We start from the raw sequence: 144179 nt of genomic DNA, 5'->3' as shown, positions 1-144179 counted from the left end.
GAGATCAAGACAACAACTGGGGATCATGGATAAAATAAATGGAGGCAAAAGGCAGCACTCGGTGAGAGGAGGATGAAAAGGCAGCTGACAGCTGACCTAGGAGGAAAAAAAACTGCAGAAAAACACAGATGGAACAAATCAGGAAAAGAGTACAAGAGTTCACAAGAGATACAGACAACAGCTGCAGTCAGGGGAGGGAACGCTATCAGAAGCCAGCAGAGAACTAAGAATGAAAGGAGCTCTCATATGCTTTATGTGTGTCTGTGCCCATATATTTCTGTGTGCATGTGTCTGTATGGGTGTCTCTCTGCGGTTGTGTGAATGTTTGTCTGTGTGTGTGTCTGTCCATGACTGCAGGTGCGAGTGTATGTGTGTCTGTGTGTGTGTGTGTATAACTAGGAATGTCTCTGTGCATGTCTGTCTGTGAGTGTGACTATCTGTGACCATTTGCCTCTCTTGTCTATTTGGTTGGGGGGTAAGTGATGAGTAATGTGTTTTATATTCTCCTCCCTTCCGTGTAGATAGTTAACTTCAATTACCTAAAGGTGGACTTAGAGAGCTGAAAAAATAAACTGAAATTTACACACAAAGAACATTTCTGTGATTCTGCATTTTACTCTCATTCTCCTTTCTGAATCTGAAACTTGAGCAGATTTGTTTTGTAACACTAGAAGTTTTATGCCAGGTACTCCACAAGGTATTACACTTAGGGGCACAGATCTACTTTTTCTGAACAGGAATTCAGTTCTTTCAAATCAATAATGTAATGGGGGAAATTGCTTCAGGAAATAAGTGTGACACACATAGGAAATACACATGATACGTCTGAGCTTTTAATATATAAGTAAATAAGCCTGTTGCACTGCCCACAGTTAATTAATGAATACAACATTTTTATGTACCGGATTTTGATGGTTGGAGAGACTTTAGAAACTTGCTTGAAAGAGCCCTGTGGAGCTTGCAACTCTACCGTGACAACTGACATTGCAAAAATGTTGTCGTAGCAATTTACAGTGAGAAATATTGACAGAAAAGTGTGATCAAAAATCGTGACAACAGGAAAGTGTGGTTTGTAGACACAAAGTGCTCATCCTGCATAAAACACCACCACACTTTAGGAAATATGTCAAGGTTTTGGAGAGAATGCAGTGAAGATTTACTAGACTGGTATAAGAGATGAAAGACTTCGGATATGTATATAAATTGGAGAAGCTGGGGTTGTTCTCCTTAGGGCAAGGAAGAGACGGAGGGGGTTTGTAGAGGTGTTCAAAATCATGAATGGTTTTGATATGGTAAATAAGGAGAAACTGTTTTCAATGGGTCAGTAACCTGAGGACACAGATTTAAGGTAATTGGCAAAAGAATTGGAGGCGATGCGAAAAAATAAATTTACGCAGTGGGTTATGATCTGGAATGCAGTGCCTGAAACTGTTGTGGAAGCAGATTCAATAATTACTTTCAAAAGGGAATTAGGTAAATATTTGAAAAGGAAAAATCTGGAGGGCTTTGGAGAAAGAACAGGGGAGTGCGCCTAATTGGATAACTCTTTCAAAAAGCCAGCACAGGCATGAAGGGTCATATGGCTTCCTTTTGTGTTGTATCATTTTATGCCATGTTTGCAAATAACAGTCACAGATGTAAAATTTGCCTTACACCACTGGGCAGTACATTCAGTGCAGAATGAAGGAATGAAAGTCTCTCTACTTATGTAAAGATTCAATGTAACATGAGAGTGAGCAATCTCAGCATCATTCGGCAAGGTCATGGCTGATCTTCTACCTCAACTCCACTTTCCTGCCCAATCGCCATATCCCTTGATTCCCGGAGAGTCCAAAAATCTATTGATCTCAGCTTTGAATATGCTTGGCGACAGAGCATCCACAGCCTTCTGCAGTAGAGAATTCCAAAGATTCACAACCCTCTCTCAATCAGAAATGGCTTTCCCCTTAACCTGAGCCTACATCCCCTAGTTCTGGACTCTCCAGCCAGGGCAAACAGTCTCTCAGCATCTACCCTTTCAAATCCTCTCATAATCTTAGATGTTTCAATAAGATCACCTCTCATTCTTCTGAAATTCAGTGAGTATAGGTTCATTCTACTTAATCTCTCCTCGTGGAACAATCCTCTCATCCCAGGAATCAATCTGGTGAACCTTCATTTCACCCCCTCTAGGGCAAGTATATCCTTCACACAGTATTCCAGGTTGGTCTCACCAAAGCCCTGTACAATTGCAGCAAGGCCTCCTTACTCTTTTACTGCAATTCCCCTGCAACAAAGGCCAACATACCATTTGCCTTCCTAGTTGCTTGCCATACCTACATGTTAACTTCCTGTGATTCATTTACATGGACAACCAAATTCCTCTGCATACCAACATTTATTTGTCTCTCACCATTACTATTTTACTAGCAAGTGAATAATTTCACATTTCCCCACATTATACCCCACCTGCCACCTTGTCAACTCACTTTAAGCTACCTATATCTCTTTGCATCCTCCTCCCAGCTTACTTTCCCACTTAGCTTTGCATCATCAGCAAACTTGGATACATTACACTCTGTCCCCTCCGCTAAGTCAACAATATAGACAGTAAATAGCTGAGGACCAAGCACTGACCCTTTCAGAACCCCATTAGTTACAACCTACCAACCTTAAATGACTTGCTTATTCCTACTTTGTTTTCTGTCCACCAACCCAAATCTAAGCTGAAATGTTACGTTGAATACTAAAGTTGATATTCCTCCTTCAAACTGCAGGGATAAATGGGATAACTCTGAACTTACATCAGGGGAGACGGTGGTTCAATGATAATGTCACTGGCCTAGTAATCCAGAGACCTGGCCTAATGCACTAGGGACACAGGTTCATGGCAGCTGGCTGAATTTAAATTCAAGTAATTAATTTTTAAAAATCTGCTATGTGCCTCCAGAGCCACAGCAATGTGGTTTACTTTTAACTGTATTCTGAAATGGCCTCGCAAGCCACTCAGTTCAAGGGCAATTAGGGATGGGCAACAAATGCTGACCTGCCAATGATGCCCACATCCCATGAAAGAACTGAAAGAAAACTTCCAGTAAATGTGCTATGATATTTTTAACCTTCCTGTTCAATCTATAACCAATTATAGGAATGTAAAAAGTGAAGATAATTTTCTCTAAATCATTACAGGATGCAGTTTAGTGGAAAGCTGGTAAATGATCACAGGACAGGTAAGGATGGCAAAGTTATAGGGAGTGGAGGTCTGTGTAAATCCAGGCTAGGGGAAGCAGGAGATATGATTGGTAGTGAGTAAGAGGGGGAGAAGGTCTGACAGAAGGAAGATACAATTAGAACTGAAAAATACCACAAGCTCAACATAACTTAAAGGATCAAGTCTTGGAGTTGTTACAGAATAACTTGTCACAGTAAATACACTGGATGGTTTCAAAGAAGAACTGGGCCGATCTCTGAATCAACAGGGAGGTTGGGACGGGTTCAGTGGGTAGTCAGGTAAGAAAAGAATAAAGTAATGGTCAGACCATATGCATGAAGGCACCTGGATAGCAGTGTGCCCTGGGCAGTGTGACAGTTTTTTCTCATTCAATTGACTTGTACAAAGAGTATTCCCTCCCAATGGGATCAAACAGTAGGAAAAATGGCTCCAGTTCAAAATGTTACGACATTTTCAAATATTTATTAACTAACATGGAAATGATTAAAGAATTTATTATGTACCAATATTTCTTACATTACATTAAAGTGTTTGTAATAAAGGGCATTTTATATTGGTCGTGTCACCTTCACGCCCATTTTTCTTTAACTCAGAGAGTGAGTTCCTGGAACAGATTCACTGCAGACACGTGCATATTCTGGGAGAGATCCCTACATGGAATGTGCTGTCACTGCTCGTCCCAGTGCCAAATTAAGCATTGGGAAAACCAAAACCATCATCATAAACTCCCACCACAAGATCTGTATCCCTCCCTAGCCATTTTAACAGTTTGAACCAGACAGTTTGCAGTGCCCTAATCAACCCTGAGCTGAAATTCCGACCCCATTTCCTTTCTATCACAAAGATCAGCTACTTCCATCTTAACTGCCCGACTGTCCTTGCTGAACTACTTGGCCCCACATCCCCCAAAGCCTCTAATTTAAAATTCTTGGGTAGAACTGCACTAGGACTGTGTGTGAGATCACTGGAGCTAGCACACATCTAAGGATCAATGGAAATGATCCTTGGGCCTCATCTGCAAACGCAAGTTGGGATCTCTCCTAGAATATACCCGTATCTGCAGTGAATCTGTTCCAGGAACTCGCTCTCTGAGTTAAAGAAAAATGGGTGTGAAAGGGACATGACCGATATACAATACCCTTTATTACAAACACTTTGATTTAATGTGGGAAATAATAGTACATACTAAATTCTTTAATCATTTCCATGTTAGTTAATAAATATTTGAAAACGTTGTAACATTTTGAACTGGAAGCATTTTCACTACTGTTTGACAGACAGCTCGCCCAACAGACTTCAATTTCGGGCCACCTTCCTTGCCGGCAGCGAACCTCAGGCGAGGCCTGGGAGAGGGGTTTGGAACAGACTACATGGAAGAGACCGATTGCGACCCGGTAGAGTCAAGAAGCTCCCCCCCCCCCTTGAGACCTTTCTGACTGTCATTCCCAATGTCTGATGAACCTACCGTACTTTGGTGCAGTGGATCTGTGTTGAGATTGCTCACTCATGTCACATAAAATCCTTGTAGCAAGCAGACAGAGGAAACTTTAATCCCCTCATTCCGAGCTGAATTCAAAGACTTACAGGACAAGTATGGCATGGGTAAGATGGAGTAAAGCTCCCTCTGCACTGATCCATCAAACATTTCCAGGACAGATAGAGCATGGGTTAGATAAAGAGTAAAGCTCCCTCTACACTGTTCCATCAAATACTTTCCCCCCGAGTGTCAGTCTAAGATGTTTATCTCTAGTTTTCTCCTTCTTTGAGGCTCTCACTAATCTGCCATGGTTACTGCCACTTTGAAATGCGCATCCGAGGGGTTTACACATTTATTTCCTTCTAAATCTATTACATGGGATTGATGATGGTCTTGTATCTCTCTGCTGGTCAAGTTTAGAGGGTGATTGCTCTCTGATGGAATCAGTTTAAGCATTGTTCTTTCATATCTTGGGTTAAAACTTAGGCAAAATGACAGGTCACCTGCAATTTGTCTTAACATGGACAATGTATAGTTGAGAAGTTACTTACAACCAGTTCTTTCTTTGGGGCGGAGGAAAGCCATGTTTACTGTTAGTGATGGAATGGTTTATTTTGGCACAAGTTCCATCATGGCATATTGTGCTTGAGCACAAAGAAAGATCTGCAAGCTGCAAGATCTGTTGGGTGTACCTATACCACATAGAATGCAGCGGTTCAAGAAGGTGGCTCACTACCATCTTCTCAAGGGCAATTACGGATGGACAATAAATACTGGCCTTGCCAGCAATGCTCAGGTACCATAATTTTTTTTGAAAAAGCAGTTTGTTGCTAAAAAGGTTCTAGATGAGAAAAGGACAACTTACAAAAGGACAACTGAAAGAGACTTTCACCAGATGGATCTGATCATGTTCTAGAGATATGGTCAAGAAGGCATACAGGATATTTTCCTTTATTGATCGAGGTCTAGAGTATAAGAGCAGGGAAAGTATGCTAGAACTGTATAAAAACTAGATGGCAGCCGGAGAACTGCATACAGTTCTGGTCACTGCATTACAGGATCACACTAGAGATGGAACAGAGGAGATTTACGAGGACGCTACCAGGAATGGAGAATTTTAACTAGGAGGAAAGTCTGCATAGGCTGTGTTTGTTTTCTTGGGAACAGAGAAGGCAGAGGGGAGATTTAATTGAGTGTAAAAAATTATGAGGGACCAAGATAGAGTGGATAAGAAGAACCTACTTTTGTTAACAAAGAGGTCAATAAACAGGGGGCTTAGATTTAAATTAATCTGTGGAAGGATTAGAAGGGAGTTGTGGAGTAACTTTTTCACCCAGAGAGTGGTGGGGGTCTGGAACTCAATGCCTGAAAGGGAGGTAGAGGCAGAAACCCTCATAACATTTAAAAAACACTGGGTATGCACATGAGATATCGTAACCTAGGGCTATGGACCAAGAGCTGGAAGGTGGGATTAGACTCGATAGCTCTTTTTTAGCCACCACGGATGCGGTGGGCAGAATGACCTCCTTCTGCGTCGTATATCTTTTTATGTTTCTATAATTGACTGTCTGGTACTCTGTTAACCAGTCTACAACACCAGGAAGGTTACCTAGCTCCCCACCCCTTGCTTGGGACATATCTAAACCCATGGTCATAGATGAAGGGAAGTGCTGCCAGGAATGTACAGATATCCCTCCACAGTAGAGGCTGGTGATGAACTATGTTGAGGACTAGCTATGCTTTCTCCCGGTGAAAGAAAAATTACGCCAAATTGGTTAGAAATTACAGTTTGAAGTAACTGGCACATAATCCAAATAATGGGCTGAGATAGGTCTCTTACATGCATCATACTGACCTGCACACCCTCCAGTGATCTCACACACAGCCCAGTGATCTTGCACACCCTCTAATTATCCCGCAACTCAACAGTGATCTCACACATTGTCCATCGATGTCATACAAAACAGTGAGGTGGCACACACAATAGTGAGGTGTCCACATATGCTCTGCATATCTCACACAGCTTTCAGAGGTCTCTATTATTCCTCATTAGTGTTAAAACATTGGTCAGGCCTCAGAACACTTTGATCAAATATGCCGAGCCTGACGACTAGAATCCCTGGCACATGAACTGCAGGGAAGAGTAATTCTGTGTTGATAATATCACTAGCTTGAAAATGGAGAGCAATTAGCACTCAAGGCTAGTGATTTAGTTGATATGTTCCACCAATGTGTAAATCATCCTGTATATGGGATTAAATAATAATTTAGGCACCAATTGTGTGAATTGTCACAGATCCTGTTTCATCCCTTCACAGTGACTGTAAAAGCCTCTTCGAAAAATAAATCCACTGACGTTTCATGGTACTTGTACCATGGGGAGACAAGAAGAACTCAACTTTTTTGTGTTATTTCTGCTGCAGCAGCACAACACATCTGAGGAGCGGGAAGACCCGCTGAGTGCCCCTTTGAAGTGGAACATGCTTGTTCGGTAGCCCACATCGAGCCTGCAGGCCAGTTTCTGGTAGGAGGGAAGCAGCTGCTGAGATGTGGGCTGTTTGAGGGAGCTGTGTCGATCTGGAAGTTATTACACTAACGACCCTACAAAAACTACACATGTGTCAGACTCACCTTCCAAAATCTTTCAAAGAATTTACACAGCAGTCCGAGCGTGAGAAACCTGCTGTACTACCCTCGTAGAATGTGCCCTTTTAATACATTCAAGCACAAGCCCTGTAAAACCTCAGCACCCAAACTTCATTCTGCAAAGAAAGACTAGCTTGGATACTGAGACAAAACCTCTCAAATCAACGACTGCATTAGTGACAGATGTTGTGGAAAAACTCAACTTTTTTTTAAATTCATTCTCGGGATGTGGGCATCACTGGCAAGGCAAACATTTATTGCCCCTCTTTAGTTGCCCTGAGAAGGTGGGCCCCCTTCATGAACCACTGCAGCAGTTTGATACAACTGAGTAGCTTGTTAGGTCACTTCACAGAGCAAACTTAGTGTGGGACTGGAGTCAGGTTTCCTTCCCTAAAGGACATTAGTGAACCAGTTGGGTTTTCACAACTATGAACACAGCATCTGAAAGCCAAGTGCTGAGAACATAGGATGTCAATCAGCGTCTGAAAAAGAAAGTGCAGCCGCAACCTATCATCACCTGATGAAACTAACTGTCCTTTCTGCTTCTGCTTCCAAATACCTACTGTGCATTCCCTGAAGTATTTTTCTCAAAAATGGAAGTGGCCAGTTCTGCTGAAATGAAAATCAGTGTTTAGGTGGAGAAACCCACCCACAATCAAAATATTCCTGTATCGCTCACAATTAATTCATTTTCTTATCAAAAACCATCATTTTCTTTCTTTATTAGAACGTATCTGGCGTCAGTGTATCTGGCAGCGTTGCTAGGTTAAGGGAAGTGTAGTGCTCAGCCCAAAAATGCATGTGACATGATCCCAGCAGTTATGTTGGTAACCTGCCCACCATGTCCTCCAGAGCTGACCCCGCTCAAGTTGTTCCCCGCCACCACCCACCCACCCCCCCCCCACCCCGAGACACGATTCATGGCCTCTGAGCGCAGGGGGCTGATAAAAAAAACTTTTTATGAAAGAGAAATCTCATTATACAGGGTCCGGCTACTTTCCTGTATGTGCATAAACCTCACTGCACTAGGTACATTCCAGACATATGCCAGATACCACAGGCACCAAGAAAACAGCAAGTCCTAGTGCAGGTAGTCCCACTTCTGGCCCCACTCGCTCCATGTTACCGGCCTTGTAATGGATGGGCAGAAACTTATACAAACAAAGTGGGAAAACCCAGTTTCGTTATCCAGAGTTACAACGGGAGAGTCCAGAAGAGCATCCAAGTAAATTGAGGCCCAGTACCAGTTCAACTAAGTGCACGACTAACACATTCCCCATCAGGCATCATAGGCTCTGTACATCACAGCTGAAGGCACTGACTTTCACTGTGGTTCAGGTCCCCTCCTCTCCTAAAGGTACTGACTCTCTCAGATTCAGATCTCCATCTCCCCCGAGGCACTGATCCTCACCGGAGCTCAGGACCTTCTTCACCTCGAAGATGTTTACATTGGGGTTCAGGATCCCATCTCTCCTGAAGATGCTGACTCTCACTGGGATTCAGGCAGTGCAGAGAAGTGCCACAAAACTGAACCTCAATATCAGGGATATGAATTATGAGGGAAGCCGAGGGCCTTTTTAGCCTGGAAAGGGTACATCTGAGTGATGATTTTGTGTTATAAAGTAAGGCTATAGAAATGGCTAAATCAGGAATATCACTGTTAAACTGTGGGAGTGAAACTCGGTAATGCAGATTTAAACTCGTAAAAGGTAATATAGAGAGCAATCAACACGTGGAATAAACTTCCAAATGGAGAATGGTACTAATTTAAGAAACTATTGAAAACTTCAGTCAGAGATGTTTTCCTCATCCGTAATGATATGGTAAACACTATAGTGAGACCAGGCCACGTGTGTACCAAAGAGCTGATTCATTGATAGAAAGTGCAAGAACAGAATACAATTTTCTGAGATTCAATCCATTTCCTATTACTCCTCGTAACATGGACAAATAATTAAATACTATGTAATTCTATGATGGCATGAGGTGATTATGAGGTTGAGAAAAAGGTGGAAAAGTAGACCTGGGTGTTAGCACACATATGACAGCCTTGTCTCAAGGGCATGAGTTAAAAGGTCAAGCCCCAAGCCAGAGACTTGAGTACATAATCCAGGCAGACATTTTAGTTTGCTACTAAAGGAGTGCAGCACTGTTATAGAATCATAGAATGGTTACAGCACAGGAAGCCATTCAACCCAGCATGTTCATGCCAGCTCTCTGTAAGAGGAACACAGGAGCAGGAGTAGGCCATTCAGCCTGTCAAGCCTGCTCCTTCATTCAATTAGATCATGGCTGATCGTCTACCTCAACACCACTTTCCCACGTTATCCCCATATCCTTGATGTCATTAGGCCTGGATATCTATCGATTTCTGATCTTCCACTTCAACACCATTTTCCTGCACTATGCCCGAGAATTCCAAAGATTCACCACCCTCTGATTGAAGAAATTCCTCCTCATCTCAGTCCTAAATGGCCTGCCCCTTATTCTGAGACTGTGTCCCCTGGTTCTAGAGTCCCCAGACAGGGGAAACATCCTTCTTGCATCTACCCTGTCGAGCCTTGTAAGAATTTTGTATGTTTGAATGAGATCACTTCTCATTCTTTTAAACTCCAGAGAATAAAAGCCTAGTCTATAAAATCTTTCCTCATAGGACAATCCCTCCATCCCAGGAATTAACTTGGTGAACCTTAGTTGCACGCCCTCTATGGCAAGTATATCTTTCCTTAGGTAAGGAGACCAAAACTGCACACAATACTCCAGGTGTGGTCTCACCAAAGCTCTATATAATTGCAATAACACATCTTTACTCCTATACTCAAATCCTCTTGTAATAAAGGCCAACATACCATTTGCCTTCTTAATTATTCAATTGCTTAACCTGCATGTTAGCTGAACAAGGTCATGAACAAGGACACCCAAGTCCCTTTGAAGTTCAACACTTCCCAACCTCTCACCATTTAAGAAATACTCTGTATTTCTGATTTTCCTACAAAAGTGGATAACCTCACATTTCTTCACATTGTATTCCATCTGCCAAATTTTTGCTTACTCACTTAGCCTCTCCAAATCCCCTTGAAGTGTCTTTGCATCCTCCTCACAACTCAAGCGTCCACCTAGTTTTGTGTTATCTGCAAACTTGGAAATATTACATTTAATCCCCACATCCAAATCATTGATATAGATTGTGAATAGCTGGGGCCCAAGCACTGATCCTTGCGTATCCCACTAGTCACAGCCTGCCAAACTGAAAATGACCCATTTATTCCTACTCTCTGTTTTCTGCCCATTAACCAGTTCTCAATCCATGCCAATATATTACCCCCAATTCCATGCGTTCTAATTTTGTTTACTAACCTCTCGTGTGGAACCTTATCAAAAGCTTTCTGGAAATCTAAATATACCACATCCACCGGTTCCCTCTGTACAAAATTATGAGAGGCCTAGATAGAGTAGACAGGAAGGACTTGTTTTCCCTAGCACAGAGGTCAATTACCAGGGGGCACAGATTTAAGGTGATTGGTAGAAGGATTAGAGGGGACATGAGGAAAAACTTTTTCACCCAGAGGGTGGTGGATGTCTGGAATTCACTGCCAGGAATGGTGGGTGGAGGCAGAACCCCTCAGTTCTTTTAAGAGGTACCTGGACATGCACCTGAGTGCTGTAACCTGCAAGGCTATGGACCAGGTGCTGGAAGGTGGAATTAGATTGGGCAGCTAGTTTTTTCAGCCGGCACGGACATGACAGGCAGAAATGCCTACTCCTGTGCTGTAATTTTTCTATGGTTCTATTTTGCTTGATTTAACACAATCATTGATTTCTTTCGTTAGTCACGGTTGGAACTTTCCTTGCTGGGCTTTTGTGCATTAAAGGAATGTATTTTTGTTGTAAACAATGTATTAGTTCTTTAAATGTTAGCCATTGTCTATCTACTGTCAGACCTTTCAATGTAGTTTCCCAATCTACCATAGCCAATTTTCCCCTCAGACCTTCCTTTGATTAGATTTAAAACCCTAGTTTCTGATTGAACTACAACACTTCCAAACTTAATGTAAAATTATTTCATATTATGGTCACTATTTCATAAAGACTCCTTTACAAGATTATTAATTAGCCCTTTTTCATTGCACAGTACTAGATCTAAAATAGCCCGTTCCCTAGTTGGTTCCTCAATGTACTGCTCGAGAAAACCATCTTGCATACATTCCAAGAATTCGTTCTCCACAACATTAGTACTAATTAGGTTTACCCAGTCTATATGTCTATTGAATCCCCCATGATTACCATATTAGCCTTGCTACACATACTTCCAATTTCCTGATTTATATTGTGATTTACATAATCACTGCTGTTTGGTGGCCTATAAATAAGTCCCACGATTGCTTTTTTTGCCCCTTGCTGTTTCTGAGTTCCACCCAAAATGATTCTACATCTTTATCTTTAGAACTAAGGCCAGCTCTCACTACAGTACTAATGCCCTCTTTAATTAAGAGAGCTGCTCCACCACCTTTTCCCAGCTTCCTGAATGTCACGCACCCTTGGATATTCAGGTCCCAGCTTTAGTTTCCTTGTAGCCACGTCTCTGCAATGGTTATCAGGTCATACATATGAATTTGTATTTGAGCTGACAATTCGTCTGTTTTATTATGAATGCTGCGGGCATTCAGATACAAAGCCCTTAATTCATTTTTTTATACTGTTTTTGTAAACTCTGGCCCTATCTGCCGGCACACTCTTATGTTTGCAATCAGTGTCCCTTACTGCCACACTCCGATTATCATTACTTTTACTGCTACCTTGATCATTTCCCTTTAATTTACTCAATCTTCCCCGACATAATCCCTTCCCCCCCTCTATTTAGTTTAAAGCCCTCTCTACTTCCTTAGTTATATGACTCGCTAGAACACAGGTCCCAGCATGGTTCAGATGAAGTCCGCCTCAACGGTACAGTCCCCACTTTCCCCAGTACTGGTGCCAGTGCCCCAAGAACTGGAACCCATTTCTCCCACACCAATCTTTGAGCTACGCATTCATCTCTCCAATCTTATTTACCCCATGCCAATTTGCACATGGCTCAGGTAATATTTCTGAGACTACCACCTTTGAAGCTCTGCTTTCTAATTTAGAGTTCAGTTCCTCATACTCCCTATGCAGAACCTCTTTCCTAGTTCTATCTAAGGCATTTGTATCAACATGGACCACGACCACTGGATCCTCCCCATCCCACTGCAAGTTCCTCTCCAGTCCTGAGCAGCTGTCCTGAACCCTGGCACTGGGCAGGCAACACAGCCTTCTGGATTCTTGCTCTCGGCTGCACAGAACAGTGTCTATCCCCCTCACTATACTGTCCCCTACTACTACTACATTCCTTTTAACTCCACCCACTTGAATGGCTTTCTGTACCATGGTGCCATGGTCAGGCTGCTCATCCACACTGCAACCCTTGCTCTTGTCCAAACAAGCTGCAAGGACCTCGAACTTGTTGCTCAATTGCAGGGGCTGAGGTTCCTTCATTCCCAGCTTCTCACCTCCTTACCTGCCCGACTCACAGCCTCCTGTCCCTGACCACTGACCAAATCAGAAGACCCTATCCTAAGGGTAATGTCTGCCTTCTGGAACAAAATGTCCAGGTCACTTTCCCCATCCCTGATGCATCACAGTGTCTGTAGCTCGACCTCCAGCTCAACAACTTTGAGCCGACGCTCCTCGAGCTACAGACACTTAATGCAGACATGTTTGGTGTGGATCATAATGGCATCCACCAGCTCCCACATACTGCAGCCGCAACACATCATCTGCCCTGCCATCTTTATAATGTGTTAATTAATTTATAATTAATAATCCCCATTACTAATAAGCCCCACTTCCAGTAAGCTTTACTACTGCTGGTAAACCTCACTACAACTAATAAAACCTTACCAATAAATCATCTGAGGCTCAGAAGATTCTCATGGTTACTATTCCAATTAATGTTATATTAACCCCAATTAAAATTCCTTAGGCAAGAAAAAAATAAATGTTCACCAACCAATCACTTACCTTAATGCTGGAACGTCACACATCAATTCCTCTTTCACACTCTGCACCGAATTCCCACATGCACCAAATTCCGACCTTCACACTTTGACTACATCTCACTCTGGCGAAGTCTCCACTCTGTGCACACCTCACTCTGTCAAATCAGCCACTCCCACTCCCCTGTCTTTTCACCATAGCCCTGCAAATTTTTCGTGAGGTAATTATCCAATTCTGTTTTGAAAGCGACAATTGTGTTTGCTTCCACCACACTTTCAGGCAGTGCATTCCAGATCCTAACCACTTGCTGCATAAAAAAGTTTTCCTCATGTCATATCTGCTTCTTTTGCTAATCACCTTAAATCGGTGTCCTCTGGTTCTCAAGCCTTCCACCAACGGGAATAATTTCTCTCTGTCTACTCTGTCCAGAACCCTCATGATTTTGAACACCTCTATCAAATCTCCACTCAACCTTCTAAAGAGAACAGCTCCAGCTGCGCCAATCTATCCTTGTAACTGAACTTCCTCATCCCCGGAACCATTCTCGTAAATCTTTTATGCACCCTCTTCAATGCCTTCATATCCTTCCTAAAGTGTGATGCCCAGAATTGGTCACAATACTCCAGTTGAGGCCGAGCAGTGTTTTATAAAGGTTCACTATAACTTCCTTGTTTTTGTACTCTATGCCTCTATTTATAAAGCCCAGGATCCCATACGCCTTATTATTTGCGTTTTCAACCTGCCCTGCCACCTTCAACAATTTGTGCACATATACTCCAGGTCCCTCTGCTCCTGCACCCACTTTGGAATTGTATCCTTTATTTCATATTGCATTTCCAGTTCTTCCTACCAAAATGTATCATTTCACATTTATCTGCATTGAATTTGGAGGTATTATCTTTCCGATGAGATATTAAATGAAGACCTATCTGCTTTCTCAGCTGGGTGTAAAATATCCCATGGCACTACTTGAGCAAAAGCACAGAATTCTCCCTGGTATCCTGGACAATATTTACAGCTCAAATAACATCAGTGGAACAGATTATGTGGTAATTTATCTCATTACTGTTTACTGATCTTGTTGTGTGCAAATTCATTGGCGTTTTTTCCTAAATTTCAATAGTCACTGCAATTCAAAAATACTTCCCTGGCTGTAAAACCATTTGGGATGTTGTGTTTTGAGATTGTGAAAGTCGCTATATGGAAGGTAACTCCACGGCTGTGGATGATATCACCAAGGAGCAACATTTAGATGAGGAAGAGAAGGGGATCAAGGGTAGATCCCTGTGGTATGTCCGTGATGAGCTCATAGTGAATCTGGTTTGGACTCTGTGGGCTGAATTTTACAGACCTCCTGTCATCAGGGGTCATGGCGGGAGCCGGGAGTGGGGGAGGTGGTGGTGCCGGAATATGCCTCCAGAAGAGGGCCGCCACACACCTTGACCCCAGGAGGGCCTGTCCCAATATTGCCAGCGGCAGCAAGGCCTCGTGGCAGCCCCCCGCCGCTCGGCGATGGGACCCCCATTTACATATGCAAATAAATTAAAATTAATGCATTAATTATACTTACATTCCTGCCTTCCATCCTGGTGCGATCTTCCTGCCGCTGGGTGGCACTCCTGTGCCTTCGGATCCTCATCCCAGGAAACGAGGCGGAACATTGGTGGGGAGTGGGGGTGGAGGTAAGTTTCTCAGTGCGGGAAAGTGGGGAGAATGGGGCCAAAGTGACATCTTTGGTGTAGGGGATGGTGGGAAGGGTTTTAGGTTAAAGTTTATGCACTTTGTGGGGGCGGGGAAGGTCAGGTGGACAAGGTAAGTACTTTGGGGGGGAAAGAGAGCAAGTAATTAAACTTATGGTTATTGGTGGGGGTGGGAGAGGGAAAAAATTAATGTATTTAATTTTTTTCATTAACTGTACCTTTAAATCTTTAAACTTAACAGAAGGGCTCAAAGCCCTTTAAAAATGGCATCAGTGCCTGCGCACAGGCAGCTGGTGCCATTGCCGGGGACGGACAGCCCACCTCCTCCATGTCATCGGGGGTGGGGGTGGGGATTGGTCCGCTCTGGTTATTTAAATGAGCTCCACGATGCAGGCTGCCATTGTTTTTGCCTGTCGACAATTTAGGCAGCAGGAATGTAAAATTCAGCCCTGTCTCTCATTAAACCACTGTGCCAGATATGGAGTTCACAGCAGGGTGCACTCCATGTACCACTGTGACATCTGCATCTCATGAGTATGAAAAATTGCCCATCGAGCTTTGGATTTCCTACAACCCCAACATAATTTGACTCCAAAGCTTGCCTCTAATATACTTCCATGATTTCTAGTAACAGGGAGTACCGGTCACCTGAAGCTATGGTGCTATATGTATTGGCAAAGGGTGGGTGTCACACTGGTACCTGGACAGCAGCTCACTCTGAACTCCATGCCCCTTTATCCCATCTGCTAACATCTGTTCAAATCAAACTCTTAGAATTCATAATCATTTGAGATAAAACTAGTGAACATTTAGAAATGCACGAGTTAATCAAGGACAGCCAGCATGGATTTGCAAAGGCGAATCATGTTTCAGAAATTGGGTGGTTTTTTTTGAAGTGACCAGATGGATAGATAAAGAGAATGCAGTTGATGGATTTTCAGAAGGTGTTCAGTAAGGCATCTCCAAAGAAGTATGTGGTGTAAAAGCAAGTGTAGCAACATGGATACTAAGTTAGTCGATAGACAGTAAATAGTGTTACTCAACTGAAAATGTGTACTCCGAGGTCAGGATTGGGGCCACTTTTGTTTTCAGTAGATATAAATGATTTGGACTTGGTGATAGAGGACACAACCCCAAAATTTATTGATGCACAAAAGTAGCAAACAGCAAGGAGGCCAGTAGAGAACATCAGGAAGACAGGTTATTGCAATGAATAATGGTTAGTGCAAAAATGCACCCTGCCACAGTACCGAAATTACTCATCAAAGCCACAAATAACTTCTTATGAGATTGTGACAAAGGTAAACTATCACTTCTAATCCTGTCTGCAGCCTTTGACACAACTGACCACACCATTGTCCATTGCCTCTCCACCGTAGTCCAACTGGGTGGAACTGCATTCACCTGGTTCCATTCTTATTGTATGTAGCCAGAGTATCACTGGCAATGCCTTCTCTTCCTGCTCTGGTACCCCCCCCAAGAATCTATCCTTGACCCCCCCTATTTCATATCTGCATGATGCCTCTCAGCGACATCTCCAAAAGCACAGTGTCAGTTTTCACATGTATGCTGATACACCCAGCTCTACCTCACCACCACCTCTCTCAACTCTTCTACTGTCGCTAAATTATCAGACTGCTTATCTGATATCCAATACTGGATGAGCAAAAATGTCCTCTAATTAAATGTTATGAAGACCAAAGCCATTGTCTTCACTCTCCACTACAAACTCCATTCCCTAGTTACTGACTCCATCCCTCTCCCTGGCAACCAACTGAGGCTGAACCAGACTGTTCGCAATCTTGATGTCATATTTGACCCTGAGATGAGCTCCCGACCACATAACCACACCATACATTAAAAGGTATGGATAGTCTTTAAAGAAATATTACATAGTTTACAGCAACTATACATTCCTTCAAGGCACAAAAACCCCAAAAGTAAAGGCAGTCAACCGTGGATAATAAAGGAAGTTAAGGATTGTATAAGATTCAAAGAAAAGGCCTATAGAGTTGCCAGAAATAGTAGTAAACCTGAGGATTGGGAAGAATTTAGAATACAGCAAAGGAGGACGAAGAAACTGATAAAGAAAGGGAGAATAAAATATGAATGTAAGTGGCTTCTGACGGCTCGATGGCTTCGCCCGCAATAAAAGCGGGAAAACAGGAAGGCTGAAAGAAAAGCTGAGAAAAATATCAAAAGCTGTTGAGTAAAGGGACAGGGAGGCAGTAACAGCGAGTTTTCTCTCTTGAGACCAAAACCAGAGGTCAATTACACCGCTAGACCAAATCCAATGACCACCTACATCGAGACTAAAATGGAAATCAGCGTGGGCAGTGGTGGTGGAGAGAAAAGGCTGAAATGGGTGAGGATATGACTGGGAAACAAGATGACGACTGGTGAGGCCTGGTGACAGGTTGTCAGAAGCTCTTATCAGTGCAACTCCTGTTCTTGTGCCAAAATCCCAAAGTCTAATGTCCGAGAAGTATTCTGAGAAATGTAGAGCTGTGAAAACAGGAGAGGAGGAAAGCCTTAGACGACGGGACGATAAAGATGGGCAGAGCTTTGGCAAATGGAGTTTAATCCTGAGAAGTGTGAGGTGATGCACTTTGGGAGGACTAACAAGGCAATGGAATATACAATGGATGGTGGGACCCTAGGGAGTACAGAGGGTCAGAGGGACCTTGGGGTGCTTGTCCACAGATCACTGAAGGCAGCAGCACAGATAGATAAGGTGGTTAGGAAGGCATATTTGCCTTTATTAGCCGAGGCATGGAATATAAGAGCAGGGAGGTTATGATGGTGCTGCATAAAATGCTGGTTAAGCCACAGCTGGAGTACAGTATGACTACTCTGAAAGAAATTGGGCTCAGGCCAGAAACAAGGCTCCTTGAATGAACAATTCATATTACACTTCTGCATGAAGTAAAAACATAAAATGAAAAATATTGTTGCTCGTGACAATTAAGTTGTCAAAAGTGCTTTCTAACGCTACGCCTAACAATTTAGCACCCTAATCCTAACTAATAACCACTAACCCTAAATGGTGCTGTGTCATGATTCAGGGTTATGTTGTGTCCACCATCCAAAGAAAGCCAGAAGAGAGATACTTTATTTGAACAGTGCCACGTGCTAGCGAAGAGAGGAATAGGGAGAGAGAGGAGTTGAACACGTGGCTGCAGGGATGGTGTAGAAGGGAGGGTTTTGGTTTCCTGGATAATTGGGGCTCTTTCTGGGGTAGGTGGGACCTCTACAAACAGGATGGTCTTCACCTGAACCAGAGGGGTACCAATATCCTGGGGGGGAGATTTGTTAGTGCTCTTCGGGGAGGTTTAAACTAAATCAGCAGGGGAATGGGAACCTAAATTGTAGTTCCAGTGTACAGGCTGTTGAGAGTAGTGAGGTAGGGGATAAGGTTACAGGGACGCAAGAGGGCACTGGCAAGCAAGAACTTGGTTTAAAGTGTGTCTACTTCAACGGCAGGAGCATCCGGAATAAGGTGGGTGAGCTTGCAGCATGGGTTGGTACCTGGGATCCTGATGTTGTGGCCATTTCAGAGACATGGGTAGAGCAGGGGCAGGAATGGATGTTGCAGGTTCCGGGATTTAGATGTTTCAGTAAGAACAAAGAGGGTAAAAGAGGGGGGGGTGTGGCATTGTTAATCAAGGAAAGTATTACAGCGGCAGAAAGGACGTTTGAGGACTCGTCTACTGAGGTAGTATGGGCCGAGGTTAGAAACAGGAGAGGAGAGGTCACCCTGTTGGGAGTTTTCTATAGACCTCCGAATAGTTCCAGAGATGTAGAGGAAAGGATAGCGAAGATGATTCTCGACAGGAGCGAGAGTAACAGGGTAGTGGTTATGGGGGACCTTAACTTTCCAAATATTGACTGGAAATACTATAGTTCGAGTACTTTAGATGGGTCTGTTTTTGTCCAGAGTGTGCAGGAGGGTTTTCTGACACAGTATGTGGACAGGCCAACCAGGGGCGATGCCACATTCGATTTGGTACTGGGTAATGAACCCGGCCAGGTGTTCGATTTAGATGTAGGTGAGCACTTTGGCGATAGTGATCACAATTCGGTTAGGTTTACCTTAGCGATGGGCAGGGACAGGTATATACCGCAGGGCAAGAATTATAGCTGGGGGAAAGGAAATTATGACGCGATTAGGCAAGATTTAGGATGTGTAGGATGGGGAAGGAAACTGCAGGGGATGGGCACAAACGAAATGTGGAGCTTATTCAAGGAGCAGCTAATGCGTGTCCTTGATAAGTATGTACCTGTGAGGCAGGGAGGAAATTGTCTAGCGAGGGAGCCGTGGTTTACTCAAGAAGTTGAAGCGCTTGTCAAGAGGAAGAGGGCGGCTTATGTTAGGATGAGACGTGAAGGCTCAGTTAGGGCGCTTGAGAGTTACAAGCTAGCCAGGAAGGATCTAAAGGGAGGGCTAAGAAGAGCAAGGAGAGGACACGAGAAGTCATTGGCGGATAGGATCAAAGAAAACCCTAAGGCTTTCTATAGGTATATCAGGAATAAAAGAATGATAAGAGTTAGAACAGGGCCAATCAAGGATAGTAGTGGGAAGTTGTGTGCGGAATCAGAGGAGATAGGGGAAGCGTTAAATGAATATTTTTCGTCAGTATTTACAGTAGAGAAAGAAAATGTTGCCGAGGAGATTACTGAGATACAGCCTACTAGGCTGGATGGGATTGAGATTCACAAGGAGGAGGCGTTAGCAATTTTGGAAAGAGTGAAAATAGATAAGTCCCCTGGGCCAGATGGGATTTATCCTAGGATTCTCTGGGAAGCCAGGGAGGAGATTGCAGAGCCGTTGTTGTTGATCTTTATGTCGTCATTGTCGACAGGAGTAGTGCCGGAAGACTGGAGGATAGCAAATGTTGTCCCCTTGTTCAAGAAAGGGAGTAGAGATAGCCCTGGTAATTATAGACCTGTGAGCCTTACTTCGGTTGTGGGTAAAATGTTGGAAAAGGTTATAAGAGATGGGATTTATAATCATCTTGAAAAGAATAAGTTCATTTGCGATAGTCAGCACGGTTTTGTGAAAGGTAGGTCGTGCCTCACAAACCTTATTGAGTTTTTTGAGAAGGTGACCAAACAGGTGGATGAGGGTAAAGCCGTGGATGTGGTGTATATGGATTTCAGTAAGGCGTTTGATAAGGTTCCCCATGGGAGGCTATTGCAGAAAATACGGAAGTATGGGGTTGAAGGTGATTTAGAGCTTTGGATCAGAAATTGGCTAGCTGAAAGAAGACAGAGGGTGGTGGTTGATGGCAGATGTTCATCCTGGAGTTTAGTTACTAGTGGTGTACCGCAAGGTTCTGTTTTGGGGCCACTGCTGTTTGTCATTTTTATAAATGACCTGGATGAGGCTGTAGAAGGGTGGGTTAGTAAATTTGCGGATGACACGAAGGTCGGTGGAGTTGTGGATAGTGTCGAAGGGTGTTGTAGGGTACAGAGGGACATAGATAGGCTGCAGAGCTGGGCTGAGAGATGGCAAATGGAGTTTAATGCGGAGAAGTGTGAGGTGATTGACTTTGGAAGGAGTAACAGCAATGCAGAGTACTGGGCTAATGGGAAGAATCTTGGTAGTGTAGATGAGCAGCGAGATCTTGGTGTCCAGGTACATAAATCCCTGAAAGTTGCTACCCAGGTTAATAGGGCTGTTAAGAAGGCATATGGTGTGTTAGCTTTTATTAGTAGGGGGATCGAGTTTCGGAGCCACGAGGTCATGATGCAGCTGTACAAAACTCTGGTGAGGCCGCACCTGGAGTATTGCGTGCAGTTCTGGTCACCGCATTATAGGAAGGATGTGGAAGCTTTGGAAAGGGTGCAGAGGAGATTTACTAGGATGTTGCCTAGTATGGAGGGAAGGTCTTACGAGGAAAGGCTGAGGGACTTGGGGTTGTTTTTGTTAGAGAGAAGGAGGAGGAGAGGTGACTTAATAGAGACATACAAGATAATCAGAGGGTTAGATAGGGTGGATAGTGAGAGTCTTTTTCCTCGGATGATGATGGCAAACACGAGGGGACATAGCTTTAAGTTGAGGGGTGAAGGATATAGGACAGATGTCAGAGGTAGTTTCTTTACGCAGAGAGTAGTAGGGGTGTGGAACGCCCTGCCTGCAACAGTAGTAGACTCGCCAACTTTAAGGGCATTTAAGTGGTCATTGGATAGACATATGGATGAAAATGGAATAGTGTAGGTCAGATGGTCGGCGCAACATCGAGGGCCGAAGGGCCTGTACTGCGCTGTAATGTTCTAATTCTAGCAAAAAATATAAAAACAGACTGTAAAAGCTTCTATAGGTACGTAAAAAGGAAACATCTGGCTGACAAATGTGGGTCCATTACAGGCAGAGTCAGGAGAAAATAGGAACATAGGAGCAGGAGTAGGCCATTCGCCCCATCAAGCCTGCTCCGCCATTCAATACGATCATGGCTGATCATCCACTTCAATGCCTTTTCCCCACACTATCCTCATATCCCCTTATGTCATTTGTATTTAGAAATGTCAATCTCTACTTTAAACATAGTCAATGACTGAGCTAGAATTTATAATGGGAAATAGAGAAATGGCAGAGAAGCCAAATTGTGTCCCCTGGTTCTAGACTCCCCAACCAGGGGAAACATCGTGGCTGCATCTAGAGGGAGTGTAGCAAAGGTTCACCAGACTTGTTCCCGGGATGGCCGATCTGTCCTACGATGAGAAACAGGGGAAACTGGGCCTGCACTCTCTAGAGTTTGGAAGAATGAGAGGTGATCTCATTGAAATCTACAAAATACTTAAAGGGATAGACAGGGTAGATGCAGGTAAGATGTTTTCCCTGGTTGGGGATTCTGGAACCAGGGGACACAATTTCAAAATAAGGGTGACGCCACTTAGGACAGAAGGTTGTGAATCTTTGGAATTCTCTATCCCAGAGGGCTGTGGAAGCTCAATCATTGAATATGTTTAAAGCAGAGACTGCCAGATTTCTAAATACAAATGACATAAGGGGATAGTGTGGGAAAAAGGCACTGAAGTGGAATATCAGTCATGATCATATTGAATGGCGGGGCAGGCTCGATGTGCTGAATGGCTTACTCCTGCTCCTATGTTCCCATCACTGCCTCAGCTAACCTGCTGCTGAAACCCTCACCCATGCCTTTGTTACCTCTAGGCTTGACTATTCCAGTGTACTCCTGGCCAGCCTCCCAAATTCTACCCACAGTAAACTTGAGGTCATCCAAAACTCTGCTGCCCAGGTCCTTACTTGCACCAAAACCCATTCAGCCAGACCCAATGGTAGCTTTCAAAGGGGAATTGGATAAGTACTTGAACGAGAAAAAAAACTGCAGGGTTGCGGAGAAAGAACATGGAGTGGGGCAACTGGATTGCTCCGAAAGAGCTGGCACAGAATAGATGGGCTGAATGGCCTTCTGTACTGTCTTATTCTATAATAAGAGAGTGCAGGTAAATAAAGGCCAACTGCAGTTTGGATTTTACAAATAAATAATTTGTACAAAACATTGGCCAAGTCACAGTAACAGACTTTGTGCAATTTTGGATGCCTCTTTATAGAAAGTACATTAAAGAGATTATAGAGATACAGCACAAATTAACCAGGATGATGTCAGAGATGGGAAACTTATAGTTCTGAAGAGAAATTTGAGATACTATTTCGACTGGACCAAAGAAAACTAAAAGACTTATAGGATTTATTTAAAAAATGATGAGTTTTGATGAAGTGAATAGGGAAAGATTATTTCCTCTGGTTGGGGAGTCAGTGATGAGCGGCTATCAATTTAAAATTAGCAGTGAGAACGAGGAGAGAGGTTTCTTTATACCGATGATTTTTGGAGCACTGATGCTTTGCCACATGTAGTTGAGACAGACACCATTGTATCTTTTAAGGATAAAATTGGATAGACATTTGAAGCAGAGCTTTGGGGCAAGAGTGGGGCAGTGGGTTTAGTTTCGGATTTCTCCAGCAATATTGGTACAGATACAATGTGCCAAATGGCCTTCTTCGGTGCTGGAAACCTCCACGGTCCTATGGTAAATACGGTAGGAGCACTGTTACCAGCTTAACTGTGAATGAGACCAGATTGGATCCTAAACCAAATACTTGTTTCCAGCTAGCCTCATGGTACTGGCTCTTTCCAGATGCTTCATGTTGGAAGCGATGAAAAGCCTGATCTACTTTATTTAATCATCTGACCGTGTTTATACATGACATAGCAGCAACTGTTGATTACCATGAAGTAACGCTCCTCACTCAGCATCTCCTTCAGCAAGTTTCTTGGCTTCAAAAACAGAAATGTGTCAAGACCTTGGGAGCCAGTAACAAAGCCTAACACTGGATCAAGATTGCGGCATTGCCAAATTTCTCTTAACCATTTCACCCCAAAGACCTGGCTCTGCATAGCACAAGGTCTCCCTGAGGAATGCTAACACTAGTCTGCACAATATCAAATCATGTCAGAGGAAGAGGCAGGGAAATCAGTGCCAGCAGATTTATCTCTGAAACTCCCCAGATGCTGTGGCACTTCCATTAGATGCTGTTTGCATTTTGGGGCAAGTCAAGTAGATTGCAATCATGGAAAAGGCAGCTGAACAAACGTGCCACATACTATACCCACAGGCAGATTGTGTCCTGGTCATACACTACTGTATTGCCACATCCCTCACCCTTTTACTGCCTGATTGATGCCAATCCCCTCACGAACACTCTGATACAGTACACACCCCTCACTGAAAAGCTCTACGATATGCCGCACATTCCTCACTGTAACACTTTGATATAACAACCCCCGTAGTGTACCCTGACAGGACACACACGCCTCTCAGTAGCACTATTACATCCCACACTGCAACTCTCAGATATACTCCACACTCCTCACTGTAACACTCACACAACCCACACCCCTCAGTGAAACACTCTTCAATAAATCCTGCATCTATCACCACTTTGCTCTTCCACACTGGTTGCAAAAACTTTAATCTGTGCCTTTTTATCTGAGGTTTGTAAGTAATTCCCCCAGTTGTTACGGTTACTCAGTTTTCTTTCCTCTCCTGAAGGTGGTGGCTTGCAATGGGGGTTCTGCTCAAAAGGCACATATTGTGCTCCAATATCTCACTTTGGTGGTCCTTATTCATGAGAGCCCAGACAAGGAGAGTCAGCAGAACATTTGACTGTTAATGTATCGAGGCCAAACCCATCTCTGTCCTCATCTGATTTCCATTGACACTCACTTTCCAGTTCGGGTGACTAGACAAAGAGCAGCAAGAATTTTGGCTAGATTTCCTCTACAGCCCAGTGCACTGAGGCCAATAATTGCCATCTTATATGAAATTAGCCCAGGGATCAAACCTTAAACTATGGGGTGACAAATTAATTTCCTATGGTAGGCTTGACATAATATTTACCACTTGGAATGGGGCACATACAGCAAAAGTTATTAAATAGAAATAGATGAAGATAAAATATTGGTTCTTACTTACAATTAGATTTTATTTACTGCTACTGCTACTCCCTGATACCTGACACCTCTTAGCTTGAACCATTGCATCAACATTTGGAGCAAATGACTTGGCCGCGGCCTGACTTGGACAAAAATATGAGGACCACTTGTCACTACAGAACTTTGTGCCCCAACCACCAAGTCTGGAAGTGAATTCCACAGCCTCACAACTATCTAGGCTGAAATTTATACTCACGCCACTGAAATCGGTGGCATGCAAAAACAATGGCAGTCTGTCTGTGCGGGCCGCACTTCACAGAGCTGCCGCGATATTAAGCGCAATGGCTCATTTAAACAGCCGGAGTGGACTGCCCCTCCGCCCGATGACGTGGAGGGGGCGGGCTGCCCGTCCCGGGCAATGGCGTCAGTTGCTTGTGCGCAGGCGTTGATGCCATTTTTAAAGGGCTTCAAGCCCTCCAGTTCAATTTAAATATTTAAAGATACATTGATGTAAAAATATTAAATAAATTTATCTTGCCCCTCTCCCACCACCACCCCCCCGCAATAACCTTAGAATTAATTACTTGCCCTCTCTCCCCAAAACACTTACCTTGTCCACCGGACCTTCCCCCAGCCCCACCAAAGTGCATAAATTTTACATTATAACCCTTCCCACCATCCCCTACACCAATGATATGACTTTGACCTCGCTGCCCCCCCCCCCACTCCTGCACTGAGAAACTTACCTCCTTCCCCCTCCCCACCAGTGTTCTGCCTTGGTTCCCCAGACAGGGATCCAAAGGCGCGGGAATGCTGGCCAGTGGCACGAATATTGCACCGGGGCAGACGTAAAATTTACATATGTTAATTGCAGTCCTGTCACTAAGCGGTGGAGGGACTGCCATGAGGCCTCAGCGCCACCGGCAATATTGGGCCGGGCCCTCACAGCGTTGGTGTGCGTGGCGGCCCTCTCCAGGAGGCATTTTCCGGCGCTCCCCCCCCCCCCCCACGAACCCCAATGTTGAGGGGGTCGGTAAAATTCAGCCCTCTGTGTGAAGAAGTTTCTCTTGATCACTGAACCAGATCTCTTTCATTTAATCTTGTATCTATGTCTGCTCATCTTGACCGTTCAACTGCTGTATCTATCCACCCCATTCCATCTTACATTGAGTCTACAGCACAGAAACAGGCCATTCAGGCCAACAGGTCCATACGGCATTTATGTTCTACACAGGACTCCGATCACCCCACTTCATCTAACCCTATTACCACAGCCTTTTTTTTCTCCTTCAGGAGCTTATCTAGCTTCCCCCTAAATGCATCTAGAGTATTTGCCTCAACCATTCCCTGTGGTAGTATGCATTCCATATTCTTTGGGTAAAAAAGTTTCTCTGAATTCCCTATCGAATTTATTAGTGACTATCTTATATTTATGGCCCCTAGTTTTTGAATCTCCTACAAATGGAAACATACCTATATCTACCCTATCAAACTCCTTCATCGTTTTAAAGACCTCTATCAGGCCACAGCTCAGTCTTGTTTGGAGAAAAGAGTCCCAGCTTGTCCAATCTTTCTTGCTGGTTAGAACTTCTCAGTTCTGCTGATACCCAGAAATTTTTTTAACATTTCTATCATATTGTTCTGAAATATTTGTTGAATGAGAAGGATGAATTCTAACAGAAAGAGTGGGTCTGGGACTGAACCACCTACCTTTCTGGTCAGGAATCTACCTGTCATGGCTGTGGAAGTGATCATGAGCTATAAGCCACAAGCACATAACATTGTGCTGCACACACCTTGTTAGCATTATCTTTGGGTCCACCCAGTGGAGGGAAAAATTGCAAGAAAGGAGGAAAAGAGGAGGCCTTCCCAATGGTAATCTGCGTGTCTTTTTCTGTAACTTTTAGAATTTTATTAGAATTAGAATTAGAACATTACAGCGCAGTACAGGCCCTTCGGCCCTCGATGTTGCGCCGACCATCTGACCTACACTATTCCATTTTCATCCATATGTCTATCCAATGACCACTTAAATGCCCTTAAAGTTGGCGAGTCTACTACTGTTGCAGGCAGGGCGTTCCACACCCCTACTACTCTCTGCGTAAAGAAACTACCTCTGACATCTGTCCTATATCCTTCACCCCTCAACTTAAAGCTATGTCCCCTCGTGTTTGCCATCATCATCCGAGGAAAAAGACTCTCACTATCCACCCTATCTAACCCTCTGATTATCTTGTATGTCTCTATTAAGTCACCTCTCCTCCTCCTTCTCTCTAACGAAAACAACCCCAAGTCCCTCAGCCTTTCCTCGTAAGACCTTCCCTCCATACTAGGCAACATCCTAGTAAATCTCCTCTGCACCCTTTCCAAAGCTTCCACATCCTTCCTATAATGCGGTGACCAGAACTGCACGCAATACTCCAGGTGCGGCCTCACCAGAGTTTTGTACAGCTGCATCATGACCTCGTGGCTCCGAAACTCGATCCCCCTACTAATAAAAGCTAACACACCATATGCCTTCTTAACAGCCCTATTAACCTGGGTAGCAACTTTCAGGGATTTATGTACCTGGACACCAAGATCTCTCTGCTCATCTACACTACCAAGAATCTTCCCATTAGCCCAGTACTCTGCATTGCTGTTACTCCTTCCAAAGTGAATCACCTCACACTTCTCCGCATTAAACTCCATTTGCCATCTCTCAGCCCAGCTCTGCAGCCTATCTATGTCCCTCTGTACCCTACAACACCCTTCGACACTATCCACAACTCCACCGACCTTCGTGTCATCCGCAAATTTACTAACCCACCCTTCTACAGCCTCATCCAGGTCATTTATAAATATGACAAACAGCAGTGGCCCCAAAACAGAACCTTGCGGTACACCACTAGTAACTAAACTCCAGGATGAACATCTGCCATCAACCACCACCCTCTGTCTTCTTTCAGCTAGCCAATTTCTGATCCAAAGCTCTAAATCACCTTCAACCCCATACTTCCGTATTTTCTGCAATAGCCTCCCATGGGGAACCTTATCAAACGCCTTACTGAAATCCATATACACCACATCCACGGCTTTACCCTCATCCACCTGTTTGGTCACCTTCTCAAAAAACTCAATAAGGTTTGTGAGGCACGACCTACCTTTCACAAAACCGTGCTGACTATCGCAAATGAACTTATTCTTTTCAAGATGATTATAAATCCCATCTCTTATAACCTTTTCCAACATTTTACCCACAACCGAAGTAAGGCTCACAGGTCTATAATTACCAGGGCTGTCTCTACTCCCCTTCTTGAACAAGGGGACAACATTTGCTATCCTCCAGTCTTCCGGCACTACTCCTGTCGACAATGACGACATAAAGATCAACAACAACGGCTCTGCAATCTCCTCCCTGGCTTCCCAGAGAATCCTAGGATAAATCCCATCTGGCCCAGGGGACTTATCTATTTTCACTCTTTCCAAAATTGCTAACGCCTCCTCCTTGTGAATCTCAATCCCATCTAGCCTAGTAGGCTGTATCTCAGTAATCTCCTCGGCAACATTTTCTTTCTCTACTGTAAATACTGACGAAAAATATTCATTTAACGCTTCCCCTATCTCCTCTGATTCCGCACACAACTTCCCACTACTATCCTTGATTGGCCCTGTTCTAACTCTTATCATTCTTTTATTCCTGATATACCTATAGAAAGCCTTAGGGTTTTCTTTGATCCTATCCGCCAATGACTTCTCGTGTCCTCTCCTTGCTCTTCTTAGCCCTCCCTTTAGATCCTTCCTGGCTAGCTTGTAACTCTCAAGCGCCCTAACTGAGCCTTCACGTCTCATCCTAACATAAGCCGCCCTCTTCCTCTTGACAAGCGCTTCAACTTCTTGAGTAAACCACGGCTCCCTCGCTAGACAATTTCCTCCCTGCCTCACAGGTACATACTTATCAAGGACACGCATTAGCTGCTCCTTGAATAAGCTCCACATTTCGTTTGTGCCCATCCCCTGCAGTTTCCTTCCCCATCCTACACATCCTAAATCTTGCCTAATCGCGTCATAATTTCCTTTCCCCCAGCTATAATTCTTGCCCTGCGGTATATACCTGTCCCTGCCCATCGCTAAGGTAAACCTAACCGAATTGTGATCACTATCGCCAAAGTGCTCACCTACATCTAAATCGAACACCTGGCCGGGTTCATTACCCAGTACCAAATCGAATGTGGCATCGCCCCTGGTTGGCCTGTCCACATACTGTGTCAGAAAACCCTCCTGCACACTCTGGACAAAAACAGACCCATCTAAAGTACTCGAACTATAGTATTTCCAGTCAATATTTGGAAAGTTAAGGTCCCCCATAACCACTACCCTGTTACTCTCGCTCCTGTCGAGAATCATCTTCGCTATCCTTTCCTCTACATCTCTGGAACTATTCGGAGGTCTATAGAAAACTCCCAACAGGGTGACCTCTCCTCTCCTGTTTCTAACCTCGGCCCATACTACCTCAGTAGACGAGTCCTCAAACGTCCTTTCTGCCGCTGTAATACTTTCCTTGATTAACAATGCCACACCCCCCCCTCTTTTACCCTCTTTGTTCTTACTGAAACATCTAAATCCCGGAACCTGCAACATCCATTCCTGCCCCTGCTCTACCCATGTCTCTGAAATGGCCACAACATCAGGATCCCAGGTACCAACCCATGCTGCAAGCTCACCCACCTTATTCCGGATGCTCCTGCCGTTGAAGTAGACACACTTTAAACCAAGTTCTTGCTTGCCAGTGCCCTCTTGCGTCCCTGTAACCTTATCCCCTACCTCACTACTCTCAACAGCCTGTACACTGGAACTACAATTTAGGTTCCCATTCCCCTGCTGATTTAGTTTAAACCTCCCCGAAGAGCACTAACAAATCTCCCCCCCCAGGATATTGGTACCCCTCTGGTTCAGGTGAAGACCATCCTGTTTGTAGAGGTCCCACCTACCCCAGAAAGAGCCCCAATTATCCAGGAAACCAAAACCCTCCCTTCTACACCATCCCTGCAGCCACGTGTTCAACTCCTCTCTCTCCCTATTCCTCTCTTCGCTAGCACGTGGCACTGTTCAAATAAAGTATCTCTCTTCTGGCTTTCTTTGGATGGTGGACACAACATAACCCTGAATCATGACACAGCACCATTTAGGGTTAGTGGTTATTAGTTAGGATTAGGGTGCTAAATTGTTAGGCGTAGCGTTAGAAAGCACTTTTGACAACTTAATTGTCACTAGCAACAATATTTTTCATTTTATGTTTTTACTTCATGCAGAAGTGTAATATGAATTGTTCATTCAAGGAGCCTTGTTTCTGGCCTGAGCCCAATTTCTTTCAGAGTAGTCATACTGTACTCCAGCTGTGGCTTAACCAGCATTTTATGCAGCACCATCATAACCTCCCTGCTCTTATATTCCATGCCTCGGCTAATAAAGGCAAATATGCCTTCCTAACCACCTTATCTATCTGTGCTGCTGCCTTCAGTGATCTGTGGACAAGCACCCCAAGGTCCCTCTGACCCTCTGTACTCCCTAGGGTCCCACCATCCATTGTATATTCCATTGCGGGCGAAGCCATCGAGCCGTCAGAAGCCACGGAACACCTTTTATTATGATACCTCATTTTAGACAGTATCTAACTGCAGCCCAGAGATCCCGCGACAGAGCGAATGAAGACAGTTGAAAGATGGGCGCGAGCTAAACTTCAACCCCAACCGTCCACAGCGCGCGAGGGGCTGGAGAGAGCGGGAAAAAGTGAGGTTGTGATTGGAGGAGCAGCGGGCACCAGCCGAACGCTTAAAATACATCAAAAGGGCGAGCGGAGTTGGGTCGGCCTGGGACTGTTTGTTTTCAGTCTTGGAAGGTTTCGGGAGCATTTGGGAAAATTTCCCACGGCCAGCCCATCTTTGAGGGGACGTCTGCGAGCTTGTATGTAACTGTTCGCGGGGCCCCGTCTTGTCCGTTTCACCTCCCTACGGCCCTCGTATCACGCCGTGCTGCGTGACTGCGTAGGGGCCATGGGGGTCTCCCTTGTCTGGATTCAGGTTTGTACCGCTGCATAATGCAGGTAAAGGTGAGATGGAGAGTCGAGGCATCTGATGGGGACTGTGGGGAGTGTTGGTATAGCCATTCAATGTGACCTTGAGGGACAATGAAAGGAGAGTTATTAGCAGTGTGAAACTATCACTTGCTCTACTGCTGAGAGCTTCTTATTTCTTCAGTTTCCAGTTGAGTTTATGAGTCTGAAATGAAATAAATTAATGAGGAGTGGAGCAGCGGTCCAGTCTGGGAGCAATTACCTGCTATTAAATGAACGCAAAATGATTACATTACGCTTTTAAGTATAATAGGGACTATTGTTTGTTTTAACTTTAACTTCCTTTTTATTGAAAGGTTTTCAAAAGATTTGCTGTCATAAAACAATCCCTGACAGTTAGAAAGGGCATAACGGGTGTGAGTTTTAAAAGTGTGGAGCACATCAGGAACATGGATCCAGATATCGTGGGTTAGACCTTGATTTTGTGCGATAGTATAAATCTGGTAGTAGTGAGTGGCAGCCCGTTTTACATCTCTTCTGATCCTTGAACTCAGTAGAAATAAACATTAGTAAAGGTGTGAAAATTGCTGCCGATCTACTATGACCTGTTTTCACATCATCTGAAAGATAGCACCTGTAATAGTGCAGCACTCCCTCAAATGCAATCAGTGTCAGCCTGTATTATGTGCTCAAGTCTCTAAAGTGGGACTTGAACCTACAACCTTCTGACATAGTCAAGAATGCTACCCACAGCAGACACTTGAAGGATCCACATTTGATTTGTGACTCCTATCGGGAACCCATACTCACTGGCTGAACTATACTATGTTCAAGTGCATGGGTCAACTAGAACTCTCATGGACCAGATTATTGGCTGCCAAGGGGTTTACACCTGTTTTAGGATCCCTCTAGGAAACTGGGCTGCCTGGAGCAGAACAGACCCACAATCATCAGGGTGTAATAGAGAGTCATTATGGCATAGAAGGAGGCCATTCGGCCATCAAGTCCATGCTGGCTCTGTAGAGGGCATGGTATATCAGAGTGTATTAGACAGAGGGTGTGGTACATCAGAGCATTAGGGGGTGTTATTTATTAGTGTATTAGAAAATGTGATATAACAGGAAGTGTGTGGTATAGAACTATTGATATATTCAACAAGGTGTGTTAAATCAGTGTATTACGGAGAGAGAGTGGGGGGTAGATCCGTGTATTACAGAGAGGGGATGTGGTACAGAGGGGGTGTGGTATATCTATGTATTAAAGAGATGGGGTGTGGTATTTGAGTGCATTATTATATGGAGTAGCTACAGTACCTCCTACAATAACTTGAAGTTTCTCTCTCTTTAAGGTGCTATATAAATATAAGTTGTTGTAATGCTGCCTCCAGCCCCACCCTACCATCTTCAGCTGTTGGACTCTCTCCTTTATTCCTGTCATATTTTCAGCCCTTTTCTGACATTTATCGGCACATTCCAAGGAGCTTATTTCATTCTGGTGCATTGCGAACCCTGCTGATTCTAAGTCTGCAGCGTTCCCTGTGCAAGACACAGAAACAAACAACTGTATTGTGAGCTTCAGATCTTATTGTTCAAATACACAGTCTCAAACAAGAGGTAACAGATTCACACAGGAACAGCTGAACAGGTAAAGGAGAGTAATGATTGACCTCCCAGCCAAAGGACAGAGAATGAGAAGGTCTTGTATTAAGGAGTTGGAGCACTTCAGTGTGAGGCCAGCCCACAAACAGTATATTATCACCACACTTTGTGAGATTTGCTCCTTTCTAAATTTTTTTTGGCCTGAATGGTGAATTCTCTAACAAAGATAAGCAGGGACAAGGGCCAAGCCAAACATGAATCATCCCACTTGCCCAAATTTTGCTCCCTTCTACATTTGGCCACTAATCACAAGTTCACCAGGGAGTTCAGTCACTCAGTACCTCTTAACTCATCCACAGCACATTACCTACTGTATCCTGAGTGAAACTGTACCCTATCCCAGGACCATTCATGTCTCACGAATTTGATTGAGTTTTTCGAGGAGGTGACCAAGAGGATTGACGAGGGCAGGGCGATGGAATTTGTCTACATGGATTTTAGCAAGGCCTTTGATAAGGTCCTCCATGGTAGGCTGGTCCAGAAGGTTCGAACATATGGGATCCAGGGTGAGCTAGCAAATTGGATACAAAATTGGCTTGGTGATAGGAGGCAGAGGGTGGTAGTGGAGGGTTGTTTTTCAGATTGGAGGCCGGTGACCAGTGGTATGCCACAGGGATCGGTGCTGGGCCCTCTGTTGTTTGTCATATATATTAATGATTTGGATGTGAATGTAGGGGGCATGATTAGTAAGTTTGCAGATGACACCAAAATTGGTGGTATATTGGACAGTGAAGAAGGTTGTCTAGGGTTACAACAGGATATAGATCAACTGGGAAAGCGGGCAAAGGATTGGCAAATGGAAATTAACGCACACAAGTGCGAAGTGATGCATTTTGGGAAGTTAAACCAGGGCAGGACATATACAGTGAATGACAGGGCCCTGGGGAGTGTTGTTGAGCAGAGAGACCTTGGGGTGCAAGTACATAGTTCCCTGAAAGTGGCAACACAGGTAGACAGGGTGGTGAAGAAGGTGTATGATTGCTTGCCTTCATTGGCCGAGGTATTGAGTACAAGAGTTGGGACGTCATGTTACAGTTGTATATAATGTTGGTTGGGCCTCATTTGGAGTACAGTGTGCAGTTCTGGTCGCCGCACTACAGGAAAGATGTGATTAAGCTAGAGAGGGTGCAGAAAAGATTCACAAGGATGTTGCCTGGTTTGGAGGGCTTGAGTTATAAAGAGAGATTGGATAGGCTGGGTCTGTTTTCCCTGGAGTGAAGGAGGCTGAGAGGGGACATGATAGAGGTATATAAAATTATGAGAGGCATAGATAGGGTAGATAGCCATGGTAGGGGCGACAAAAACTAGAGGGCATAGGCTTAAGGTGAGAGGGAGGAGGTTTAAAGGGGATCAAAGGGGTAAATTTTTCACACAAAGAATAGTGGGTATCTGGAATGAGCTGCCAGAGGAGGTGGTGGAGGCAGGAACAGTAGCGACATTTAAAAAGCATCTGGACAGGTACTTGAATGAGCAAGGCATAGAGGGATATGGAATTAATGCAGGTAGGTGGGATTAGTATAGATAGGCATTATGGTTGGCATGGACGCGGTGGGCCAAAGGGCCTGTTTCTATGCTGTACAACTCTATGACCATTCCAAGTGTTGACCACTGTTTAGCCTGGATTTTCCTTTAAAACATTGCCCGTTTTCAGTCAATATAGAGCTGGTCCGACAAGTAAAATGGGGCAAAGAGGCCTTCCACTGAAATTCCACCCACATTTCCTTCCTGTGAGCATAATCTGCCTGTGGCAGCACTTCCTGCTGCATACAAATGGCAGAAGGGTGTGGCCTAGTGCCGCAAGATTCCTTTGCATTTCTGACCACTGATCATTACTGTAAAGGTGACAGTGGTGGTCCTAGAGGCAGGAGGAGAATGGGAAGGTGTAAGGCCATATCAGTTTATAATTCTGCAACACTGATCTGGCAGGTGCTTGAGTAAGCAAGGTGCCCTGACATAGTGGATGAATAAGGGTCTTTATGGAGGTGCCAGGCAGACACTAACATATGAACAGTGGTGGACATAGAGTCATAGAGAGATACAGCACTGAAACAGGCCCTTCGAGTCTGTGCTGACCCTTAACCACCCATTTATACTAATCCTACATTAATCCCATATTCCCTACCACGTCCCCACCTTCCCTCAATTCTCCTACCTACACTAGGGGCAATTTACAATGGTCAATTTACCTATTAACCTGCAAGTCTTTGGCTGTGGGAGGAAACTGGAGCACCCAGTGGAAACCCACGCGGTCACAGGGAGAACTTGCAAACTCCGCACAGGCAGTACCTCGAACTGAACCCGGATCACTGAGGCTGTGAGGCTGCGGTGCTAACCACTGCGCTACTGTGCCACCCCAATGTGGAAAGTTCCTATGGTTCATCCAGCCAAGCTATCCTACACAATTGTAATACCTTGTGTATCACAATATATACACTGTCCACCCCACCCAAAAACATGTGATCTCCTGGAAGAGGTGATTAAAAACCCAGGCAAATTTGGGGAAAGAAATTTAGGAAATTCCTTTCTGTCCCAGTCTGCCCCCCACTATCCCCAACCAAGCAGTCAAAACTAGACCAGGAGAACACTCTCGCCTTGATAATTCCACGCTGTACATTTTATAAGGTGATAATAGCTGTTGCTTAAAAGGACTGAAGACCAATGCAAAGTATTCATTTAATATTTCCGTCATACCCCATGAGTCCTTCGTAAGACTCTTTTTTTGTTCAGCACCTTTGAGGGACACAAAGGACATTCATTTTTGGAGGGTGCTCTCTGACTTAGAATTAGAGGACGTGACCAAGCAATAACAGAAGACTTTTCAGATCATCTGAATGTCTACAGCCAGCAAAACCTCAATAGTGTAAGTATTCCATCAGTTAGCAACCTGATGCTGACAGCTTTTCTCCTGCTTTCCTTGCCCCACTGCCTCCCTGTTGTCTGCCCAGGAAATGCCAAGCTTCCTCCTCATGCCTACTGAGGGGCTGGATGTTGACCCTCCAACCTGGGGAGGAGCCCTTTGACTCTGGTTATGCGCATATTTCTCCTTTACAAAAAATACATGTAGATATGCAATAGTTGAATTCATATGGCCCAATTTTTGGGCGCCACCACCGTCAAGAACGGAGGCAGATGGGGCCCGATCATTACAAAGCCAGGTAGCATGCTGGCTTCCTGACCCTATTTCCAACGTTGGCCATTTTGGCCAATGCAGGTTCGGGGCCCGGGAAGGCCGCCTGGCCCCATGAGGTGGGCAGGCAATTAGGCTCATTAGGAGCCTTCTTAAGGAGGCCAACTGGGATTTTCTAGTTAGCCTCCAGTTTCCTGACGAGACGGGGAGGGGCGTGAGGGGGGCAGGTTTACTGCCAGGAGGTGGACACTCAGCGGCCTGGGTGGGGGTGCAGCCAAAGGCTGCCTTAACAAGAGATTCCCCCAAGCCCCCGGCCACAGTGGCCTGGCTGTTTTTGGTATTTTTTTCTTTAAAAATGGTTGAGTATCTTCTTGTTAAAGCGCCCTCTCAGTTACTTCCCTTTTACTGCAGCCTCTGATGGGCCCTCCAGCTTCCAGAGCCCACCCATCACCCTTAATTAGATGGGGAACCTGTCCCCATGCCAATTAAGGGGCACCCCGGTCAAAATTGTAGATCAGTGACTGTTTCCCCCAGGGCTGGGTTCGGGACCCAGAAGAAGTTCCCACCACCAAGGCAAAAATTCAGCCCATAATTTCTTTCTCTCTCACAAACTCTTTATGTCTGTCTACTCTTTCTGTCTTTTTGCGCTCTCCCAAATGTGGAGACCCAGTTGGGGTGGGAATCCTACTCTAATCCTGTCCTGTTCAAAATTGGCCTCCCCAAGGAAATTGTGCTTATCTGCTGATAAGATCCCACAGATGGTCAGACATCCTACTCCACCATTTTTGTAATGATCTCAGGAAGACCCAATCTTTTATGCAAATATGGTCTTCCTGAGTACAGGGGTAAGGATGTCTTACTGCAGTTATACGGGGCCTTGGTGAGACCACATCTGGAGTATTGTGTGCAGTTTTGGTCTCCTTACCTGAGGAAGGATGTTCTTGCCATGGAGGAAGTGCAAAGAAGATTTACTAGGCTGATTCCTGGGATGGCAGAATTGACATATGAGGTGAGATTGGGTCACCTAGGTCTATATTCAGTAGAGTTTAGAAGGATGAGAGGGGATCTCATAGAAACCTATAAAATTCTAACAGGACTAGACAGGCTAGATGCAGGGAGGATGTTCTCAATGGCTGGGGAGTCCAGAACCAGGGGTCACAGTCTCAGGATATGGGATATGCCATTTAGAACCGAGATGTGGAGAAATTTCTTCACTCAGAGGGTGGTGAACCTGTGGAATTCTCTACCACAGAAGGCAGTGGAGGCCAAGTCATTAAATATATTCAAGAAGGAGATAGATATATTTCTTAATGCTCAAGGGATATGGGGAGAAAGCAGGAACAGGGTACTGAATTAGTTGATTAGCTATGATTTTTTTTGAATATTTTCTATGTTTCCTGGCATCAGTCATCAATGGTCCTCTCACTATATTTCGTCTCTGATTCCCTCTTAAGTTTGGACTTATCTTGAAGTTTTGTTCCAATAACCTTTCATAATTCTGTACTTTCAGAAGGTTGCTGCTTACTTAACTACTTTCAAAGCTAAAGTACCAGCAGTCTTTACTCTAAACAAATCCTTTAGTTGCAAGGGGTCAGCCTCACACTATAAGAAGAAGGTGTCATGCGAGGAAAGTGGGAAATCAGCCTAAATTATCCTGTTCTTTCACATCCATCTTTGTGGATGGCATGTGTTTAGAGGCAAAATGCTCAACATCTCATCGTTCGCCTCCAAGTCAGACACCATCCTCCCTCACTAACATTGGCTCATTATCCTGGAACTTCTCATCTAACACCAGCGTTGGAGTACCAGCATCACGCAGTGGACCAAGAAGAAGGCCCACCGCCATCCTCTTGGGGTAACTAGGGACAAATTTGAACTTGCCCACGTTCTAAGAATAAACAATCCTAGGGATAACCTTTGAAATGTGAATTCTGCTGATCATGATGTTCCTCCAAATTTCACTTTCATTCGATAGCAATATTATCTTAGAAGTTTTTTAAAATAAATTTATCTTCACTTTAGAGAATAGTGTTCAACTGTGACATTCCAATCTTTCTAGAAGAATTGATTTTCCTTATAATAGTTTTATTTCTGTTTTCTTACTACTGTTAATTAAACTCATTAACTCTGTCTATGATGAGTTGACAACTAGATTCTTGACTTTTATCTGAAATTCTCTGCTCTGCCACCTTTGTTCTGTTCATTCCTACAAAGTTTTCCAGTTACGGTGAAGGGCTGATAATACAAACAGTGACCCCACTATATATTTGCATCAAATTTGATTTCTTTTTCTCCAGCCCCTCCTCCCACCAACTCCCTAGACAAAAGAAACCTCTCTTCACCTGCAGTTCAAGGGTGGGGATTTTTACTATCTTTTGAAATAATTTTCCAAAATGTCAAGGAGCTTAATTTCAAAACTGCACATTTTTCGATACGCTACCGGATTGAGGAACCATTTGTAGTTTATTAGTTATTGGTGCTCAATTTATTGCTGCAACTTATTCACATAGAGATCTGAGACAATGTTCAGTCCCTTCATCAATCACAATCTGCTTCAACATCAGTAAGGTGATTCCCTTTGCAGAGCAAAGGACATGGCCCCTTACAGTGGGAGGGTACCTCACTCATACTGATTAAAACAAGGTGTCTGGAGCTGGACGTAGGTTGTAGCCGTTGAATTTTTCTGAGCTGATGAATGTTTATTGCTTCATTCCCATAGCCAGTCCTATGGAGTTAGCAGAAAGTATAAGAGCAGCATAAACTGTAAATGTTTATTCCTCAGCTTTTATGGCATTTTGGACCATGTTTATTTCAATTTTGCTGAACCAGGGAAAGGCTTCTTTCCTCCCCAGGCCATGTGCACTTCAAACTTCCAGATGTTAAAAGGTTGCAGTTTGCCATAAAAATAAGAAGTTGTACTGATGACAGAAAAGTGGACGATGGCACAGTGAAGACATATGAGCCACATAGCTCCCTTTAATGCAGGAGTGGCACCAAAGAAGGGGGTCATGCATGTGCAACACTTCACAGTGCCTGCATTATTTGAAGGAAATAAACTTCGGGTGGATAACTGTTCAAAGAGTAGGACTGTCTTCTAGAATCATATTTGCTGGCTCCAATGAGAGGCCCTGTAATGGTGGAGGAGCACCTCCGCCTGAACGTCACAGTATTTGATGTTCCTCATAAACGAATATTAAAAAAATGCCACCTTCACCTTCAAGTAAAGGGTGGCACTCAGCTTTGGCACAATGAAAGAATGGATTGAAAGATACTTTGAGAATGTGTATAGGTAGGATTGAAGGATATGGTGAGATGGTGGATAGGTGGTGTTGAGGGATATGGTGAGTAGGTGGGTTTTGATCAGTAGGAAAGGGAAGAGCTTGCTAGATTCATTGGCCTTTTCCTGTTCCTAAAAATTACTAGGAAAAATTATTTGGGGGTGGGTGTTATAACCAATCTCCTGTTATAATTTTGGTGGAAGATTTACAGAACCCCTGAAGAAATTATGTAAAATGCTGTTTTAGCCATTAATTCCATTTCTCCGGGGCGGGGGCTGACGATTTTCCCCCAAAGTTATGACGGGATTGGGAGGGTCCCACAGAAATTCCAGGCACATGCATTTCACACGTCATACACTGAACAAAATGAAGCGGTTTTGCCTGCACTCAAAAATTGGCAGACAACTTATTCAGCTTTCAGCATGCATGTCAGAGCTTACATTATGTACATACATCACATAGACACCACTAAATTCTACCAGATGTGTTTATCTGCTTTGTGTTGCATTATCAGAGAGAGTGCAGGTGCATATAGATTCAGTGAGAAGCTTAAAATTTTAACAGCTCTGCCATCTGTTCATTGAAGTACAATCTGTTTCGTAAATTGGAAATCGACCCACGCTTTATGACAGAAAGTTTTTAAAAAAAGAGCAGCCTCCCAATCTGTTCCCGCAGACGTCGAGATGGCTGGTTTGGAAACACGGGTAAAGACCCAAACATTTACAGTTAAACATCACCTTTGAAATAATACTTTACCCACAAAACATACTTTGAATGGTCTTCAATGTTGTTGGCACAATTGTAAATTATAGCTCAGAACCCACTAATTATAATCTGCCCTCATTGCCCTCAGCAAACAGCTCATTAGAATAGATTTTGACTTTGTGGGATAGTGTAAAATGGGTGGTGTGAGTCAGCAGCCCACAAATGTTGAAGTCAATGGAAATAAAAATTTGGAGAAATATAAAATGGACTACTGATTTGCAATCACAAAAACAGAAAATGCTGGAAATTGGTCAGGCAGCATCTGTGGAGAGAAAAACAGAGTTAATGCTTCAGATCTGTGTGACCTTTCATTACATAGATGTGAAATGTTAACTCTGTTTTTCTCTCCATGGATGCTGCCTGACCTGAGTATTTCCAGCATTTTCTGTCTTTGCTTCAGATTTCCAGCAGCTGCAGTATTTTGCTTTTGTATCGATTTACTATTGCTGGTTTTACATTATCATACTGTCAAACAGAGAGTAGTCATAAATGGGTCATTTTCTGGTAGACAAATTGTAACAAGTGGTGTGCAGCAGGGATCAGTGCTGGGGCCTCAACTTTTTACAATTTATATAAATGACTTGGATGAAGGGACTGAAGGTAAATTTGCTGATGACATAAAGATAGGTAGGAAAGTAAATTGTGAAGAGGACATAAGGAGACTACAAAGGGATATAGGTAGGTTAAGTGAGTGGACAAAGATCTGGCAAATGGAGTATAATGTGGGAAAATGTGAAAATGTCCATTTTGGCAGGATGAATAAAAAAGAAGCATATTTATTATCTAAATGGTGATAGATTGCAGAGGGATCTGGGTGTCCTGGTGCTTGAATTGCAAACGGTTAGTATGCAGGTTCAGCAGGTAATAGAATGTTATTGTTTATTGCGAGGGGAATTGAATACAAAAGTAGGGAGGTTATGCTTCAGTTATATAGGGCATTGGTGAGACCACATCTGGAGTACTGTGTACCGTATTGGTCTCCTTATTTAAGGAAGAATGTAAATGCTTTGGAAGCAGTTCAGCGAAGGTTTTCAAGATTAATAACTGGAATGGACGGGTTGTCTTCTGAGGTAAGGTTGAACGGGCTAGGCTTATATCCACTGGAGTTTAGAAGGGTAAGAGGCGACTTGATTGAAACATGTAATATCCCGAGGTGTCTTGACAGGGAGGATGTTGAAAGGATGTTTCCCCTTGTGGGAGAATCTCGGACTAGGGCTCACTATTTAAAAATAAGGAATCATCCATTTAAGATGGAGATGAGGAGAAAATGTTTCTCTCAGAGGGTTGTGAGTCTTTGGAACACTCTTCCTCAAAAGGCAGTGGAAGCAGAGTCTTTAAATATTTTTAAAGCAGAGGAAGGTAGATTCTTGATAAGCAAGAGGGTGAAAAGTATTTGGGTGTAGGCGGGAATGTGGAGTTGAGGTTACCATGATCTTGTTGAATTGCAGAGCAGGCTTGAGGGGTCGAGTGGCCTTCTTCTGCTCCTAATTCATACGTTCGTATGTAAAACCTACCCCACTAAGATTTTTGTCAGATGATTCTGCAGTTTTTTCTCCTTCCTTTAGCTATCAGCCGAGGCTCATTGGTAGCATTATCACCTTGGAGTCAAAGGTTCGTGAATTTAAGCCCCATTCCAGAGACTTGCACATTTTGGGAGCAATTATAACAACTCTGCCTCCCCATTGAGAAACTGATGAAATCAGGTGCAGTGTTGGTTTTATATCCTGCCTGATTTTAATTTCCATTGAAATCCATAGTGAATGAGTGAGTGAGTGGGTGGGTGGGGTGTTGGTAAAACTGGTGTTTGACAGACTATTGGGTTTCCTGCCTGGTGAGTCAGGTTAAACTTAATCCCATAATCTCTGTTGAGATGTCAGACTAATGCCCAGTCTTCTCTCTGAAGTGGCTGTAAAAGATCCCATGGCACTATTCAAAGAAGAGCAGAGGAGCTCTCCATGATATCCTAGGCAATATTTATCTCTCAATCAACACCTAAAACACATTAATTGACCATTTACTTAATTGTGACATCACTTTAAAAGTCATTTGAAGTGTCTATGAGGCACTTTGGAACTGCCTGAGGTTGTGAAAGAAACAATATAAATGCAAGTTCTTTCTTTTCCATGAAGGTGCTGATTCTCACTGGGGTAGGGTTCTCTGGGTGCTAATTTGACTGGGATACAGGTTCCACAAGTGGTAATTCTTGCTGTGGCCAGTTCTATGGATGCCGATACTCTCTGTGGCCAGTTCCATGGGCGCTGACTCTCACTGTGGTCAGTTTCACAGGCATTGACTCTCTGTGGTCAGTTCCACCTGTGCTGACTCGTGCTGTGGTCAGTTCCACTCGCTGTGGTCATTTTCACAGGCATTACCAGTCTTCGTCGTGTGCAGGCTCTGATACAGAGGTCCAGTTTTATTCTGCATTATCTGCAACAACTACAGAGGCATCTCACTCGTCAGTGTCATGAGGAAGGCTTTTGCTAGGGTCATATTAAAAGTGTCCATCTACTTGCAGACTGAGTGTACCCAGAAGCACAGTGCAGTTTTTGTGCTGGCAGATTTACTGTGGACATGATCTTCTCTATATGCCCGCTACAAAAGAAGTTAGGGAACAGGGTATACCCCTTTACCTTACTTTCGTAGATCAGCAGAGCAAGGCTCTACAAGATTTTGAGGAAAATTGGCTGTCCACCAAAGCTCTACAGTCTCGTCTGCGCCTTCTATGACAACGTGCACTGCACTGTAGAGTTTGATGGCTCCAGTTCTAACAATTTTGTAGTGTAAAATGGAGTGAAACAGGGCTGTGTCCTAGTCTCCACTCTTAGGTATCTTCTCCGTGTTCCTGATCTTTACCTTCTCTGCACAGTAGGTCAGATGGCAAGCTCTACAATCTATCAAGACTGAAAGCGAAGACAAAAACACATCGCGTCCTGATCAGGGAACTTCTGTAAGCTGATGATGCTGTGCTAGTTGCCTGCACGGAAACTCAGCTACAAAGACTTATGGACCGTAACTTGTTCTCGCTGACTATAAGCGTCAAGAAAATCCGGGTCATGGGACAAGGTGTTGCATCTCTGCTCCTGATCACACTAAATAACATCCCACTGGAAGTGGTTAGCAAATTCTGATATCTTGGGCCCACCATGATGTGTCCCTTGATGCGGAGCTCGATACATGCATAGGGAAAGCAACTAGCACCTTTGGTCGACTCACGAAACGTGCATGGAATATCACCAAGCTGACCCTTAGGACCAAGCTGATGATTTATAAAGCCTGTCTGTTAAATGGATCCAAGCCAAACAATGAAGAATGGAACTAGACGCAGATCCTTTTCCAGATAGTCAATTTATTCATAAAATGCAGTACTACACATATCTGCCTTCTGTTCACCAATCACACTTGTGTCCAGCATGCTCCCTTTATATTCACTTCATATCCTTAATCGATTAATGCCCTTCACCTCTTTATTTAATAATATAATTAACCATGAACAGATTCCCCTTTCTTTAAAGGAAACTTAAACAATTACAAAGCAAAAGAGAAGGAAGAAAAGTGATTTTCCATATTTCGTAGAACTCATATTACAAGGCGTCCCTTTTCTAGGACCTCCAACAATTTCTTGGAACAAGCATTCCTTTTAGTAAAACTAAATAAAAACTGTGGTGACTTGCGTTAACCCATTTAATCTTAGAGGTTTCTTTTCTCTCCAACATTTATACTGGCAAGGTCAATCCTTAATCTTTTCTCAGTGACACTTAGTTGAATGAATGTTATCCCAAAATGAACAGTTATCCACATACCACTTAATGGTCAAACCTTTCTCAGAATGCCCCTTGTATAGGATTTCTTTCAAAATGTTAGGTAAGTAAAATCCCCTATCTATCGCTTCTACTAACGCCAGTGATTCTGCAGCTAGAGTGCTTTTAACTACTCTTTTTATTTTGTTGGCTTCCCAAGCCAAGGAACAACCCTTAAAATGTTTTCCCACCATGAATGATAACCTGGCTGTACTCGAATATCCATTCAGAAGATTGGCATGCGAAGCATCACTAAAAATGATGAATTTCATTTCTTTCAGATAATCCAAAGTTGGAAACTTGAGTATGCATTTCTCCGAATTTAACTTCTTTAATGTTTTATTTGCCCTCAGAACTTCCTCAGTTGTAGCGTGTTTCATCATAGTACTAAGTTCCAGTATATCATAACTGGCATCAGGCCTTGTCGGAGCACGTAACCAGCTTAACTGTCCAATCAGGCTTCTTAGCTGCTCTGTTTCTTTGGACATAAGATCATCTTTCTGTGCCGACATGGTCTGATTTATGGGGATCCAGTTAACACTTTCTAGATATGATTGTTGATTCAAGGTTATTCCCGACCTTTTCTGATCAATGTCCCGAAGCTTGACTTCGAATCAGAATCCCCATTTAATTTATCTATGAACGAAAATTCTAGAGTCCATTATCAAAGATTTTATAGCAGAGCGCTTGGAGAATGGTGGTAGAATCGGACAGAGTCAGCATGGATTTACGAAAGGGAAATCATGCTTGACAAATCTACTAGAATTCTTTGAGGGTGTAACTTGTAGAGTTGATGAGGGGGAGCCAGTGGATGTGGTTTATTTGGACTTTCAAAAGGCTTTTGACAAAGTCCCACATAAGAGATTAGCATGTAAAATTAAAGCGCATGGGATTGGGTGTAGTGTATTGTGATGGGTAGAAAATTGGTTGGCAGACAGGAAACAAAGAGTAGGGATAAATGGGTCTTTTTTCCGAATGGCAGGCAGTGACTAGTGGGGTACCACAGGGATCAGTGCTAGGACCCCAGCTATTCACAATATATATTAATGATTTAGATGAGGGAACTAAATGTAAGGGCGGCACAGTGGCGCAGTGGTTAGCACTGCAGCCTCACAGCTCCAGGGACCCGGGTTCGATTCCGGGTACTGCCTGTGTGGAGTTTGCAAGTTCTCCCTGTGTCTGCGTGGGTTTTCTCCGGGTGCTCCGGTTTCCTCCCACAAGCCAAAAGACTTGCAGGTTGGTAGGTAAATTGGCCATTATAAATTGTCACTAGTATAGGTAGGTGGTAGGGAAATATAGGGACAGATGGGGATGTTTGGTAGGAATATGGGATTAGTGTAGGATTAGTATAAATGGGTGGTTGTTGGTCGGCACAGACTCGGTGGGCCGAAGGGCCTGTTTCAGTGCTGTATCTCTAATCTAATCTAATCTAATTGCTCAAATTCTGTAGAACGTCCCTATTGAAAATTATCGACATGCATCATAGAGATGCCTGCGAGTTTCTTTTTGCGATACCAGTAGAACATTGCAGGATCTACTTTCAGCTGAAATCAGCCTATTTTCAGCAAGACAGGCCTAACTGAGAAATACCATACTCTCAAGGCATCATTCAATCCATAAACATATCTGTTTAATTTCCACTGCTTCCCTTCCACGTTAACTTCTTTAGGTGGATTCAAAAACATTTCTCTTTGAAAATTTTCACCCTGCAAAAATGCGGCTTTTATATCAAATCGACCTACATTCCCATGAGTATGTGGCTAAAAAAGCTAAGAAAATTTTCAAGATCACTTTTCCTGCTGTGGGGGAGTCCACTCTCATGTTTTGATCACTAAGTCTTTCTTAGAAACCCTCAGCCACTAGTCTCGCTTTAGCCTTATATGTCCCATCTGGGAGTACCTTTGCCGTACATATCCATATCTATGATAAGGCTGGCTGTCCCCTACCTTGCACTTCAGAATAGACACCAAATTCCTTCCAACTTTTCAACTCTTTTTGTTATGCTACTCATCAGTTGTTCTCCTAATTTATTTGTTGCCACCATACCTTCCTGATCATAAGGGCTTCCACTTCTAGTAGTGATCCTAGAATGTTCTGCAGTCCTTATTCTAGTCAAGCTACAGCCTCTACTTGGCCTCTTATCTCTTTCTGGACTACTGCCACAGGATCTCTCCCTCCCACGATCAGAGATTCTGTCACCAGTACATGATCAATTCCTAGTGCCGTAGTCAATTCCAGATCCACTATGAGGACTCACACTGCATTTTCTTGCTTTCCACCATTTCACCTCATTTTGCCAGTCCATAGATCTTGCCTCTTTTCTGTCATCTTAGATATTTACCCAATGTTTGAATTTGCTGGTGGCTTTCCCTGCTCTCCCGACAATGGTCGCATCCCTCCATTCAGTGGGATCCCTCTGGTATGTACGTTACCCTAATACCAACTTTAGGCAGTCGTCCTTTGGGAAAAATAGCCCTATTTTGTGCACCAGTATCACTTTTTCTATCGTCATCCATCCCCTTATCTACTGTATTCTGTTCCTCATAACTGCCAAACATATGAGTATGTGAGGTACAGGGTGCCTCATCACCTTCTACTAATTGTTTAGATGCTGCAAGTTTATAATCAGTCCCTATTAACCTAGATGAATGCACCCTAATAGTTTGACTACCATGTTAGAGAATCAGAATCCTTCCATCACACCCTATCACTTTACCTGGACCTTTCCACTCTTTCTGATCTATTTTATAGCATACTAAATCCCCAGGATTAAAGTTTATCTCTGACGGTCTTGTGCAATGCTGTAAGGCTCGCCAAATTTTCTGAGACTTCTGCCTTGAATGCCTTTCTCCCTGCATGTAGGGCATTCACGTGTTCAGAGAAGGTGAACTAATTGTAGTCGCTTTGTTTCATTGCAGCAGCTTTTTCGGGAGCCGAGAGTGCGAGCGAGTGAGCAGCTGGGAAGGTCAGTTTGAAAATAAACTTAATTTCCTTTTGTTTTCGGCGGAGGCCGGGGGCTGCTGGGTAAGTGAAACACTATATATTTGGGCGGTTTAAAATAACTTTCCTTTCATTGCAGCAGCTTTTTCGGGAGCAGAGAGTGCGAGCGAGTGAGCAGCTGGGAAGGTCAGTTTGAAAGTAAACTTAATTTCCTTTTGTTTTCGGCGGAGGCCAGGGGGCTGCTGGGTAAGTGAAACACTATATATTTGGGCGGTTTAAAATAACTTTCCTTTCATTGCAGCAGCTTTTTCGGGAGCAGAGAGTGCGAGCGAGTGAGCAACTGGGAAGGTCAGTTTGAAAGTAAACTTAATTTCCTTTTGTTTTCGGCGGAGGCCAGGGGGCTGCTGGGTAAGTGAAACACTATATATTTGGGTGGTTTAAAATAACTTTCCTTTCATTGCAGCAGCTTTTTCGGGAGCAGAGAGTGCGAGCGAGTGAGCAGCTGGGAAGGTCAGTTTGAAAGTAAACTTAATTTCCTTTTGTTTTCGGCGGAGGCCAGGGGGCTGCTGGGTAAGTGAAACACTATATATTTGGGCGGTTTAAAATAACTTTCCTTTCATTGCAGCAGCTTTTTCGGGAGCAGAGAGTGCGAGCGAGTGAGCAGCTGGGAAGGTCAGTTTGAAAGTAAACTTAATTTCCTTTTGTTTTCGGCGGAGGCCAGGGGGCTGCTGGGTAAGTGAAACACTATATATTTGGGCGGTTTAAAATAACTTTCCTTTCATTGCAGCAGCTTTTACGGGAGCAGAGAGTGCGAGCGAGTGAGCAGCTGGGAAGGTCAGTTTGAAAGTAAACTTAATTTCCTTTTGTTTTCGGCGGAGGCCAGGGGGCTGCTGGGTAAGTGAAACACTATATATTTGGGCGGTTTAAAATAACTTTCCTTTCATTGCAGCAGCTTTTTCGGGAGCAGAGAGTGCGAGCGAGTGAGCAGCTGGGAAGGTCAGTTTGAAAGTAAACTTAATTTCCTTTTGTTTTCGGCGGAGGCCAGGGGGCTGCTGGGTAAGTGAAACACTATATATTTGGGCAGTTTAAAATAACTTTCCTTTCATTGCAGCAGCTTTTTCGGGAGCAGAGAGTGCGAGCGAGTGAGCAGCTGGGAAGGTCAGTTTGAAAGTAAACTTAATTTCCTTTTGTTTTCGGCGGAGGCCAGGTGGCTGCTGGGTAAGTGAAACACTATATATTTGGGCGGTTTAAAATAATTTTCCTTTCATTGCAGCAGCTTCTTTGGGAGCAGAGAGTGCGAGCGAGTGAGCAGCTGGGAAGGTCAGTTTGAAAGTAAACTTAATTTCCTTTTGTTTTCGGCGGAGGCCAGGGGGCTGCTGGGTAAGTGAAACACTATATATTTGGGTGGTTTAAAATAACTTTCCTTTCATTGCAGCAGCTTTTTCGGGAGCAGAGAGTGCGAGCGAGTGAGCAGCTGGGAAGGTCAGTTTGAAAGTAAACTTAATTTCCTTTTGTTTTCGGCGGAGGCCAGGGGGCTGCTGGGTTAGTGAAACACTATATATTTGGGCGGTTTAAAATAACTTTCCTTTCATTGCAGCAGCTTTTTCGGGAGCAGAGAGTGCGAGCGAGTGAGCAGCTGGGAAGGTCAGTTTGAAAGTAAACTTAATTTCCTTTTGTTTTCGGCGGAGGCCAGGGGGCTGCTGGGTAAGTGAAACACTATATATTTGGGCGGTTTAAAATAACTTTCCTCTCATTGCAGCAGCTTTTTCGGGAGCAGAGAGTGCGAGCGAGTGAGCAGCTGGGACGGTCAGTTTGAAAGTAAACTTAATTTCCTTTTGTTTTCGGCGGAGGCCAGGGGGCTGCTGGGTAAGTGAAACACTATATATTTGGGCGGTTTAAAATAACTTTCCTTTCATTGCAGCAGCTTCTTTGGGAGCAGAGAGTGCGAGCGAGTGAGCAGCTGGGAAGGTCAGTTTGAAAGTAAACTTAATTTCCTTTTGTTTTCGGCGGAGGCCAGGGGGCTGCTGGGTAAGTGAAACACTATATATTTGGGCGGTTTAAAATAACTTTCCTTTCATTGCAGCAGCTTTTTCGGGAGCAGAGAGTGCGAGCGAGTGAGCAGCTGGGAAGGTCAGTTTGAAAGTAAACTTAATTTCCTTTTGTTTTCGGCGGAGGCCAGGGGGCTGCTGGGTAAGTGAAACACTATATATTTGGGCGGTTTAAAATAACTTTCCTCTCATTGCAGCAGCTTTTTTGGGAGCAGAGAGTGCGAGCGAGTGAGCAGCTGGGAAGGTCAGTTTGAAAGTAAACTTAATTTCCTTTTGTTTTCGGCGGAGGCCAGGGGGCTGCTGGGTAAGTGAAACACTATATATTTGGGCGGTTTAAAATAACTTTCCTTTCATTGCAGCAGCTTTTTCGGGAGCAGAGAGTGCGAGCGAGTGAGCAGCTGGGAAGGTCAGTTTGAAAGTAAACTTAATTTCCTTTTGTTTTCGGCGGAGGCCAGGGGGCTGCTGGGTAAGTGAAACACTATATATTTGGGCGGTTTAAAATAACTTTCCTTTCATTGCAGCAGCTTTTTCGGGAGCAGAGAGTGCGAGCGAGTGAGCAGCTGGGAAGGGACATGAAGGATGTTGAGGTTAGGAACAGATGTTTGATTACTCTAGGTCAAGTCGGCATAAGGAGGGAGGAAGTGTTGGGTATTCTAAAGGGCATTAAGGTGGACAAGTCCCCAGGTCCGGATGGGATCTATCCCAGGTTACTGAGGGAAGCGAGAGAGGAAATAGCTGGGGCCTTAACAGATATCTTTGCAGCATCCTTAAACACGGGTGAGGTCCCGGAGGACTGGAGAATTGCTAATGTTGTCCCCTTGTTTAAGAAGGGTAGCAGGGATAATCCAGGTAATTATAGACCGGTGAGCCTGACGTCAGTGGTAGGGAAGCTGCTGGAGAAGATACTGAGGGATAGGATCTATTCCCATTTGGAAGAAAATGGGCTTATCAGTGATAGGCAACATGGTTTTGTGCAGGGAAGGTCATGTCTTACCAACTTAATAGAATTCTTTGAGGAAGTGACAAAGTTGATTGATGAGGGAAGGGCTGTCGATGTCATATACATGGACTTCAGTAAGGCGTTTGATAAGGTTCCCCATGGCAGGCTGATGGAGAAAGTGAAGGCGCATGGGGTCCAAGGTGTACTAGCTAGATGGATAAAGAACTGGCTGGGCAACAGGAGACAGAGAGTAGCAGTAGAAGGGAGTTTCTCAAAATGGAGACGTGTGACCAGTGGTGTTCCACAGGGATCCGTGCTGGGACCACTGTTGTTTGTGATATGCATTAATGATTTGGAGGAAAGTATAGGTGGACTGATTAGCAAGTTTGCAGACGACACTAAGATTGGTGGAGTAGCAGATAGTGAAGGGGACTGTCAGAGAATACAGCAGAATATAGATAGATTGGAGAGTTGGGCAGAGAAATGGCAGATGGAGTTCAATCAGGGCAAATGCGAGGTGATGCATTTTGGAAGATCCAATTCAAGAGTGAACTATACAGTAAATGGAAAAGTCCTGGGGAAAATTGATGTCCAGAGAGATTTGGGTGTTCAGGTCCACTGTTCCCTGAAGGTGGCAACGCAGGTAAATAGAGTGGTCAAGAAGGCATACGGCATGCTTTCCTTCATCGGACGGGGCATTGAGTACAAGAGTTGGCAGGTCATGTTACAGTTGTATAGGACTTTGGTTCGGCCACATTTGGAATACTGCGTGCAGTTCTGGTCGCCACATTACCAAAAGGATGTGGATGCTTTGGAGAGGGTGCAGAGGAGGTTCACCAGGATGTTGCCTGGTATGGAGGGCGCTAGCTATGAAGAGAGGTTGAGTAGATTAGGATTATTTTCATTAGAAAGACGGAGGTTGAGGGGGGACCTGATTGAGGTGTACAAAATCATGAGAGGTATAAACAGGGTGGATAGCAAGAGGCTTTTTCCCAGAGTGGGGGATTCAATTACTAGAGGACACGAGTTCAAAGTGAAAGGGGAAAAGTTTAGGGGGGATATGCGTGGAAAGTTCTTTACGCAGAGGGTGGTGGGTGCCTGGAACGCGTTGCCAGCGGAGATGGTAGATGCGGGCACGATGGCGTCTTTTAAGATGTATCTAGACAGATACATGAATGGGCAGGAAGAAAAGAGATACAGACCCTTAGAAAATAGGCGACATGTTTAGATAGAGGATCTGGATCGGCACAGGCTTGGAGGGCCGAAGGGCCTGTTCCAGTGCTGTAATTTTCTTTGTTCTTTGTTCTTTGCTTCTAAGGCTGCCGGATGATCACACAGTACAGAAGGTATTTTGGGATTCCTCCCAAAGAGCAACTGATTTGGGCTATAGCCCACAACCATTTGGAGTGAATTCTTTGCATGGACTGCCCACGCCAGGGCAAATGTTAGCTTGCACTTTGGTTGGTTGACTAAGATCTAATGAGCATCTCATCAATCACTGTGTGATTTCTTTCACAAAGTCCATTGCTGAAAGGACTTTAACCTGCAATGCTCATCACTACAATGTTCATATTTTCACACATATTCCTAAACTCGTTATTGGCAAATTTATCATGTTCCACGTACAATTTCATTTGTACCTTTTTTATGAAGGGTATGTTCAGCAGCAAGGGTATCTCACTAGATACTACATCTGTACTAATAAAGTGGCTTACTCTAGCTTCTTGCATGAAATCACCACCCTTTTCAGTGACTTTAATGTGTTGTCATCCCCAAACTTGAAGCAAGTAGAACTTTCATACTCCCTTACCTTACTTCGATCCTCACTACATAGTGAATCTAAATAACATTTCAACCAATCTGTTCCACATTCTGTGGATATGCAACCACTGTCCAATACGGTGCAGTTAAATGAATCCATGACTAGTACACTCCTTGCCAGACTGAAGTTTCTTGTGACCAGTACAATTCCCTCCGACTGATCAATATCATCTTCCACTTCCAAACCTTCTGTGTCATGCATGCCTCGAAAACCCTGTTATTCCCTTTTGGATAGTTTACCGCATAATGATATTTTAAATCATCTGTGCTGTGTTTTCTAACAATGCAGCCAGTAAGTGGCGGTGTAGTGGCACATGCAGAAATGCAGCCTCATTGACTGAAACGTGACTGCAACGTCACAGGCAGCTGCCAATAATAAAGATGCGCTGCTCAATTTGACACAAAAAATGAACGCAAACTCCCTGAATGGCTGCGATCGCCGCCTCCATCCGACCCCAAAAGTACTCCGCTCGCTCCCGGCCTTGCTGCTTCCTCCCCTCGGCCACTTACTCTTTGCCGCCCTGCTCGGAGAAGCGGTGGGGGGTTGGGAAGTGAGCGGCCGAGGTGGGTGGCTACAGAGCGGTGAGGCCAGAAGCAAGTAGCCAAGAGTGGGGAAGTAGTGAGCGAGCAGCCCAAGTGGCGAGGTGGGGAGCAAGCTGGTGGGGGGTGTGGAAACGGCAAGTCGGAATGGAACGGCGAGTAGTCGGGAGCGGGAAACTGAAAATGGCGATTGAGGTGCGGATGGCGGGAGGGAGTGGGATACTGTTTTAGGAATGGAGGCGGTGATCGCGGCCATTGAGGGGTGACGCAATGCTCGGATGTCACTGCGTGTTGATGTCGGAGCGCATGCGCGCATTCATACTGGCAAGCTGGCAAATGTTTGGATGCACTGATGATGTCAGCGATCAATCTGTGCATACTCTGTTGTCAGGAGACACTGCAGTTAATAATTCCCTGGGCATTCTTGGAGTTCATTCATCTGTTGTTGTTACTCCATTTCTGTCGTCTGCAGAATCTGCCAAAAAAAGGTCTCCACCCTCATTTCTTTTGTCAGTGATTCTTCTGCTGTATTGATGCCTGTGCCCCGTGTCTGAATGATCTTGAAATGCTGTGACCATAGAGTCCTCCATCCTCTGTGACATTGCCATTTGTGCTCTGAAGGCTGCTTGAAATGACTGCTCTCCCAGGAATCTTTGTAAAGCATAAGACATCTGATCCAAAAGCATGCGTCTTTCTGAGAATCTAACTCCAATTAAGACCAGTAGCCTATCCATGTATGACACTTTAGCACAATCCAGCAATTTGAAAGTTGAAGGGTTTCTGACCTGAAATGTTAACCCTGCTTCTCTCTGCACAGATGCTGCCAGACCAGCATTTCTTGTTTTTAATTTGAAAGCAAGCACTGAAGAAGGAATTTCCAAATAGAATTTCTGTAATCAGTATATAGTGTGTTAAATTCCATAATATTGATCACACAAACACACAAGTTACAGAGTGGAGAAGAATAGATTGGTTGGATTAGAGTCCAGAACAATTAAAAAAAGAGTATACAGTCTGTGGAGTCTGGTAATTCAGTGGTCTTCCAGATGAACCTGGTGATCCTGAGGTTTTTGGCTGGTAGATGTGGCCAACTGGTTGAGTTTTGTTGAAGACGGTGATGTAGATGGTTTTCTTCTCGGGGTCTCTGTCAACAGCAATGATAGCAGGCAGGGTTCGAACTTGCAAGGTTGCCTGGAGAGGGAGAGGGAGAGAGAGAGACCCCACTTGGGTCCTTCACACTGGTCAGTCTCTGGTTCTTGTCTGCCTGCAGACAGTAAGAACAGCTAGTTTCACACAGATCGTGGGTCTGTCACATGATGGCCCAGTGTATTCTCTCCCTTGCAACTTAATTAGATCATGTCTAAAAATTCCAATATCTCTCAAGGTCTGTTGTTTCAGTGATTACCCTTTTAGTGGGCCGTCTCCACCGTGTTAATGTTCAAAGATTGCTTTTAATGTCTTGTGAATGCAGGCAGGGCAGGGAGCTCATTCAAATTTCTCAGGCCGTTCTGGTTGGAGATTTACCAGACCTATGTCTCCACCTCAATAGATTGGAATGTTGGGTATTTTGATGCAAATTGTGGTGGCCTCTTAGTTGCTAGCAGTCATCTTTTATCAGTTCCCTTTTCTCTTTATTTTAAAGTTTAATTCAGGTTTCCAACTGATGGATTAAAAAAAAATCATCATTCGCATAGCACCTGTTCATGACAGTATAACAAGTAAAAGGGTAGTTAAAACAAAGGTGGGGCCAATTGGGGACCAAAAAGGATGGCTATATAAACAGGGGCATAGAGCATAAAAGTAAGAAAATTATGACAAACCTCTAAAACACGGTTTAGGCCCCAGCTGGAGTCTTGTGTCCAATTCACCATACTTTATACGGATATCAAGGCGTTAGAGAGGGTGCAGAGGAGCTTTACCAGAATGGTACCAGGATTCAAAGACTTCAGATACATGAAAAGATTAGAGAAACTGCGGTCGTTTTCCTCAGAGCAGATTTGATAGAGGTGTTCAAAATCTTGTAATGATTTGATAAGAGTGAGTAAGGAGAAACTGTTTTCAGTGGCAGAAGGGTTGACAATCAGACGGCCCAGATTGAAGGTAATTGGCAAAGGAACCAGAGGTGCAGGAGGAAACATTTTTTACGCAGTGAGTTGCTATGACCTGGAATGCACTACCTGACAGAGTGGTGGAAGCAGATTCAATAATAAATTTCAAAAGGGAATTTGATAAATACTTAAAGAAACTGGATAGCTTTTTCAACAGCGGCAGAGGCACGATTGGCCAAACAACCTCTTGTACTGTATCGTGCTATGATTTGTGTCTGTACTCCAGGTCTGGCCAATAATTCCAGGCATTTATCGGCCCTTGTGTGATCTAAATTGATTTTTCAGTAGTTTCTGTTTATAACTTCTCCTAAAAGAACTGGGGCTCTTTTCTCTAGAAAAGAGAAACCTGAGAAGTGGCCTGCTAGAGGCCTTTAATATTATGAAGAGGTTCAATTTGTAGATGTAGAGAAAATGTTTCCACTTGTGGTGGAGTCCATAATTAGGGGCCATAAACAGAAAATAGTCATTAATAAATCCAATAAGGAATTCAAGAGAAACTTCTTTATTCAGAGAGTGGTTGAATGTGGAGTCTGCTACCGCATTGAGTGGTTGATGTGAATAGCTTAGGTGCATTTCAAGGGAAGCTAGATAAGTACATGAGAGAGAATGGAATTCAAAGATGTGTTGATAGAGTTAGATGAGGTAAGATGATAAGGTGGAAGGAGGCTCTTTTCGAGCATAAATACTGACAGATCTTTTAGTCCAAATTCTGTGCTGTGAATTCTGTGTAATATCCTGCCGCATTTTAAAGTGATTTTTAGACTTTATCTTTTTTTTAAAGGTAATTAGCATTCATAAACTTCATCCAGGTTTCCCTCACCCATCAAGTAGTGCATTATGGTCATAGCAACTGCTCTGATGAAGGGTCACTGACCTGAAACGTTAACTTTGCTTCTCTCTCCACAGGCAGGGGGAAGAAGGTACATTTCTCAGTGGGGGGGGGACGGTGTGGAGGGGGAACGGGATCAAAGTAACATTATTGGTGTAGGGGATGGTGGGAAGGGTTAGAAGTTAAAGTTTATGCGGTTTGGGGAGGGATGAGGGTCAGATTGTACAGGTAAGTGTTTTGTGGGGGGAGAAGGGAACATTAATAATTTTATGGTTATTTGGGTGGGAGAGGGGCAAAATAAATGTATTTAATTCTTTTTTTTAATCGCTTTGTCTTTAAATATTTAAATCTGCCGGTAGGGCTGACAGCCCTTTAAAAATGGCGTCAGCGCCTGCGCACAGGCAGCTGACGCCATTGCCGGGGATGGACAGGCCGCCCCCTCCACATGACTTGGGGGGGGGGGGGGGGAGCCCACCCCAGCCATTCAAATGAGCTGCCGCACGGGAGATTCAGCCCTCTATTTCAAGTTGTTTTTTAAATGATAGTTATATATTTCACACCAGTGTTCCATATTAGAGCAGTTGGAATAATTTTAATAATTGCTCTGTTCAAACTCAGCTGTGACTTGACAGCTGCCCTTTGTAGAAATAATTTCAAGTTTAGCTAATATTTGTCATTAAGATTTGTTTAACAGAATGTTAGGTTGCTGGAAAGGATCGCAATTTCAGTGTGTGATTTAGGCACTAACTTCCACTTCAGCTATGGGGAAAAGATGACATATTGACACATCTCAAAATACTCTGCTCCTGAATACAGATGATACAATGTTATCTTGTGCACTCATAGCATGGAGCACATATCACTACAAAACAAGGAGGTCCACTGTCACTTTCTCAAGGCAGCTACTGGTGGATGAAATGTGATCATGTAATGTCATCCAGAACCTGAGCATTTAATTTTTTAAAATCAAATATTATAATGTAAAAGGAGAATTTCCCCTTAAGTGCAGCTGATCTGCAACTGTGCTGTGTTTTTCCAGAATTAAATATCTTGAGCTCGAGGCTTTTTTTTTCTTCTGTGAAGATATTGCAACCACGATCTCGAATGACTGCAATTGCACCATGATGTTCTGTAGCTAAACCTTGTTACAGCTTCATGCACTGCTTCACTTGTCTGTGAAACTGTCATGTGGTGTGACTGCCTGTATCTCTATCCTTTGTCCACAGAAATGTTATGCCTAATAAATTTGATTTTTGATGGAATGGGGGTCGATGATTGAGTTGATAATGCATAGACTGGAAGGATCATGCTGAATGGGTTTATGTTCATGTCTTGGCATAGTTTTACGGTTGGAATCTGGAACACACTGCCTGAAGTGGTGGGTAGAGACAGGTATCCCCACAGCATTTAAAAAGTATTTAGATGAGCACCTGAAATTCCATAGCATACAAGGCTATGGGCCAAGTGCTGGAAAATGGGATTAGAATAGATAGGTGCTTGATGGCCAGCATGGACACGATGGGCCAAAGGGCCTGTTTCTGTGCTGTATAACTATGACTGTATTTCTGTACCAGCTCTGCAGCTGAGTCTTGTCTCATATGATGAATATCAAAATACGGACAACTTCTTTACGCAGCCAGTGGTTAGGATCTGGAATGCACTGGCTTTCAAAAGGGAATTGGGTAAGAACCTGAAGAGAGAGAATTAGCATGGCTATGGGAAAAAGGCTTGGGAGTGGGACTAAATGAGTTGCTCTTGCAAAGAGACAGCACAGACACAACAGGCCGAATGGCCTCCTTCTGTGCTGTAACCATTCTATGATATCCCTTGTCTCTCACCTTTCCCCTTAGCATTCATGTCTGCTTCTCAGCTGATACACACAAGGTTTGCCTGTGTTCTTCTCCTAATTGCAATGTTATTCAGTCCATTCTTCATTCACTACACTCACTAGGATACCAATTTTTTTTTTAAACCGTTCTATCCTCCTTTTCAGAGACCTTCTTCCCATTATCACCCACCCAGTGTCAAACTTTTTAATGGCAGATGTGTTGATGCTGATTCAATAAGGGCAAGCTCACTGTGGGCAGTAGCACCTCCTGTGGCCAACAGAGTGTGTAGGACAAATCTTTACAGTCCCTTCCGAATGGTTCTTTTTTTTCCAAAAATATACTTTATTCATAAAAATTTGCAAAAAGTACATAACAGTTCAAATTTCACATTTCGGAAAGTACAGTAGAAATCAGATTCCTTCGATACAGAATATGAGTTGCCTCACAACTCTTGCCATTCCATTTTACATGCAAGTACATTTGCATTACACGGCAAAAACATTTTTGGTGCATACAGCCCGAGGGGTTTTACATAGGTTCCAGCCCCTCGATTCAGTATGGTGGGAGGATCTTACACAGTGGCCTTTCCCCATTGAGCCAATGGCTGCCCCAAGTTTTAGTTTGTCCCTCAGTATGTAGTCCTGGATCTTGGAATATGCCAGCCTGCAACACTCGGTCATAGACAATGCTTCGCACTGGAAGACCAGCAAGTTTCGGGCAGACCAAAGAGCGTCTTTCACCGAGTTGATGGTCCTCCAGCAACAGTTGATGTTTATCTTGGTGTGCCTCCCTGGGAACAGCCCATAGAGCACAGAGTTCTCTGTCACGTAGCTGTTCGGGATGAACTTTGACAAAAACCACTGCATTTCTTTCCACACCTGCTTTGCAAAGGCACATCCCAGAAGGAGGTTGGCGATGGTCTTTTTCCCCACCACAGCCACCTCGAGGGCAGCGTGCAGAGGCAGTGAGACTTAGGGCGTGCAGGAAGGATCTGACGGGGAGGGCCCGTCTCACCACATGCCAAGCTGTGTCTTGGTGCTTGTTTGAAAGTTCTGGCGATGAGGCATTCTGCCAAATGACTTTGGCAGTCTGCTTGGGGAACCATCCGACAGGATTCACCATCTACTTTTCCTATAGGCCCTTGAGGATATTCTGTGCAGACCACTACCTTGTGGATTTGTGGTCAAAGGTGTTTTTCTGCACAAACTTTTCCATGAAGGACAGGTGGGACAGCACGGTCCAACTGAATGGAGCACTCCACGGCAATGTGGCCAGACCCATCATTCGCAACAGTGGGGACAGATGGAACCTCAGCACATAGTGACACTTGGTGTTTGTGTATTGGGGTTCTATGCACAGCTTGATGCAGCCACATACAAAGGTGGCCTTCAGGAATAGGGCGATGTTGGGTATGTTTTTTTTCCCCCTTTATCTAGAGGTTTGAACATCATGTTCCTGTGGTCACGGTCCATTTCTGATCTCCAGATAAACCAGAAGATGGCTCGGGTGACCGCCACGGCGCAGGAGTGGGGTATGGGCCAAACCTGTGCCATGTACAGTAACAACAGGAGCGATTCGCACCTGATGACCAGGTTCTTACCCGCAATGGAGAGAGAACGCTGCTCCCACATGCTCAGTTTATGTTTTACCATGGCTATACGCTCCTTCCAGTTTTTGGTGCACAACCCGGCCCCTCCGAACCATATCCCAGCACCTTCAGTAGTGTGACCTGACAGTGAAGGGAACAAAGGATCAGTCAGCCCATTTCCCAAAGAACATGTCCTCACTCTTGCTGCACTTTACTTTGGCTCCCGAGGTCCGTTCTAACTGGTCTTAGATGCTCATTAGTTTGCGAACGGACAGGGGATCCGAGCAGAAGACGGTGACATCATCCATGTACAGGGAGATTTTGACTTGAGTGCCTCCGCTGTCTGGATTGTCAACCCTCTTATGCCCGCATCTTTCCTAATGGACTCAGCAAAAGGTTCGATACAGCAAACAGACAAGACAGGGGAGAGACGACATCCCTGTCTGACACCAGATTTGATTGGTGAAGACTTTGGACAAAATTTTGTAGTCTACATTAAGCAGTGAGATGAGCCGCTAATTTCTGATTTCTGCCCTCTCCCCCTTCCGCTTGTAGATGAGGTGATGATGCCTTTCCTCATTGATTCTGACATGCTGCCGACCAGAAGCATACTCTCGTATAATTCCAGCAGATCTGGGCCAATACAGTCCCACAGAATTGAATATAATTCAACTGGCAAGCAGTCGCTTCCGGGACTTTTACTCATCTCAAAGAACCTGACGGCCTTTGTCAGCTCGTCCAGAGTTAGCAGTTTGTCCAGACTCTCCCGCGTACTGTCATCTAAGACCTCAGTGATCAATGACAAGAAGGTCCAGGAGGCCGTGCTGTCCATGGGCTTCACGTCGTACAGCCCGGCATAAAAGGATTTGCTGATACTTCGTCTGTCAGCCTGTGATGTTACTAAGCTGTTCTCTTCCTTTAGGCTGCTGATCACAGAGCTCTCTGTGTGCACCTTTTGGAAGAAGAAACGCGAGCATGTCTCATCCTTCTCAACGGAGCGGACTCTGGATCGGAAGATGATCTCTGTGGCAAACAGCGAGGCCTGCTGGCTCTTCACCTCTTAGAGATCCTCCTTAACCTTGACCCCCATCAGCTGTAGCAAGAGCAGATTCTGCATTCTTTTCTGGAGTCTGTACATTTCCTTCTGTCTCCCTCTCGCCATCTGAACACATTTGAGGATGAAGAACCTCTTGATATTCGCCTTGATCGCTTCCCACCATTGCACCGGAGACTCAGAGAGGTTTCATGGTTCTCCAACCTTTGTAATCCCTTTTGAGTTCCTCAATGTTCTCTGGGGTCAGCAGTTTTACGTTCAGCTTCCATGTCCCCCTGCCAACCCACTGGTCGTCCTGTAAGTGACAGTCGGCCGGTAGGAGGCAGTGGTCAGAGAGGAACACAGGCTTGACGTCAGTGGATCTGACTGTGTAAACACGGGACCCAAACAGGAAGTCAATCCTGGACCAGGCAGACCCATCTAGTTTGACCAGGTGTATCTACGCTGTGCTCCATCTGCAAGGTTGCTGAAGACATTGTGCAGCTTGGCATTTTTTTTTACTGGAATCTGGATGTAGCGTCCAGTTTGCTGTTATCACTGCTGGATGATGCAGTTGAAGCCCCCGCCTAGAATGACTGGCCTGAATGTCGCCAGCAGTAGTGGGAGCTGCTGAAGGACAGTTAGCTGTTCGCTGTATTGGACCAGGGCGTACACATTGATTAACAGGAGCGGAGCATTATCGTACCTTACATCTGCTACGAGGAGGCAACCACCCACCCCCTCCTTGACTTCAGAGATGGTGAAGTTGCCTCCCTACAGCTGAATACCGAGGCAAGAGGAATGGGAATCATTTCCCCCTGACTAGATCGATGGCCCATGAGACCAGCACCTTGACTATTCCCTGTAAATGCTGAGTTGTGGTATTGCACACTCCTACAAAAATAGCAGGTTAGCCTTGACATTGGCCAGGTCACCTAAGGTCGAAACACATCGCGTAGTGAACTTTTTTTTTATTTCCAAAATATACTTTATTCATAAAAATCTGTAAAAATTACATTCCCAAACAGTTTAACACAGCATCAAGTCAAAAAATACAAACAGTGCAAAGGTGATCAGTTTCCTTCTATACAATCATGAGTTGCCTCACAACCCTTCCATTTCATTGTCATGCCATCTACATTTTTCATTTACAGCACACAAAATTTTCCCGATACAGCGAGGGGTTTCCCATGGATCCAGCCCCTCAGTTCAGCTTGGTGGGGGGACCTTACACTGTGGTCTTTCCCCATTGAGCCTTTGCTGCGGCTGCCCCAAGCTTTAGTGCGTCCCTCAGCACGTAGTCCTGGACCTTGGAATGTGCCAGTCTGCAACATTCGGTGGTGGACAACTCTTTGCGCTGGAAGACCAACAAGTTTCGGGCAGACCAAAGGGCGTCTTTCACTGAATTGATAGTCCTCCAGCAGCAGTTGATGTTTGTCTCGGTGTGCGTCCCTGGGAACAGCCCGTAGAGCACAGACTCCTGTGTTACAGAGCTGCTTGAGATGAACCTCGACAAAAACCACTGCATCTCTTTCCACACCTGCTTTGCAAAGACACATTCCAGGAGCAGGTGGGCAACCGTCTCCTCCCCACCACAGCCACTGCGGGGGCATTGTGCGGAGGGGGTGAGACTTTGGGCGTGCATGAAGGATCTGACGGGGAGGGCCCTTCTCACCACCAGCCAAGCTACATCTTGGTGCTTGTTTGAAAGTTCTGGTGATGAGGCATTCCGCCAAATGACTTTGACGGTCTGCTCGGGGAACCATCCGACAGGATCCACCGTCTCCTTTTCCCAAAGGGCTTGAGGACATTCCGTGCAGACCACCGCCTGATGGATCGGTGGTCAAAGGTGTTTTCCCGCAGAAACTGCTCCACGAAGGATAGGTGCAGAAATGGACAGGCTGGGAGGTTGCCTTGCAAAGCACTCCTTCTGTTCGAGAGTTCTATCACTGCCTGATACGCGAGTGCCAACTGCCTGGAAGGCACGTTACCTGAACAGCACATCACCCACCCTCAGCTGCACTTCCTGGTTGCCAGCCTTCAGAGCAGCATGGGAGCAACTTATGCAGCTACACTAGCCCCCTCTGCTGAGGATCGAGGGCCTGGGGCTTTTTGCAGCGGAAGCAACAGCAGCACCAGCTCCAGCTGTCTTTGCCATAGCCACATGCCCCTCCACAGGGCAGAGAGGATTGCCACCGAGATACAGGTGGAAGGAGGTGAGACCCCCAACAGAGGTTCTGTAGGCAATGGACCAACTATCCTGACATGCAAACAGGCAGGTCCTCATGGTGTAAGACCACCTTCCCAGTGGATCAGACGGGCACACATTGCCAGTGTCCAACAAGGTGCCTGTCACTGGAGACCCACCATCACTCCCACAAACCCGCTCTCTGACTCTTGCCACGTTGTGCAATCTCTTCTCATGCAAGGAGAGAAAGCAGGGAGATGGGAGTGTTAGGAATGGCTTATGTTCAGAGGAATGAAGGACAACATTTGTGTATGGTGACCGTGAGGCATGGGTGCGCAAGGGCAGTAGGCTGAGTGTGAGTGTAGGCTTCTCAGATGGGGATTTGAGGTGCCTGCAGAGAGTAATGAGTGGAACTGCAAGGCGTATTGCCCAGAGGTGTGCTGTGCAAGTCAAAGTGTGCATCTTGGCACCTGACAGTGTTGCGCTTCTCACCTGTCGTGGCTCCTGAGCCCCTGACTCCTCCTGATCCACTGTTACTGGGTTAGAAAGGCCATACAGCTGCTCACTTCCTTGGCCACTTCCATCCATGTCTGCTTGGTTGAAGAAGCTTTCCTCTTCCTCCTGCCATTAGGAGAGCTCACCTCTCTTCAGCCCCTCAGCTGTACCTCCAGGTAAGAGTGGGAGACACAGGGGCCAGCCTTTCCAGATTACCTCGTCATTCCTGTAGGTGCTGCAGCCTCAAAAGTCCAAGTCCTGGTGAGCTTCTCTGACGCATAACATGATCCCTTTTAATTAGAAATCCTTCCTCTGACTAAATGGCCATATCAACCCACCTGCCCTCCCTAATTGGTTGAGGATCCCAGAGGCGGGCTCTTAATTGGTTTGCGGTGGTGAAGAGAAAATGGGAGGCCTGCTACAGCGGCGATCAGGTTCACAAACCGAAAATTATCCTGATACTCGAAAGCAAAAACTAAGGTGGGAAGATTCAACTCTGTGAGTTCAAATTGCACCATGGCGAATTGTAAAACCAAATTCAGTAATTAGCACACAAAAAGGACCGTGAAACTGCTGGATTGCCATTAAAAACTTAACTGGATCAATGATGTCCTTCAAGGAATGAAACTTGCTGCCTCTATCCTGGTCTGGCCTACATGTGACTCCAGAAATGACATAAGTGGATATGAGGATAGTGTGGGAAAAAGGCATTGAAGTGGAAGATCAGCCATGATCGTATTGAATGACGGAGCAGGCTCGATGGGCTGAAGGGCCTACTCCTGCTCCTATGTTCTTATGTCCCACACTGAGGTTCATCCTGAATGCTGTCAGGGCAACCCATGATGGGCAGTAAACACTGGCAGGGTATGTGAAATTCCTGAAGCTCTTCAAGGAGAGGGGAAACCAGGCGCCACTGTTTATATTCACTGTGGAGGCGCTGTTTACGTTGCCGTTGCGACGGAACTGGGTTGTGACCATCCATCTCTACCACTCCCATATTCCTGTCGTGGATGTGTTCACTTTCAACACCAGGTACGTTGAGGTGGCTGAGAATAGCACATGAGGTCAAGGACCCGTTCTGGATTTGGTGCAGTGAATGGCAGGCCATGGTGATCTTGAAGGTTGATGTCAATGGAGCCATCCTCCCCTCCAACATCACTGTAGGGGGAAGTAGAGGCTACTTGGTCTGTGCAGGGCAGCCTAGAGTTTGTCGCACCTGCAGCAAATCTGGTCACGTGGCAACTAACTGCAAGTGTTGCAACTTGTGTGGTGGGGCAGACCTGCCCAAAATTCTGCATCAGTTATGCACAGGTGGCGAGAATCAAGGAGGGGTGCAAGGAAGGAAAGGTGAACATAGCTGCTGCAAAGAAGACCAGCAACCCGAGCCCCCCCACCCCTTACTCAGCGAGGAAAAACTTGTCAAAGAAGGACAAGGAGAAGAGGGAAGAGGATGCTGCAGCAAGCTGCCAAACACCAACCCTAAGCCCTGAGCCTCCTCATCAGCATACAGAATCAATGGATGAGGAGCCAGGAGAGTGACAAACGGGTGAGTGGCAAGTGGAAAACCACAACCATAGAAGTCTAAAAAATGGGAACAGACCACCACCCAAACCAGTGCAAGAGGAGGCTCATGTCTGAAAGGGACTACAGCAGCTGAAGGAGAAGGCTCCCCCAGCTTCAAAACTCTGTGGAAGAAACGAAGGGCCCAGCGCACCCCAACCCCAAAACACCAAGTGCAGCGAGATGTCCAGTGCACCCCAGTTCCAGGAAGCCGGGAGTAGCACTGTCCTCCATGAGGAACAGATAGGAAAGACAGCACCAGTGGCGGACAGTCCAGATCTCCCTGCTTACATGACCTCTCTGATGTCACCCCGGTGGTACAACCCTCCTGTGAGTGACCAGGACGGTTTTCTCAGTCCAACAACTGTGCAACCGTTTGTGAATGCTTTGGGTCTACAGGAACATGCCCAAGGGCTGGGACAAGCACAGACACAGAGAGTGGTAAGCAACATACAATTTTAATGGGTCTAAAAATTGCCTCCATTAATGTGCGTAGCATTAAGTTCACTATGCGATGTGTTTAGACCTTGGGGTACCTCGCCAAGGTCAAAGCCGACCAGCTGTTTCTGCAAGACTGCGGAATACTGCACCTCAACACCTACAGGCAATGGTAGCGATGGTGGTCCCACGGGCTGGTTAGCAGGAAATGATTCCCATTTCTCTGACCTTGTATTCTGCTGCAGGGAGAGAACGTCACTCCGAAGTTAAGGAGCTGGTGAGCGGTTGCCTCTTTGCGGCAGATGTATTGTACAAAAACGCTCCACTCCGGTTAATCAACGTGTATGCCCCGGCCTCAAACAGTGAGTGGCTGACCATCGTCTAGCAACTCTGACTGCTACTAGCAATGTCTAGGTGGTGACTTCAATTGCATTATCTATGCAGCTGGATGATCCGGCAGGGCCGACAGCAAACTAGACACTACGTCCAGCCACCTGATGGAAACGCTAAGACACCAAGCTGCATAACATCTTCAGCAATCCTGCAGATGGAGCACTGCATTGATACACTTGGTCGAGGCCAGATGAGTCTGTCCATTCCAGGATCGACTTCCTGTTTGTGTCCCAAGTGTTCATGGTCAGATCCACTGGCGTCCACTGTCTCCTACTCGCTGACTGTCACTTACAGAATGACCAGAATGTTGGCAGGGGGACATGAAAGCTGATCGTGAAACTGTTGACTCCAAAAAACATCAAGAACTCATAAGGGATTACAAGGGTTGGAGAACTGTGAAATCCCTCTTTGAGTCCCCAACGCACTGGTGTGAAGTGAACAAAGCACACATCAAGAGGTTGTTAATCCTCAAAAGTGTTCAGAAGGTGAGAGAGAGAGTGACAGAGGGAAATGTCCTGACTCCAGAAATGCATGCAGAATCTGCTGCTGCTGCAGTTGATGAGGATCGATGACAAGGAAGATCTCCAAGAGGTAAAGAGCCAGCAGGCGGCACAGTGGTGCAGTGGTTAGCACCGCAGCCTCACAGCTCCAGCGACCCGGGTTCAATTCTGGGTACTGCCTGTGTGGAGTTTGCAAGTTCTCCCTGTGTCTGCGTGGGTTTCCTCCCACATGTCAAAGACTTGCAGGTTGATAGGTAAATTGGCCATTATAAATTGTCCCTAGTGTAGGTAGGTGGTAGGGAAATATAGGGATAGGTGGGGATGTGGTAGGAATATGGAATTAGTGTAGGATCAGTATAAATGGGTGGTTGATGGTCGGCACAGACTCGGTGGGCTGAAGGGCCTGTTTCAGTGCTGTATCTCTAAATAAAATAAAAAAATTACTGTGGAGGCCAAGATCATTTTCTGGTCCAGAGTCTGCTCCGTGGAGCAGGATGAGACATGTTCGTGTTTCTCCTTCCAAAAGGTACACAGAAAGAGCTCTGTGATCAAGAGCCTGAAGGAAGAAGATGGCTCAGTAACGTCATTGCAGCCTGACATACAAAGGATCATCAAATCCTTTTACGCCAAGCTGTACGATGTGAAGCCCACAGACAGCACGGTCTCCCAGTCCCTCCTGTCTTCTATGACGGAGGTCTTTGATGGTGCGCAGGAGAGTCTGTACAAACTGCTAACTCTGGACGAGCTGACAAAGGCTGTCAGGTCCTTCGCGATAAGTAAAACTCCCAGAGGTGATGGCTTACTGGCTGAATTGCATTCAACTCTGAGACTGGATCAGCCCAGACCTGCTGAGGGTGTGCGAGAGTATACTTCTGGCCGGCAGTACGTCATCATCACCCTCATGTACAAGTAGAAGGGGGAGGGGGAAGCAATCAGAAATTGGTGGCCCATTCACTGCTTAATGTGGGCTACAAAATTCTGTCCAAGGTCATCACAAATGGAGTCAAGTCTACTCTGGAGTTGGTGATTCATCCCAAGCAGACCTGCGCTGTACCCAGCAGGAAGATCTCTGATAGCCTCATGCTACTCAGGGATACGATTGCCTATGCACGGGACAGTGGGGTGGACACCTGCCTCATCAGCTTGGACCTGGAGAAAGCCTTTGACAGAATATTGCACATCTGCATGATGGCTGTGCTGTCCAAAATGGGGTTTGAGGAGGGAATCTGCAATTGAATCCAACTGCTCTACACAAACATCAGTTGCGCAGTTTCAATCAATGGGTGAAAATCAAAAGTTTTCCAATCAAATTTGGAGTCCGGCAGAGCTGTCCTCTCTCCCCTGTCTTGTTTGTGTGCTATATTGAACCTTTAGCCAAGTCCATCAGGAAGGATGCAGGCATAAGAGGGGTAACAATCCCAGGCAGTGGAGGCACTCGGGTCAAAGCCTCCCTGTACATTGATGATGTTGCTGTCTTCTGCTCGGATCCACTGTTTGCAGACCGATGAGCATCTGCTACCAGTTCGAGCTGGCCATGTTCTTTGGGAACTGGGCTGACTGATTCTGACCAACTACCTGAAGGTGCTGGGGATATGGCATCTGCCAAAACCTGGAAGGAGCGTACAGCCACGATGAAACAGAAACTGGGTATATTGGAGCGATACTCTTCATTAGCTGCGAGGCACTCTCAGTGTTGCTCTACATTACACAGTTCTGGCCCATATCCTTTCCAGTACTGGTGGTCACCCAATCACTCGAGCCATCTTCCACGTTACCTGGAGATCGAAAGTGACTGTGTCCGTAGGGACATGATGTTTAAACTTCTCGATAAAGGGGGGTAAAATGTACCCAAAGTTGCCCTCATCCTGATGGCCACCTTTGTGTGCAGCTGCATCAAGCTGTGTGTAGACCCTCGGTATGCAAGCACCAAGTGTCACTACATGCTGAGTTTCTTCCTGTGCCTGCTGTTGTGAAGGATGGGGCTGGTCATGTTGCCATGGAACACTCTATTCAGTTGGACCACCAGTCCCTCGTGGAAAGGTTTGTGCAGAAAAACACATTTGACCACAAATCCATCAGGTATTGTAGTCGACACATAACATCCTCGAGGCTCTGCGGGAAAAGAGGATGGTGGATCCTGTCGGATGGTTCCCTGGGCAGACTGTCATACTCATTTGGCAGAATAGCTCATTGCCAGAACTTTCAAACAAGCACCAGGACGTAGCTTGGCTGGTGGTGAGAAGGGCCCTCCTTGTAAGATCCTTCCTGCACATCCAGAGTCTCACCGCCTCTGCACGCTGCCCACGAGGCAGCTGTGGTGGGGGAGAGACCATTGCCCATCTCCTTCTGGTATGTGCCTTCGCAAAGCAGGTCTGGAAAGAGATGCAGTGATTTTTGTCAGGGTTGATCCCAAGCAGCTCCATAACACAGGACTCTGTGCTCCCTGGGCTGTTCCCAGCAATGCACACCATCAACTGTTGCTGGAGGACCAGTGAAAGACGCTTTTTGGTCCACCTGAAACTTGCTGGCCTTCCAGTGCAAAGAGCTGTCGATGACCGAGTGTTGCAGACTGGCACATTCCAAGGTCCAGACTACGTGCTGAGGGATGCACTAAAGCTTGGGGCAGCCGCCTCAAAGGCTCAATGGGGAAAGGCCACTGTGTAAGGCCCTCCTGCCATATTATACCAAGGGGCTGGAACCAGTGTAAACCCCTCAGGCTGCATGCACCACAGAATGTTTGACATGAAATGTAAATGTACATTGTAAATGTAACGGCAAGTGTAGTGTGGCAACTCATGTTAAAGGCCTGCTCAGGTCGGGAAAAAGAACCCAACCAAACCACAGTGGACCTCAATCCGGCCCGACTCGACCCGACACGAGCCCGACCCGACCATCCCTTTACTTACCTTCGGACTCGGAACCTCCAGAAAGCTGCAGCGCATGCGTGATGATGTCATTGTGACGTCACTCGCTCACTGCGCAGACTCAGTTTCGTCCCAGACTCCCAGCTCAGATAAGTTTTTTAATTTCAATACTTACCAGCAGAGCACTTACTGTGTGTGTCCGGTCCGACCCGGACTCGGCCCGACCTGACCTGAGCCTGAGAGCCGGATCCAGAAGAGGGGCCCAACCCGACCCGAACCCGACACATGTCGTCGGGTCCTGTTGGGTTAACGTTGGGTAGCTGGCCTTTAGCTCATGTACTGTATTAAAAGAAATTGATCTGTATTGCACTTTATGCAATGTCAAATTTGAAATGTTATGTCATGTATTTTTACAAATTTTATGAATAAAGTTTACTTTGGAGGGGAAAATTGCACTTTGAATTAAACCAGCACACAGGGGGTTAAAAGATCTCTGCTGTGAGGTTTCTATAAGGCAAGTTCAGATTAAAGGAAGAAAAACCAAAATAAGTCAGAAAAATCCGAAGTGGAGGAGTTTTAGGGCCCAAAGCCAAATGGGGCTGGGACATTTCAAAGCTGCTGCAACTCCGAGCAAATTAATAACACAGAGAGAAAGAAGAAAACACAGCTTAGGATCTGGAGCCGTGCAGAGAAGTGTGATTAGCAGGAGAGTCACATTACTCTCTTCCAAAGTTAGGAACAGCTTAGGGTTTAGAATTAATTGGAGACAGAAGGGGCTCATTTGCTTGTGAGGCTGGTCCCACCTCAAGAAAAAAAGCTTTTCTGACAGGACAGGACAACACCCCCCATCACCCCGATTAAAGAAAAACTCCAAACTTAAACAGGGCCTTTTTGGACCAAAACCACTTGGAGCTTCTGCAACAAAGAGCTGTGATGATGTCATGATTTGTTTTTGATCTGAAAGGACCGTGAAAAGTTTGCTGAAGCCAAAAGAAAAAGAGAATGGGACAGCTGGCAAAATTCTTGGTGTGGCATCTCTTGCTCTTAAAAGGTAAGGAGTTTTACCTACTGATTTTTTAAAAAGGTACATGTTATTTAGTTAAAGATTCAGAGACATAAATCTCATTATTCTATTCTGATTCAAAATTTGCGTTCTTCTATGTCACCCGATATCTGGTTAAGGAGGCAATTGCTAAACTAAAGTTTACTGGTTAGGGTATTCTGAGTTGAACATTATGTGTGGGCAGGGTATTAGTGGCAGCTTGTTCACTTGTGATCATTCCTGGTGCTTTAGTTGAATGTTAGATAGACACGGCCAGTGGCTTTTCAATAAGCAATGTTTGTCCCTGGAATAACAAAGCAGAGTTTAGGTGAGGGTCCTTACTGCCGGTGGTAATGATGCTGTGCGATTTCCCCTGCACATTTAGAGCTGCTCTGCTCAGTTGTTTGGCCAAAGAAGCTTAACTCTGTATCTAATCCGTGCTGTATCTGCCCTGGACATGTTTGATGGGGCAGTGTAGAGGGAGCTTTACTCTGTATCTAACCTGTGCTATGCTTGCCCTGGCAGTGTTTGAAATTCAGACTATTTACCTGGTGTGGAAAGGTGTTCCCCAAACTAACAACAATCACCTCGACGACCATACATTCAGCCCTTGGGAATAAAAGAGAACCATCACAGTGAGATTCACTGTTAAAGGGATCTGGCTAATCTGATAGTTTTTTGCTCTCTGTTTTATCCAAAGCTGGATCAGACAAGACAGAACAAATTATGGGCTCATTCAGTTGAATTTGACTAAAGACCACAAATCTATCCCTGATGTGCATAGCTGATCTCCGTTATGAGTACAGTTGAACTTAGCACTCCTGGGTTAGGAAGGGAAACAAATCAGCAAGGGTTCTTGCTCCTGATGATTATTCAGTCACTCCTGCTGAAAGATGCAAGTGTGGAACCAGAGGAGGACAGGATTGAGCTTCCCTGTGATTCACCCACAGTTGAATGTACTTCCACCATTCATTGTCTAGACTTGCACATAAAGGACAGTTAATTGAGGTAGATACTGGAGGGTGGGTGGAACCTGTACCCAATCACAAGCCTGCAGGAGGGATTGGGTGAAAACTAGAAAGACTAAAGCCTCAATTTTAACTGAGGGCCAAAGTGGGCAACCAACTATACTGACCTCGACAAATGGAGGCACAGGAGATTTTATCCACCTAGGCTCCATCAGATTCCCATCCAAAACTGCCAGGAAGCAGCAGCTGTCCGGGCAGCAATGGGATGTCTGGTAGCCAAAGGTATGGTCCTCAACACTCAGCTAAATGGATTGGAGGGCCTCATGGTCATGGGCGGGGTGAGCTCAGGACAGGGAAAGTGCATTTATGCTCTTCTGGCCTCACAAGGAAGCCAAAAATACTACCGTCTTGCCTTTTTGGGCCTCCTCTGGCTCCTTCAGGCTAGGCTTCCCAACAAAGGGCTCTGGTCACAGTAGTAGGCAGGCCCTAATGATGCCATATTTAAAGAAGGATCATGAGGGTCTTTCCTGCCTGCTTAGAATAGCCTGTTAAACTTGTAACCTGCAGGAAAGAGCATGTCCAGGGTTGGAAATTCCACATATGATTTTAGCTGCCTGTCCGATTTCCGCTGGGCGCGCAGGGTTAAAATCACCCCATAGCAAACGAAGATGGACTTGTGCAAATGATTGCTTGTACTGTGTTTGCAACTGTTACAGTGGAGATGGGAGAAACAGATACACAGTGAAAGCTCCTTGTCAGCAACTCTAAACCACTGGAAATTATTCATTCCATCCCAGGATACACTCTGCTAGTTCTGGCACATTGTGCACTAAAACCCACAGAAATAGATACAAATTGGGCAAGTTCTTATCACGTCCATTCCAGGCCTGCCATTCTTCCTCATGCCCACCTACAAAAATTGGAGCCCAACGCCAACCGTTCCTGAAACACAGAGACCTTCGCTGTTACGATTTTGTTATTGGGAGAATGGATCTTGTGGAAAGCGAATTAGAAAAGTTTAATTTTTGTAAACCTGTGTTAGAATTAGACAAAGTAAGAGGGGAGTGGGGCTAGAATCAGAGATGAAGAGGGTAGTGGTAATAGAATCAGAGGAAGAGGAGAGTGGCATTAGAATCAGACAGTAAGAGGGGAGTGGGGTTAGCATTAGGGAGATAGGGAGGGAAAAATTCATCAGGTTTCCTGCTCCTGATCATTACCCAGTGACTCCTGCTAGAAACTGTGTAGATGTCATAGAGTTATACAGCACAGAAACAGGTGAGGTGGGACAAGATCAGGCTAAGTTGTGATGATACCCCAGGTTGAATAACTTGTTGACACTCGTAATACTTTTGTTATGCTTATACAACACATGAATGTGTGTTGTCCTGTATATAGTACATGCTTTCTGTGAATTATCCCATATGTAACACACCCTATTCTTTGTGTTATTTTGTATGTAACATGGCCTATGTTGTGTTCTATCCTGTATGTTACATACCCTTATGCTGTGTGCTATCCCACTCTTGTCTGCATTATTCTGTATCCACTGTTCTGATCTGTTGTGCATTATGATGGTTGTTCTGTTTTCAGAACATTTGGAAAGAGGTTTGAATTTAATGATGTTTCATGCCATTGAACATTCCTTGCTCCTTTGCCTGTCCTTAATTTATAACAATCTTTATTTATTTTGTTATTCCCACTGATCCTGCTGCATCACTTGCTCCACTTTTATTCCAATGCCTTTCACTAATGTGGTGTTACTCACTTCCTGGCAGGTGCTCCCCAGATGATATTTTAAATGTTTTTTTTTACTGTTTTTCTCTTCTCTCTTTTCAAGAGCAGGGTCATGTGACCCTGAAGTTCCTGACTCTGCGCAGCTCTGAATTCCTTTCTAATTCTAAACAGCTGTTACTAACTTTGACTGTAATTCTCCTCCCTTCCTTAAAGTACTAATTCGCTGTTTTATCTGCCACAGGTCCTAAGCATTTTTGTCCCCTTTCAGGAACGTAGGAATGGAATAGGTAATTCAGCCTCCAGACACTGCTCTGCCATTTAATTAGATCATGGCTAATCTGTGCCTCAACTCCATTTAGCTGCCTTTGACCCACATCCCTTGATGCCCTTATGTAATAAAAATCAGTCAATCTTGTTCCTGCAAATTTCAGTTGACCCAGCAGCCACCCTACAACCCTCCTCTAATTCTGGCCTCTTGCACATCCCAGATTTTCTTCACTTGACCACGAGTGGCGATGCCTTCAGCTGCCTAGGCCCAAAGCTCTGGAATTCCCTCTCTAACTTTATCCTCCTTTTAAGATGCTTTAAAATCTACCTCTTTGAACAAGCTTTTGGTCACCTGTCCTAATATCTCCTTATTGTGACTCAGTGTCAAATTTTGTTTGATAACTGCTCTGTGAAGCACCTTGGGACATTTTGCTATGTTAAAGGCGATTCATGAATGAAATGGTTGTGTTGTAGTTGGTGAGAGAGTTCTAGATTTCTACTGTCTTTTTTGTGAGAACGTGTTCCCTGATTTTGCTTCTGAATAGTTTAGCTCTAATTTTAAGATTGTGTCCCCTCATTCTGGATTCCCCTACCAGAGGAAATAGTTACTCTGTATCTACCCAGTCAATCCTTATCATTTTAAAATCAGTTAGATCATCGCACAACTTTCTAAACTCAAGGGAAGAGAGCCAAGTTTATGCAGCCTGTCCTCATAATGTAGTGCCTTCAACCCTAGAATCATTCTGTTAAATCTGCACTGCACCCCCCCCCCGCAAGGCCAGTATATCTTTTCGAAGATGTGATGCTCAAAACTGAACACAATACTCCAGATGGGGTCTGACCAAGTGTCTATACAACTGAAGCATCACACCACCTTTGCTAACCTACTCACCTACCGGAGCTAACCTCATAACTTCATTCCCCTCCCTCTCAAAGCTTCCAGCTCTGACCCTGTAAACTCTGCACATAGACTGGCTATTACTGCGCCTGTCCACATCTCCCTCCAAAATATATGTTCACTTGCTAATAAAGCCATCCATGAGCTTATTGTGGACGATCACACTGGTGTTTTGGTCTTAATAGAGACATGGCTGAGGGGTGATGATTTTTCCCCTTAATGAAGCTTCCCCACCTTGCTGCACCTTCCACAGCTTGCCCAGCTCAAACTATGTGGTGGTGATACTGTACCCTTACCTCTAAATCACATCTTGGTCTGTCCCCCTACTCCTCTGGCAACTTATCCTCATTTGAGCATCTCACCTTATCAGGGAAATTGGGGCCACCAGGCTCCCTCCAGTACCTTGGCCAAGTGATCATGTGTGAGCTCAGACACCGAAGGCTGGATTTTGCTGAGATTGTCAACATCCTAATGTCAGGCTCAATTCCAAGTTGGGAACCCAGAAGTGGCTTTGGTGGGACATTGATCGCAATCTTCCTGGAGGCAGCCAATTAAGCAGCTGCTCTCGGGAGCCCCTATCCATTTAAGGACAACAGGCAGATCGAGGAATCGGCAGGCTCAATAGGGGCTCGCAGCAAAGTCTGTCTGGCAGTCCCACAGGGAGATGTGGGCGCTGCCAATGTATGTAGGAGAATGTGAGGGCACCTCAAGATGGAAGTGCCCCCTGAAGAATTATAAATGTGTAAAAAAATAAGTGTGGCCACAGCTGCCAGGCCATCAGTGTGGAGGGGGACCCCCTGCACAGGATGGCCCGCAACTGTAGCACCCCATGGCTCTGTGGTTGGGGGGGATTTAAAGGATGCCTCGCTTACTCCTGGTCTGCAGCTGGGAGGCCTCGTCCAGGCAACAGCCGGGCTTTGGCTTCAGCAGGGGGCCTGTTCAATGCTGGGAAGATCCTGGCGGCATCACCAATTTGACCCCAAGTGGGAACTTAATTGAGCCTCATCAGCTACCTGCCACTACCAGGCCAGCCAGTCAAACCCCGCCTTCGGCATGAACGCTCAGAGGCAGGATTGCGTCAGGGTCTGATTTTCTTCCCAGTCTACGTGGGACTGGGAAAATTCAGCCCTGAGTGTTATGGAGAGCATCTGACCCTATCCTCACAGCAGCCAAATACATATCGTATCCAGCAGATGTTGATGAATAGTAATTCAGGCGAAGGAACCCTCAGCTGTATTTCCCTGCCTGGTTCAAGGGTATTGAGGTCAGCTACAGTCGTCTGGTTGCTTCCTTAGTGGAGCTCAGCTAACTCAGCATAGACCAGGGACTAAACCTGGGTCCTCCAGTCAGTTTGGTTCGGAGCTACAGTAAGGGGTTCTCTTTGGCATTGTTCTGTCAGGAGAGCCTTTGAGCTACAAGTCTTCACAAGATGCGATGAAACTATCTACAAGATCCAGGAGAAAACTGCTGACCCAGGAGAAGTTTGGGGCCCACAATATAGAAAGCAAAAGGATGAAAAGAGAAGACAAGTTAAGGTCAACTCTGAAATGGTGATTAAAGCTTGGATTTTAAAGGCTGTAGGAGGAGAGAGAGCTGAGGGAGATCTGGAAAAGAATGTTTTGGGGTACGGGACAGTGTGATGTGTCTCAATTTCAACAAGGATGCAGGGAGATGGTCGAGAGGGTATATTTGGATATTTTCAATTAACAGGACCAAGAAAGGACAGTTCAGAGAAGACCGAGTATCAGGTAGGAAGGAGATTCCAATTGACCAAAGGGCCTCTGAAAATAGTCTTAAATGATAAGACATTTCGGGTAGGCTGAGAAACGTCCTCTATAATCTCACGTTGGCAGGAGTCTCTAAGATTGAAACGATGTTTTGACTTAAAATATTAACTCCCACAACTGTTCCATTTATTTAAATAGTGGAGGATGATTAGGAAATCTTTAACCAGTTTCTCCAACCCCACTTCAGAATATCTAAAAAAAAAAGCCAGTATTTCCCAAACCAGTCGGGGGAAGCAGAAAAAAGACTTGCATTTATATCTTGCCTTTCAAGAGCTCAGGATATCCCAAAGTGTTTTACAGCCAATGAAGTACTTTTGCAAGTGTAATATAGGAAACACAGCAGTCACTATAGCAAGGCCCAACAAACAGCAATATGGTAAATGACCTGATTATCTTCACTGAGAAAGATTCAGGAAATCTCCCAGAATTAGAGATCCAAGGGATTAGGGGGAATGAGGAATTGAAGGAAATTAGTATTAGTAAGAAGGTTGTATTGGAGAAATTAATGGGGCTGAAGGTTGATAACTCCCCAGGACTTGATATTCTACATCCTTCTTCTTCTTCTTCTTTACCCTCCTTGTCTCAAGAGACAATGGGTAAGCGCCTAGAGGTGGTCAATGGATGGTGAAGCAGCGCCTGGAGTGGCTATAAAGGCCAATTCTAGAGTGACAGACTCTTCCACAGGTGCTGCAGATAAAATTGGTTGTCGGGGCTGTTACACAGTTGGCTCTCCCCTTGCGCTTTTGTCTTTTTTCCTGACAACTGCTAAGTCTCTTGGACTCGCCACACTTTAGCCCGACCTTTATGGCTGCCCGCCAGCTCTGGCGATCACTGGCAACTGACTCCCAGGACTTGTGATCAATGTCACAGGACGTCATGTCGCGTTTGCAGATGTCTTTAAAGCGGAGACATGGACAGCTGGTGTGTCTGATACCAGTGACGAGCTCGCTGTACAATGTGTCCTTGGGGATCCTGCCATCTTTCATGCGGCTCACATGGCCAAGCCATCTCAAGCGCCGCTGGCTCAGGAGGCTGTATATGCTGGGGATGTTGGCCGCCTCAAGGCCTTCAGTGTTGGGGATACGGTCCTGCCACCTGATGCCAAGGATTCTCCGGAGGCAACGAAGATGGAATGAATTGAGACGTCGTTCTTGGCTGACATACGTTGTCCAGGCCTCACTGCCGTAGAGCAAGGTACTGAGGACACAGGCTTGATACACTCGGACTTTTGTATTCCGTCTCAGTGTGCCATTTTCCCACACTCTCTTTGCCAGTCTGGACATAGCAGTGGAAGCCTTTCCCATGCGCTTGTTGATTTCAGCATCGAGGACAGGTTACTGGTGATAGTTGAGCCTAGGTAGGTGAACTCTTGAACCACTTCCACAGCGTGGTCGCCGATATTGATGGATGGAGCATTTCTGATGTCTTGTCCCATGATGTTCATTTTCTTGAGGCTGCTGGTTAGGCCAAATTCGTTGCAGGCAGCCGCAATCCTGTCGATGAGTTTCTGCAGACACTCTTCAGCGTGAGATGTTAATCGTCAGCAAAGAGGAGTTCCCTGATGAGGACTTTCTGTACTTTGGTCTTCGCTCTAAAACGGGCAAGGTTGAACAACCTGCCCCCTGATCTTGTATGGAGGAAAATTCCTTTTTCTGAAGACTTGAAAGCATGTGAGAGCAGCAGGGAGAAGAAGATCTCAAACAGTGTAGGTGCGAGAACACATCTACATCTAAGAGTGTTGAAAGAGGTAGCTAAAGAGATAGTGGATGCACTGGTGATTATCTTCCAAAATTCTATAGATTCTTTTTTTTTAATTCATTCATGGGATGTGGGTGTAACTGGCCAGGCCAGCATTTATTACACATCCCTAATTGCCCTTGAGAAGGTGGTGGTGAGCTGCCTTCTTGAACTGCTGCAGTCCATGTGGGGTAGGTACAACCACAGTGCTGTTATGAAGGGAGTTCCAGGATTTTGACCCAGTGACAGTGAAGGAACAGCGATATAGTTCCAAGTCAGGACGGTGTGTGACTTGGAGGGGAACTTGTAGGTGGTGGTGTTCCCATGCATTTGCTGTCCTTGCCCTTCCAGTTGGTAGAGGTCGCGGGTTTGGAAGGTGCTGTCTAAGGAGCCTTGGTACGTTGCTGCAGTGCATCTTGTAGATCGTACACACTGCTGCCACTGTGCATCGGTGGTGGAGGGAGTGAATGCTTGTAGATGGGGTGCCAATCAAGCGGGCTGCTTTGTCCTGGATGGTGTCGAGCTTCTTGAGTGTTGTTGGAGCTGCACCCATCCAGGCAAGTGGAGAGTATTGCATCACACTCCTGACTTGTGTCTTGTGGATGGTGGACAGGCTTTGGGGAGTCAGGAGGTGAGTTACTCGCTGCAGGATTCCTAGCCTCTGACCTGCTCTTGTAGCCACAGTATTTATATGGCTACTCCAGTTCAGTTTCTGGTCAATGGTAGCCCCTAGGATGTTGATAGTGGGGGATTCAGTGATGGTAATGCCATTGAATGTCAAGGGGAGATGGTTAGATTCTCTTTTGTTGGAGATGGTCATTGCCTGGCACTTGTGTGGCGCGAATGTTACTTGCCACTTATCAGTCCAAGCCTGGATATTGTCCAGGTCTTGCTGCATTTCTACATGGACTGCTTCAGTATCTGAGGAGTCGCGAATGGTGCTGAACATTGTACAATCGTCAGCGAACATCCCCACTTCTGACCTTATGATTGAAGGACAGTCATTGATGAAGCAGCTGAAGATGGCTGGGCCTAGGACACTACCCTGAGGAACACCTGCAGTGATGTCCTGGAGCTCAGATGATTGACCTCCAACAACCACAACCATCTTCCTTTGCGCTAGGTATGACTCCAACCAGCAGAGGGTTTTCCCCCTGATTCCCATTGACCTCAGTTTTGCTGGGGCTCCTTGATGCCATACCTGGTCAAATGCTGCCTTGATGTCAAGGGCAGTCACTCTCACCTCACCTCTTTTGTCCATGTTTGAACCAAGGCTGTAATGAGTTCAGGAGCTGAGTGGCCCTGGCGGAACCCAAACTGAGCATCACTGAGCAGGTTATTGCTAAGCAAGTGCTGCTTGATGGCACTGTTGATGACACCTTCCATCACTTTACTGATGATTGAGAGTAGGCTGATGGGGCGGTAATTGGCCGGGTTGGACTTGTCCTGCTTTTTGTGTACAGGACATAGCTGGGCAATTTTCCACATTGCAGAGTAGATGCCAGTGTTGTAGCTGTACTGGAACAGCTTGGCTAGGGGTGCAGCAAGTTCTGGAGCACAGGTCTTTAGTACTATTGCCGGAATATTGTCAGGGCCCATAGCCTTTGCAGTATCCAGTGCCTTCAGTCGTTTCTTGATATTACGTGGAGTGAATCGAATTGGCTGAAGTCTGGCATCTGTGATGCTGGGGACTTCAGGAGGAGGCCACGATGGATCATCAACTCGGCACTTCTGGCTGAAGATTGTTGCACATGCTTCAGCCTTATCTTTTGTACTGATGTGCTGGGCTCCCCCATTATTGAGGATGGCGATATTTGTGGAGCCACCTCCTCCAGTTAGTTGTTTAATTGTCCACCACCATTCATGGCTGGATGTGGCAGGACTGCAGAGCTTAGATCTGATCCGTCGGTTATGGGATCGCTTAGCTCTGTCTATCGCATGCTGCTTACGCAGTTTGGCACGCAGATAGTCCTGTGTTGTAGCGGTTCCTCCAGATTGGAAGGTCGCATATGTCACCCCACTATTTAAGGAGGGAGGGGGAGAGAAAACAGGGAATTACAGACCTGTTAGCCTTACATAAGTCGTTGGGAAAATGCTAGAATCTATTCTAAAGGATGTGATAAATGGACACTTGGATAATAATGATCGGATTGGGCATAGTCAACATGGATTTATGAATGGGAAATCATGTTTGACGAATCTGCTGGAGTTTTCTGAGTATATTACTAACAGAATTTATAAAGGGGAGTCAGTGCTCGTGGTATACTTGGATTTTCAGAAGGCTTTTGATAAAGTCCCCCACAGGAGGTTGGCTGGCAAAATTAAAGCACATGGGATAGGAGGTAATATACTGACATGGCACAAAGCAGAGAGTAGGAATAAGTGGGTCATTCTCGCCTTGACAGGCTGTGACTAGTGGGGTACCACAGGGATCAGTGCTTGGGCCCCAGCTGTTCACAATATACGTCAATGATTTGGATGTGGGGATCAAATGTAGTATTTCCAAGTTCACGGATGACACAAAACTAGATGGGAATGTGTGTTATGATGAAAATGCAAAGCGGCTTCATGGGAATTTGGACAGACTTAGTAAGCGGGCAAGAACGTGGCAGATGGAATACAATGTGGAAAAATGTGAGGTTATCCACTTTGGTCGGAGGAACAGATATGCGGAGTATTTCTTATATAGTAAGAGATTAGAAAGTGTAGATGTACAAAGAGACCTGGGTGTCCTCACCAGTAAGTCACTGAAAGCTAACATGCGGGTGCAGCAAGCAATTAGGAAGGCTAATGGTATGTTAGCCTTTATCGCAAGAGGGTTTGACTGCAGGAGTATTGAAGTCTTGCTTCAATTGTATAGAACCTTGGTTAGACCGCACCTGAAGTACTGTGTGCAGTTTTGGTCCCCTTACCTTAGGAAGGATATCATTGCCGTAGAGGGAGTGCAATGAAGATTCACCAGACTTGTTCCCGGGATGGCGGGACTGACCTATGATTGGGGAAACTGGGCCTGTATTCTCTAGAGTTTTGAAGAATGGGAGGTGATCTCATTCAAATCTACAAAATACTTAAAGGGATAAATAGGGTAGATGCAGCTAAGATGTTTCCCTGGTTGAGGAGTCTAGAACCAGGGGACACAATTTCAAAATGAGGGGGAAGCCACTTAAGACAGAGATGAAGAGAAATTTCTTTACTCAAAGGGTTGTCAATCTTTGGAATTCTCTACGCCAGAGAGCTGTGGAAGCTCAGTCATTTGAGTATGTTTAAAGCAGAGATTGACAGATTTCTAAATACAAATGACATAAGGGGATATGGGGATAGAGTGGGAAAAAGGCATTGAAGTGGATGATCAGCCATGATCACATTGAATGACAGGGCAGGTTTGATGGGCTGAATGGCCTACTCCTTTTCCTATGTTCCTAACGATGTCGGTTGAGGGATAAATATTGGTCAGGACACTGGGGAGTACTCACCTGCTCTTCTTTGAATATTGCCATGCTATCTTTTGTATCAACCTGGAAGGGCAGATAGGGCCTCAGTGTCATCTCAGCATCTCACGTAAAAAGCGGCATCTCCAACAGTTGTACTGCACTGGGAGTGTCAGCCTGGGTTATGGAATCAAATCTCTGGAATGGGATTTAAACCACAATCTTCTGACTCAGAGGTAAGAATGCTATCAACTGATCCATGGCTGATGCCTGTCAATGTTGTACAAAGGCTGAGAAAAGATAAAGCAAGGTCACCATTCCTGATCACTATTCAGTGCATCTGGAAAGTGAGTGTGGATCTATGTCATCTGATGACAGGATTGCTGTGATGCTCCCCAAGGTCCAGCATGTTCCTGATGCACCATGTTGGACTCATGCATGAAGAATGACCACTTGCTTAGGTACTAAAGTATCATGAGCCCCTGTAAATCCGAATCCCAGTGAGAGTCAGCAACTTCAGGAGAGAAAAGAAGACCTGAACCCAAGTGAACTGCACCTTCGGGAGAAATGGGAATCTGCCTTGAGGCACACAGCATTAGTTCTGAAACTCCCAAAAGGCTGCTTTGTTTCATCATCTATTTGATTTAAAATGGCAGATTGGGAAAGTTTCTCATCAGAGCCGGATGCGGCCATTAAATATACACCTGCAACACCTGAGAACTGCGATCTCTTTGTGGAATACATGCAGAAGGCTGCTTGAAGGAATATGCTGTATCAGTGATATCTGCAGTCATCTGATGGGGCTAAAGAGCTGTACAAAGGTTGCATAGAACGCTCTCTGTAATTGATACTTAACCAGTTCCCTTTTAAATGATGATCTACCTCTGCCTCGATAGGCAATTGTGGTAAAGCCTGGCATTTGGTAATTTTGAAGAAACCTCAAGTGATTCCCTAGCTGACTTCGTAAAATACAATACCTCCAGTCAACTGTGGACCAATCCGGATCAGACACAACATTATACCTCCAATCAGCTGAGAGTCAAACCAGATCAGATCAATAATATACCTCCAGTCAACTGGGGAAATTCTGGCTCAGAAGCTATACTATACCTGCAATTACCTCCACCTTAAGAGTGGAAAAGTCAATTGGCAATGGTGTATCAACTAATGCAGGAAAGGACTTGAATATTGTTTTCAACCCTATCTGCCTTGGTGTGACTCTGGAACATTCTCTTTAGTTATAAAGAGCACATCATCCAGACCAAAGATAAAGTTGGAACTTGGAATAATATCCTATGAAATCTGACTAACTGAAATGGTGCACTGATCCAAACACGATCAAGACTGCAGCTCTGACAATCTGGCCCAATATGGGAAGGGAGAGAGTGGAGGTGTGAAGGAAGCAGTTTTGTATTTGGGAAATCCATAATAATGAGTTATAGAGTCATTTATTTATTTTTTATTTATTTAGACACACAGCACTGAAACAGGCCCTTCGGCCCACCAAGTCTGTGCCGACCATCAACTACCCATTTATACTAATCCTACACTAATTCCATATTCCTACCACATCCCCACCTGTCCTTATATTCCCCTACCTATACTAGGGGCAATTTATAATGGCCAACTTACCTATCAACCTGTAAGTCTTTGGCGATGGGAGGAAACCGGAACACCTGGCGAAAACCCACACAGTCACAGGGAGAACTTGCAAGCTCCGCACAGGTAGTACCCAGAATTGAACCCAGGTCGCTGAGGCTGCGGTGCTAACCCCTGTGCCGCCCAAGAAAGTTCCTTCCCTGGCCTGGAATTGAACCCAGGCCACAGCGGTGAAAGGGCCGAATCCTAACCACTAGACCACCCGCGAAGTTTACGGCACAGAAGGAGGCCATTCGGCCCATTGAGTTCCTGCCGCCTCTCCACAAAGCAATCCAGTCACTCCCACTCCCCACTTGAACTCTGTCGCCCTGCAAGTTTATTTCCTTCAAATGACCATCCACTTTCCTTTTGAAATCATTGGGATGGATTTTGTGGAGGAAGCAGGGCTCCCACCGCCAGACTGAAACAATGGGGAAATCCCCGCCTCGGCCTTTTTGTGCCCAGCCCGGGAGCGATCATCCAGTGTTTTAAAATTTAAGTGTCCCACGGCAGGATCCCTGTCCCTTTAAAAACAGGGATCCTGCCTCCAAGAGCTGCCTGTCAATCACAGGGCTGGAAGCTCAGCAGTATCAGCAATGCTACTGGGAGCAGTGGCCACTGATGGTATTGCAGAGGCCTTGAACCCAGGCCCAGCGCTGGAACCCGGCACCTTGGGGAGGTGAGGTGGTGTCACCGGAGCCAGTCCGGAAATCTCCAGTGAATGGGTTTAGGGGGGTGGTCGTTAAGCCCGGGGGAGGGGGGCCTCCGTGGGCCACAGATTGCCGACGGAGAAGGGCACCACTTAAAATTCATATAGACAACCGCCACTGCTTTCCCTTCATCAATCTTCTCTGCTACTTCATCAAAAAATTCAATTAGATTAGTCAAGCATGCCCTTTTACAAATCCATGCTGGCTCTCCTTAATTAACTTGAATCTCTCCAAGTGTCTGTTGATTTGTTTTCACAGATTATTATTTATAAGACCTTACTCACCACTGATGTTAAAATAACTGTTTGGACTGTCGTTACACCCTTTCTTGAATAAGGGTATCACAATTGCCACTCTCCAATCCTCTGGCACCTCCCCTGTATCCAGGGAAGATTGCAAGATTCCAAACCCGTGACCTCTACCACCTCGAAGGACAAGAGCAGCAGATGCATGGGAACATCACCACCTGCAAATTCCCATCCAAGTCACACACCATCCCTGACTAGGAACTATATTGCCATTCCTTCACTGTCGCTGGGTCAAAATCCTGGAACTCCCTTCCTAACAGCACTGTGGGTGTACCTACCTCCCATGGATTGCAGCGGTTCAAGAAGGCAGCTCACCACCATCTTCTCAAGGGCAATTAGGGATGGGCAATAAATGCTGGCATAGCCAGTGACGCCCACTTCCCATGAATGAATAAAAAAAATTATGGCAAGCCCTTCTGCTAGCTCCACCCCCCACTTCCTTTAGCAACCTGGGATGCAAGCCATCCGGACCAGGTGATTTATCTGCCCTCAGCATAGCCAGCCTTTTTAGTACGTTCCCCCCGTCCTCTCAGTTTTTACCCTATCCATTGCCGGTACTCACTCCACTTCTATCAATATTTTGTCAGATTCTGCTTCTTTAGTGAACACCGATACAAAGTACTCATTAAGTGTATTAGCCTTGCCCTGCAGTTCTAAGCATATAATACCCTCTTTGTCCTGAATAGGCCCCACTCCTTGCTACCTGCTTACTATTTACATACTGGTAGAAGATTTTTGGGTTCCCTTTTATGCTGACTGCCATACTATTCTCTTGTTCCCTCTTTGCCTGTCTTATCTTCTCTTCCCCATTTCTCTCAACTTATTGTATGTGGCCTGATTCTCACTTGAAGAATTCGCCTGACATGCATCATTCACCCCATTTTTTTGTTTCATCATAATCTCTATCTCCCTCGTCATCCAAGGAGCCCTGTTTTTGGTCCCTTACCTTTCGCCCTTGTTGGAATGTACCTAGCCTATACCTAAAGCATCTCTTCCTTCAAAATAACCCATTGTTCCGCTCCAGCTTTTCTGATCAGTCTTTGGTTCCATTTTACCTTGCTAGATCCCTTCTCGTTGCGTTGAAATTAGCCCTTTTCCAATCTAGACGTTATACCTTATTTCATTTGTTACTTTTCTGCATTACTAGTCTAAACCTTATAATACGATGATCATTCTTCCCAAGTGCTCCTCGACAGACACTTGGTCCACTTGGCCCACCTCACTTCCCAGCACCAGATCCAGCAATGCCTCCTTTCTAGTTGGGCTGAGAACATACTGATCAAGGAAGTTCTCCTGAACGCCTTTCAGAAATTCCTCCCCCTTCTTTCCCTTTACTCTTAACATTATCCCAATCAATATTAGGGTAATTAAAGTCCCCCAATATTATCACTCTACAGTTCTTGCATATCTCTCTGATTTCCCTGCATAACTGCTCTTCTCTCTCCCTCAGTATTTGGAGGCCTATAGAATACCCCTAGTAGCGTGATCATACCCTTTTTGCTTCTCAACTCTCACCAAATGGATTTCCCTCAGGTCCTGCTGAACTTAACAGATCAAAAGGCTGGCTGGCTATTGTCTGGGTAGGCCTTCAGCACCAGGCCACAACCATGAAATGAGAAGAGGAGGGAGGGAGGGATTGGAAATTCCGGTAGAGGGGAGCGAATGGAGGTTGTTAGGGAAGATCAGAGGCAGGTGTCGGGGGAGATCGGAGACAAGAGATGGTGGGTCAGGGTGGGGGCGTCCAATCGCGGGATGGAAGACAAGTTAATTTTGGGCAGTTGGGGGGATGCACTCCTGCTCCTCCTGGCTCATAAACAATGCTAGAAAGGTACTTACCTGCTGGATCCAGCAGTCCTCACTTCCCTTCAGCTGCTGGGTTTTCCAAGGCCTGAGAAATATGGCCGGCAGGTGTAAAATGGAGGTAGAATTTAAGGCATGTAGCCTTATTGAAATATTTAAATGAGTAACCCGCCTCCTATGTTCTGGAATATCCTCCTTATGCCTCTCTATCTTGATTTCCTTCTTTACCGTCCTTAAAACCTGCCTCTTTGACCAAGCTTTTGGTCATCTGACCTAATATCTCCTCGTGTCTCGGTGTCATATTTTGTTTTATAATGCTCCTGTGAAGCACTTTGGGAAATTTTATTACATTAAAGGCACAATATAAATACAAGTTGTTGGGAGAAGATTGGTTTCCCACTGTTGTTACCTCCCAACTCTGTTCCCATCTTTCCCGGAGCTTCGTGTTTGAATCCCTCCAATCAGGTTTCTGCCCTGTTATAGTACCGAAACAACTCTTATCAAAGTCACAAATGACATCCTGGGCTGGATTTTACCAGCCCTGACGTCAGGACACAGTTTCCTGTACAAAGCAACTGTAGCCAGACCCTCATCAAGACAATGCAATGATCTTTGCCATCCATTGTTCCAGTACCATCCTGCTCGACATAGACTGAAGTTGAGATACAGTTTCCTGCACTTCGTTAATGCACTCATCTCCAGTGTGAAAATGAAAGACTTGCATTTATACCGAGAAGAACTCCCCTGCTCTTCATCGAAATAGTGCCTGGAGATCTTTTACATCTACCTGAGAGGGCAGAAGGGGCCTCGGTTTAACATCTCATCTGAAAGATGGCACCTCTGACAGTGCAGCACTCCCTCAGTACTACACTGGGAGTGTTAGCCTTGATTATTTGTGCTCAAGTCCTAGCGTGGAACTTTAACTCACTACCTTCTTCACAACAATGAAAAATTGACTAAAATGAAAAACAAGAAATGCTGGAAATACTCAGCAGATCTGGTCTACTGAGTACTTCCAGCATTTCTTGTTTTTATTTCAGATTTCCAGCATCTGCAGTATTTTGCTTTTATTTTAATGAAAAATTAACATCTGGGGAAAGTGTATACAGAATAAACCACATTGTGTGGATATTGAAACCAATGAGTATCTCCCAGCTCTGAACCATGGTCAGTCCGGCAATGCCTCAATCACTTATGCGCTGGTACTGGTTGTTCAAACATAATGATGTGGGAATGAGGCTACAGTGACAGTAATTCAGCGGTGCACATTGATGATGAGCTGCAAAGAATGGATCACCTGCTCTGATGTCTGAGACTTGTAATGCTACTGACCTCGCTAAATACAGCGATAATGGCAAGGCATGTGTAGCCTTGTAGATGGGAAGAGTATGAAGATATGAGACAACAATTAGGGAGAGAATGCAGTGATGGAATGCGTGTGTTGGTTATGAGGGAGAGGATACCTCATGATGAAATTTTTGTGTCCTGGTTATTAGGAGATGGATGTACATTGACCCAGGTGCATCACTTCTTTTTCCCTCTTCTTTCCCTTCTCCCCTTTTCTCCTTCCTATTATTATGCCTTCTTTCTGTTCTCTGCCCTCAGGTAGTCCACCCTCACAAATTAATTCTTCAGTACCCACCGGTCTTCCTGCTCTCACGCTGCCGTCCTTGTTTTGACTCCCTCTTAAAAAATCCTACAGCCTCTCTCTCTGCCTCTCTTGACATCCTCAGAAAGGCCCATCGAGGCACTTGTTGCTGCTTCCTAAAGAGCAGCAATACCAACCACCCCATCCTATTCTCTCTCCACCTTTCCTGAACTACTGCTACTGGCTAATCTCGCCAAGCTCCTTCCCATCCCTCTCAGCTCTGATCCTGTGAACTCTGCCCATAGACCAGCTATCATTCTCCCCATCCACATGGCTGTACCTTCCACCACTTGCCCCACTCAAAGTGTTGCAATGTTGGTGTAGCCCTTATCTCTAAATCACACTTTAGTCTCCTCTGGCAACTTCTCCTTCTTTGAGCATCTCACCTTGTACCACCCTTCACACCTCTCATTTAAAATCCTTGATCTGTACTGCCCACCCAAATATCACTCCAAATTTCTCGCTGACATACCTTCTCTGCTTTCTTCCCTCTGCTTCTGCACTGAGCAACTTCTCATCCTTGGTGATTCCGGCCTTCATCTCAACACTTCTTGTTCTCTCTCTTCTGAGTTTACTGCCCTTCTTTCTTCCTTAAATCTCTCCCTTCATGTAAACTCTCCTCCCCACATAGACGGCCACAGGTCGATCTCGTTATCACACGCGGCCTCGCTACCCCTGTCGTAAATATCACTGATAAGGTAATCTCTGACCATTTCCTTGTGTTGCTTTCTACTGCCCCCCCAAATTCACTGATTTTGGTGTCTGACCCTGGAAAAATCTTTCCCCCAAGCTACTTACCTCTGCACTTTCAAACTCCCAGCTATCAAGTCTTTGACCTTTAATCCATCATGATACCCGATAGCTATTGCTTTGCTAAATTCCATCACCGTTGATGCCCTTGTCCCCATTACAACTATAACCCTTTCCCACCCTAATCATTCCCCCTATTATACACCTCATGTCAACTTCCTTAAATCCAAGGGACGTAGACTTGAACATCTTTGGTGAAGAACTGGTTTAACCATTCATTGCCAGATCTGGCAAGACCACTTAAAGCAATATCAGGCTATGCGCTCCATCACTAATACTGCCCACAATTCAAAGATCATCCAGGATGGCAGAGATAATATCTGTCTTCTCTTGACCACCACTAACCATTTTCTTAAACCACTCTCCTTGCCACCTCTACCCTCACCTCCAACAATAAGTGCGATGAGCTCATGGACTTTTTTGTTACAAAGATTGAGACCGTCCAATCAATCTGCTTCCTTCCGTTCCCCTAGCCCACTGGCCCTAACTTTATTGAAGGTTCCCCCTTGCTTTAATCTTGAATTTGCATCTTTCTGTATTTTCTTTCCTATCACCCCTCATGTCCTCTCTGAGCTCATCCGTCGATGAGACGCACCTCTTGCTCCCTAGACCCTATTCCTACTAAACTACTGACCATTCAGCTTCCCTTCCTGTCTTCTATGTTAGCTGACATTATTAACAGTTCCCTCTCCTGAGGTTCTGTTCCCCCTTTCCGTCAAATCTGCTGTCATCACCTCCCTCAAAAAAAACAACCCCTCTGCCCATGCAAATTACTGCCCCATCTTGAGCCTCCCTTTCCTCTCCAAAGTCATTGAGCATGTTGTCACCTACCAAATCGGTGCTCATCTTTTTCGGAGCTCCTTCTTTGAATCCCTCCAATCAGGATTCCACTCTTGTTATCGTACCGAGATTTTTTTTTACCAAAGTCACAAATGACATCCTAGTTAACTGTGACGAAGGTAAGCTATTCTACCTTGGCTTCCTCAACCTATCTGCAACCTTTGATATGGTTGACCACAAAATTCTACTCCCACGCCTCAACTGTTGTCCCACTGGATGGGACTGCACTTGCCTGATTTCATTCGAATCTCTCCTGTCATAACCAGAGAATCATCTGCAATGACTTCTCACTCTGGTGTTCCCAAAGTACTATCCTTGGCCCCCTCCTTTTTCTCATCTACGTGCTGCCCCATGGCACCATCATCCAAAATCATGGTGTCAATTAAATATTAGGAAGACAGAAGCCATTGTTTTCAGACCTCATCACAAACTCCATTCCCTTGCCACCAACTCCATCCCTCTCCCTGGTAATTCTCTGAGGCTGAACCAGACTGTTCGTAACCTTAGTGATATATTTGACCCCGCATCCATACCATCACTAAAGACAGCCAATGCACTCCTGGCTAATTTCCCACATTCTACACTCCACAAACCTGAGGTCATTCAAAACTCTGCTGCCAGTGTCGTAACTTGCCAGGTCTGGCTCAGCCATCTCCCCTGAGCTTGCTAATTTCTGTTCGCTCCCATCAAGCAACACCTCAATTTAAAAATTCTCATCCTTGTTTTTTAATCACTTCCTGATTTTAGCCCTCCCTATCTTTGTACTTTTCTTCAGCCCTACAGCCCCTCAGATCCACATTCTCTTCTCCAAAGAAAACAGTCCCAGCGTCTTCAGTCTATCCACGTAACTGAAGTTCCTCATCCCTGGAACCATTCTCATGAACCTTTTCTGCACTTTCTTCAATGCCTTCACATCTTTCCTAAAGTGTGGCGCCCAGAACTGGACACAATACTCCAGTTGAGGCAAAACCAGTGTTCTATACTGTGCTCCACAAATTCTAGCCTGTTGAGCATTCCCAATTTTAATCACTCCATCATTGGTGGACATGCCTTCAGCTGCCTAAGCCCTAAGCTCTGGAATTTCCACCCGAAATCTCTCTGCCTCTCTTCTTCTCTTTCTTCCTTGAAGTCACTCCTTCCAACCTAGCTCTTTGACCAAGCTTTTGGTCATCTGGCCTGGCCTAATATCTCCTTGTGTAGCTCAGTGTCAAATTTTGTTCCATCATGTTCCTGTGAAGCATTTGAGACATTTTATTATGTTAAAGGAGCTATATAAATGCAAATTGTTGTTGTGAGGAAGAGGATGCAGCGATGGATGTATATGTGCTGGCTATTAAGAGGAGGATGTAGTAATGAGTGTACATGTTCTGGATATGAGGAAGAGGTTGTACCAAAGGTTGCATATATACTGCTTATTAGGGAAGGGATGTACTATCAGGTGTGTGTGTATATATATATATATATATATATATATAATATAAAAACAAGAAATGCTGCAACCACTCAGCAGTTCTGGGGGCATCTGTGAAAAGAGAAGCAGAGTTAATGTTTCGGGTCAGTGACCCTTCTTCAGAACTGACAAATATTAGAAAAGTCACAGGTTATAAGCAAGTGAGGTGGGGGTGGGGCAAGAGATAACAAAGGAGAAGGTGTAGATTGGACAAGGCCACATAGCTAACCAAAAGGTCATGGAGCAAAGGCAAATAATATGTTAATGGCGTGTTGAAAGACAAAGCATTAGTACAGATTAGGTGTTAACGGACTGAATATTGAACAGCAGCAAGTGTAAACCTGAAAAAAAAACAGTTGGTAAGCAAACTGAACAAACTAAGATGAAATGAAATAAATGCAAAAAAAAGATTGTAAAAAATGTAAAAAAGAAAAAATAACTAAAAATGAAAGTAAAATGGGGGGCTGTCATGCTCTGAAATTATTGAACTCAATGTTCAGTCCGGCAGGCTGTAGTGTGACTAATCGGTAGATGAGATGCTCTTCCTCGAGCTTGCATTGATGTTCACTGGAACACTGCAGCAATCCCAGGACAGAGATGTGAGCATGAGAGCAGGGGGGGAAGTGTTGAAATGGCAAGCAACCGGAAGCTCAGGGTCCTGCTTGCGGACTGAGCAAAGATGTTCCGCAAAGCGGTCACCCAGTCTGCGCTTGGTCTCCCCAATGTAGAGGAGACCACATTGTGAGCAGCGAATACAGTATACTACATTGAAAGAAATACAAGTAAATCGCTGCTTCACCTGAAAGGAGTGTTTGGGGCCTGGGATAGTGAGGAGAGAGGAGGTAAATGGGCAGGTATTACACCTCCTGCAATTGCAGGGGAAGTTGCCATGGGACGGGGACGAGGTGGTGGGGGTAATGGAGGAGTGGACCAGGGTGTCGCGGAGGGAACGATCCCTTCGGAATGCTGACAGGGGAAGGGAGGGGAAGTTGCGTTCGGTAGTGGCATCACGCTGGAGGTGGCGGAAATGGCGGAGGATGATCCTTTGGATATGGAGGCTGATGGGGTGGAAAGTGAGGACAAGGGGAACCCTGTCACGGTTCTGGGAGGGAGGGGAAGGGGTGAGGGTAGAGGTGCGGGAAATGGGCCGGACACGGTTGAGGGCCCTGTCAACCACAGTGGGGGGAAATCCTCGGTTGAGGAAAAAGGAGGTCATATCAGAAGCGGACAAGCTGGAGTCCACAGTGTTGCTGAAGAAAAAGGGGTTCGAGTTGGAGCCAAAAGGGAGCAGTGACGACGATGATGAACAGGACAGTGATGACGATGTGGAAAGGAGGGATGACCTGCCGAAGCTGTCGAAGAAGAAACTGCGGAGACTGAACCGTCTGAGTGTTGCTGAGCTGAAGCAGCTCGTCGCCAAACCGGACGTGGTGGAGATGCATGACGTCACAGCGCATGACCCGAATCATGGAAGGTAGCTTCCGGTTGCTTGCCATTTCAACACTCCCCCCTGCTCTCATGCTCACATCTCTGTCCTGGGATTGCTGCAGTTTTCCAGTGAACATCAACGCAAGCTCGAGGAACAGCATCTCATCTACCGACTAGGCACACTACAGCCTGCCGGACTGACCATTGTGTTCAATCATTTCAGAGCATGACAGCCCCCCATTTTACTTTCTTTTTTAGTAATTTTTTCTTTTTTACATTTTTTACAATCTTTTTTTTGCATTTATTTCATTTCATCTTAGTTTGTTCAGTTTGCTTACCAACTGTTTTTTTCAGGTTTGCACTTGCTGCTGTTCAATATTCAGTCCGTTAACACCTAATCTGTACTAATGCTTTGTCTTTCAACACGCCATTAACATATTGTTTGCCTTTGCTCCATGACCTTTTGGTCAGCTATGTCCAATCTACACCTTCTCCTTTGTTATCTCTTGCCCCACCCCCAAATCACTTGCTTGTAACCTGTGACTTTTCCAATATTTGTCAGTTCCAAAGAAGGGTCACTGACCCGAAACGTTAACTCTGCTTCTCTTTTCACAGATGCCCCCAGATCTGCATTTCTTGTTTTTATTTCAGATTTCCGGCATCCGCAGTATTTTGCTTTTATTTTGTGTATATATATATGCAGGTAGGAAGAATGTGGAGAGACAGGATAAAATAAAGGGGTGCAGGAGCAGAGGAATCTGGGTGTATATGTGCATAAATCATTGAAGGTGCCAGGACAGGTTGAGAGAGCGGCTAATAGAGCATGCAGCATCCTAGGCTTCATTAATAGAGTACAAAAGCAAGGAAGTTACATTAAACTTGTATTGAACATTGTTTCAGCCTCAACTGGAGTATTGTGTCCAGCTCTGGGCACCACACTTTAGGAAAGATGTGAAGGCATTGGAGAGAGTGCAGAAAAGGTTTATGAGAATGGATCCATGGATGAGGAACTTCAGTTAGGTGGATGGATTGGAGATGCTGGGACTGTTTTCTTTGGAGAAGCGAAGGTTGAGAGGAGATTTGGGTAGTGGTATTCAAAATCATGAGGGGTCTGGACAGGGTAGACAGGAAAAAACTGTTCCCATTGATTTAAGGTGGTTTGCAAAAGGAGCAATAGCGACATGAGGAAAAACCTTTTCATGCAATGAGTGGTTAGGATCTGGTATGCGCTGTCTGAGAGTGTGGTGGAGGCAGGTTCAATCGAGGCATTCAAGAGGAAATTGGATTGTTATCTGAAAAGGAGGAATGTGCAGGGCTACGGTGAAAAGGCCAGGAAGTGGCACTGGGTAAGCAGCTCATTTGGAGAGCTAGAACATACACGACGGGCTGAAATACTTCCTTCTGTGCTGTAACAATTCTGCGATTCGGTGAGGTTGTGGGGAAGAAGATGTGACGATGGGTGTTTGTTTGCTGGTTATTAGATGTCAGACTGGGAAAGTTGCTCGGCAGTACCATTCTGATAATTGTGTAAATTTGTTGACAGCCGTTAACGATTTTTCCAGCTGGGTGTTGTGGTTGAAATGTTTCTTTACAGCATTGGGTGCCCCATAATATTTTAAGGCAGTCATGACCATGGAGATGTTGTGACTACACTTGGTCTGTACTGGTACCAGGATACGTGGCATGTGGCTTGAGGGGAAGTAGTTCTGTTACTTCCTCAACAATTCCAATGGTTTATTAATATCAAACATTGATGTTAAAGAGCAATTAACAGATAATCTGTATGAAGCTGCGCCACATATTTACACAGATCCAGACACTGCCTGACCTGAAATTCCCAGTATGGAACAGCAACTCTCTGATTTCAGGTTCTTTAACGTGACAAGAATCAGGCTGCGTCAATTGGTAGAGCTTTCATCTCTAGATTAGAAGGATGTCGTTTCAAAACCCGCATTGAGCACGTAATTTAGGCTGATACTTCCCTCCTTCTGTAGTGCAGTGTTTTGAGTTGCTATGCATCAGTTGAGATGTTAAGATAAGGGCCTGTTTGCAGGTTCAGGTGGATGTTAATGATCCTTTGGGAATATTTGAAGAGGAGCCAGGTTCTCCGGGTGTCATGGCCAACATTTATCTTTCCTTTAATATCGTAAAATGTTCCAAAGTGCTTTAAGATTATCAAACAAATTTGACAGAAGAAATATCGGGACACCTGACCAAAAGCTTAGTTAAAGAGTTAGCTTTTAACGAGCAACTTAAAGGAGGAAAAAGAGGTGGAGAGGTTTAGGGAGGGAACTTCAGAGCTTCGGCCCAGACAGCTGAAGCATGCCCGTCAGTGGTGCAGCGAGGAAAATTGGAGTGTGCAAGAGGCCAGAATTGGAGGAGTGCAGAAATCTCAGTGTGTTGTAGGGCTGGAGGATGTCACAGAGGTAGGAAGGAGCAGGGCCATATAAGGATTTGAAAACATAACATAGCAAAAGTTATCGCACTAACTAATTCATTGTAAGTGAAGGACTGGGAGATCTGATAATGGGCATTAATTGTACTTGACAAACATTCCTACCCTATCACCAATATTGATACTCCACAGCAAAGTGAGATCCTAGACATTACGGGAACCATCAGACACCTACCAATCCCACTAGGACCACTTCAAACAAACCCTTAAATTTGCACCATGTGTCTATCCCCAGCACTATTTTATCCAATTGCATTCTTTACTACAACTGCAAAGCCATTCCTTTAAATTCCAAATGACCGATCTTTGTAAACGAAAAGCAGGCTGCCTGTCTGGCACACTCATTTAGTACATGTGTTACAGATTACAGAGTCAGTATTCCGGGTCTGAGATATGTTTTGGACTATCTACTTAATCCTTGAACAACACAAAACTGTATTTTGTTTTGCACTGAACCTTCCAGAAAACAAGATGGTGCAATGATGCAAGATGGTCTGTCCTCTGGAACACATGCTCAAATCTGGCACAGGCAGGGCTGAATTTAGTGAGCCCACTGTGGATCCCGGCGGCAGACCTGGAAATGGGCGCCGTTCCTGGTAGTCACGTGGGTGGCCTCCCCACCATGATCACGTGGTGGGTGGCCATTTTCCATAATGGAGGCAGAGGGGCCGACCAATCACGCGACAGGGGTGGGATGTGAGACTCCAAATATGGCATCAGATGACTCCGGAGCAGGCGCTGGTGCCATATTTAAAGGCCTGCCAGACCTGCTTGCATTTGCTGCTAGTTCGTCAAAACTGAGACCCGTCTTGCAGTGCCTCTGGACCGCCCCCCCCACCACCCCACCAAGGCAGACCCTACAGGATGGCAGAAGCAAGACACAGGGTGGCCCCATGGTTTAGCGATGCCTCCCTCGCTGCAAGGGAAAGGTATGAGGTACTCTTTCCCAGCAGTGGCAAGAAGAGGTCCTCCCGCCTGACTAAGCAAACCTGGATCGAGATTCCTGAGGTCAGCAGCCGTGGGGGTCATCCCCTGGAACTGGGTACAGTGCCGAAAGAGGGTCAATGACCTCCTGCGTTCTGCCAAGTTGAGTGATCCACACCCCACTCTTTTTTACTGATTGCAAGTGGCTAAGCAGGAAGAAATGGGACATGGGGACGGAGGCACTACACTTGTGATGGCAGAGGGGCTTAGGCATCACGTCATCCTGTCAGATGTAGGGCTGCATCTCGGCCACAGGCCATCTTCTTTCCCAGCTCACCCCAATTAATTTCCCTGAGAGCGGACAGGAGCATGAGCTATATATGGTACCCCAGGAGGGGATGAGCTGCTGACACTAGCAGAACTGTCATATTGATCTCTCTGTGAAGTATGACTATCTCCCTCTTTCCACTTGCAGGTCCAGAGAGCCCATAACTGGAGGGAGACAGCCCGGACTGATGGAGGCATCCTACATCTTCAGCCTTGCTCCACAGAAGAGGAGGAGGCACTAGAATTGGCAGGGACCCAGAGCAACTGCCCAATATCAGATGGAGAGACTGGAGTCTCCACGCGAGAGAGTGAGGATTGCCTTCCATTGACATACAGTTCACTTCTGGGAACCCACATCACGTATGGTTGGCATGATGAGATTGGCAGAGCCACACATGTTCGTGTTCTCTCATGCAGATTGATATCCACAGGGGCCTCAACCAGACGTGAGATAGCCGTCCGCCTCTGAGGAGGAGGAGCAATCAGCAGATGCTCTATCCTATGACTCTCCTGCACCTTCCACCAGCGCAGACGCTTGAACCTCAGTGGGTTTCCATTTGGCTGCAGAGTCAGGGTCACAAGCTGGTGAAAGCACCACACACGCGCCCAAGCAACTGGCTGAGGCTGAGACAGCCGAGGCCACTAAAGTCGGAGGACTGTGGGTGACCAGGCCTGTGCTGAGCCCTAGGCTAATGACGAGCCTCTGGTGTCGACAGCACAGGGCATGCTGGAGTTGCAGAGAGAGGTAAGGCAGCATATGGCAGAGATGCCAGAGGCAATGTGCAGCCATGAGTGGACGATGGAGGAGTCCCTTCATACCATGAGTGCTGCCATGTCTCAGGCATGTGAATGCATAGCATCTGCCATTGAGAAGTTGGCAACCCTCATGGAGAGCCAGATGCCACAAATGTCTGCAGACCTGCACATCATCTCCTTGGCCTTGAGCTCTACACAGCAGTGGCAAGGCGAGCGAAGGACAAGGCGCCTGGAGTCTGCTCCAGCAATTCGTCCTTCTCTGGTAAGCAAGGAGGTTCATGTGAGCCTTGAAAGGGAAGTGGAGAGGCTGACCACAGCTGAGGGCTCCCCTCAGGGCACTCTAAGAGTGGACACTGCTCCTCAGCTCCTCTGCCAGTGATCCCAGCTCCAGCAGCTGTGATGCCTGAGGAGAGTGCTGCACCAGTGCAGGAAACCCTCAGGCAACCTTGGCCCTCCAGGCCTCAGGCAGGCAGAGGACAGCTGCCAAAGTCATCGCAGGCCAAGGGCAGCCTGATCAGTAGCCTGCCTCCAGCCCAGCTGCTAGTGATGTGTTCACACCTCGTAGAAGGTAAACCTATAAAGAATAGTACCGAGACACACTTGGAGGTTCAGAGATGTTTGAAATTTGACACATGCTGCATCATATAAAGTTTTTTAATTCAAGCCATTAACCTTCATTGTGTAAAAGTAATTATTCTATCATGCCTTAATTGTGAGCTGCTGACTTCCCCTTTCCCCCTTAGTGCAATACCAATGTAGGCACAGCTCTCATTTAAAAATGATCTCCCGTGTGCACTAGTGCATGGTTCAGCTGGGCGCTCGGCATGGAACAGAGATAGAAAGGAGGCAACCGACTGCATGCATTGAGGTGAGTCTTTATTGGTTTTTCTCTGAGTGGAGATCAGGGTGGCTGGAAGCAGGTGAGTATGAGATTGTCTCTTGCTTCCTTGGCCCGTCGCTCAATCTGCCTGGGCTCTGGCACAAAGGCTTCAACATCCAGTGCTATTTGCTCATCTCCCTCCTCCACCTGCTCCTCCTCGTCGGTGGAGGAGTATCGCTCAGTCATGTCATCATCTTGTGAGGCCTCCCCACTATGCTAGATTGTGCAAAGCACAGCAGACCACAACAATATGTGAAACACTCGCTGGGGCATACTGCAGGGTTCTGCCTGATCGATCTGGGAAACAGAATCTTATCTTCAGCCCAATGGCCTGCTCGATGGACACTCAGGTGGAGCTGTGACAAGTGTTATACCTCTCCTTCGCCTCATTGCGATGATTCCTCACAGGCATCAGTAGCCAAGTCTTCAATGGGGTACCCCTTGTCCTCGAGAATCCATCCTTGCAGGCGAACAGGGAGCCTGAAAAACTGAGGCACCTGGGACTGTCGAAGTATGTAGGCATTGTGGCTGCTTCCCAAGAAGTGGGCACACACCTGTAGGAAACACATTCGGTGTTCACAGACCAGTTGAACGTTGATTGAATGGAAGCCCCTCCTGTCGATGAAGGTGGCTGGCTGGTCCATTGGAGCCTTGATGGCTACATGTGTGTAATCTATCACACCTTGCACCTGGGGAAATCCAGCGATGGCCCCGAATCCGATAGCCTTCTCGGCCTGACTGTCAGGGTCGGTCCGGCAGTGCACATAGTTGACAATCCTCTTGAACAGGGCTTTGGTCACCACCTTGATGCAGTGGTGGGCTGCTGCCTGGGAAATCCCACACATGTCCACCATGGATCCTTGGAATGAACCAGACGCATAAAAATTTAGTGCCACTGTGATCTTCAGAGCCACTGGGTACATCGAAATCCCATAGGTCGCAACTCGTCCTGGAGCAGGGCGCATAAGTCTGTAACGGCCTCCCTGGAGAGGTGTAGTCTTCCCTGACAATGCCGCTTGGACATTTGGAGGTAGCTGATTGGAGACTGGTATGCTCTATGGCGCAGGTGGGCCCTTCTGGCCTAGCCAGCTGCTGCTGATCTTGTCATGGAGCTTCATGAGCAGGCACAGCTGCCTTTTGGCCTTCCCTCCTTTGGAGGTGCCACATCACCCCCATGGGGGTCTAAAAAGACATGGTGCATGAGACCTATGCCAAGTGACAAGTGGCCCTCCAGATCATTGTCAATGCAGAGATGACCCTGCCTTGGCAACTGAGCTTTTCCTACTTCTCCCGGCAGACTCCCTGATGGCCCTCATTGTCCACCATTGCTGATAGCCGACCCAGTATGGGAAACCAAACATCTCACCCAACAGTTTGGTCACCCAATACAGCTACCAAAACCCAAGCCCTTCCCCCCCCCCCCACTTTCAAAGCACCTGGACCCAAGCCCCTCTCACCTTGCAGAGCACCCGAGACCCCAACCCCCCCCCCACCCCCCTTGCAGAGCACCCAAGACCCTGACCACTCCAACTTCCCCCACCCCCTTGCAGAGCACCCGAGAACCTTACTCGCTTTGCAGAGCACACAGCACTGCAGGCCGACAATGGCCTGCACACCCCTTTTCACCAATGCAGTGCTGGACATGGCTGCCTACCTATTGCGGCACTGAAGTCTTGCCTTGGTGCCGCCAGCTCTTATCGGTCAGGAATCCAAAGGCACGCGGGTGCTGCCCACCGTCCAGTTAATCCCAAGCACCCCATTGAATCACGATGAATTAGATGCCTATGCATTAAAAGTAAGCGCTCTGCAATTTAAAATACATTCTCGTCGGATTGGGGTGGTGAGTTCACCCTGGTGTTTTCCCGCCGCTGACTAAATCCGGAACTGACGTCGTGATTCCAGATATCCAGGCAGACACTTCTGACGTGATTCTCCCTCTCCCCCATGCCACCATTCCCACTCCAAAACGGCCGCACTAACTTCAGCCCACAGAGTGCAGAAATGCCTGTTGAAGAAATTACAGCTCAGCCTATGTTGGTGTCAACTTTTCAACTGGAACTGCCTTCTCTCATCCCAATTCACTTTCATGTTCTTCCTTTACAAGTACATACATACTTACCTTTTAAGTGATGGTCTAGTCTTTGCCTCGATAGCCGCTTGTGGTAAAGCATCTTATGTTTTAATTCACTTTCTGGAAATTAGTCATTAACACAAGTTAGGTGAGCTTGGACACTTTCAAACTAACTGCCAGAGTGCAATATGGTCACAAAATGTAACACAAAAGTGTCAATCATTGAGCAGTCTTACTCAAGGATAAAGGCTGATAGAATAGAGTGCACAGTGGAAATATCATAGGTGGCATGGATGTGATTATTCTGAGATCATGTCCTCCCATCTCCCTGGTTATTGTCTCGGGGCCTATCCATAAGAGAATGTTGTTGCTACCAGTTTCTTCCAATGATTATAGTTCAGGGTTCTCACTTGTACCAATTGGTAGTAAAACCCATGATATTTAGGAGCACTATTATGTTATCCTATCTTGAATATTGCCTGTTCCAATATGATTGTTCTCTCCAGTAACTGCAAAATAACAAAATGAATTCTGCCACAAGTGTGTAACAAGCAGCTTTCAAAATTGCAGAACATAACCTGATGTTCTAACTCGCTCTGAAAGCAGGTCATTGGCCCACATGACATATTTTACACTGCAGCAAAAGTCAAAAAGCATAGGACTCTGAGTGTCATTTTTAAATGAAGTAAAATTCATCATGCACTCCCACCCCAACCCCTATTTTATTTCCCAACTGTAACAATTCCACAAGTGGAGGAACAAGAATGTACATTAAAACCAATTAATACATTTACCTCACAACTTCTCATGAACTCAAATAAAGCACGGATTTTACATAAGTCAAGTGTTGGGTATTCTCCAGAACATTCCTTTGACTGCATTTCAGCAACTTGTGTTATATAAACATATTTGACTCTCAAACAGTCAACTCATATTAAAACTTTTCTTCAAGCTCATACACACCCAACAGTGGGAGAAAGTAGAGTCTGATTGACTTGTTTTGACAGACTCCTGTCCCGCCCTACAACTGATATGATTGGTTTATACTTGATTACCAGTTTAAAAAAACGAATCTTTCTTATGCAACTCTAACAAGCTAATACACCAGCTATCAACTTAAAACTCTGCTGGTTTTCATAATGTGAAGACATTAAACAACAAAACTATCATGTCGCTATAGCAATGGTGTAAGATTAAGGCAAGCTATCACAATAACATGATAGGAGAATCTAGTGTACTTTAGCACTTTCATAAAATGAGACCTGAGCTCCTCAGCAGTGTTCATGAAGTTTAAAAGCTTATAATCTTTCTCATTCCTTTCTTTACAGTGAAATTTGCCATTGCCTACACAAACGGTAAGCAATTTCTCAACACTTGATTCTTTTTATGTAAGTATATAAGGAGTGAATAATTACTTTTTGTTGTGTGGAGATGTGCTGAATGTTTCTGTAGCTCATTGCTGTACAATACCATAGCAATCTGTTGAGGAAACAGTTTTCACTCACAGAAAGTGCTCGCAATACACAACAGTATCACCAGCATCTGAGCAGGAAAAGCAAATTAGCATATTGGGTGTGGCCCTTTATCTATATTGACTTTAATGCTTGGATATTCTTGCCTCATGTACTTACGATCACACGTTCTAGACTCCAATTGGTTTGATGCTCAGATCTCAACCACTTAGGGATAAAGGGGTGGAAATTTGTCTCTGGCAGTGGCGCAAAACAGACAGTATCAGATTGTCCACCTATTATACACAGCGTCTGATATTTAATTCCATTGCAGTCAACAGAATTGAATATTAGGCACTGCATATAACGGGCAGCTGATCCAGTATCGCCCGTTTTGTGCCACTGCCTGAGATGAATTTCTACCCCAGTCTCTGTATATGTGTAACAGATGATGAAGCCATTTGTAAAAATTGGGGAGAAAATTCATCTTAGGTAGTGGTGCAAAATGGGTGACAGGGAATCGGCAGCCCATTCTACATTCTGTACAATTTTCTTCTTCCATTGACTTCAATGTTGTATAAAATGAGCACTATCGCTGCTTCGCAGCACTACCTATTTTGATTTCACTATAGATAGTAACCAGGAGAAATCTTTCCCCACGTAGGTGATTATAGTCACTCCCCAGTCAGTGCTACAGTGAGGAAATGTAGTAGTGAATATTAAATGGGGCGCAAGGCTCCAAGTGAGGCTCTCACACCATTTAAAATGACAACATTTAAATATTGCTCCACTAGAAAGTTACAATTCGGATTAAGTTTTTAATTGATTATTGAGGAAAAGGCAATAATTTTAGTGGCTCGCAATCCTGAGGTTTTTTTTTATCACTGCACCTTAAACTAATGATCCAAGCTAAAACAGGCTGATTCTCCCTAAACCAACTACCTTTGTATCCTTGGTCACCTTTACCTGGTAACACGTCATTTAACTTCCCAAATAAATTGTTAGAATAAAACATCCACATAATAGGTTAAAGTTAGAATCTAAAAGGCATTTCTGCATTTCTAGGATAAAATTCTTAGACAGTAGTTAATAACTTTAGTAAATACTACCAACGTCAGATCACAGTACGTCCATGACTGTTCTCAGCTGAGCAAGCAGTATGCATGCAACATCATCTCACTGCCTCTGGACTGCAGAAGGAAAAATTAGCCAGCTTTCCCACTCCAGATCACTACCAGTGATGTCTGCTGGATAAATAGTGTTTTTGTGTGTGCATGTGAGTGTGCATGTCTGTGAACACCAGATGTGAACAGGGATCCGACTTGCTTTTGATACTTATGTGGTCAAATGTCCTGCTACCACTTACTGGTAGATGGTTGAGTGCCTCTGGAACCCACAACCCAGTAAGACAGGGGACAAGGAGCCAACAAGTGGAAGAACATTACTTCCATGGAATGGAAAATGGAGTTCAAATCAGGTGAGAAATCAAATTAATATTACTTCTCTTTCTAGTTCCTGCAAATGCAATGAACCCAGATAGTGTTGTGGTGGCATATCAAAACATATCTGCCCCCGCTGGGTCGGAGGTGATACTGCAGTGCTACAGTCAGCGAATAGTCTGGACCCAGGACCGTTTGAATGACCGTCAACGGGTGGCCCATTGGGACTGGTTCTCAATCAACGGCGAATACAAGGTCGATCGTGTGCTTGATATGTTCTCAGCAGGGGATCAGCGGGTCTATAACAGCTACAACCAGGGGCGGGTAATGATGTCAACTTCTGCATTCTCCAATGGAAACTTCTCTTTAGTGATAAAAGGTAAAAGCAAACTACCTTCCTGTTTTTATTTCAGGCATTTTTTTTACTGACTACAATTAACACCTTTAGAATGAAATTGGTACAGTAACATTGTCTATAGAATATGGTGGTGTACAGTGGCATAGCCTAAAGAATTAGTTGGCTGTAGTGACACAACCTTTAGAGTATGGTGGGGTACAGTGACAGCCTATAGAATAAGGTCAGGTACTGCCTATAGAATATGGTGGGAGATAATGGCAGAACACATTGGATAAAGGGGGATAAAGGGGTACTTCCTACAGAATAAGATGGGGTACAGTAACACAGCCTATACAATATTGTGGAGTACAGTGACACTGCTTGTAGAATATGACGATGTATAGTGACACAGTCTGAAAATATGGTGTAGTACAGGGACATAACCTATATAATAAGGTGTGGTAAAGGTGCACTATACAGCATACGGTGGAATACAGTGACACCACCTATAGAATAGGAGGAGGTACAGAGGCAACGCCTATGGAATATGGTGGGTAACAGTGGTGCCGTCTATGGAATAAAGTGGGGCAAATAGGTACTGCCTATAGAATAAAGTGGGATAAAAAGATACTGTCTATAGAATAAGGAGGTCCTCAATAGAAAACATTTAAGGATGCTTAAGGAAATAAAGAATAGACGTAGAAGATTCGTGACTAAAACTTCTAAAGTTTCTTAACAGGATAATGTTGCTTCGGTTAAGGTCAGACATGGGATCTTGTAAATCGCAGATTAGTTTGTTTAATCTATAGTAGACAAACACTGGGGCACATCAACGAACGCCAAGCGTAAGGGATGAGAGGAAGGCAATAATTACAAGCCAACATGGATTCGCCAAAGTCAGCCTACGTTGTCGCTGGGTCAAAATCCTGGAACTCCCTTCCTAACAGCACTGTGGGTGTACCTACCCCACATGAACTGCAGCAGTTCAAGAAGGCAGCTCACCACCACCTTCTCAAGGGCAATTAGGGATGGGCAATAAATGCTGGCCTAGCCAGCGACACCCACATCCCATGAATGGATTTTTTAAAAAAGGCACTATCTAATATATATATTGGAATCTCTAAGGATGCCACACAATGGGCAGATGGGGGAAAAGTGGTGGGTGTGAAATACTTTGACTTTCAGAATGCATTTGATAAAGTCACTTTGAAGAGATTTGCAGTTGAAGGCAGGATCCTTGAAGAAAGGAGGCTCTAAATTATATAATAAATTGTAGGAAGCGATGGGCAGTGATCCACTTTAGTGGTTCTAATTGGACAGCTGTGACAAGTGGAATGCAAGGGGTCAGTCATGTGATCTCTGCTCACCTTTATCAGTAATTTTGGTGAAAGCATTAAAAGAAGAATGTCACAGTTTGCAGATTATACCAAATATGTGAGAAAGCAGGATGTCTAGAGGATCGATTAAATTCGGGCAAACAGGATTAGGGAGAATCCCAAGGCTTTTTATACGTATATAAAGAACAAGAGGGTAGCCAGGGAAAGGGTTGGCCCACTCAAGGACAGAGGAAAGAATCTATGTGTGGAGCCAGAGGAAATGGGCGAGGTACTAAATGAGTACTTTGCATCAGTATTCACCCAAGAGAAGGACTTGGTGGATGATGAGTCTAGGGAAGGAAGTGTAGATAGTCTGGGTCATGTCAATATCAAAAAGGAAGAGATGTTGGGCGTCTTGAAAAACATTAAGGTGGATAAGTCCCCAGTGCCTGATGGGATCTACCCCAGAATACTAAGGGAGGCAAGGGAGGAAATTGCTGGGGCCTTGACAGAAATCTTTGTATCCTCATTGGCCACAGGTGAGGTCCCAGAGGACTGGAGAATAGCCAATGTTGTTCCTTTGTTTAAGAAGGGTAGCAAGGATAATCGAGGAAATTACAGGCCGGTGAGCCTTACATTTGTGGTAGGAAAATTATTGGAGAGGATTCTTCGGGATAGGATTTACTCCCATTTGGAAACAAATGGACTTATTAGCGAGAGGCAGCATGGTTTTGTGAAGGGGAGGTCGTGTCTCACTAATTTGATTGAGTTTTTTGAGGAAGTGACAAAGATGATTGATGAAGGAAGGGCAGTGGATGTTGTCTACATGGACTTCAGTAAAGCCTTTGACAAGGTCCCTCATGGCAGACTGGTACAAAAGGTGGAGTCACACGGGATCAGAGGTGAGCTGGCAAGATGGATACAGAACTGGCTCTGTCATAGAAGACAGAGGGTAGCAGTGGAAGGGTGCTTTTCTGAATGGAGGGATGTGACTAGTGGTGTTCCGCAGGGATCAGTGCTGGGACCTTTGCTGTTTGTAGTATATATAAATGATTTGGAGGAAAATGTAGCTGGTCTGATTAGCAAGTTTGCGGACGACATAAAGGTTGGTGGAGTTGCGGATAGTGATGAGGATACAGCAGGATATAGATCGGTTGGAGACTTGGGTGGAGAAATGGCAGATGGAGTTTAATACGGACAAATGTGAAGTGATGCATTTTGGAAGGTCTAATACAAGTGGGAAGTATACAATAAATGGCAGAACCTTTAGGAGTATTGACAGGCAGAGAGATCGGGCGTACATTTCCACAGATCACTGAAAGTGGCAAAGCAGGTGGACAAGGTAGTCAGGAAGGCATACGGCATGCTTGCCTTCATCAGTCGGGGCATAGAGTATAAAAATTGGCAAGTCATGCTGCAGCTGTACAGAACTTTAGTTAGGCCACACTTAGAATATTGCGTGTAATTCTGGTCGCCACACTACCAGAAGGACATGGAGGCTTTGGAGAGGGTACAGAAGAGGTTTACCAGGATGTTGCCTGGTCTTGAGGGCATTAGCTATGAGGAGAGGTTGGATAAACTCGGATTGTTTTCACTGGAACGACGGAGGTGGAGGGGCGACATGATAGAGGTTTACAAAGTTATGAGTGGAAGGAAAGAGTGGATGGTCAGAAGCTTTGTCCCAGGGTGAAAGAGTCAGTTACATGGGGACATAGGTTTCAGGTGAGAGGGGCAAAGTTTAGAGGGGATGTGCGAGGCAAGGTTTTTACACAGAGGGTGGTGAGTGCCCGGGACTTGCTGCCAGGGAGGTGGTGGAAGCAGGTACGATAGCGCCATTTAAGAAGCATCTTGACAAATACATGAATACGATGGGAATAGAGGGATACGGACCCCGGAAGTGCAGAAGGTTTTAGTTTAGACAGGCATCAAGATTGGCGCAGGCTTAGAGGGCCGAATGGCCTGTTCCTGTGCTGTACTGTTCTTTGTTCTTTGATTAGTGAGATTTAGCAAAAGGCAGATAAATCATAAACGTTATCCAATACCAACTAGCATAAAGTAACAGACACTAGCATTAAATAGTCCTGTGTTTATAAATTGAAACTGTTTTTGTAAAGTTCAAGAATAGTTTTGAATTTTATGCTCATCAAGGCGATGAATATCTACTCAATGGAGATTTCCCCACTTAGTACCAGCATCACATATTTCGGTGTTACATATGGGAAGGGTTAGATTTTAACTTAAACTCTTGACACAGTCCCAACAGTTTGCTTCTGACAACTTTTACTACACCAGTGTAAATTCTTCCATTTCCTGTTCAACAAGCTTCTTGACAACTCTGAGTAAGATTTCTAATTTACTGCCAAGTAACACCAGATGCATTCTGGTTTGTGCTGTACACTCACATGCACCAGAATCTAAATGTTGAGCCCCAAGTTCATTTCACTCAAGACTTTTACAGAGAAAACATTCAACCTGTAGATCTCGGCTTAATTTGGGCTCCCAGCTCTATTCTTCCAAGTCCAAGGGGTGCAAACTGGTATGTATCTGGTGCAGAACTGGTTTAGCCATGCATCACTGATCTGGCTGAACCACATTTGCTCCCCTCTGCCAAAACCACACTCTACTCCAGGACTATCCTGGAAAGCAAAGATAACCCTAGACATCCTTTCTTCACTACTAACAATCTCTTTAAACCCTACACTTCTGTTCATTCCACCCTCACCTCCAACGACATGCAAGAAGTTAGACTTCTGTAACACTGCAATTGAGACCATCCATCCAGCTGCCTCTGCCATGTTCCCCTTTCCCCTTGCCCACAAAGGCAAGCCTCAGCCCAGACTCCTGTTAGCCTGAACTCATTTTTCTCTTATTTCTCACCTATCTTCCCTTTTCGCACCTATCTTCCCTCATGCACTTTCCTAGGTCATCATGTCCACCTCCTGCTCTCTCAGCCCTATTCCCACTAAACTGCTGACCACCCAACTTTCCTTCCTGGCTCAATTCTAGTTGACATTGTAAATGGTTCTCTCACCTTGATAGTGTTCCTCTCCATTTCAAAACAGCCATCACCTTCTCCCCTCAAGATGCACTGCAGCAACCCTCCTTCGACAGCACCTTCCAAACCTGCGACCTCTATCACCTAGAAGGACAAGGGCAGCAGACGCGTGGGAACACCACCACCAGCTGCACTTTCCCCTCCAAGCCACACACCGTCCTGACTTGGAACTATATCGCCATTCCGTCGCTATGACTGGGTCAAAATCCTGGAACTCCCTTCCTAACAGCACCGTGGGCGTACCTACACCCCAAGGACTGCAGCGGTTCAAGAAGGCAGCTCACCACCACCTTCTCGGATGGCAATTAGGGATGGGCAATAAATGCTGGCCTAGCCCACATCCCCCGAAATAATAAAAAAAAAATTCCATGCTGAAAATGATAATGGAAGCAGCTAATATTTGATAAGTGATGTTTTCATTTCTTTAGCTGTACCTTCATTATCCAGCATCTTCAGAGAATTTTACTTCCCGTTATTTTCCTCCTTTTACAGATGTTGGAACAAATGACCGTGGAATTTACTCATGCAATCTTCACCACCATTACTGTCACCTTTACGAAACAGTAAAAATTCAACTCAATGTCACCAGATCAGGTAAGTGAAAGATGGGATTGACACAAGGTGGGGAAATCATGCACAGACAGAAGCCAAGGTTTTAATCTGTTTTCGTTGAGGTGACTGGGGCCGTTTCTGTTCAAACAAAGAAGATCAAGAGGTTTAAAACTATGAAGGGATTGGATAGAGTAGATGAAAACAGACTTCTTCCAGTGATTGAGTTGTCTAGGATAAAGGACATATATTTAAAATTAAACATAAGTGATTTAGAACAGAGAGCACAGGAAACCTTTATAGAAAGCAGAGTTTGGGCTTGTGAAAAGTACTACCAGAGTTAGTGATTGAAGTAGAAACCACGTCAACATTTAAGAATAGGACATTTCAGAGCATGACGGGCCCCCCTTTTTTATTTTTAGTTATTTTTTATTTGTTTATTTTTAGTTTGTTTAATTTGTTTCTACTATGCCTATCCACTTTTTTTTCATGTTTGTGCTTGGGGCCAGGCTGTCCATTTTTCTGTCGATTCACACTCTCTCTGCACTAACGCTTTGTCTTTCACCACACCATTAACATACCGTTCGCCTTTGCTGCATGACCGTCTGGTCAGTTATCCTCTGTGACCTTGTCCTATCAACACCTTCTCTTTGGTTATCTCTTGCCCCACCCCCCGCTTTATTTGCTTAAAACCTATTACATTTCTAATTGTCAGTTGTTTATTGATCAATACACCTTATCCCAAAATTGTTGCACCCACATTCATTCACACATGTGCTCGCATGCACACATACCAGAAGAAACAGATAGAGAAAGGAAATAGGAAGGTATTTTTAGTGGGGAGAAAGATTATGATAAACCTGTTGAATTTTCTTGAGAATCAAGTTCATGATGGATGCAGGCCTGAGATGATTGTAGATTTCTGTCTTGATTGAAGGTTCTTTTGAAGATGGTGGGTTACTTCTAGCTCTCACTCCTGTATACTGTAGATGTCGGATTTTTTCAGCAGGGCACTGCGTTTCCTGGCTTGACTAGAACTCCACCTGTTACAAGAGCTTCACATTCTGGGTCAGTCTCTCTCTCTCTCTCTTGCTCTCGCTCTCTGGCTGTCTTTTTTAAGGTAAAACTGTGGCACCTCTCACCTCCTAGTAGAAGACATTCTCCAGTCTTCCCCACGGTGGTTGCACAATGGCCCAGGACATGGCTACTTCACATCTTCTTTGTTTCAGAAGAAGACATTCAGTTCTGGAATGTTTTTAGGATAGATGTAAGATGGATTTCACTAACACCTTTTGGCTTTGAAGATTTGTTCTTTGTCAGACTGTTTGAATACACAACAGGCCAATCCCCTTTTCTTTGGCGGCTGTTTTGGACCATTATTCACTTTAAAAAATAAAGGTTCATTTTTTAAAGACAAAGTCCGTTTTTCATAACTCGTCAGTTAGTTCATGATTGTTGTATCATTGCACTTCCGTGCGTGAGTATTGTTAGGTCGTTGAAGGAAACTGTAATAAAGAGATATGGGAACAGGAAGATCACATGGGATTAAGGATATTGCTCATTTTGTGGATAAATACCAGTATGGACTGGTTGGGCCGAATAGCCTGTTTCCGTGTTGTAATTTCAGTGTAATCCTATGACTGTAGTTCATAGACACACCTCTCTCATCTGTCCTGCTTTAATTGGGAAATCCTGACATTTAATAGCGCTAGTGGGATTAGCAGTAGTGTATAATGCTGCAAAGCTGGAAAAATCCCCTGATATGATGGTCCTATAAAAAACAATGCACCATCCCAAGAACTGATCTGAATTCCACCCTTTCAACACTGTGTAGGTGAAGTGATCTTTGCTGTGGTGACAAAAAGATGAGAGCTCTCACATGCCTGAGTACGCTTGAGATATGTGGAACTCATTGTCACACTTGAGATATATTGTATCAATTCCAGAGGATAAGCAATCCTTTAAAACTCCATCCATTTTGGCTGGATTATCTGTCTGAGCACAATCTCTATTGATAGGTGATGCCCATCACACCTGATTGTACGATCAATTTTGAAAAGGGTCACAGTCTCTTTTCAAAAGAGCGGGACACTATAACATTTATTCTCTAGCACATGAATTAATTGCCCTGAACAATCAGCTTGTCACATATCTCACCTTTCTTGATAGTATCAAAAATTAGGTTTAGACAGATGATGCCTCCAAATAAGCATGAGATCATTAACTTTATATCACTCAAAAGAAGTGAAATCACAGGTGTAAAAAATAGGAAAAGACAGATAGGCAGAACTATCCCATCATTTTTGGTAACCACATGTACCCACCTTCTCCCCATTATTTCTCAACCCCACCTACCCACCTTCTTCACATATCCGTCAACCCACCTTTGCCCTGTATCTCTTAACCCACTTTCTTCACGCATTTCTCAACCCCACCTTCTTCCTGCATCCCTCAACCCCACCTTCTCCCCTCTTCTCTCAAGCCCACCTTCTCCCCTCTTCTCTCAATCCCATCTTCTCCCCGTATCCCTCGATCCCACCTTTCTCCATACCCCTCAAGTCCACCTATTCAGCATCCCCCCCCCCCACCAATATTCTACAATCCCACCTACCCTCCTTCTCCCTATATCCCTCAATCCCTCTCCAGAAATACGTCTAATTGCCTCTTGACTCTATTTACATCATCCATCCATGGTAACTTATTCCACGACCTGATCACCTTTGGGTGAAAATGTTTCCTCTGGGGAAAAAATTATATTTGTTTAAGCTTTATCTTGTACAGATTATAACAATTTGAAGTGAGTTAGTTTTATCCCACAAGCCTCAGAGTTCTGATGCCATTTTGCATGGTTCAGTGCCACTGCTTTCATTCTTTGTAACAGTACCCAAAGGTAGAGTGTGCCAGAGCTCTGTGCCACCAGTGATAGGCATGGATCTGTGCATATGATCACTCCATGTGAATGGCAGACCTCTGTTATTTGAAATACTCAAACTGAGAGCCATGAGTTATTGATTACATGGTGTCAATCTATTAGAATATTGCCATTGTCTATTATCAGTGTAGAATATCCTGCTGATAAGCATTCTGCCGGTAAACAAAATCCTCGTATTAAAGTCACTAAACAATATACGCCAGTGGAATACAGTGACAAAGTGCCAGTTCCTCTTGTACTGTTTCATGGACACACAGCTTTCAGTGAACGAAGCAAAGACAAACCAATCAGTCATTAGCATTCCAGGGAGATTACTGTAAATACAGTGAACACAAAAAAGGCTTCCCACAAATATGTTTTACCAGAAGCGTTTCTATTTTTACTTTTGCTGAAACAGTAAACACTCCATCAGTGTTCTCTTGGGCGTTCCACTTGGGATGAGCATTAAGTGATTTGGAAAGGACTGCAGCTAACCCCAAGGTTATGAATTGAATGTTTTCATGTGTTAAGATTTTCAATATGGTCCTGAATAATAACAGGATTGGACACTAGGGGTGGATTAACTCTGAGATTTATTGAACATTAGGAGATTATTACAAGCTAGCAGTGCATCTATATACTCACAAGTAGCATGTCCATCAGGGAATAAGAGCTGCTCCTATCAGTGGTAGTTCTCAGCACTGAACAGCAAAAGGTGCATGACTCCAAACCATATTTATATCTTTAGTCACAGGATATGTATTCCTAGCACCATGTGCTATCCTTTTGTCTAAATGGGACTTAAATCAGGTCTGTCAACTTCTGCAGAACATCACACAACCTGTTTTTGGCTCAAAACTGCTTGCTGCTATGTCGTGCTCCAATCCTTTTAACATGATCTCATCTCAGTACTAACCTAAACACTGCCAAATTACACTAATCCTCATCTAGGCAATTTGCAAGCTTCATCACATATGCTACTATCCCATGAAGTTCTTTTGTGAAGTTGTCAACCTATAATATTTAACATTTCCTTACATTGTGCGCTTGATGAAGGCAGACTATTAAACAGCTCTGTGCACAAATTGATCAAAGCCACGATGGGGTGGGGGCATTGTAATGTCCTCGGGACTTGAGTGAGGTTTAGCCGAGTTTGGTATAGGATATGAGGCAAAGACTGCAGCAGCTGAAGATAAAGGCTTCTCCTTTTATTCTGTCTGTTTTAGTTTCACTATGCTAGCATGTGTGTTCTACAGCAGCCTCTAGAGTACGCAATGCAATTGCAATTTCAAAACACGACAACACTACAGGTGTGATTTACAATACGTGTTTCTGGACAGGTGATTGCAAAAAGGTGATCGCTATCAAGGAGGGTAAATTAGAGTCGGCTGCTTTCACGGCCGACATGTCCCCCATCCCAATAGCTGACTTCAGAAGGAAAGTAGAAGGATATAGGAGGAGATGTCTTATGAGCCGACTCTAGTTAGGGATCACTGGTGTATCATAGGGAAATGTGGATTGGAAACATTTTCAATAAGGCAGAAATAAAATAGGAGAAAAGTGAAAGAATAGGGAGAAATGCAATTCCTCTGTGATTTTGAAAGAATCTGATGAAACAATGCTGCTAAATGGGAAGGAGCTCTCCCAAGGGGTGCCTCCACTGAGGGGTTGGGGAGAGGTCTGCCTAGGAGAGTGGCTGTACTGAGGGGATGGGAGCTCCTACTGAGAGGGAGGCTCTACTGAGGGAGGGTAACTCTCTCAACTTAAAATTTGAACTGATTCACTTTTCAAGGTTGTCTGAATGCTCCAATAACCCTAATGGGAATGGAACACCTTTGTTCACTCTTACCTCTTCCTCCAAACTCTGGAGTACAAGGTACCAGCTCGATGATTCCATTGCCCAAGGTGTAAGAGTGAAATCAGCTGCTAGGTTTCTGGAGTATTACTTTCAGGGTATAGTGAGAAACAGTAAATATAGTCTGTGGGACTGGAGGCCAGGTAGTTGAACAATTATACCTTTTGACATAAAGACTCCAATTTGGAAAGACCCAACCCATTTGATGTTTCCACCTGTCAGGACCATAAATATAAATTAGTCACCAACAAATTCAGTAACGAATTTAGGGGAAACTTCTTTACTCAAGAGAGCATTTAGAATGTGGGACTTGCTACCATATGGAGGAGTTGAGCATTTTGATCAATACATGATGAATAAAGGAATAGTACAACATGTTGATAGGGTGAGATGGAATAAGGTGGGAGGAGGCTTGTGTGAAGCAGAAACACTGGCATAGACCTATTGTGACGAATGGCCTGTTTCTATACTGTGAATACGATATAATTTCCAAGGGCTGAGCGAATTTTGGTTCAATCTTGCATGAATAGTATGCATAAGAAATTATCATTCCCTGATACAAAAGCCAAACCTCCCAGTTACATAGCCAGGAATTCTCATACCTGGCATTGCTTATATGTCTTAATGCGTTGCCCATTTTAAGATACAGGACTAGCTTTAATTTCCAGAAGAAATTTAACATCCAATCAACAAAAGCACTAAGTGCCTTGGCTTATAAAAGATCAACTACTTATTAAATACTTGTTACCTCCTCAATTATCCCTCTTCTTACAAGCTATGATGAATCAGGACCTACGGTGCCTGGTTTTACGCCGATATCAAACACCATTCAAACTCGGGCATTCCAAACACATTCTTCTGACTTTCATACCTACAAACCCAGGCTAACCTTTAATCTGCCTGAAACAAATACATCCCTCCGCAGTTTTGACTTTCGGCCTATCTTATTTAAACCTGTTATTTTAAACCTATTAAAAATATTATATCTGCATGAACTTCCGGTTAACTTTTTCCATTATGGATTTCTATGTCTACGTTTATAATGGAAACTGCCTGTGTAAACTTGTTGCACTGTAATTCCACCCTCCCACTAGTGCCACTATTGGAAAGAAAGTATAATTACAATATGATGACTTTACATAGGCAGTTTCCATTTGAAAAGGGGGACATAGAAATTTATGCTGTAAATATAAAAGAAAGGGGCTGAATTTATCAGAGGAGCTGGAAGTCCCGCTGCTGGGAGCGAAAGTGAGAGCCGGGCGGCGGTACCCTGGGATGGCATTTTGCCCGCAGTGTCCTATTAGCAGGCCACCAATTGAGAACGGCAGCCCATCCCCAAGTGGCCCAATCGGGGCCAGCAGCCTCAGCAGCACCGCCGCTAGTGGTGACCAGGAAGAGGCTGCCTCATTGCTGAGGCGCAGCACCCATTAAGGAGGGCCCCCACGGAACCTGCTGGGAGACCTCCAGGGTTTTATCTGGCAGTCTTCCTAGGCGGTGTCAGGCCCTCCTGATGTGAGCAAAATGCCCACAGGGACGGGAAGTGGCCGTTTATTGGCCATTAGTGGTTCAATTGGCTGCCCAGTGGGCAGCCATGCCGCTAAGGTTCCCGCCACTGGCAATATGCTATGGCAGTGGGAAGATGGTGGGATCCCCTCCCGACGCCTTCTCCGCCATGTTGTCAGCCCTCCCCTCTCTCAGCCCATCTCCACTGCGCCAGGGAAATTCAGCCCAAGGTCACAATGCATCATTTTAAAACGAGGACTGAATAATGTTTGCATCTTGGTCCAATTAATTCCGGAACTCTTAACTGCACTCAACTGAAAACTTTTCCATATGTAATACCACACATTGACTCGTATTTATTACTTACATAACTCCTAACTGAGTGTGCTTTGTGTTGACAGCAAGAAAGGTGAGGAAGTTTTGGGATGGAGAGAAAGCGGTGATGGTGGCCTTACTTGGTACAACTGTGGTGTTGCCTTGTGAAAATCACAACCATATTTGGACGGAGAGACACAACGAAGAAGAGCAACAGGTGGTCCATTGGGACAGATCACCTCCTGGCATCTGGCATGACCAGGCTGACCGGCTGATTGACCTCTATGCTTCCGGGGAGCAGCGATCTTATGGTCCTCAGTTTATCAGGAAAAGGATGAATATATCAGAGTCAGCATTTTCTGATGGTGACTTTTCGCTGACGATCTCTAACCTTCGCTTTGGTGATGAAGGAATCTACTCGTGCGATTTGCACCACCATTACTGTGGGATTCATGAGAGACGCATCTTCAACCTCTTTATTACAGAGCCAATCAAAGTGAACTTTACGCATAAAACATGTAAGAGCTTTCTCATATTATGTTTCCATTATAATTGTGCACAGCAAATTTATAGGAGCTTATCTACTATTTTAGGCGATACCTTCTGCAACAAAAAAAGAGCAGTGTAGTCTCATTCCTTGTTTTATTTTTCTCTGCTTCCTCTCTTTCGAACAGGCTATGGGGACAGAATGGCCTCCTCCTGTTCCTATGTTCCTCCTCTCCTGAATGTATGGAACCTTGCAGGGGAGAGTTCCATTCTCCATCCGTTAGGCTAGATAGAATGTGTCAGCATGTTATGGAGGTATCACAGTTGAGCCTGGTCTGGTTCTGATCCAATATGCATATTTTCAATAGGGATCACTGGTTAGTAATTAGGAGCAAGAAGCCTGGGCAAATTTTCACTAGCTGTGGGATGCTGACACTTGTAACACACCTACTGCTGCCATGGCTAAGAGCAACTAACTCAACATTGGCTAGGATTTGAACAAGGGACATTCCTGATTTGTACGGCTCAGTGCCTTTATGCACCAGGATACAAAAGAAGTTTCCTGCAGTCTCCTCCCTTACACCAGAGTGGCAGAGGTCTGCTGCACCCTCTCTTCATTCAGTTGTTATGTGAGGACAACAGCAATGTTCAACCAATTGAGGAGGTAGTCTGAAGTGACCTCATTGTGGATAAGCAGCATGTCACTTAACAGACCAAGACATCATAATGGCTATACCCTGTTAACAATGGTAGCTGCACTACCTAATGGCTGAATGCAGAGATGCACTAGAAGCAATCACAAAAAGGTCTGAAACTTTGACTGTGTTGTCTCTTTGCCGTCCTCCTTCCCATTGCCCTTTCTACTCTACTCCCTCTTTCCTCATGCTCTATGATTTTTCTTCCTGTGTCTACCTCTCTTCCTCAGCTTCACTGAGCCTCCCTTCCTCCATTTCCTTCTCTTCATTCCGACTCTCCTTCTTTGGAGCTATCTCTCTCTTATACTCCCATCAAAACTCTTTATTCTTTCCAAACAAATGGCTATCAAAGTAAAAGATGGAAAATTGTGATCTAGCTATGGTTCATGAATGGGTATAGTTGTGAACTAACTGTAATTGGTGAAGGGGTTCATTTGTGAGCTAGCTGTGATTGAATCATAGAATGGTTACAGCACAATAGGAGGCCATATGCCCGTCAAGCCTGTGCCAGCACCCTGCAAGAACGATTTAGCTAGTTTCACTCCCCCAACCGGCACAGTGGCGCAGTGGTTAGCACTGCAGCCTCACAGCTCCAGCGATCCAGGTTCAGTTCTGGTTACTGCCTGTGCGGAGTTTGCAAGTTCTCCCTGTGACTGCGTGGGTTTCCGCCGGGTGCTCCGGTTTCCTCCCACAGCCAAAGACTTGCAGGTTGATAGGTAAATTGGCTGTTGTAAATTTCCCCTAGTGTAGGTAGGTGGTAGGAGAATGGTGGGGATGTGGTAGAGAATATGGGGTTAATGTAGGATTAGTATAAATGGGTGGTTGTTGGTCGGCACAGACTCGGTGGGCCGAAGGGCCTGTTTCAGTGCTGTATCTCTAAATTAAAAAATTTTTAAAAACCTTTCCCTATAGCCCTGTAATTTTCTTTCCTTCAGGTGCTTATCAAATTCCCTTTTGAAAGTCACAATTGAAATATGCCTCCACCACCCTTTCAGGCAGTGCATTCCAGATTGTAAACGCTTACTCTTTAAAAAAATAGTGAACAGATTCGGTTGTGAGTTAGCCACGATTGATGAATGAGTTCATTTGCATGTAATTCTTTACCCTTACACTGCTATACTTTTGCATTCAGGAAGGTTTTATCAAATTTTTCGCATTATTTAGTAGAAAAAGTCTGGTGGGCCGTACAATATACTGCAGTCACTGCTTCAGATTCAAGGGAAAGTACAATGCTCCGCTCAGACTCTTTGTATAAGGAAGAGGTTGATCCTTTTCGTTTGTTTGTCAGAGATATTTGATCTTCCAAATAAACAGCGAAAATAAAGATGCTGTATTTGGCAGCTCTGAGAACTGTATCAATCAGAATAGATCAGTGCTGAATCCTGACTGTCCTTGTATTCTCACTATGTCCCAGGGAGAGAAACCAGCAAGTGACAGTGACTCACACATTTCAGCCATTTTCTCCATTTCTGTTCCTTTGATGTTCAAACACCTCATTAGTTTGAACTACTCCACGATTGGGGTCACTTTAAACCTATTAATGGAAATGACAAGCAGGGCTTGAAATCATGGCTGGAAGTGGAATGTAATAGTGTCATTGCTGTCAGGCTGACCTATAGTTGTGTTTTGAGGCCCATCATATAGAATGGAATGCGGCTCATACTCTTGTGGAAGTCATTCTCCAGTTGTACAAATGCCACTTTGGTAAAATCCATATAGATAATAGGCAGAATTTCATCACTGGAGGGTTTAATAATTGAGACCATACTGCATTAAAGATTTTTAAATAGATTTACTGTCTAGTAAAATGTCAAGTTTTGTTTTAAAGTGAGAATAGCAGAATGTTTTCTAACACACATAGACGTCACTGGGAATGTGGTGTCAACTGCTATAAATGTCAATACCATTGCTATATTGTGTATGGCGGAAATCAGAAGGTGGACCAGGTCTCCCATTGTTCAGGACAGTTTGATAGATAGGTGGATATTTAGGCCCATTTTTGAACTGAAATGGTCATCGCACTCACGATATGTGACAGAAGCTGTAAGCCAAAGGCTTATCTGAAATTGGAAATCAGGCCTCTTCTGAATAATTCCAGTGAGCTGTGGGCACCTGAAGGGATTCCTAAGGCAGCTCACCGGTTTCCTTTGGATCGGCAGCGACCCTCTGGTAGATCCTGAGTGTGGGGAGACACACATGCTGCAGTGGCCTGTGATAATGCTGTGGAGTCAGGAGCACTCCTGCTCCCACTCTCTCCACAATAAAGTAAGTTAAAAAGAAAAAGATTACTGTTGGCATACTTCAGAGATCTTTTTAAGGAACTGGAAAAGCTGAGTTTCTGACCAATTTTGGAAATGGGTCCTCAAGCAGGCATTAGGCTTCTCATTTACATATGCAAGTGGCCTCACTTCTGTTTAAGACTACCACCAGGGACGTCTGAATATCGCCCAAGCCAATATGTTGTTGGAGATAGTTCAGGTATCCTTTTGCAAGGGACAGCGCTCTGCTAAGTTGGACCTTTTGGCCCATCTTGCACCCCCAGAGAATCTTGAGATTATTAATATAGCTTCCTGTTCAGTGAGAGCTGCAGAATGATGAGGGACACTTGAGAAGGATAAATATTATGTCAAATACGACAGATTTTTCCTGATATGGAACTGGGCTGGATTTTAAGAGGCCGCCGCCAAGCTCAAAAAGTGGCAGCCTGCAAGCCAAAGACCTGCCGCAATCTCTCGCGCAGCGACTCATTTAAATAGCCGGGGCAGCCTGCCCTCCCCCCAATCACGTGGATAGGGTGGGCTGTCTGTCCCAGACAATGGTGTCAGCAATCTGTGCGCAGGTGCTGGCGCCATTTTTAAAGGGCAGCCAGCCCTGCCAGTCAATTTGAATTTTTAAAGCAGTATCTCCCCCCAAAATTTATCAAATTAATTTCTAATTCCCCTTTCCCACCACCCCATAACAATTATATTGAGTATTTGCCCTTCCCCCCAACACAAAACACTTGCCTTTTAAATCTGGCCTTACCCTGCCCCCAAACTGCACAAAGTTTAAGGTTTACCACTTCCCACCATCCCTTAGACCCATTATGTTTATTTGACCCCCCCCCCCCCCCTCCCACCGCATTGAAAATCTTAACTCTTCCCCCCTCCCCACCAGTGTCACACCGGCTTTCCCTGCACGGGGTATTGAAGGCACGGGAGTGCTGGCCACCATGCCAAAGATCGTGGTGGGCCCAGAAGATTGAAGGCAAGCTGATTTAAATTTATGCATGTCATTAATTTAAATATTTAAATTCAGGTCCCGTCGCTCAGTAGCGGGGGTCCGCTGTGGAGCTTCACTGCCGCCGGGGGGGAATAGGACCAGGTTCTCCTGGCGTTGGCTTCCGTGGTAGACCACTTCTGGTACCATCTTCTGCACCGCCCCCTGCTGCCACGGAGCCTGACATCGTGGGCTTGGTAAAATCCAGCCCAGTGTGTGCAGCAAGACTGAGTCAGGAAAGAAAAATTAAACAAAGAGAGACACCAGTAATCAAAGGATTTAATTGTGAGACCCCAACCCTTTACTGCCTTTAGGGCAGTAAAAACTAAGGAAGGAGCATATTGGAACTTAATTAATTGTGAAGCTATGAAAGGCTCCAGAATTCCACAACACATGTCTGAAGTCTCCGGATGAAGGAAATCAGTTATTTCAGCTCCATCCAGAGCATTACCATGAAAGGAGAAGGAGAAGTAAGGAAGTAACAGTCAAATCCAAAGTAAACAAGGGCTGGCGATTGCTCGTGTTGGACATCTTCCCATCTGTTGAACAATACTGCACTCAGAAACCCCAGCATAAAGCTCCAGTCTTAAACCCTTCAAAAAAAAGCTCAGGTGAAGGAGGTTGTTTAGGATTTTAATTAAATGCAAAAAAAAAACTGCATTAATACTGTCTCATGTAATCAAATAGACTGCTTCTGCTCCAAAATGTAGATAATTTATCCCAGCCAACATCTACTTGGTAAAGGCTTGGCAGGAGAGAGTGCTGTGCCGACAAGCCACTCAAAGCTTGTTCTCATTATCTTTTTGCCTCGGCCTTTTGGGTGTTTTTTCTTCCTCCTGTCCTCCTTGCTACTCTTCTAATACCCACACCTCATGGTGTTTTATATCCTCAACTGTTTCATTAGTGTTTGCTTCTCAGAATTTCCAGAAGTTTCTGAGGCAAGAACTGCATCCTGTTCAGTTGATTTGATGCATATGGGAACTTTGTGGAACTGGCTGCATTCCAGAAGCTCAGTATTCTTCAATCCCCTGAAAAAAACAACAATCAGGAAAATGTATTTTCCAAAGAAAAGAATAATTTGAGCATATTCATTTGTAAAAGCAGAGTGTGACGTGATGTAAAAACTCAATGTTTATTTTTAAATCTATAAAATATGTAAAAAGAAAAGTGACTTAATAGCCAGAACTCCTGATACAGCTGACAACCGAATCACCAGTCCACTTTCATTCATGTTGATCTTGGTTCTAATCCCTAAGTGAAGGATATTGGGCCCTCGTTCCAGAGGCACACAGAAAAGAAAGGTCAGGCAAGGTTTTGAGACTAGGAGGTTATTATTTTACTCAGGAACTCTCCTTGAACTGGAGCAAAAGACAATAATTACTATTGATAATACAGTGCTGGTGTCCGGGAGTGCTTGCAGCTGGACATTCCAGGAAGGCAGGGTGTTATGGTAACCGCAGTTTAGAAATCTAATACATTCAGAAATTTGATAGTTGACCATTCGATTGCAGGCCTGTTGTGTGCACTGTTGATGTTGAGATACACTGTTGGTGTCTGAGTAGAGGATTAGCTGTGTACATGAAAATTTGAAGTTGTTGCTTTAATTTGATGATGTCATTGTTGTGTGACAGAGTAAGTAACTTGCTGTGGAGTTGAAGTACGAATCGGCCATGATCTAACTGGATGGCGGAACAGGCTGAAGGGGCTGAATGACCTACTCCTATTTTTGTGTCCATTTCTAAAAATGCTAGTTACAGTTATTTCAAGTTAGGGTGAACCAGTATTCTAAGTCGTCAACAGAGGCTTTGTATTTTGGTTTTACTGAGGGCTGGTTTAGAAAATGCATTGTGTGTTGTGTTTGGTAAAATATTCTAGGTAGTCTCTTGTTGCAGGTGATGCAGCTCTCAGACCCCTGCTGATTGCTCTGCAATTGGCTGCTGGGAGATGTGCTAGGGCCCCCGGACAATTGATTCCCAGATGTTTAGTCCCTCATTTGGGAAGAACAACCCTGTGCAGCTCCTGCCAAGAAATAGAGTTATCTGTTTTAACCAAGTTCAAAACTGGAAACTGGAAGGGATGTGGAGGGGTGGTGGGGATGGCAGAATTGAGCCTAGTCTTTACTCTGATAAAAATGCATCGAAGATATGAAAAGTGGATAACTCAAAGTAATCAAATGCAACAATGGAATTTAATTTTAAAACCTAGACTTGTGGCAGGTGTTTCACTGTAACAAAGTGTCAGCATGAATGCTCTAAAAACAACAGCAGTTTGTATTTATTTGGCCACTTTAATGCAGTAAAATGCTCCAAGGCTCTTCTCAGAATTGTCAAACAGAATTTGACATGGAGCCATGTTAGGAGATATTAGGGCAGATGACCAAAAGCTTGATCAACAAGGTAGATTTTAAGGAGCGTCCTAAAGGGGGAAACAGGTAGAGAGGTGGAGAGGTTTAGGAAAGAAATTCCAGAACTTAGGGCCTTAGCAGCTGAGGCACAGCCACCAATGCTGGAGCAGTTAAAATCAGGGATTCACAAGAGGTAGAATGAGGACCACAGATATCTGAGGTTTGAAGGGCTGGAGGAGGGTGCAGAGATAGGGAAAGGTGAGACTATGAAGGGATTTGGAAATCTTGAAAATTGGGTGAGAATTTAAAAAATGAGGTGTTGCTTAACTGGAAACCAATGTAGGTCAGCAAGCGCAGGGATGGTTGGTTAACAGGAGTTGATGTGAGTGGTGTGAATGAAAACCATTCTAGTTTTGGATGATCTTAAGTGGAGTGTGGAAGATGGGAGACTTTCCAAGAGTGCATTGCAATAGTCAAGTCCAGAAGTAACAAAGTATGCATAAGGGTTTCAGCAAAAGATTAACTGAGGCAGGGGTGGAGTCAGGTAATATTACAGAGGCAGAAAGAGGCAGTCTTGGGGATGACGCGGATGTGTAGTCAGAAACTGATCTTGGGATCAGATAGGACACTTAAGGATGTGAACAGCCTGGTTCAGCCTCAAACAGGTGGCAGGGAGAGGGATCGAGTCAGTGTCTAGGGAGCAGAGTTCGTGATTGGGACTGAGGACAATGGCTGCTGTCTTCCCAATATTCAGTTGGAGGAGATTTTTGCTCATCCAATACTGGATGTCCTACAAGCAGTCTGACGATTTAGAGACAGCGGAGGGGTCGAGAGAGGCGGTGGTGAGGTAGAGTTGGGTGTCGTCAGCATACTTGTGGAACCTGTTTTCAGATGATGTTGCTAAGGGGCAGCATGCAGCTGAAAAGTAGGAGGCAGCGAAGAATAGATCCTTGGGGGACACCAGAGGTAATGGTCTGGGAGCAGGAAGAGAAGCTATTGCAGGTGATTCTTTGGTTGTGACTGGATAGGTAAGAATGGAACCAGGCGAGCATAGTCCTACCCAGCTGGATGACAGTGACTGTGACAGAACCAGTTGGTGGTGTGGGATTCATGCCACCAATCATAATATCATACTGTCCTCCTGGTCATAAACCAACGCATAATGGGAAAGCCAGAAAATCCTTGTGCTGGAAGGGGCTGACAAACTCACATCTGATCAGTTCTTCACCACATATCGTAGCACAGCACTGTACATAGCAGAGAGATTTATACAGCAGTGTGACTGACACACCTCATTTTGCAGCAATGTTATACAGTCAATGTCATATTCCAGAAAGCCAGTTGGCGAAGGATAGAACAGGAGCCAATCTTTACACACTTCTTCTAAGCATTTATTTACAGAGTTTCAAATTGCAAGTGTACACCTAACCCAACAACCACAGTTTCAGTCTGTATCTGTTTTTAGGGGCACAAGTGAATCCTCAGTTAATGCCCATCACCTGCATACAATTAAACACAGTTAATATACAATTAACAGTCAGTAATAAATTTTTTACACTTCAGGCTTTAACTTCATTTTTCCAAAATATCTTACAGGACCCTTACCCAGTTCGGTGCCTGTTGCCATGCATGAGACACTTAATTGACCAATAAAAGTGTCCAGATTAATGCCCAGGAGGATAGTATGATGTTGTGATTGGTAACGTGATTCCTGCACCACCGATTGTATCTGTCACAATCACGGTTTGATTTTTAATTATTAGATAAATTAGAAAATGAATGCAGGAATTGTCACTGCGTAGACTTTCTCCAGAGCTGAACGCACCAACGTGGCAGGAGATTACGATGCAGGGATGAGTCAGGGTCCCGTGTGCCTGAAATCTCCCTGGGCTGTGATGCTGCTTATTTAATCCTGGCTCTCATGCTTGGCAGCCCCTGTGCATAGTTTTGTGTCTGAACCAAAAGTAGGACAGTCTTAACTTTTTTTCCTTCCAGCCTAACTCACATTTCCCAGGCACCAACACCTGGGAATAGTCTGTGCAAACATTAGACTGCTCTGTGGTGGAGTGCCATGTTCTACAGAGAAATTAACTCTCATAATACAGTCTGGCAGGAGAGGGCTGCTGCACAGAGCCACGCCAACCCCTCTCTTGAAGGGCCTGACTCTCTTTGGAATATGTTTCCACAACCCCCTCTTTATTACTCTCCCAAAAGCACATGTGAGTTCAGAAAGTAAGTGTAATCGGACTATACGACTGTAGGGTATCACCGCTAAGCGCAGTCCCGTTATTGTTGGCATGTGTGTGTGTATGCATACACACACACACACATACAAAATCACACTTTACACAGTAGCCATGTATTTCAGGCAGGAGAATGCCATTGGTCCATCTGTTCCCCCTACTACAATTACTAATTGCCTGTTGCTCAGCTCAGCAGTGACAATTAAATCATAGAGTCATACAGCACACTCATCAGCCCTTTCCCCATAATCTTGCAAATTTCCCTTTTCAGGTACATACTGGGCTGAATTAATTCACTCTGCTGTTGTCAGCTCTGAAACAGCCTGGCTGATTCAATCATCTGTATCCCTTTCTGTGGCAAGTCCACTCTTGACATTGTCTATCCAGTGCTTCCTTAGTCTTCCTTGGGTTTCTTATTCCATGTATCTCTGCATGCAGACCCATGAAAAATATTCTAGCTGTTTCCATTCTTAAAACATCAGACCTCTTTTGTGGATTGCCTTACAAGTGTTATTTCTTGTCCGAGCCATGTTATTATTATAAAGAAAGAAAAAGGGACTTGCATTTATATAGAACTTTTCACAACCACCAGACTTCTCAAAGTGCTTTACAGCCAATGAAGTAGTTTTGAAGTGTAGTCACTGTTGTGACTGTTCTTGATTCTTTGCATCCTGGATACTCCCAGTATTCCTCTCAACCAACTTATTTCTTCTGTTAGTATTTTTTTCTCGACAGCATTTCTTTGTGTTCCAGTGCTCAGATCCATATAATGCTATAGGAATAACCATAAACGCTTAACTTCATCCCACGCAAATGGAGCTGAATTTTCCAGTGGCGGTGTGCAGGGGGAATTACCAGATGGTGATTGAGGTGAGAAGCCTTGCTGTTTTTCTCTCACCCAGTCCAGGAGCAATACCTCAACTTTGAACTGATCAAGATCGGCTAACAGACTGGCAGTCAAACCTGGGACCTTTCTTTCCATGTGGCTCAGTACCAAACTGCATGGCACATTCACCTGCTGAGCCATCTGGTAAATATTACAAAAGAGAAAGAGGCCACTGGAGGCACAGGTCCACCCCAGCTTCCGGTTCAGTTTAAGGGGTGGTACCATCAGGCTCAAAGGTTAGGGAAATTATTTGACTATGTTTATAAACTGAGGGAAGTACAATGATATGCTAATTAGTGCAATGATGCAATGTGGCATCACGTCTATTATTGCCGGCCTAATCTTTTTCATGATACTATTGGATCTCCCATGTTGTTGCTCACTATAAATCAATGATACAGTATTTTATATGAAGTGTGAGGCATAACATATCCCGCTGCAAAGCTGTAGCTGTTAGTTGATATTACCCTTTAAGGCCACGAGGTCCTTTCCTGAGGCCAACTAGAGACTGTTCTTAGGCAGCTTGAAGAGCTAGGATCAACCACATTGCTCTGTCTGCTGTAATTTCTACGATCCTAGGCATATACGAAGGCCAATTAGAGATCAAGCGAAACCGGCAGGAAATGATGGGGTTTCTTTTTTTTAGAATCTCTTTTTCATTGTGACACAGAAATTTGCACATATGACAGTTGAAATGTGACACATGTTTCTCAAACCTTTTATATATAATAGACAGATCAGAACCACTGTGAAAATTTGCTGCAACCTATTTTATACATATATATGCACTTGTAGGGTGAAAATGATCTTGTAATTGACAGAGCCCACAAAGTGAGGGAGGTCACTTGACCAATCTCACTCACTATTGTATAGAAACTGATAATTTCCCCATCTTGTTCTTCTAATTCAGGGTCTAAAACATAAAAGCAATGCATCTTTGCCTCTAATTGACCTCAGCAATTTCAGCAGGTAGCACTCCCACTTCTGAATCAGAAGATCATGGATTCAAGCCCCACTCCAGAGATTTGAGCACATAATCTAGGCTGACACTTCATTGCAGTATTGAGGGAGTGTTGCACTGTTGGAGGTACTGTCTTTCAGATGAGACGTTAAACTGAGGCCCCCCATCTGCTTTCCAGGTGGGCATAAAAGCTCCCATGGCACTATTAGAAGATGATTAGGGGAGGTTTCCCTGATGTCCTGGTCAATATTTAGCCCTCAACCAACACCTAAAACAGATTATCTGATTATTATCACATTGTTGTTTGTGGGACTTTGCTGTATGCAAATTAGCTGTTGTGTTACCTACATTGCAACGGTGACAGTGAATGTACTTCTTAAATACTTCACTGGCTGTAAAGTGCTTTGGGACGTCTTGAGGTTGTGAAAAGTGTTATATAAATGCAAGTTCTTCCTTTCAGTTTACAAACATGTACAGTTACCGAGAGCAAAGTCCTTAAAAGCGAATACCTCATCAGGAACTAAACTTCACAACCAAGCTCCAGCGTGTCCACTAACAATGCCACAATGTGTGGATTCCAAATCTTGAATGAGTGACTTTATTTTTGGAGACTGTTTGTTTATTTATTTGTTTATGTTTATAGCATCTACATCGGTTGAAGTCCCAAAAGTCATCAATGTTTTTATTCCGGAACATTCTTCACATTTTCTTCATCAACTTGGATACATCCTGGCAACACTACTGCTCCTGGCCATTCTTATAACCATCATTGCCCTGATTACCCACCGACAGCGAAAGAGAGGTGACGTCTTATTTCCTTATTTTTTTCTTGTTACATATTTTATATTTCCCTGCCTCTTTCCCTCCTTAAGACCCTTGACAGTGCATACAGTATACAGGTAATAGGGTAAATCTGGGAGGGACTTTCTGTGCTGCTCACTAGTCAGTTGCTCGGTGATATGTGGGAAAGGTTCTTACCGATCTCCCCTACCTCCATTCCTGTATGGGCGCTGCTGGCTTTTGCTTTCCCCCTTACCCAGAAAGGTGGAAAAAAATTAGAGATTCACCTCGTGGGCTGAAACCTGTATATGTGTACGTGTGTACACTGCACCAGTGTCCTTTTATATTCCAGGAAGCCAGTTGGTGGAGGATAGAACTGGAGCCAATCTTTAAACACTTTTATATTTATTTACAAAGTTACACATTACAAGCATACACCTCCTAACACAACCACAGTTTTAGTCTGTGCCTATTTATAGGGATTCAAGTGAATCACCAGTTAATGCCCACCACCTGCATAAAATTATACACAACTAATGTACAATTAACATCTCTGCCTTGAAACCATCAAAAACAAGAGGGCACAAACTTAAAATTAGAGCTAGGCCATTCAGAAGCGAAATCAGTAAGCACTTTTTCCACACAAAGGGTATTAGAAATCTGGAACTCTTTCCCTCAAATGGCCATGGATGCGGGGGGACAATTAGAGTTTTCCAGACTTTCAAAATTGATTGATTTTTGTTCGGTAAGCAGTTGGAGTTGAGGTACAGATCAGTCATAATCTAATTGAATGGCAGAGCAGGCTCGAGTGGCTGAATGGCCTCTTCCTGTTTCTATACTCCTAAACCCAGGATAGTTTGGTTCAAAATGCAGCTTTGTCACACGGGCCTGCACGACCCACTAAACAGGCAGCAGCAGAGGGATGCATACCTGCTCTTTGAATTCCTTTGGCTCACAATTGGGTTTTCCTTTCTTTAGGTCTCCAGTATAATGTGAAGACGTCTCAGCCGTAAGTGTTGCCTCATCTTTCACCCCCCTCTCACTGCCAGCACAAATAAACTCTTTGGGAGACTTGTGATCAAACTATACACTTATCACATGACCTGAGCAGATAACCAGAGAAACACTGATTTCAGGTCAAAGGCCTTTGGATAGAGGTCTGCAGCCATATAGTGCAAGGATCTCGACCATATGGCTTGCAGTTCTTAATCTCCTCTTTGCTTCCCGGCTGGGGCATTCCTTGGTGAGGGAAAGACAAATTCTGAGGCTGCAAGCATCTCAGCCTGCAGTAGACAAGCTCTTCTCCTCGAGAGCTCAAGGATTCTGGCTGCGGAGGTCGCACCCTGCCATGTGAGGAAACTGTGGAGGAACATTTTTTTATCTGCGTTCACTGGATGTGGGTGTCACTGGCAAAAGCATTTATTGTCCATCCTTAGGTGCCCTGAATAAAGAGTCATCTTGCCCACAAGATGGGCGGCACAGTGGCGCAGTGGTTAGCACCGCAGCCTCACAGCTCCAGCGACCCGGGTTCAATTCTGGGTACTGCCTGTGTGGAGTTTGCAAGTTCTCCCTGTGTCTGCGTGGGTTTCCTCCGGGTGCTCCGGTTTCCTCCCACAGCCAAAAGACTTGCAGGTTGATAGGTAAATTGGCCATTATAAATTGCCCCTAGTATAGGTAGGTGGTAAGGGAATATAGGGACAGGTGAGGATGTGGTAGGAATATGGGATAAATGTAGGATTAGTATAAATGGGTGGTTAATGGTCGGCACAGACTCGGTGGGCCGAAGGGCCTGTTTCAGTGCTGTATCTCTAAATCAAAATCAAAGACATTGCATTGGATGGCATTTCTGACCTCCTGCTCTCCTGTCCCAGTCTCCTGCACCCTCTGTTCGGCTCCTGATCTCTTGCTCTTCCTCTCTGGCTGTTCTGCTTCCTCTCGGTGAATAATATTAGCGCTGCATGAAACAGTTCATGTTAAAAATCTGCTCTCTGGGAAGCCTTATTTACAGAAAGGGCAGCTTACAGGGAATGACAGAATGTTCAGTGTTTTTTCCTGACATGGTAGGGGATGCGGTTTAATGTTACATTTGTGTTCCCTTATATAGAGATCTTTCAGTAAAGTAATTTTGCTTTAACTTTATACAGATAGAGGTCTGCACTAGAACAAAGGCAGAATCATTATGCAATTTGCAGAAAAAACTAAAATAAATACAAATAAGCACTTTTCTCAGGAGCTTCATTGACTGCTAACGGCCACTCTCTATATCTGTGCTCTCTCCTCAAATCAACAGGAGAACAGAAGTTACTCTCAACGATTTTGTGATTGACACGACTGACCTGAGACTGAACAAAAATGAGGGAATAAAACTGGGTATGTTTGACATCGTTAAGATTTGCTGATTAAACGGTACGCTCAAAGTGCACAGTCACTGTCTTTGCTCACCCGAATCTGTTCCTGATCTCCTTATCATTATGAAGATTTGGAAATCGTGGACAGGAGTATGAGCCTGCAGTATAGTCATGATGCCTTAACCATCATGATTCCCAACTAATCCCACGCACAATAGTCCTACAATCTTCTGGGAGAGATAGAAACACAGAAATACAATGCAAGGCCAATTTTGGTTGGGGAGAGGAGGGTGGGGTGGAATCGGGAAGCCTCCTTTCCAACTCCCCTGAGGTGATTAAAACCAGTCCAGGAGCCCATACTAATCAGGATTTATATTGGCCAGTATTCCACCCATGTTTCGAATGCTGTGTTCTCTGCCCGAGCCAGGAACTGCCCCAGCTCTTATTTTAGTCAGTACTTGCTGCATGAGGCAGAAAACCAATGAAGCAGTAAGGAGCAAAACAATTGTATTCCTCACACTTTGGAGGAGAGAATACAAATTTGAACCATGAGCATGTTAATTATCTTGTGCCCATCACAGGCACCTGCAATTTTTCTGTTTCTTCTCCCCACCCCCACTTTGAAGCCATTGACATATGCCGAGGAATGGGTTCCACGGATATCAGTACCTTACTCAAATGGTCATCCTTCAGGTGTGAACTGAGACAAAGTGTACCAGCTAGAAGAAACTGTGCAATAAACACCAATGGTTCAGTAGGCTAGGGGGAGAGAGTGGGGCAGTGTGTTTAATTACTTAGTGCTCTAGTAACGATCCAACACAGGCATGAGAGGTCAGATAGCCTCCTGTTCTGTTAACTTATATGATTTAGTGACATTTGGCTGCAAGGGGCATGATAACCAAACCCAGCTTGTCCTCACCCACATCTAAACCTTCTCACTTTCAAGCCGCAGACAGTGATCAGGATCACTGGAGTGGTATTCATTTAAATATCTCTGACACAATACCAGTACTCAGATCCCCACTGATTAACTTGTTTATGCAACATGGCAGCCAGGAATTGTATCATCAGATTATACTGACAGGAACATCATCCCATCCTATATCACTGAAGGTCTGTGTGTGATTTGCCTAAGGGTGGAGCTATATCACTGACCATCTGTAGCAGTCACTGCTTTAGAGGCAGGAGATGGGGAGGTTTGGGTTGGACTTCGAGGGCGTTTGGGAGGGGGAGTGCGGCTGGCCTGTACATTTGTGCTTGTTGCAGCGTGAGAATACTGCAGTTCTCATTTTTAGCAGACTACAAGAACAACATACTAAAGGAGAAGGCTGCAATGTCCAGAGAGAAGGCGGAACTGCTCAGGGAGATCCCCCCAAAGAACTTAGATAGAGGTATGCTGGGTCTAAAACCCCTTGATTTTTCCATTTTTCACACTTTTCTAAATATTCTTGTTGTGGAGTCTGCTTTTTCACCTGTCACAATTATCATTCCTACTGCTACCCTGCAATAATCAGCTGGGAGCTCAGTAATGGGATGTGAGTGTGTCTGTGATTCCGCCATAGGGTGATGGGATTGATTCTGTGCCTGTGGTTCCCGCACACAGTGATGAAACATGGGTCTCTGCCTGTGATTACCTGACACTGTGATGGAACAGGAGTCTGTATCTGTGATTCCTCCATAGTGTTGGGTTGTGAGTCTGTGTCTGCAATTCTGCCACACTGATAGGACTGGGATCTGTCTGTGATTCCCATAGACAGTGATGGGACTGCATTCTCTGTTTGTGATTCCTCCACTGGGATGGGTTGGGAGTCTGTGTGAATTCTCCCACAGTGATGGGACAAAGGTATATATCTGTGATTACTCCACAGTGATGAGAGGGAAGTCTGTGTCTGCGATTCCAGTCCTATCAGTGTGGCAGAATTGCAGACACAGACTCACAACCCATCACTATGGAGGAATTACAGATACAGACTGCTGTTCCATCACAGTGTCAGGTAATGGGATGGACGTCTATATCTATGATTCCTCCACAATGAAGAATTGCAAGACTGTGTTTGTGATTGCCCCACACAATGATAAGATGTGGTCTGTGTCTGTGATTCCCCACACATTGATGGGACGTAGGTCTGTGTCTGTGATTTCCACACACAGCAATGGGATGTGCTTCAATATCAGTGATGGCTCATGTGTCTGTGTCTGTGATTCCCACACACAATGATGGGATGTGCTTCAATATCAGTGATGGCTCATGTGTCTGTGTCTGTGATTCCCACACACAATGATGGGATGTGCATCTATGTCTGATTCCCACATAGTGGGACATGAATCCATATCTGTGATTCCACACAGTGAGAGGATGCAGCCCATGCCTACACTTTCTCCGTGGGGTGATTTCAGTCATGTTGCTATGGGTAGTTGATAAGTGGAGGCTGGGCATTTGTCCATGGGCAGAGCAAACTACCTCCCCTATAGTCCTATTAAATGGTTCCATTTAATGGACATTTTTCACTTGCTGACCAGAACCTGGGATAACATTGTCTCTTGATAACATTTGGTGCCTTCTGGTGTAGAGCAAGACAAGTGACTAGAGGCCTAGACACTCATACAACAAGTCTGCTCAAGGCCACAGGTGAAGGAGGCAGGACTGCTTCTAAATGATCCTCCAATAATTAAACATAATAGTCATTAAACGTCATTTGTGCCAATTTAAATGGGGGTCAGTACTAATTCCTCCTGATTTACTTCCTCAGGTTTTGAGAAGAAATATTGGAAATAAAGAGAATGATGCTGCTGGCTGGATCCAGAAGCTGATCAGTGAAGGGTCTATATGAGGAAATCAGTTGCCTTTTATCAATATCCTTCAATAATACAGCGCTTAAGTAAAGTATACATATAAATGGTATTGTCACGAACATATCCCGAAACTGTGCGGCAAATTTTGCAGAACCACAACCTCGGACTGTCTTACTGGGAACCTTTCATTTATCTAATATGTCTGCCATTCCAGACCTGCATTGGTTTTACTTGATGAGGGTGACAGGCACCACTAGCAATCTGCTTCAATATCATTGGTCCGAAGGGAAATGGTTGATTTCCTGGATGGCTGTAACTGTCCACATGATCTTAACAGGGGGGAGGATAGAGATTCTGGGAGCACAAGAACACAAGGCTAAGTGCTGCTCCTTTCCAAGTAGTTGGCCACGGCTTTACTTGAAGGAATAACCACCAAAACCCAGTGATACACAATGTGTAACTCAGGGGCTGTGAGTACAACACACCATCTCAGCACATTTAATTTCCAACTCTGACCAGCTGGAAGACCAAGCAACTTGGCAGCTTGAAATTAACATCAGTGTGGATCACTACTCCTATCTATCCATCCGTCTCCAAATCATCTGCCTCTCCCACTGCCTCCAATTTCACAATGTCTCTCCCTCTCCAATGCTTCAGTCTGTCTATCCCTCCATCTCCTTTCCCTCAGTATGTCTATCACTCCATTTCCAATTCCTAAGTCTGGCTACCCCTCCATCTCCAACCCCTCACTGTCTATCCCCTCCATCTGCAATGCCTGTGTGTCTTCCCCTCCATCTCTAATCTGTCAGTGTGTCTCTCCCTCTAACTCCAATCCCTCAATTGTGTCTATCCCTGCATCTCGAATCCTTCAGTCTCTCTAGCCCTCTCTCTCTAATCTCTGTGTGTCTATCCCTGCATCTCTGATCCCTCAGTCTTTCTCGCCCTCTATTCCCAGTCCCTCGGTGTATCTATCTTCAGTCCTGCAGTTTATCTCTCATCCCGTCCCTCAGTGTGTTTCTCCTGCCATCTCCAAACCCTCAGTATGTCAATCCATCCATTTCCAATCCCTCAGTGTCTATCCCTCTATTTCCAACTCCTCAGCCAGTCTATCCCTGCATCTCCAGTCCCATTGTGCGTCTATCCTTGCATCTCCAACCTCTCTGTATCCCTTTAGCTCCACTCTCTCAGGGTGTCTATCCCTGCATTTCCAGTCCCTCAGCCTTTCTAGCCATCTTCTACAGTCCCTCAGTGTTTCTATCCCTACGTCTCCATTTATGCAGCCTGTTTATCTTTCTTCTTGTCCCTCTGTGTGTTTCTCCTGCCATCCCCAATCCCTCAGTGTGTCACTCTGTCCATTTCCAATCCCTGTGAGTCAACACCCCATCTTCAGTCTCTGACTGCTTCTTTCTTCCTGCCCAGCTGTTCGTCTCTATCAAATGTGAATTTTCTCTTCTTTTAAAGATTCATTTTTTCTGGTGAGAAATAAGTCTCAGGAAGTGAAAAGTTCCACTCAATATGTAGTGAATAATTTCTAAAATGTGCTGCATAAAACAGTTATCACCCCAAGGTAATCCAAACTGCAACAATTTTGATAACAGACACAATATTCTAAAGAAGAATGACATTATACAAGATTATCAGTGTGTGAAAATTATTCAATCTCTGTCTTATTTTATAAAACGCTGACATTTCAAAACCCACATTGCCATATCTCTGCAACCTGCTCAGTCCACACAATTACTGAGACAACATTGTATCCAGGTGTTTCACCCTGCATTTCTATCTCACTCGATTTCCTTTGTACATGATTGTATCTGTTACATTATATAGAAGACTTATTGCTGGCCTGTGATCAATAGGGTTCAGCCTGGGATAACTGTTGCTGGCCTAGGATCATTGGGGATCAGCACAAATGCTGCGGATCAGCCGAGATAACTGTTGCTGGCCTGGGATCGACGTCACTGGTCTGGGACCAGCAGTGGGCCCTACATTCATAAACTATTTGCAGCTTCAACTGCAACATAAACAATGATACAAATAGAAGGAGAGAAACTGGATAAATATTCCCAGTCCAAGTATAACCATGGCCAGTGCCGTACAAATAAAACACTGCTGTTTCATTTTTTTTTTATCGTAAGCACCCAATGTTTTTTGTAAATTTAATGGGTTGAATTGGTCTCTCCTGTATATTAATTACTTTATAAAGGTAAAACAGCCTTACAAAATCTATTACGAATTGTTTCAAACATATTCATCAGATTGTCTTTTATTTAATTGAGGTCAAGACAAGACAGCACCAAGATCGAGACAATTTGTGGAGAGGATCAGCGACATGATGAAAAGTTTAGCTGACACCAATAGACTAAGGATTGCAGGAAGAAGGAAAAATGAGGCAGATGAGTTCCACATTTTGAGAGCTGAGGGAAAAATGAGTTCGAGTAGGAGGTAGTGCAATGAGATTTGACTTGAACATAGTGAGAATAATGGGAGGGGGAATAATGAGTATAACAGGTTCTCCATTCATCCATGTTTTGTCCATCACTGGAGAAGCTGTCTATGTTCTATTTAATGATATTTTTGGTACTAGATTTAACTAATATTCAAGGTCCATGCAAACAATCAAGAAATCACTGTTGTTCAACAGAAAATGTTAGCGTTGGTGCTGTTGCCATTCCTTCCCTGATCCTATTGACTGCAGGTATTTTATAGGCCAGTACACATGAAAGTGTTGCCTGAGTAGATCTGTAATGAATTGGCACCAATAGGGCCTGTGGTTACTGATGATTCAACCATACAGTGCCCACTCTGTGCTGTTGTCGAAGTTACACTTTTTTCTAACTTGCTGGATGGACTGATTTCATAGTGAAGCTCTCTTCAATCTCTGACCTACAGGCACATCTAGCAAGCTTCCAATTTTTTGTAGAGATATAATGTTACTTATTCTGTAAACGCTAGTCATTGGAAATAACACATTAAAGCTTGATTTGCCGCAATCCTCCCAATATAATAAACTTCAAACTGTGAGCCAACAAGGACTCATTTATATAATCAGCCTGCAAATCTCAATCCTCAGTAACAGCACCTCCCTTCCAAATCTCCATGAGTTTGTAATTGTGGAGGTTGAATGTCGCAATACCAACTCCAAAATCAGATAAAAGGCAGGATTGGGGGAGAGAGAAGAGTGAGGTTGGGACCGGTGAAAGTGAGATTGGAGGTAGGATCAGCAGCGAAGCAGGGTGAGAGTGGAGTAGCACAGGGATTGACACAAAGTAAAGCAATTAAAGTGAGAAAGAGAGCAGAATTTTGGCTTTGTCTGGGTAGGATCAAGCCAGGAGATGGGATTGGACTGATTCGGGGGTAGTTTATCCTAATGCAAAGGATGGGATCGGAACAGGACAGGCTTTGGGATTGACCCAATGCAGAGATCGGGATTAGGCCTGTGCAGGGGTCGGGATTGACCCAGCGCAGGAGATGGGGCAGGGTGGGTTGGGAATGACCTGGCGCAGGGATTGGGTTTAGCTCTGTGCAGTGGTTGAGATTGACCCAGTGCAAGAATTGATATTGACCCAGTGGTTGGGACAGGACAGGGATTAGAGCAACATCAACTTGCATTTATTTAGCATCTTTTAACTTAGTAAAACGTCCAAAATGCTTCACAGAACCGATAGAAAACAAAATTTGCCATCAAGCCACATAAGGAAATATTAAAATAGGTGACCGAAAGTTTGGTCAAAGAGTAGATTTTGAAGAGCATCTTAAATGGAAGAGAGATAGGCTTAGGGAGGGAATTGCAAAGCTTAGGGCCCAGGCAACTGAAAGCAAGGTCACCAAAGCTGGAACAATTAAAATTAGGGATGTGCAAAAGTCCAGAATTGGAGGAGCGCAGGGATCTCAGAGGATTGTAGGGCAAGAAGAGGTTACAGAGATAGGGAGGGACAAGGCCCTGGAGGAATTTGAAAACAAGGATGAGAATTTTAAAATTGAGGTGTTGCTTGACCGGGAGCCAATGTAGGTTAGCAAACACAGGGTGGATGGGTGCTTGGAATTTGGTGTGAGTTAGGATACTGGCAGCAGAGTTTTTGATGAGATTGATCCAGGGTGTAAGGTTGGTGGCTGGCCAGGAGTACATTGGAATAGTCTAGAGATAACAGAGGCATGGATGAGCATTTCATCATCAAATGAGCTGAGGCAGGGGTGAAGATGAGCAATGCAGCAGTTGAAGGAAGGCAGGGCAGGAGCTGGAATTGACGCAGTGCAGAGGTTGGGGTTGGGCAGGCATGGCATTGTGGTTTGGTGCAGGGCAGATGAGAGTCGAAGTTTTCTTTACCGACAATGAAAATTCACTGAAAACTTTTAATAACTAATGACATCTCCACTTCGCAAAACATAGGAGTAAGTGGGAAAGTGAATTATTACTTTTAAACTGGACATTCGAAATGTATTTTTATCATTTTAAAAATTCCCAGATCGACTACTTAAACCTGATCTGGGAGGGGAGGAACATTGTCAAAAACAACTCATCAAATCTCCTAGCACAAGACACCTAGGCCTCAATTTTTAAACATCCACCCTGCATTGGGCACAAGAGTGTGGCAGTTAAAATACCAGAATTGGGCAACTAACCATTCCCTCCCTTTTAAATTTTAAATTGCAGATATTGGGCCATGGACAATGCTTCCACAAATGGCAAGTGGAGGCCTAATTAATATACCAAAGTCATGGCCTGATGTCATCATCAGTGCCATGACTTTAATAATAAGGAAGGGGGTTGCCCGACCTGTGTAACTCCGGACAGCTGGTCCAAGGCAGGAAGTGCCAGCTGTCGAAGGTAACTAACTCTTTTAGCATTCTTTGTGGGCCAGCCAGGGCCCTCAAGAAAGCTTTAGGCCTCCGCCGCCACATCTCACCCCAATCTATCAGTCTGTCCACAGCCGTCCCATTTACCATCCTCCCCTCTATGCTAATGTTGGAGTCAAAGTTCTATGCAGTGAAAAGTATAATTATTAAAAGTGTAACATGCATATGAGCCCTGCAGAAGGATGGGGAACAGACTGGCTTGATTTAACTACTTCCTACTGAGACTTGAAAATGTGGAAACCTCAAAAATGTGTGGAAAGCTTTTTTTAGAAAGAAGCAGTGGAGAGCAGATAAGACGGAATACAGCTGTCTGCTTTAGTCCTGTACTTACCAGTGTTTGTAGGCTTTAGGAGAGGGTTCAATCTGTTGCTTGCTCCCTTGACCTTTTTCTCTCAATTTATCCAAAATTATTTTATTTTTTGGTGTTATTTTGCCACATCAGGAAATTATTTTATATACATTTGTGTGTCTGACATGTGTTGCTCTTTCTGTTATCAGTACTTTACCTATTGCGCATTAAAACATTAGCTCTGCTTTGCAGTCTAACCAGTGCAGCTATTGCTTTTAGTGTGACACAGGCTATGGTGTATGAACATGATAGGTGTCACTCTGCAACAGGATTTCTTGTGTTCCTACACAATAGCCCCGTGCAAATAATTGGGATTTATTTCCCTTTAAGAGTGTGCATAGTGCCAGTTTAAAAATGATGGAGATTAGTGCCTGCTCACCAGCAAATCAAATCACATTATTATTATTACATGCTAATCTTGTGTATTATAGAGTCTACACTCTGTGTGTACTGGCTTGATACAGTTCTACAGTATGCTGTTAAATGAGCAAATGTTCATAAATTTAAATAAAGAGAACACTATGCCTTCCTTGCTTTGTCTCATTTATTAGTCAACTGTTTCCTCAGCAGTCAGTTCCACTGCACAGTAAGAGGTCCTGCATTTCACTCAAAATTAAACCACTCAGAAATTACAACACATATAGGAGCAGGAGTAGGGCCATTCAGTCCCTTGAGCCTGTATCACCTTTGAAATGGCTCAGAACTGATCTGTTCCTCAACTTCATTTTACATACCTTTGCTCCATATATCTTGGCATCCTTAGCCAACAATAATTTATTATCTCATTCTTGAAAGCTCCAATTGATAGAACATCTATGGCCTTTTGAAGCAGAGACTTCCAGAATTCTCCTACCCTTTTGTGTGGAAAAGTGCTTCCTGATTTCAATTCTAAATGGTATAGCTCCAATTAAATATACAGAATGTTTTTAAAGTTCTTGTATATCTTTACGTTAGTAACTTTGGGTTAATAAATGGCATACAAAATCATAATTCATAATGTTTTTTAATGTTATGGTTGTTAGTGCTGTGTTAATTATGTTGAAACTGATTGAAATTGACGATAGTAGAAGAAAAGGTGAACTGTTGGAAAATTGAAATAAGCAATGTATCACAAAACATTGATGCCTACAAATTTGAACTGCATTATTTTAAAACTTTATGTATTATACCTTCATATGCCATTCACAGTTTGCTTCTATCATGTGTACATCCAAAATTTTTAAAACTTGCACAAGGACTTTATAAACATCCTGCATATTAAATTTTTTTCCTATGGTACTTGACTTCCAGATGTCATGTTTTTGTCACACTATTTGGTCAACATTTCCCATTACAAGTGCCCATAATATATAATTTATTACAGGATTTGTCTACATAAATTCACACTGACATGGGCACGGATTTGTTAAAGGCAAATCGTGTTTAACTTGATTTTTTTGATGAGGTAACAGGGTTGATGAGGGTAATGTGATTGATGTGGTGTACATGGACTTCCAAAATATGTTTGATAAAGTGCCCTGTAACAGGCTTGTCAGAAAAGTTAAAGCCCACAGAATAAAAGGGACAGTGGCAGCATGGATACAAAATTGGCTGAGTGACATGAAACAGATTAATGCTGAACTGTTCTCTTTCGGACTGGACTAAGGTATACAGTAGGGTTCCCCAGGGGGTCAGTGCTAGGACTACTGTTTTTCGTGATCCATATTAATGAGCTGGACTTGAGTGTGCAGAGTACAATTTCAAAATTTGCAGATGACACAAAACTTGTAAGTATTGTGAACTGAGTAGGATAGTTAAAGACTTCAAGAGGACATAGACAGGCTGGTGGAATGGCTGGACATGAGGCAGATGAAATTTAATGCAGAGAAGTGTGAAGTGATATATTTTGAGAGGAAGAACGAGGAGGCAATATAAAACAAAGTATGCAATTCTAAAGCAGGTACAGGGACCTGGAGAATACGTGCATAAATTGTTGCAGGTGGCAGGGCAGATTGAGAAAGTGACTAATAAAGCATACGGGATCCTGAACTTCATAAATAGAAGCAGAGAGTACAAAAGCAAGGAAGTTATGGTGAACCTTAAAACACAAGCTCAGCCTCAACTGGAGCATTGTGTCTGATTCTGGGCACCACACTTTAGGAAGGATGTGAAGACATTGAGAGTGCAGAAAAGATTTACAAAAATGGTTCGATGGATGAGTGACTTCAGTTACATGGATAAATTGAGAAGCTGGGGCTGTTCTGAGAGAAGAGATTATAGAGGTGTTCAAAATCATGAGGGGCCTGGACAGAGTTGATATGGAGAAACTTCCCATTGACGGAAGGGTTGAGAACCAGAGGACACTGATTTAAGGTGATTAGCAAAAGAATCAGAGGTGACGTGAGGAAAACCTTTTTACGCAGAATGGGATCTGGAATGCAGTGCCTGACTATGGTGGAGACAGATTGAATCATGGCTTACAAAAGGGAATTGGACAATTATCTGGAGAGAAAGCATTTGCAGGGCTCTGGGGAAAGGGCAGGGGAGTGGAACTAGCTGAATTGCTGTTGCAGAGAGCCAGCATAGGCATGATGGGCCGAATGGCCTCCTTCTGTGCTGTTACGATTCTATGACTTAACAGTCTGGCCACCAGATTCTCAAAATGCTTTATGGAAGCATTTCTGTTGCCAGTTTATTTCTTCAGTACCTAAAGATAATGTATAAAATAAGGGTTTGAACTTTTTTTAAAATTCAAATGATTTATCAGTTGAATTATCTTTTGTGTCTTTTAATGCCTGAATTAAACTTTTCATTGGAAGGTTTCAACCTCTTTCTAAATTTGACAAAAAAAAAGAAAATTACAGCACAGGAACAGGCCCTTCGGCCCTCCTGACCTTGGGAGTTGATATTTTTCTCCCAGATCTGTGACTCTTTGAATGGAATTTGGATTGCAGAGTTCAAGCATATGCAGTGTACCTAATTTCCCAGGATGTAAGAGGGTACGGTTCAGCCAACTATAGTGCTGCAATATTTTTCTTAAGCATCTTCATCTTTCTGCTCAGTCACTTTTCTTCAAAAAAAAACTTGAAAAGCAAGAGAACAAATTACACAAGCTTAACCAGGTATAAAATTATGAGCATTTTTTTTAAAAGAGGCTGTCCCAATATTTGGGTGAGAATGAGAAATAATGACTACAGTAATTAGACACCTGTTGTAGCTTTTGTGTTCTACGAACTTCAAAAATGTATTAAGCAAGCAGAGAGGGGAGGGCAGGTGTAAAAGGGCAAGTGGTGGCGAGCAGGTGTGATCGGAAGTGAAAGAGACAGGACAGTAAGAAGGAGGTGAGGGGTGAAAGAAGGGGAAGAATTGGGGAGCAGGGGTTCGCGTTGGTGTGTGATGCGTGGTGCAATTTTAAATAAGTAATGGCCAGGGAGCACGTTGGACAGCCAATTAGAAACGGTGGAGGCGAGCAAGCAATGAGGTGGGCAGTCTTTAAAATGGAACTGACAGCCGGCTCATGGGGAAGATGGTAGAGGGAGAGAATCAGCTTCCACTCAGAAGGACAGGCATCCATGCTAGGGCGGGTCCCGGATTTAGCGGTGCCTCTCAAGTAGTGTCTGTAAAGACACGATTTTTCTTCCCCCAGCGAACGGCAGGAGACGGCCAGCTCATCAAACCAAACAATCTTGGTTGGAGGTGGCTGAGAAAGTGAGTGGGCGCAGCGTCATGAGAAGGACGTGGATTCAGCGCCGCAAACACTTTAAACGGCCTTCTGCGGACTAGCAAGGGGAGTGCAGCGCTGCACCCAGATGACGAGCCCCAGGTCCGCAGTTACAAACATAAACACGAGTTGAGCAGCCTGAGGTGCATAGTACCTCCTGAGCAGTCAGTACATCCGTGTCCAGGAGCATCACTGTGCTGTGGGCAAAACTGACCTCTCTGTCAGAAATGAAAGAGTCAGTCCTGTGGCCAGTGTCATCACATGTGTTGGTGCAGCCGAATGCAGTGAGGGAGTGCACATTGGTCCTAACTCTTAGCCTCTTGACCTTACAGGAAAAGAGAGCGCACAATGCTACAGAAAGGGCTCGATCAGGTGGTGAAGTGCAAAATCTGATGCCAATGGAGGAGGCAGCCCTTGACCTGACCAGAGTGGCAATGCATGATGGAGCTGGCAATGGCAAGAGTGGAATCCATCCAAGAAAGGGTGAAAAAGTCTGAACATCGTAAGGTGACCAGGATGGAGCTCTCTCCTCCCCACTTCCCTTCATGCCAAAGCAGTGGCTCTAAGGTCCTGCTTCAGCTTTGCAGAAGCAAATAATAGGCGATGTAAACATAACTACCTTCATATGCCTCCCACAGGACGTCATGTGGAGTGGGAGGCAATGCAGGCCAGAGTGATGGGGTTGGTATCATCTGCAAAGGAGGAAGAGTGAGCGAGATTGCACTGTCACACCAGTCAAGCGTACCCTTCCCCCACTGTAGACACTCACCTCGGTAGGACCGCAAGTGTGTGTAGAACAGGTGGCAGAGGGTGAGCAACACATCACTGAGGAGGTGAAGGAGGCAGAGGCAGCTGTGGGCAGTCCCCCTCAGAGGATAGAGGACAGACAGTTATGCTCAGATGGACAAAGATACTGAGCCTTGGCTGTCACATACAAGGCTGCTCTTGCTTCAGCAACAGCGGGAGATATGTACCCAAATGCCAAGAGTTCCACAAGATTTTACGGAGTCAGAATGTCTCAGGCATATGAATACATGAGCTGATCCATTGAGAGAGTGGCCAACCTCTTGAAGAACCATATGCAGCATCACGCTGATTGGATGCATAAGCAATACACTGACTGCCAGGCAATAAATACCACTTTATGTAGCATTGACAATCAGTGACACTGATGGCATAACCATGTATGGAGTGTGAATCTGTTAATTGTGTATCAATTGTTTGATTATATGCAGGTGGAGGGTGTTAATTTGAGTCTTACTTGAGCTAAGCAAACACTCACTGAGAATGGTGTAGTGTTTGAGTGAGGAATGACATATCTGTAATACTTTTTACTCAGTACACTAAATATGAAACTGAGTAAAGATAGGCTCCAGCATTATTCTTCCATAACAAACTTTCTGGAGTTTAACATGGAGAGGATGCCAGGTGCAACCCAGCTGGTCATCCACTCTGACATTCAAGCGGACCGTGAAAAGGCTGAAGTGGGTGATGAAGATTGTGAGGGGGTGACCCCTCAAAGAGCATCCTCATTATCTGGCGCCCCCTTAGCTACTCTGACTGAGGCACCATCAATGCAGGAAGGGCCTGTGGCAGTGGCTGCCGCTGCATCATTGCAAGTGGGGTAGCCTGTTGCATTGCCCCCATTGGCACCTAGGACAAGTGCCAAGGGCATCTCCGCCTAATCCACACATGTGAGCCTCCACCTCAGACTGTTTCACAGGGGGAGCACCCCCATAGGAGCAGGTGAGATTGGAGGCCTCCATGTCAGTAATCTCTCAGTTTGGCTCACTTGGGTAACACTTGTTATACTTTTGAGATGTTACACTGATTCAATGTATTGCAATTAGATGATTATGATAACACCCAGACTTGTGTCATTTCATGACTGATGGGTTAAGAGCAGACACATTTTGAGGTGGTTGAGAGATGCACATGAGGGTGCACAGTGTGGCAGTTGGGAACTTGTCTTCCAGGCAGTGTGGGGGCCAGTGGAGCCTCTGATTCATTTTGTTTTGTGGATTCACACCCTTCCCCATAGAAAGGTCAGGTCACGAGCCACTTGTTTTCCATGAAGAGCCTTCAGGAGAAATGTACCTGAATCAGAGAGGCCCAAAAATCCCTTCCATCCTTGAGGCCTCAATCAGACCTCTGCAGGTCCTTCCGGGTCTGGGTCACCCTCCTCCTCTTCTCCTTCATCAAGGTCAATACCTCTCTGGAGGACTATGTTGTGAAGAGGGAACATATTGGAGGGAGGCCCCCCCCCCCCCCCCCCACCACCCCCCGTGACTGGTCAAGGCACCGGAACGACATCTTGAGCAGTACAATGGCCTCCTCAATGGTGGTGCTTGTACTGTGATGACAGTGGTTGTACTGTCTTTGTGTCTTCGTCAAGGGGTGGCGCATAGGTGTCAGAAGCCATCTCTTCAATTGTTAGCCCTTGTCCTCTAGCAGCCATCCATGTAGTCTCTCTGGTGTGTTACAACTAGCTGAGTAGCTAGTCTAGGGTTCCCATTCAGCCTTCACCCGATCTTACTGTCACAGGGTTTAATTTTAAACACACCGTGTTTTTAGCCCCCCTTGGTGAATCCTTGTTCACCGCTTTCCAATTATAAGGCAAAGAAATGAGCACAAACAGGCTTTCTTAGGTTTAAAGAAGAAAAGTTTAAATTTATTAAAATGAAACTTAAACTCTAATTCGGTTAATGCCTACAGATACACAACACACCCACACTCGCATGTATACGCGATACACACATGCAGATAGGGACAGAAAAGAGCAGAAGAAAAAATTAAGTGGAAAAGTTTGAGGCAATATCTGAAGAGGGTTTTTTGTTACTGTGCTTTGAGCTCGCTGTAGAGTCCTTGATTGAAGATATGGGCTTGCTTTTCATTGGGGCCCAGTATTCTTCTTGCACCTTGTTTGCTGTAGGAGATTTTTCTCTCTTGGGGTTCATGTGTCTTCAGTGGATTCAGAGGCTTGTGAGAAAGAGATGGGAGCAGACAGGAGAGATCTTCAGTCCAGGAGCAAACAGACACGGAGTTCAAACTGTTTGTACAATTCAAAAAATCCCAGGTTGCCAAGCAGGTTAGTCATGTGAATAAACTGGTCTGACCACATTTGAGATTGTATCACCTTATCAATCTCCATAATGCTCCTCTTACACACAATACTTGGTGATCAAGGTCCATTGTGGGTTGAATGTGTCAGGGAACGGTCCTTTGTCTTTCCAATTGCCATCTGTTAATATGCAAATGTCTTCTCCAGTTATGGCCGATCTGGTAAACAGGTCCTTTCTTCACTCAAGTAAGAGTTTAAGATCAATGTTCATGACAAAATTTAATGTGCTTCATTCTTGGCAGGTGGGGGCCTAGCATGACAGGTGGCATGAACAGCTGCAGTACCTGCGATTGCCAACGGATGAAGGAGTTATGACAGCTGCCCGAATATCATGCACAGACCTGGAGGAAACACTTTTGTTGGTCGCACACCAGTTAAACATTGAGTGTTGAATTCCTTCCTGTTCATGAATGCCCCTGGTTGCTCTAGTGGTGCCTTGATGGCCACATGGGTGCAGTCGATAACCCTCTACATCTGAGGAAGTCCAGCAATGGAGGCAAATCCCACTGGCCTCTGAGCCTTTGTGGCCCTATCGGTGGTGAACTCTATGTAATCTGATCCCCCCCTCAAACAGGGCATTTGTCACCTCCCACATGCTGTGATGGGCAGCCAACTGCAAGATGCCAATGAGGTCAGCTGCCACCCCTTGGGAGGACCCAGAGGCAAAGAAGTTCAACGCCACGGTCACTTTGATGGCTATTGGCAGGGCTTGGCGACGTGACCGGTGGGGATTGAGGTGGTCCTCCACCAGTGCACACAACTCTGCTACCATCTGCCTTGATAGGTGCATACTTTGACACTGATGTGCAACACTTCTGCATGCCTCAGGGTTATTGGCCTGCACTTGCTGTGTGAGCGGCTGCTCCTCATCGCTGCTCGTTCCCATATCTGAATAGCTCAGCCCCAACTCCAGAAGCAAGATCATGGTTACCTGGAACCCCTGCTATTCTCCTATATGGTCCCTCACCTCCCCACCCCCCAAAGTGCTCCAGTACCTCTATGCTACCTTTGCACACTTGCTGGGGCACTGTGTGCCTCTGCCTGAGCAGCTCTCTGGGCCATTGCCCTTTTAATTCACTGATGCTAAGAGGACCTGGCTCACAGCTGGGCTGCTGCCTCTTACTTAGGGATGTGGTCATGAACCTTCATGCTCTCTGTGCCTGAGAACAAAGATTGCTTATAGCCCTTTGTGGCTGTTAATTACCTTACTTGCATGCTCAAATGCTGAGCTGCCATTTTTGGGTGGCTTGTCGCCATCCAGGTCCTGACAGGAGGCAGGAACATATTGGTGAGCCAGTACACTGCACCTATTTCCCATTTTGTGCCCTGGTCTGCCTCCAGTCCCACCTCCTCCAGGGATCAGAAATCCAGCCAAGGGAGTGAGCAGGGGACAGGAAATCAAAAAAGAATGAGAATGGAACATCGCCAGCCCCACAGGGAGAGGTGGTGCTGCTGAAGCGGATTGGAGACCACGAAGGCACCTCAACATGGAAGCACCCTTGGAGGCGTAAAGGTAAGTTAAAAAAAAACTCAGAGGGGCGTAGCCGGCAGGTTGCCTCCATCAAGTTGGCAGCTTCCGCACACGGCGGGGAGGCCACTCCAACACCAGCAAAATCGCCCAAACTGGAGCCTTAACTATGTTAATTGACTGCCTGCTTCCGTGCAGTAGGCAGCCAATCTGCTTCCCAGGCCAACTCGGGGAAAGTTCCCCATGAGTGGGAATGTGTCAGGAGCTGTCCCAATGTGGCTCCCCACCCTAGTTTCCTGACCTTCCTACTTCCAAGTCCACCATCACAGGGCCAGAAAAATTCAGTCCGTTGTGTTATGTGGTATAAAACCCTGTGGTATAAAGTCATTATAAAAATCTTCCAATTTACTGGGAGCAACATCATAGCAAATAGTCTTGTGCAGTTTAACAATTAAGTTTTTAGGTAGAAACGTTTTTATAGATTTCTCTTGATAAGGCTGTCTTTTGAGGATATTTACATTCAGACTTTGAGCTAAATGAGTGGGGGAATGACACTTCCTGATGGCCCACTGATTAAAGCTACTGCCCAATGAAACATTAATAGTACTCAGCAGAAACACATTAATACCAGAAACACTGAGTAATACTCACCAGTAACAATAAATAATACTCATTGGAAACAATATCAACACAACGCAGGGAGAATGGGTCTTGCCCATTGTCAGGCAAGCCCCCACCTACCAAGAATGAGGAAAATTAATTTTGCCACATGAACATTGATTTTAAACAGTTGTTGAAGAAAGAACTTGCTTTAAAAAAACAATTGGAGACTTTGGCTGGAGAGAGACATTAGTATAACCACAGACAGTACTTCAAAGAACAAAGGGGCTATTCCCTGCTCTAGTTTAATCCACAATGGACTTTTGATTACCAGACGTTGAAGGTGGAAAGACTAGCATTCCAGGTTAACTGCTAAGATGGCCGAATACACAAACCAACATGGTTGGACTGGTTTGGTCACATGGCTGGCTGACTGTTGGAGTTGTTTGAATTTTGACCTTGCTGCAGAGTGTTTGAAACTCAGAAGGCTGTTAGCTCCTGGACTATGAACACCTCTTTCCTGTCAGCTCTCATCTCGCTTTCACCAGCTTCGGAAACCATTGACGACATATGAACCCCAAGGGAGAAAAGTCTCCTACAGTGAACAAGGTTTAAGAAGAATACTGGGCCCCAATGAAAAGTAAGAGCTGTCTACAATCAAAGACTCTATGGCGAGCTGGAAACACAAACAGTAACAAGAAACCCCCTTTTGATATTGCCTCAACCCCCTCCATTTTTATTTTTCTTCTCTTATCTGTCCCTATTTGCATATGTGTATCGTGTGTGCATGCTAGCGTGGGTGCATCGTATATCCATAGGCGTTAACCATATCAGAGTTTAAGGTTTAATAAATTTCACTTTTCTTTAAACCTAAAGAAAACCTGGTGTACTTATTTCTTTGCCTTATAATTGGAAAGTGGTGAACAAGGATTCACCAAAGGGAGAGCTCAAAACAGTGTTTAAAATTAAATCCTGTTATAATAATACCAGGTGAAGACAGTAAAAGACCCCTAGACACCTTTCTCACCTGGTTGTAACACCATTCAATGTGCAATACTTTGCATTTCCTACATTAAATTGCATCGGCCATTGTTCTGTTTCTTTTCGTACTTTGTTCAACTAATTCTGTAACTTCTGAGCAGCCTCCTTCGGTTTGATTCCCCTTGGTAGTTTGGTGTCATTTGCAAATGTATCCCTTTGCATTGTGTTTTTGTCTCTTAAGTCGCTAATCTAAGTTACAAACCGTAATGGTCCCAATACAGAGCCCAGATGCATTTATCAATTGAGCCATTGTGAGAACTGATAGGACAGTGTATAAGGTGGGATCTTGAATCTGTGTTTTATTCATTGAA

General features: G+C 44.7%; 1 protein-coding gene across 2 annotated transcripts; it reads left to right on the top strand.

Moving 5' to 3' along the window:
- The first annotated feature begins 67921 nt into the window (after nt 1-67921).
- On the top strand, nt 67922-134467 carry LOC137352123 (matrix remodeling-associated protein 8-like). Of its 2 annotated transcripts, none has more exons than XM_068017248.1 (10): nt 67922-68352; nt 98536-98562; nt 100171-100476; nt 105298-105399; nt 112025-112456; nt 123455-123613; nt 124570-124600; nt 125882-125961; nt 127238-127330; nt 128690-134467. In XM_068017248.1, the coding sequence occupies exons 1-10, from the start codon at nt 68304-68306 to the stop codon at nt 128713-128715; spliced, it is 1305 nt and encodes a 434-aa protein (XP_067873349.1). In that variant the 5' UTR covers nt 67922-68303; the 3' UTR covers nt 128716-134467. The 2 variants fall into 2 exon arrangements, with proteins under 2 accessions (XP_067873349.1, XP_067873348.1); XM_068017247.1 differs by having other exon boundaries at nt 67924-68352; nt 127235-127330.
- Nucleotides 134468-144179: the final 9712 nt, after the last annotated feature.

The sequence above is a fragment of the Heterodontus francisci genome, chromosome 37 (assembly GCF_036365525.1).
Source record: "Heterodontus francisci isolate sHetFra1 chromosome 37, sHetFra1.hap1, whole genome shotgun sequence".
Taxonomy (NCBI): Eukaryota; Metazoa; Chordata; class Chondrichthyes; order Heterodontiformes; family Heterodontidae; genus Heterodontus; species Heterodontus francisci.
The sequence above is the reverse complement of the archived record's forward strand: the minus strand, read 5'-3'. Positions and strand labels throughout refer to the sequence as shown.

Excerpts from the sequence above, each read along its gene's own strand:
- LOC137352123 (XM_068017247.1), top strand. The coding sequence starts at position 68,304 with ATGGGACAGCTGGCAAAATTCTTGGTGTGGCATCTCTTGCTCTTAAAA. Across the intron at positions 125,962-127,234 it reads AAATGAGGGAATAAAACTGG|CAGACTACAAGAACAACATA; the intron begins GTATGTTTGACA and ends TCTCATTTTTAG. Across the intron at positions 127,331-128,689 it reads CCCAAAGAACTTAGATAGAG|GTTTTGAGAAGAAATATTGG; the intron begins GTATGCTGGGTC and ends TTACTTCCTCAG.